The sequence below is a fragment of the Podarcis gaigeae genome (genome assembly GCF_964106915.1).
Source record: "Podarcis gaigeae genome assembly, chromosome: 8".
NCBI classification, from domain to species: domain Eukaryota; kingdom Metazoa; phylum Chordata; class Lepidosauria; order Squamata; family Lacertidae; genus Podarcis; species Podarcis gaigeae.
In genome coordinates, this window is record NC_139684.1 from 70,112,785 (window position 1) to 70,242,172 (window position 129,388).

The following is a 129,388-nucleotide window of genomic DNA, read 5'->3' on the forward strand; positions in this document are numbered from 1 at the left end:
TCTTTATGGTCCAGCTCTCACTTCCATACATCACTACTGGGAAAACCATAGCTTTAACTATACTGAACAATATAAACTATAACCTCGTGGTATAACGGGCTGAGCTCCAACTCTACCCTTGAACTTTCCCTTCTCATTTTCTTTCAGTTTCTGTTCAGTGTACTTTCCAGCAATAAACCAGTGTACTTATTGCCCTGCAATAAAAATAAGTTTGTTGTATATGAGTAACGTGGCCCTAGACAACAGCACGTACACATTGGTACCTTGCTTTTGGCCTGCACATTTATTTATACTATAAGCCATGGGCAAGGAACCTGTAGCTCACCAGACGCTGAGGGACTCCCAACTCCCATCATCTCTGACCATTGGCCATTATGGCTGAGACTGTTGAGAGTTGGAGTCTGTCAATGTCTAGAGCACCACAGTTCCCCAGCCCTACGAACAGCAGATGGAGCTTGTCAATCTGGGAAGTAGCCCATCCAATAGAAGGAAAACTCTGATCCTAAACCTCTGCTGCCTTGTGTGACATCTTCGGGAAAAGAAAAGGCTAAGGAGGACAGCCTACACAAATCCAGAGTGGAGTCCTGAAGATGGTTGGATGGCACCTTGCATGCCTGCTTCTGGCAAATCTTGCAGTCCAGCTGGTGTCAAACATATTGCTCTGCTTTCCTTTGGGCCACATCAGCGAGGCTGAGAGGGGTCTTGTTATCTGGGCAGCCCAGGACCTCCTTACACACTGCCCTGACTTGTGCCCCAGGGAGGTCACTTCAGTGTTGCTAACACAGCAGTTTGGCTTCACCCCCGGAGGCACACTCCATTGTCTCTCAAGACAGACAAATGCCAACAACTAATAACAACCTCATTCTGAGTTCAATTTTGAGTGCCAATCCTTACATAAACAAAGTGCCCTGTAGCATTTCAGAATTCAGCGTGTGGGTATTTATACATACAGTCATACCTCGGGATAAATACGCTTCAGGTTGAGCGTGTTTGGGTTGCGCTCCGCGGCGACCCGGAAGTAACGCAGCGGGTTTTGCCACTCGCGCATGCACAGACGGTCAAACGATGAAACGCAACTCACACACGTGCAGATGCGCTGTCGCGTCTTACGTCATGTTCAGGATGTGAATGGGGCTCTGGAACAGATCCCATTCGCATCCTGAGGTACCACTGTATATAAAGTTGTTAGACCTCATAGTAGCAATGAAAAAAACTTGCTAACACAATTTCTCTTATGACTTGCCCAGATATGTTTTTATTTGGTGGAGTGAGTGGGAAGTATATTCCTTTTTAGAGTTCGATGATTTCTATGGCGGGCTGATTGCCCCCTCCTTTTCTGAGGGGAAGAAGAAGAAGAAGAAGAAGAAGAAGAAGAAGAAGAAGAAGAAGAGGAGGAGGAGGAGGAGGAGGAGGAGGAGGAGGAGGAGTTTGAACTTGATATCCCGCTTTATCACTAGCCCAAGGTCACCCAGCAGCTGCCTGTGGAGGAGCGGGGAAGCGAACCTGGTTCACCAGATTACGAGTCCACCGCTCTTAACCCCTACACCATGCTGGCTCTCGCAGATAGTACAAATGTATTGTGAAAAACAGGTACAGTTGCTGGGCAGTGCTCTCATACTGTTCTTTACAGAGGTATAGATTTTTTTGCCACAGAAGCAGCATACAAAATGCATGTGCCGCTATCACTCTTGGCTTCTCCCAGCAGCCCCTTCTCCCATTCTCTGCCTCCTGCTTAAATAGCAGCTCGCAAAAGTGAAACACCGGCTCCTCCCATTGGGAGGCCTTCCTTGGTTTAGCGCATAAATTACCCTGTACCGAAACATTTGAGTCATGACAGGCAGCACTTCAACACAAAAGGTGCAATTTTGTTATATTTACTGCATTTTAAATGAACCAAGCTTTTTTCTTCTTTTGTGTGCTTTTCCAAGCAGCTTTGAACATCTCTGTTCAGAGAGGGGAATGTGGGTGATAAATTTTGTTGAAAATAAAACAAGTCAAACCTGCAAAAGAAAGCATTGCTCGGGGTTCCAATCAGCCATGACCTTTTCTGGGATATTCTGTTGTCCTGCTCAAGGTTCCATCCAGCTTTACCCTTTTCCAGGATATTCCATTCCATTCCCCCACCCTCAACAGTCATTCAGCATGCTCAGTCCTCACTGGGCTGTTGACCAAGGCAGAACAGAGTGGCAATATTACTTTCCTTGATCTGGACACTATATTAATAATGTAAGGAAAATCAGATCCTGTCATATGTCACAATAAATCTATGTTATGTTTTGTTTTAAAGTTTTCATTTTATGGTTTAATATTGTTTTTACTTTGGGTTACATATTGGGAGAGGCACCATAATAATAACCATCATGAACCTTCTGCTCATTTCTTTCACACAGAGAAGCTTCCAGAACCCTCATGAATTAATTAGAATAGGAAATACCTCTACACATCAGATCAATACTTTCTGTACTAAGAAATGCAAATTGACAACCTCTTATTCGCCTTTTCTCTAAACCTAAAAGTCCCCAGCACTGAAATATTTCTTCACAGGTGACTTGCCCCATCCCCATGATCATTTTGGTTGTTGTTTGCCCTGGCTGACTCAAGACCTTTTGCAACCTGAGGCAAAAGACAAAATGAACCTCTCTACCCTTGTGTGTATAAAAGCCAAGCAGACTTGCAGCTGAATCTCACTTTGACACAGACAATGAGCAACATCTTCCACTGCCCTTGAGGGCTAACTTGAGGAGTGCTAAGTTAGGCAACTCTTGTGACTGAGGCAGGCTAATGTGTTGATTTTGGTTTCACTCAGTGAGCAGATCAGTGTACTTCCTTCCCAGGGATATCCAATGACCAGCCTGGGTGGACCACATAGTCCCAGTGCATGAAGAACACTGCCAACTGCAGTTCAGTGGTTCAGCACACGGGGCAGCCACACACCGCTCGTGTGTGTTTTGCACAGGAAGCTGCTGACTCAGACCATTGATCCATCTAGCTCAGCACTGTCAACACTGACAGGCAGGTGCTCTCTGGATTTTCAGAGAGGAGGTATTCCCAGCCCTACCTGGAGATGCCAGGGATTGAACCCGGGGCCTTCTGCATGTAAAGCAGATTCTCTGATACAGAGTCAAAACCCCAAGTATCTCATCCTCAAAGGTTTGGTAAAGGTAAAGGTACCCCTGACCATTAGGTCCAGTCGCAGACAACTCTGGGGTTACGGCGCTCATCTCGCTCTATAGGCCAAGGGAGCTGGTGTTTGTCCGCAGACAGCTTCCGTGTCATGTGGCCAGCATGACTAAACCGCTTCTGGTGAACCAGAGCAGCGCACGGAAACGTTGTTTACCTTCCCGCCAGAGCGGTACCTATTTATCTACTTGCCCTGGTGTGCTTTCAAACTGCTAGGTTGGCAGGAGCTGGGACCAAACAATGGGAGCTCACCCCATCACGGGGATTCGAACCGCTGACCTTCCGATCGGCAAGCCCTAGGCTCTGTGGTTTGGAGAGGTACACAAATTCTTACTTCAAATGCTGTTGACTTTGGAAGGACATGTGTAACATTCAGAAGTCCCATTAGGGTCACTGATGCATTTTGAGTCACTTGTGATCTAAGGATGGCTTCATATATCATTTTTGGTGGGCCTCTGTTTTCCTCCCATCGCTACTGACCTCTTAGGACTAAAAACTGAAAGCGGAGGCAGTGAGACAGGAGCCTTCGAGTGCTGAAACACATCCCCTCCACACATTAAAGTCCTCCGCCCACCAGCGTCCCAATGGGGATTTCTCCCGAACAGCAGCTGAGGAAAAGGAGTGCTGATGTAATAGTCACGTCAGCTAATGGTGGTTGGGGGGGGTGGTTCAAACTCTGCAGTCGCTAGGCTAACTTTGCATTACATTTTCTTGAAAACGGTATCAGTTCTTGTTTACCTCCGGAGAATGCAACTGAATGCAATATGAAGCCGATACTGAAATCAGAGAGTCGGGAGAAATCCCCATTGGAGGAACAGCAAATTGTAATAAGCATTCCAATTAGACAAGGAAATATGCCCTAGCAAATCCAAAGCTGCCTCTTTCCTCTTGTCAGCTCTCGAATGTCCTCATCGCACCGAAGGATCAGTCCAAAGCCCATGAGTCATTCATCGTGACATCCTGAAAACAAGCGAGCTTCTTCCATTCGAAAATTCCGAGGAAAAGTTCTCGTTTTGAAGAAAAGGAGGGTGTGGATTTCCCAGCTGACAGACGTGAAAAAACAAACCGTTCCGTCAAAACAGCATGTGTGTGTGTGTGTGAAAAAACAATTGGTGGTTAACTGCAAGAGAATTTCACGATGAACTGGCTGCAAAATTTCTTCCCTGTGCTTGGAAATCCACTAATTCAATCTACCACACGACAATGCCACAAAAATACTTTTGTGGAAAGTTTCAGGGGTTTAAGGAGGACTGCTATATATTTACTTCTGGGGGGGGTGTCTTATTTAAGGAAATTAAAGAAAATGACACCTATATTTTAAAGCCAATGCTAGCATGGTTCAAAATAAATAAATAGAGGCAGATTTCTTTTCAGCCAAAATACTGGATTTGTTTTAAAAAGGGCTGCATTGTCTTCGAAGAAGCATGATTGTTGGTTTGCTCTCACACACAAGTCAACAGTTAATTCTAGTTGAAATGCTTCAGAGAATTCATCCAGAATGAGCATTCATTCTGATTTTGAGGTTAGATGACATATCAAAGCATGTGTTGTCCCACAGCTTCCAGTGCAATTTCTCGCCACTTTCCTTACTGCAAAAAAAATCAATCTTTTGGGGGTGAAGCAGGTTTGTTCCACAAGACTTCCCAATAGGCTATAATGGCACAACCTGGATTTGCCTGTCTGTGGTTGAATCCCACCTGAAGATAGTCTGGAAACGCTGAACACCTCTTCTGAGATCATTTCTGTTGCGAAACACAGATGCGTCATCTAAAAACAAAGAATTGGGGGGGGGGGTTCAGAATTCTTTCTGCTCACACGCAAGTTTATGCTAACATTAACTGATTTACGTCACATTGACACCATACATGAGGGAATGTGCCTATTGAGCTGAAAAATGCCCTCTATTCCTGCGCTACAACTATGTAGCCATCAGTGTTTTCCCCAGGAACTGAAATTAGTGGGGAGGGTTGTTCAAATTGGGAGGGGGGGTGTGGCAATCACACAGGTTCCCCGGACATTTGACAGTTTATTGACCCTGTGCCACCACTGTGATTGCTTTCTTTGCTGCCACCAACCCGTTTCTCACGGGTACACACGGAGTCCAGTCAGTTGTTAACATTAACAAATAATCAAGTTTATTTATAGGCATGAACAAGCTTATGCTTTCAGTTAATTTTTCTTGTCATTTTCTTAATCTTATTTCCTTAACTGTCCTATTCGTTCCTAACAACTTCAAACTGATTATCGCAACTAACTATCTGACTCCACCTAACAATTCCTCTCACTCTCTCACAACACAATTCGACCAACCCACAGACTATTCCTCCCTCTTCCTTCTCCAACTCCCAACGCTCAACTGACTTCCACACAGCTCCCACTCTAATTCTAACTCCTCCTATCAGTTTCCACTGGCCAGTCACATCACACTCATTTTAACCCTTTCCTTATGGCCCACCTAGGAGGCAAACGCCACAGGGGGGAACAAAAACTATTTCAAAATCCTGGAGATTTCCTTAGGAGTACTTCAGGCCATTGCTATTTGAAGGTAGGATACAATCACATACAGGTAAATTCAGGGTGTGCAATTATACTGTATGCGGAGCTATTGCACAAGAAGCCCACTTCTGCAAAAAAAAAAAACCCAAAAAAACCACAGCTTTTTGCAATAAGTGGCATGAAAGTGCACTGGCAAGTATGGGATAACACTTGCATGATGCAACATCATCTAACCTCCCTGCAGACAAACCAGAACGGATGCTAGTTCAACAGCCAACATCATCTGATCTCCCCGCAAAGAAATCAGGATGAATGCTCAGTAAAGGTCACCTGGGAGCACCTTAGGATTTAAGTTCCCATTAAAGTTAGCTACTTGTACACCCGTCTTATGTTTACTTGCATGCAGGGGCAGATCTACTATGAAACCAAGGAAGCTTAAGCTGCAGGGCTCCTAATCCCAGAGGAGCCCTAGAAGTCATGCATGTATACAGCAATTCCCTAATTCTCATCCTTCACTCATAACTTGAACACTATAAGGCATAGGATTTTTTTATTCAGACCAGTGACTTTGACATGTGAGATAACTCAGTACAGTGGTACCTCAGGTTACATACGCTTCAGGTTACATACGCTTCAGGTTACACACTCTGCTAACCTAGAAATAGTGGTTCAGGTTAAGAACTTTGCTTCAGGATAAGAACAGAAATCGGGGTCCGGCAGCGCAGTGGCAGCAGGAGGCCCCATTAGCTAAAGTGGTGCTTCAGGTTTAGAACAGTTTCAGGTTAAGAACGGACCTCCGGAACAAATAAAGTACTTAACCTGAGGTACCACTGTACAGCAAATTTAATCAAAATCTGAGACATGATAGTTGATTTAAAAAAAATATATGTGGTGACTTGTTGTGGAACAACCCTATTGAAGACCTCATTGCTGGTTGTGAAGGGGCCTCCATCACAGTTCAAGCTTCGGGGGCCCCAAAAGCTAGGTCTGCCACTGCTTGCACAACTCTGTCAGGGAACCTCTCCAATCTGATGTGGTTGTTTTATTTGTTTGTTTAAAATATTTGCACTCGGCAGTCACCCCAACAAATCCAGCAGGTACCCCATGGAATGGGGCTGGGAAGGACAAAGCTACCATAGCTGGTTTGCCACTCCTCTGGTGATTGTGCTTGCAGACAGCTGTCACCACCGGAAATGGCACCAATGGCATCTTCCTTGTGGGTGTCCAGCACGTCGACATGCGAGCATTGCTGGTTAGTCACACAAGTATTCCAGTCACGGAGAAAGCCAACACCTGGAAGCATCCTTTAGAAGATTTCTTTCGACAGCAGCCACCAAATCCTTTGCCATGCTTACGTAATCCTGGTTGAGAAAAGAAGAAATGTGACGGTTGTATTATGCAATGGATACAACCCTCCCTTGCTTTCAGAAAAATATCTGCTGCACGTGGAACTTGTTGGTTAGGTTCCGATGACAAATTGAGGTGGGCAGACTGATACAACTGCCTAGTATTAGGGAAAGTCCCAAATTAGTCTTTCTTCCTACCAGGTACAAAGTACTGGTGGCAACTTCAGGGTCCCTGTCCTTCCTTCTTAGGGCCATAAAAAGGTAAAGGTAAAGGGACCCCTGACCATTAGGTCCAGTCATGGCCGACTCTGGGGTTGCAGCGCTCATCTCGCTTTATTGGCCAAGGGAGCCGGCGTACAGCTTCCGGGTCATGCGGCCAGCATGACTAAGCCACTTCTGGTGAACCAGAGCAGTGCACAGAAACGCCATTTACCTTCCCGCCAGAGAGATACCTATTTATCTACTTGCACTTTGATGTGCTTTCGAACTGCTAGGTGTGTTTGATGTGCTTTCAACTGCACTAGGAACCCTACTAGCAGGGGCCTAGACTAGCAGGGGCCTAGACTATTGAGTTTTAATTTTAAATGGAGAGTGGAGGAAGGAAATAGGGGTCTCTAGCCATCCTATGCAGAAAGTTATGAAGCAAAATGTGCAGGCAACCTTCTAAGTGTGACACAGGCCATCCTTGCTGCTCATGTCTTTCAGTGGTTTTAGCTAATGAGTGAAGTCAGAGCTGTGACTGATGAGTAAGGTGCTTGAGCACCAGACATTAGGAATCCCTGGGATCATAAACAGCTTCTGTTTTCTCCTTCCCCTTGAATGCCTTCCTGCTTCTCACTGATTTTCTAGCCCTTGGAATTTCTATACTTTCCTCTTCCTATCTTTCTAGCATCTTTCCTGTAGTGGGCTTATCAGAGATCGGGTACTCTCTACAAGCTATTTTCTGCCACTACACAACAAGGACAAAGAGATGTTAGAGATTCCACCCACTCCACCCAAAATGGCAAGTGAAAAATCCGAAAACTTGTAGAGGCACCTTAGGCATGTCTCCTTTGTTGCAGGAGCTGAAGTTCAGGCAGTCGTTAAGATTTCACTGTATAACTGACAGTAGAAAAGTATACATGTCTACTAAGACAAAAGGGTCCGCAATGAAGGGGGCTTGCTCCCAGGTAAGTGGGTACAGGAATGCAAAGTCAAATAATAAATTTAACACAATTAAATTATTCTTAATAAAACAAAAATTATTCTATAAATTTCTATAAACATGTAAAAATCATGTTAGCTATCAGAGTAGCTTCTTTCATTTATCAAGGTTGGCAAAAAAGAAAAAAAAAATATGTGTGCTTTGCTGAGAGTTATGAAACCCCACAGACTCCACAGTATTTTTGTAGACCAAGAGAACTTATGCCACAATACTGTAAATATATCAGTCATTAATATACCAAAATACTTATTTTCTGGTCCTTTCTGGAGGAGAACGGGAGCAAGTCTAAGAACTGCACCAGAGCCCTTAACCATCTTGATCTGACTTCGCTTATGCTTTGTTATATCTAGGCTGGAATAGGACCAGGTGGCCACTCAAACAGAGGACCATCCCCTGCAAAACAGGACACCTTGTCACGCTGAGACAGATGGCTCCTGGGTCACAAGGTTTCTGTTATGCTTTTCTGTTCGTAGATCTGTTTTGGGTGCATGCCAGTTCCTTTGCACTACCTAGAAATGTTTCTGTGAAAATCCCAGCTGTGTGAGTCAATTTGTGTCTCTCTCTCTTTTTCTGGTACATCTTAAACTGCAAAACAACACTCAAACCAGGAAGAGAGCTATTTATATCTCCCCTGGTGAGATACAGTCCATCAGAAACCCAGATACCGGTTTCCTGGAAATTTTGCCCCATGAAACAAGAAGCCAATAGCAGTCTTATCAACATCATTGACACAAACAACCTCAAAGATCAAGGCCCTGCCAGGCCTGCAAATCGACTCCTGCAGCTAAACTTGACCCGGGGTGTAGCTGGAAGGGACATGAAACAGTGGAGCTCAGTGGCAGAGCAGCAGTTTTACATACAGCCGCCATATGCCTGGACTTCCCCAGTTATTGCTGGGATTTCAAAGGCAGAATTGATGTCCAGGGGAAATTTCCAAAAGGTGACGCTTTGTCCTGGATCTTAGGCAAGTCAACTGGAAAATTGCGGGAGGGGTGGAGTTTCGGAGTGTCTGGGTTTTTGCTTTTTGAAATATGGCAACCCTAGTTTTGCATGCATAACGTCCCACAGCATCTCCAGGTGGGACTGTGAAAGGCTCCTGTCTGAAATCTTGGAGAGCCACCGTCAAAAGAAAATACTGAGCTAGATGGACCGAAAAACTGACTTAGGCCACATTCGCACCATCCACTTCAAACAGTCATGAATTCAGAATCCCACCCCCCCAAGAATTCTGAAAGCTGTTGTTTGTTAAGGGGGCTGGGGGTTGTTAGGCGACCCCTATTCCCCTCACAGAGCTACCGTTGCCAGAATCCCCTGTGAAGAAGGATTGATTGTTAAAGCACTGCTAAGACAAGTGGATCGGATAGGCCTGTAACATACTTCACAGAGGAACAGGGCCAGCCCAACCATTAGGTGTTCCTCTTGCCCGGTCACCTCCACTGCCAGTGGAGGAGATTTCCGGCAAGATTTCACCAAATAAGGTGAGATCTTGCTGAGCGCATGAGATCACACCCCAAATCGGTGAGATCTCACCCAAAATCGGTGCCTGCAATCGGCGAGATATCACTCGGACTGCGACAAAATATGTCTCTCTCATATCAGTCTCTACAGCCACAGCAAGCGCTGTAAACTTATAACCGTTTGACTTTACCCCCAAAGGCACATTCCTCCATTGTCTCCCAAGGCTGATGGACGGCAACAACGTACAAATGAGTGTAGAAAAAACCTCCTCATCAGGACTGGCTATCTAAAATATACTTAATCCATGTGTGTGCAGGGGACTATTTCCCTGTTATTTTCTTTTAACCATTAACAACCACTGGAGCTGCAACAGCAATGCAAAACACCTACCCAAATATTTGTTTTGAACTTGAAGGGAGGTATCCAAAATATCCCTTGGAGTTTCCTCACCCGAGGAGTGCAGGTGTTGCTGCTTGTGTCATTTATAGCTTATCCTTCCTCATTCCTGGGGAGGTTTTTAAGCAGAGGTTGGATGGCTGTCTGCCATGGATGCTTTAGCTAGGATTGCAGGTTCCAGCTCTACAATTCTATGATCCCTATAAAAAGCACCTGGGAGGTTTATGTGAAGTGGAGAAGGCCTGGTTCCAAAATCTACAAGGAGTCTTGCAGCACTTGACGCAAACCCTCCAACTGTCCCTATTTTCCAGACATCCCTGATTTAGAGAAGATGTGCCGGTTTCTGCTTTGATCTCAGAATGCCCCATTTTCGCTTGCTGTTGTTGTTTAGTCGTTTAGTCGTGTCCAACTCTTCGTGACCCCATGGACCAGAGCACGCCAGGCACTCCTGTCTTCCACTGCCTCCCGCAGCTTGGTCAGACTCATGCTGGTAGCTTCGAGAACACTGTCCAACCATCTCATCCTCTGTCGCCCCCTTCTCCTTGTGCCCTCAATCTTTCCCAACATCAGGGTCTTTTCCAGGGAGTCTTCTCTTCTCATGAGGTGGCCAGAGTATTGGAGCCTCAGCTTCAGGAACTGTCCTTCCATTTTTCCTTAGGATGTCCCTATTTTCATTGAAGAAATGTTGGAGGCTATGGATCCAATCCCCGAGCCTTCCAAAGGCAATTCCATATGGGGAAGGTGTGTTTTTTTAATGTTTAATGTTTTATTATGTTTTTACATATGATGGAAGCTGCTCAGAGTCCTGGGGCAACCCAATACGATGTGTGGGATATAAAGAGTACAATTATCATTATGGAATGGGACGTCCCTATTTTCATTGGAGAAATGTCGGAGGGTATGTTGAATGACACGGTCTCTCGTACATGAAAGCTTGCGCTGTATTGAATTCATTAGGTCTTTTAAGGTGCCACCTTGCTAGTTCTGCTGCAAAATAGACCAATTCAGTGACCCCTCTGGGAGTGTGTGGTATCAGATACACTGAGGTGCCCAGCCTTGCTAACAAAGAAAGCCAAGTTTCCTAGCCTGAAGCTATTTTCTGCTCCTACTAAGAACCCTATTATCTATCAGAAGATTAGCCGCATTCTTGCCCCCAGAAACCAGGCATTCTTGGAGGGCCTACTGACTCTTAGCATAGGCAACTGAATACTTAAAAAGAGAGGGAGGAGTAGATTAGTCACTTTGTGACCAAACAACAACAACAACAAAGCCTTCTTGACTTTCCTGGGTGAGAAGGGATAATTGGTCTCTAGTTGCAGTCATATAGCCGGGCTGCAGTGGGGTATCCTGTTCTCAGTAATGTTGGAATTAAAACAGGGCTGTATTTCATGAGCACAAGTTCTCTCACTTTCAAAGACAAAACGCAGTTGTGTGCAGATATCCAAAGACGCAACTCTATGCATTTACTATTACTATTATTATTATTATTATTATTATTATTATTATTATTATTAATTTCTTGATTTTGATTAATAGCATCTCTATGCCACCCAATGGCAGTGTCCTCTGGGCAGCTTCCAAAATGGCAAAGCATTAAAATTCAATAAAAATTAGAGTGCAAGAAAAACCAGCAAACAAATTCAAACAGTAGAATTCAGCGTTAAATGTTGACGGAAATGACACGTTCTACTCATGTAAAAACACACTGATTCCCGGACCGTCCGTGGGCCGGATTGAGAAGGTGATTGGGCCGCATCAGGCCCATGGGCCTTAGGTTGCCTACCCCTGGTCTATGCAATTCCCCAGTGCAGCTCATTTAGAAACTGAACATGTGCAGAGTAAGAAAGAAAGAAAAGCCAGCCCTCCTTCTCTCAGCCAGGAGACCGGTATTGAAACAAAAGAACAAGAGAAGGAACAGCCATTGATGCACATACATACACACACTGTCAATTCTACCCCTCTCCATAACAGGCCCTTCTAGGAATGTCTGGAGTTCCCCCCACAAAAAAAGAAAATCATCAAAGAGCGGCAAGCAGCCATCTGCTCAAAGGGCAGCCATCCTCCTCCTTCCTCCCCTCCCAGACAAAGGAATGAAGGACAAAAAGAAGCACACACAGCCTGCCAGGGACTGCGCCAGACAAAGGGAGCACTTTGCAGCTATTGTTTCTCAACCTCCCTCCTCTCCCGCCTCCTCCAAGTCATCCAGGGTAGGGCAGAGAACCCCAGATGCAAGCAGAGATGTTGCTTAGCCTTTGCAGGAGGTGGAGTGAGGCATCTACCCCTCAGCAGGCAGATCCCAGGGTAGCGAGTGGCTGATATGTATTTCCATCCGGCTTTACAGCCCTACTCTGCAAGTGAGCAGACTTTGCCCCACCCACTTTTCCTTCTGGCCCCGCCTACCACTTGCATGTGGCCCCCAGAAGGATGCCTAGGAAGGAATTTGGCCCTCAGGCTGAAAAGGGGGTAGAGAGAAAGCTTCTGCTATCCCTGACCATTAGCCACAGGTTCCCCACTTGCGCTCCAGTGACTACAATGCAATGCTGTGCTCTAGTTGTTGCACTGCAATATAAGGAGCCCCACAATCAAATCTCCTTCAAGTCCGATCAGGGACGGAAAGGATGTGGTATTCATGTGGTGCCAGAATCATGGTTTCCAGAAATTCTTCTTGCTCTTCCTTGGTGCTAACCCTCAGCCTCTGCCCACTAGGCCACAGCTCCCAGAGATGGCCAAACGACACATTAGGTCATGGGTAGGCAACCTAAGGCCTGGGGGCCGGATGCAGCCCAATCACCTTCTCAATCCGGCCCACGGACAGTCTGGGAATTAGCATATTTTTACATGAGTAGAATGTGTCCTTTTAGTTAAAATGCATCTCTGGGTTATTTGTGGGGCATAGGAATTCGTTCTTTTTTCCCCCTTCAAAATATAGTCCGGCCCCCACAAGGTCTGAGGGACAGTGGACCAGCCCCCTGCTGAAAAAGTTTGCTGACCCCTGCATTAGGTTATTCAGACAATGCTGGCCCTACTGTTAGGCACAGGGAAGAAATCACCTCAGGCAACTGGTCTGGAGTGTCATGAAAGGACAGCAGCAAATTGTTAGTTATTTAATTTATTGTTGCTGTTTTAGTGCCAGGAACAGAGAGAGGTGCTGCCCACAATTGCACTGAGTGTCTCCAGGTCACTCCCCCCTCGTGGAGCTGCAGTTCCCAGAATTTCCTAAGTAGAAGACCTGATTGCTAAACCACTCAAGGAATTGTAACTCTGGGGAGGCAATAGGGGTCTCTTAATGGCTCTCAGCCCCCTTAACAAACTACATCTCCCAGGATTCTTTGGGGGAAGCCATGACTGTTTAAAGTGGTATGATACTGGTTTAAATATATAGTGCAGATGGAGCCCTATGTGTGGGGTGTCCCCTTTGTTTTTGTTTCTTATGCATAACACTAATTTTGTTGGCAGACATTTATCTTTTTTAAAAAATAATCTACTGTGGCACTTTCTTCTTCTCTACGTCTGTTGTCAAAACAAGCATTCTGCTAGGCACCTGTTTGACCCAGAATTAAGGAAACAAAATAAAACAAAACTGAATATACCTACAAACAATTTTTAAAAACAGCTTAAAAATATTTGCACTGTTAAACCAGTTCCACGATAAGGAGATATATTTAGGTAACTGTAATCAGTTAAGTGTTGTTATCAGTAGCTACATGTTTCTGTGCAGGCGAACAGTCCTGGATCATGACCTCAAGCCCAGCTGGCTTCGCTTTCTGACTAGGGCAGCTTGTTTGCTCACTTTCCAAACAGAATCAACTTTGTTATTCCTGTTTGCTGCGCCTCTAAATAAGTTACGGTCTCCCACTCTTACTAATCCTTTTTTGCTACTTTCCCTGCTCCACTAAGAACAAAAGGACTACACACACACACACACACACACACACACACACACACACACACAAACACCCTTTCTTTTAATCATGCAGATGCAAAGAAATGGAAAAAAAGAACCAGCTTCCCTTCTCTGTGCCAGCCTAGCTCTTCCTAAAAGCAAATGCCAAGTATTTGGGTGCCAACAATACCAAGCTACAGTACTGAAAACCATACCCCTGAAATTTGCAGATGTACCCCAAAAAATTAAAAATGCAACCCAATTTGGCAAAAAACCCAGTCCGATGAGGACTGAGAATGCGCAGTAACCCTAGACAGGTGGAAGAGAGAAAGAGACAATAGAAAAACAGGGTGGGGTTGAATAAAAACGAAGGTATTTGTGACATGTTTAGCAAAGTCCCTTAAATACACAAAGTCCAGAGAGAAAAGTCTTGACAACACTCTACTGAACAAAACTGAAGGAAAACGGTATAGTCAGAGGAGGAATGAACAGCAACATTTTGTCTTTCTTGTCAATCCTTGTTCTCATCATATTACAACCAAACATACAGGAGAAAAACTCCCTCAGAACTATGCAGCTTATCAAGGCATCTGCTACCTCAGCAAACAACAGGTCACTCTGCTTGGTTGCTAAGCAGCTCCTCCACCCACCCCCCTTTTGTCTAGCGGATGTTAATGAAATTAACCCTTCAGTTGCAAACTGAATGATCCCTGCTGTTGCACTTCCCGCACACTGTTGTAACTGCATAGATAGATAAAAGATAGATTAAAAATCCACTTTTTCAGACGTTCCCAGTGCATCTCATGTCAGTCAAAAAATGAGACGTAGGCCCTCAGGCCCTATGACTTACTATGTCAAAAGACAAGAGACAAAATAGGAGGGGAGAGTAGAAGGGGAAGGTCTAGTCTGACAATGCTGATCTTCTCTTGTTGCTGGTCTTGCTTGGACAAAGGAGCTGAAACTGACTGAGCAGCCATTGTTCCTCTGGCCAGTAGAGTGGCGGTGTGTCCTATTTTAGACAATTGGACAACTGTCTGCCTTGGGCTCATTCTCCCCTTGAAAGAGCAGGTTTGTAGTCTGGAGGTCCACCTAGATCCATCTTTGTCAGTAGAGGTCCTGGTGACCTCAGCGGCTAGCTCCTACCAGCTTCAGCTGGTAACACAGCTACAGCCATTTCTGAACCAGGGTAGGCTGACCACTGTCATCCATGCATTAGTAACCCCCAAGCTGGATGGCTGCAATGCACTCTATGTGGTTGGTCCAGAAGCTGCCGCTGGTGCAAAATGTGACGGCTCAACGGCTCATTGGGGCAGGATAGCGCCGATATGTTGTCCCACTGCTGAAAGAATGGCACTGGCTTCCAATTAGCTACCAGGCTAAATTCAAGGTGCTGGTTCTGGCGTGGAAACTCTTAAACAGCTTGGGACCAGAATATCTTTTTAAAAATTGTCTTACCTCTTATATACCCAACTGATGACAGGTGAGAGCCTCATGCAGACACTATCAGCTGAACTGCCCTGAGATCTTTTGATGAAGCACAATATATAAATCTAAATAATAATAGTAATAGTTACAGTACTATAACAATAATTCCATTCTGCACAATAGTGGACTTGGGCCTCTAGTGTTGTGGTACTACTCTTTGGAATTCCCTCCTCTTGAATATTATTATTAATAATAATAATTTTATTATTTATACTCCACTCTCTCTGTTGCCTTTTTGGCACTTACTGAAGACCTTCCTCTTTCAAGAAGCCTAGAGATTTTCCCCAGTCTGCATCCGTACTGGAATTATTTTTAAAGTATTTTTAATTGTTTTGTCTTTTTTGTTGTTTGTTTGTTTGCTGGGCTCCTTTGGGAGGAAGGGTGGGATACAAATTTAATTAATTAATAATTGACTCCACCCACAAGCGGCCATTTTGCTTCACTGACAAAATTTTGCATCTTGCTCCAGTTGGTGGACCTTGGAATGCATGTAACAAAAAGGAAGGAGGTGATTCTTCTGTAAGCCCTGCAACCTATCAACTCCAGCTGTAAAGTAAAGGTAAAGGGACCCTTGACCATTAGGTCCAGTCGTGACTGACTCTGGGGTTGCGGCGCTCATCTCGCTTTATTGGCCCTGGGAGCCGGCGTACAGCTTCCGGGTCATGTGGCCAGCATGACTAAGCCGCTTCTGGCGAACCAGAGCAGCACACGGAAACGCCGTTTACCTTCCCACTGGAGCAGTACCTATTTATCTACTTGCACTTGATGTGCTTTCGAACTGCTAGGTGGGCAGGAGCTGGGACCAAGCAACAGGAGCTCACCCCGTCGCGGGGATTCAAACTGCCAACCTTCTGATCAGCAAGCCCTAGGCTCTGTGGTTTAACCCACAGCGCCGTTGCATCCCTGTACAGGCAGGCTAATAGCTCTGGGGAAAATAAACCTGCCAGTACTGTTCATAAGAGAAGTGGGCAGAAAGCCCGCAAATGGGAACCACGCCGGATTTTGCCAAGCAAAACTCAGAAGTCACAAACGTATCAGAGCTTGCAAATGTACCCTCCTGTCCCTTTTTCTGCCTGCTTTCTACAAACACTGAAGTGATTGAGTTTTATTGGCACTGGCGTTGATGGAAAGTGAATTTCAAAGCGGCATGAATGAGTAGCCATGGAAACGGAATTTTAAGCGCACACGCGCAGGTATTTGTAACCGAAGCGCTCACCTGCCCGTCCAATCATCCAACGGCGACAACGGGCATGTCACAGCTAGCCAATCATGCCCAGGAACCCAACTTGAATGACAAGCAGCCCATAAACACATAGTATAGTGAACAGCACTCTATACAAGTGCAGGAAGGAACAGCCCCCTCAAAAAAAACCACCACGTTAATGTGAAATTGGCATCTGTTGTTGAAGGCTCTCAAACAGCAAAAGAAACATGTCAGATTCATTGTGAATGATTACATTATTCATTGGGAATTATTCACTCGGTTCTAAGGTAGAATTTTAAACCAGGGATTTCAGACTAGTCTCATTGCCCAAACACATATTTCTTTTTTGGGGGGTGGGAAGGCAGGAAAAGGGATGGGGTGGTCTACCAAGAAGAGGGGAGATTGTGCCTGTTTAATCCTCTGCATCATATCTACACCAGCAAAATGCCAGTTCTTAGGAGAGTCGGAATGTGTGTGTTGGACAAAGGATTTTTTGTGCACAGGCACCCAATGGAGATCCTGTTGGTTATTATTACTTACATTTTTGGACCAGGTGGTGACTTCCACCTTGCCCAAAAGGGGAAATGCATCACAAAAAAATGAGGGCAAATGAGGACACAGATTGGCCGAAAATCTGCAAACCTTGGAAATAATGACTAAAATCTAAACAGAAATACAGTGCATCACACCTGAATGGGGAAGACGGTGGAATGGGGAATGGGGAAGATGTGCTAACTTCAAGGCCCCCTTCCTCTCCCTTCCTATGATGATCTTTAAACCAGATGTTGTTGTTTAGTCGTTTAGTCGACTGGTAGCTTCGACAGCACTGTCCTCGGTCATCCCCTTCTCCTTGTGCCCTCCATCTTTCCCAACATCAGGGTCTTTTCCAGGGAGTCTTCTCTTCTCATGAGGTGGCCAAAGTATTGGAGCCTCAGCTTCAGGATCTGTCCTTCCAGTGAGCACTCAGGGCTGATTTCCTTAAGAATGGATGCGTTTGATCTTCTTGCAGTCCATGGGACTCTCAAGAGTCTCCTCCAGCACCATAATTCAAAAGCATTGATTCTTCAGCGATCAGCCTTCTTTATGGTCCAGCTCTCACTTCCATACATCACTACTGGGAAAACCATAGCTTTGTTGGCAAGGTGATGTCTCTGCTAAAGAACTTGCTTCCGTTAATGTAGGGCACATGGTCAATTTGTCCACTTCTCCAAGCAATGAGATGTTCCAAGAGCTCTAGGCTTATCCTTTGTTGGGTTTTTTTTCCCCTCTGACAGCCCTCTTCATATAGTGGACTGGCTTCTGTAATGTAGGACATATTGACATCTTATTATTATTAGCATTATCCTTAGCATAATTGGAATGCTGTCAACTGCTTAACCCTGGCTGGCTGGGATCAGGAATTGTGGCAAGGAGCAATTGCAAGGGGAAGTGACATCTAAGATTCGCCCAGTCAAGGGAGTGGCAGGCAATTGAGATTCCCACACTATATGGCATGACTTCATAACCTGCACAAATGAAAAGGAGGACTACCGACACCTTTCTGACCCCTCTCTTCGGCTGTGGAAGAAAGGCTAAATTATGAATAGCTGTGGTCATCAATCTTGAAGAGTAGCTGCCTATCTGTGCACCGCAGACCTGAACGGTACAGAGGTGATGCTCAGCATAGGAAGAGAAACAAAGAATGAATACAGAAACTATTGCTAGGCATTACCTTGTAAACCTCTAAGCACTGATGGTACATCTCTGTTGTTTTTTCAGTGCTGGCTTTTTGGTAGCGTCCATGACTTAATAATGAAATGATTAATAACAGCAGCAACATACAACAATTTGTACAGCGCAAAAACGATTACAGCAGCAACAGCTACTGGTTATCACTAGGGATGGAATAGAAATTGGATCCAGATTTCATTTGAAGCTGAATCTAACAAATTCACAATCTCCAGAACCAAAGCACTGTGCGAACCATTCACAGATATCCTTCAGAATTCACACTTATCCCAATTTTGCTGGGCAGTACAGCAACCAATGTATATATTGGGGGGATGTGCATAAAAATTAATAAATTGATGGAAGTAACACATACAAAGTGATAGGATGACACACTAGAAAGTGGGGGATAACACTTCCTTGATGCAACATTGTCTAATCTCCCTGCAAACAAATCTGGATGAATTCTCAATAAACGGGTAATCTGGAAGTGACCAGGAGTTGCTGAGCAAACTCAGGGCTCCTTCACGTACTTTCTTATGATTCCTTATCTTTAAATCAGACTTGGACAGTACTCAAAAAGGACTCTACTCTGACAGCTCTTTGAAACAGAGGGCTGTTCTCTGTAAAGTAGGGTACGTGGCCTTGCTACTGCATTTAGGACTGTGGCCTCTGTTTTGAACGTGGAGATTCTGCTAGACAAAATTTCATCATGAGGCACGTCAACGAGGTGACTGATGGGTTCAGTGTGGGGGGGGTTACTGGGATGGGGGGACAAGGAATAGAGAGAGAAATTAATCACGTTGATGATGAATAGGAAACACCAGGCTAAAAACAAAGCTTCGGTTTGAGCAATGCGGAGTTGTGCAATTGTTTGGGGGTTGAATTCCTTATCTAGCTGCATGCATCACCCTTCTGCGCAAGCACGCACGGCCGCCCACCACTCACCAAGGTTGTGCAAACCTCTGAGCTGCTCTTTCCAAAGCTTTCACAACTGAAGGCAAAGGCCTCACATGCATGTTGCACATCTTAATCAGGCGATCAGGGAATTAACCAGAGAATCCTATGGATCCTTATTAGTTACACGCCCCTAGTCTCTTTGTTTCCATTAGGCTGGTGCAGAGGGCACCTTCTGCTCCTGCATTTTTTATTTGCTGGGTCAGCATCAAATTATTATTATTATTATTATTATTATTATTATTATTATTATTAAAATCAAATACACTGTCCTTTGTTCGAAGATCCCAGGGCAGTTCACAACAGAAAAATACAAAATGAGAATATAAAATGCATAATGAAATAAGTAGGTTGCGGCTGCAACACTCGGGGAAGGGCTGTGGCTCAGTGGTGGAGTATTTGCGTGCACAAGGTCCACCCAAGTTTAATCCCCAGCTTCTCCAGGTAGGACTGGGAGAAAGTCATCTGAAACCCTGGCAAGCCACTGCCAATCACTGTATACAGTACTGAGCAAGAAGGAACAGTAGTCTGAGTCGGCGGCAGGCAGCTGCCTAAGTTCGCAAGCCCCAGTGAAGTGAATGGGACCTGTATTAATGAGCATTAGGTAAAGGTAAAGGGGCCCCTGACCATTAGGTCCAGTTGTGGCCGACTCTGGGGTTGCGGCGCTCATCTCGCTTTACTGGCCGAGGGAGCCGGCGTACAGCTTCCAGGTCATGTGGCCAGCATGACTACACCGCTTCTGGCGAACCAGAGCAGCACACGGAAATGCCGTTTACCTTCCCGCTGGAGTGGTACCTATTTATCTACTTGCACTTGGATGTGCTTTCGAGCTGCTAGGTTGGCAGGAGCAGGGACCGAGCAACGGGAGCTCACCCTGTTATGGGGATTTGAACCGCCAACCTTCTGATCGGCAAGTCCTAGGCTCTGTGGTTTAACCCACAGCACCACCCACGTCCCTCTAATGGGCATTACTGTGCCGTTAATAAATCCCGGGCTAGAATTCCTATGAGTGTGTGGGTTTGGAACAACCTAGGAATCTCAGGGGTTTCAAGAAGGATCAGTATTTGAGGATGGGCTGTGAAGACATGCTACCCTTGTGCGCATTCCAGGGCCCTCCCCAAAAGTTCAGCTTTTGTTTAAAAAAGAAGAGGAATCTTTGGCAACCATGGAGAAATAAGGGCAAGTATGCAGGAAGCATTCTACCCAATTGCTTGTTAAGAAATGATTTAATCGTACAATTGCAATAGGCTCAATATTTACACACACAATTTGGGCTGGCAAGATGTAAAGGATCTCTCCTTGTGTATCACTAGAGGCAGTCAAGAGAATATTTTAGGGAAGAACCAGCTGAAGGGAGCCATAGCTTCATTCGTCTGGGTTGATTTACTTTCACATGGCATGGAGAAAGTATATCATCTAAATTATATAGCACAATAGGTTTCGTCACCAGGTGGCATTGACCTTAATTGCATCTGGGTGGAGTCTAGCATTTCCTGTGTCTGTTGTGTTCATGTAGGAGAAGGTCAGTAAAGTTCTTGTCTTACTTCCTGAGTGGTCTAAGCCTTTTAGGACACATAAAACACTTTTGGAAGATGAGATTCTTCATGGAGCCGATAACTTTTGTCCAAACACATTCTATGTGAATGGGCATCCGTCAGAACAGACTACAAATCAAATTTACCTAGGAGAGTCTGTGTGGTGTAATGGTTAAATGTTGGACTATGACCTGGGAGACCAGGGTTCGAATCCCCACACAGCCATGAAGCTCACTAGGTGACCTTTGGCCAGTCATTATCTCTCAGCCTAACCTACATCATGGGACTGTTGTGAGGATAAAATAGGGAGGGGAGAATCATATACACCACTATGAGCTCCTTGGAGGGAAAAGTGGAATATGAATGTAATAAATCAACAAATTATGGGTTTGTCATGTACTGCATTCAAGCATGCACAACACTTATCTCCATCAAGTAACATGTAAGGCCATTTTTTTAGAGGGGGAGGGTGCATGAGGGCTAATTGGCCTGGAACCCAAGCTCAACGGGAACCTCAGATTTCGACACTTGTTCATTTTTTGACATTTGAAAAGTTTCACACCTTGTTTTCATATGCGTCGGATCAAAGTGCGACACTCTCTCTCAGCTTAAAGCTGTAAATCTAAGCAAACAAGAGATGTGATTTGGTAAAATACATACCTTCACCCTTGATAATTAGTGAATTTGCGCAGAAAAGGGCTAGAAAATTATTTGTTAAATACAAAAATATTCAAATTATATATTCCTCTTTCTTTTTCGGTGCTTTATTTTGTTTTTGTGGGTTTGTTTTTTATGTGTTATTGTTGTTTTAAGTGTAACTCCTTTTCTTTTTGGTGCCTTATTTTATTTTGTGGCATTGTTGTTGCTCTTACTATTACTATTGTTGTTTCTGAGGTCAGAAGCATCCCAGACCCTGAGATTTCAGAGCCCTGGCATTGTCACACCGGCAGACCCTGGAGATTGAGGTTAATTGGTAGAGGGTAGTGGAGAAGGCTGCCCTTCCCCCCAGTCTATGCTATACAGTGGTACCTCGGGTAACAGATGCTTCAGGTTACAGACGCTTCAGACTCGGCTAACCCAGAAATAGTACCTCAGGTTAAGAACTTTGCTTCAGGATGAGAACAGAAATTGTACAGCGGCGGTGGCAGCAGGAAGCCCCATTAGCTAAAGTGGTACCTCAGGTTAAGAATGGACCTCCAGAACGAATTAAGTTCTTAACCTGAGGTACCACTGTATTTTGCAGGCAGCTCTTGCTGAGCTGAAACTTGCAAGCTACATGCATGGATGATGATGATGATGATGATGATGATGATGATGATGATGGACAATTGACACTCTCACCCACCTGGAGATTCAAGCCCTCTGCGTGCCGCCTGTAGAGGACCAGGCAAACCTGGAAACTTCAGGCCAAACCTGGGGATCTAGCAACCCAGATTATTATGGGTAGGGTCCTCAAAAGCTCTGAGAAGGACCTGTGCCAATGCATAAGAAGCTGCTTTATACAGTGGTACCTTGGGTTACAGATGCTTCAGGTTACATACACTTCAGGTTACAGATGCTTCAGGTTACAGACTCCGCTAACCCAGAAATAGTACCTCGGGTTAAGAACTTTGCTTCAGGATGAGAATAGAAATCGCGTGGTGGCAGCAGCAGGAGGCCCCATTAGCTAAAGTGGTGCTTCTGGTTAAAAACAGTTTCAGGTTAAGAACAGACCTCCAGAATGAATTAAGTTCTTAACCCAAGGTACCACTGTACTGAATGTGGCCATTAGTCCATCTAGCTCACGTTTATATACACTGGCTAACAGTGTCTGTCAACACAGGGAGCTTTCCCCGCAAGGATCCTTGGAGATCCCAGGGACTGAATTTAGGACCTTCCTCATGCAAATGTGTGCTCTCCCCACTCTGGCTACATTGAATGTAAATGAGTTCCCAGGAACAAAACAGCAGGAAATGCTTGAGGCTGGCAGTGAAGGGAACTAGCGAAGCCGCACAAAGAGGAACTACGAGTCCAGCTTTTCTAACCTAGCCCATGTTTGCTCCAGATTCCTACCGGTTTCAGTGGGACGGACTTCCAAGTAAACAGTGTGCAGGATGAAGCAGATAGTGTGTAGCCTCTCGAACTCATGATGTGGCAACATGACCCACAGCCAACTCTAAGGAAGCAAGGACTGGAGCTATTTATATCGGAAGTGCCAGGCGATCTTGGGCAGAGGCCTGCGCATTTCTCGTTGTTGTTGTTGCTCCGTCTGCTGCTGTTATTTAAAGCATTGATACCGCACCTTTCCTCGGCTGAGGCAACTGTCAACACTAAAGGAAGGCTATTTTAACCATAATAAAATAACAGTGAAACTATACTGAAACTGAAGAGATTTTTTTGAAAACAACAAAAAATACAGACCAGCATTAAAAATAATTTAACCAGACAGCTTCCAGAAGGTTAGAACAATTTAAAGATGGAGCAAACAGCTCATGAGATGGTCATATGCCTTACTTTGCACAGCTTTCGCAGTCATTGCCCATCTATTATTATTATTATCCCGCCTCATTCCCAGCCCCTGGACAGCAGACTTTGCAGAGACAAATATTGGCACCCACAGGGTGTGGGGGACAAAGGGACATTTCCCCTCACCCATGAGCCATAACCCCGATTCCTAGGTTTCATTTTAAAAGAGAAAGCAAGTTTCTCGCATTTGTAGAACATGAGATATGAGGCAAAATGTGCATTTCTTTTGTAAGAAGCCAGACTGCTCCCACCTTTTTATAGTATTTACTTTACCTTCCCCCTCAGTGGAAAGATCCTCCAGACATTCATGGCTACCTTGGTCTCAAGTTTACCTCACCTTGGTCTCAAGTTTACCTCACTATGCTGTATTGTATTTTTATCTAAATCATAAGTTTTGCCAAATCTGCACTGGTACACATAAACGAGCACATGAAATGTTATTCAAATCTGCATCATCATCACCACCACCCCTTTTTTTTGCTGATGTATTTTCTCTCTTTTTTTGACAATGTTGCACAGCTGTGATATAATAATAATAATAATAATAATAATAATAATAATAATAATAATAATTTATTATTTGTACCCCGCCCATCTGGCTGGGTTTCCCCAGCCACTCTGGGCGGCTTCCAACAGAGATGAGAAATACACTAAAATGTGACATATTAAAAACTTCCCTGAACAGGGCTGCCTTCAGATGTCTTCTGAATGTCAGGTAGTTGTTTATCGCTTTGACATCTGATGGGAGGGCATTCCACAGGGCGGGCGCCACTACCGAGAAGGCCCTCTGCCTGGTTCCCTGTAACTTGGCTTCTCGCAGTGAGGGAACCACCAGAAGGCCCTCAGAGCTGGACCTCAGTGTCCGGGCAGAACGATGGGGGAGGAGACGCTCCTTCAGATATACTGGACCGAGGCCATTTAGGGCTTTAAAGGTCAGCACCAACACTTTGAATTGTGCTCGGAAACGTACTGGGAGCCAATGTAGGTCTTTCAAGACCGGTGTTATATGGTCTCGGCGGCCGCTCCCAGTCACCAGTCTAGCTGCCGCATTCTGGATTAGTTGTAGTTTCCGGGTCACCTTCAAAGGTAGCCCCACGTAGAGCGCATTGCAGTAGTCCAAGCGGGAGATAACCAGAGCATGTACCACTCTGGCGAGACAGTCTGCAGTCAGATAGGGTCTTAGCCTACGTACCAGATGGAGCTGGTAAACAGCTGCCCTGGATACAGTTTTGACCTGTGCCTCCATGGACAGCTGTGAGTCCAAAATGACTCCCAGGCTGCGCACCTGGTCCTTCAGGGGCACAGTTACCCCATTCAGGACCAGGGAATCCTCCATACCTGCCCGCCTCCTGTCCCCCAAAAACAGTACTTCTGTCTTGTCAGGATTCAACCTCAATCTGTTAGCCGCCATCCATCCTCCAACCGCTTCCAGACACTCACACAGGACCTTCACCGCCTTCACTGGTTCTGATTTAAAAGAGAGGTAGAGCTGGGTATCATCTGCATACTGATGAACACCGAGCCCAAACCTCCTGATGATCTCTCCCAGAGGCTGCATGTAAATGTTGAAAAGCATGGGGGAGAGGACAGAACCCTGGGGCACCCCACAAGTGAGAGCCCAGGGGTCTGAACACTCATCCCCCACCACCACTTTCTGAACACGGCCCAGGAGGAAGGAGCGGAACCACTGTATGACAGTGCCCCCAGCTCCCAGCCCCTCAAGACGGTCCAGAAGGATGTCATGGTCGATGGTATCAAACGCCGCTGAGAGATCCAGCAGAACTAGGAAACAGCTCTCACCTTTGTCCCTAGCCCGCCGGAGATCATCAACCAGTGCGACCAAGGCAGTTTCAGTCCCATGATGAGGCCTGAATCCCGACTTCAAAAGTCAAAACTAAGACACCCCAAAAGGTGTGATGCCAGGGGGAAAGTTGCACATATATGGAGCTGCAAATTTGGAATCTTCTGTTATTTGTTGCATTTTATTCCTACCCTTACTCCAATGACAGATAGGTAGCCGTGTTGGTCTGCCATAGTCTGCATGCACACGAAAGCTCATACCAAGAACTGACTTAGTTGGTCTTTAAGGTGCTACTGGAAGGAATTTTTTTTGTTTTGACTTACTCCAATGAGTTCTTCTCCCTCCCCTCAACCAGGGCCAAGGCCTTTTCGGCTTTGGCCCCAACCCGGTGGAACACTCTATCGCAGGAGACCAGGGCCCTGCGGGACTTGACATCCTTCCACAGGTCCTGCAAGATGGAGCTGTTCCGCTTGGCCTTTGGTCTGGGCACAGTTTGACCCCCCTCTATGGGATGCGGGTGGGATAAACCACAGAACCTAGGGCTTGCCGATCAGAAGGTCGGCGGTTTGAATCCCGTTGCTCGGTCCCTCCTCCTGCCAACCTAGCAGTTCGAAAGCACGTCACAGTGCAAGTAGATAAATAGGTACTGCTCTGGCGGGAAGGTAAATGGCATTTCCGTGACCGCTCTGGTTCGCTAGAAGCAGCTTAGTCATGCTGGCCGCATGACCCGGAAGCTGTATGCTGGCTCCCTCGGCCAATAAAGCGAGATGAGTGCCGCAACCCCACAGTCGGCCACGACTGGACCTAATGGTCAGGGGTCCTTTTACCTTTATGGGACCCAGTAAGTTACCTCTTTGGTCCTTTTATCGGCTCATGTGGGACCAACATGGATAGCTGGCCATGATGAATACTTGAGGTTCCTGACCCCTATGGTTGTAATTCATAGGCATTTTATCCTGATTCTAATTTTTAAGCTGTATTTTAATCAATTGTTTTATTGTGTATTTGATATTTGATGTTAGCCGCCCTGAGCCTGGTCTTGGCCGGGGAGGGGAGGGTATAAATAAAAATTTACTTAGCTACTTACATTGTCCTCAAAACAATCCTGTGAGGTAGGTTAGGCAGAGGAGGAGGAGGAGGAGGAGGAGGAGGAGGAGGAGGAGGAGGAGAAGAAGAAGAAGAAGAAGAAGAAGAAGAAGAAGAAGAAGAAGAAGAAGAAGTCCAAAGACACCCAGTTAGTTTCAAGGTTGAATGTGGATGCAAACAGGGGCTCCTCATTCCTTGGCCACCAAAGTGCTTTCATTTCTTCTATTCCTGATGTTCAAGTGTGAGTGTCAATGCTTGTGTGGCCAAGAGGGCAACAACCTTACACAGGAAGAAGGTATCAGCATGTTCTGGGAAACCCCAACACTTGCAGAAGTACAAAAAAAATACTTAGGGGAAAACCCCTAAGACAGTTTGGAAGGAGATTTTATAATAGTGAAGCTGATTTGTTGTAGAATCAAATAAAATTATATTAATATTTAAACTCAAGGGGGAGGGCTCCCAAAACAGCCCAGTGAGCTTGCTCAGCAGTCATGACATGCTGCGTGACTCTTGGAGTGGAGTAGACAGAAAAACAGGGTGAGGGGGTGGAAATGAGTGGCAAGGAGAACATTTGGGTAAAGATTGCTAGGTTTTTAAATTCCTCCTAAAAGCCAATAAAGAGGGGGGGACACACACTTCACCCGGGAGGGTATTCCACAAATGGGGGGCTCCTACCAAGAAATCCCTCCCAAGGGTCAGTGCCAGCCCGACAAACCCTCATGGCAGCTCAAGCAACAGCGTCTACTGATTGCCAGTTCTGGAATTGTTGATAAATGGGTGGACTGCCTCTGAACACTGCTGAGTTGCAGAAGGCCCAGCTGAGGTCCACTCACAGTAAACTGATTGAAACCAATGGACCCAAGTTAGTCCTTTCAGTGGATCTACTCTGTGTTTGACTAAATGTGGGAACCAACTCCCCTGGGTGTTGCTCATTGTCAAATGTCGTGCCTCTCCACCCACCACCACTACATGTAAGTGGAGTAAAGGTAAAGGGACCCCTGACTGTTAGGCCCAGTCACAAACAACTCTGGGGTTGCAGCGCTCATCTTACTTTAATGGCCGAGGGAGCCGGTGTACAGCTTCCGGGTCATGTGGCCAGCATGACTAAGCCGCTTCTGAAACCAGAGCAGCGCACAGAAACGCCATTTACCTTCCCACCACAGTGGTACCTATTTATCTACTTGCACTTGGACGTGCTTTCGAACCGCTAGGTTGGCAGGAGCACGGACTGAGCAACAGGACCTCACCCCATCACGGGGATTTGAACCGCTGACCTCCTGATCGGCAAGCCCTAGGGTCTGTGGTTTAGACCACATCTCCACCCGCGTCCCTGTAAGTAGAGTATGCTTGCTCGATTTCTTCCTTTCCTGCCCATGTCTACTCCACCTGTTGTTTGAATTGCCCGTTTCAGATGGTGACCTCCTCAAGGACCTGCCTCTCCAAGTGATTCCTGGATGGCAGGGCTGGACTAGATGACCCTGGGTGTCCCTACAATTCTAGGGTTCTGTGGGTGCTCTGTGCACGGATGGTGCTGCACGAACCATCATCCTCTTGGGAGCAAACCATGGAATTCACAGATTAGGACATCAAATCTCTGTGCCAAGAGCAAGTCCAGGCCTCAGGGCTGCCGGCTGGCTGTCGTTTTTTTGTTTCTGAATGCAGAGAAGCCAGGAAGTCAGAGCCCGCTGCTGTCAGAGCAGGCACCTGCTACTCCATCCCTGATTAATGAGTGCAAAGGAAGGCCCTCCTTACCCCCTGCCCAGCCGGCCCTCTCTCACACATGCACACACACACACACACCATGCGCAGGGCACATTATCGGTTTTAAGCACATTTTTATGCAAACGATGCTGGCATTCTTTTCAAGAGGCACAAAGCAAGCCCAGACTAAGAGCCTGAATAGGGACAACACATGGATCCTGCCTCAGCTGCTCAGGCAGGCAGACAGAAGTGTGGCTCCAAACAAAGAGATATGGTAATTGTGAACCAAAGAGATTTGGGAGAGGCAGAAAGGAGGGCTGAAGGAAGGGGCTGGCTGTTGTTGTTTTTTAACAACAGAGGCAAATCAGATTCCCTGTCCTCAAAGGCTGCCCATGATATCCAGGCATCCGAGAGGCTGAGCATCAGATTCAATGGAAGAGCCCTATGAAATAATCCCTTACAGAGGGGCTGGAGTAATTAGGCTATAATGAAAGGTTGTAATGTTTGGGGATTTTTAAGTTTAGGAGAGACACGACAGAAGTGTCTAAAGCTATACCTTCACATCTCTGAAGGGCTCTCGTGTGAAAGATGGAGGCTTCCTGATTACTGCCTCTTTCTCTCTTGGAATTGGATTCCCCTGTTGGATTGCTGCCTGCCACACAGCTGTGGTGCACAGCCTCCTGGGACGTGCTTGCAAGGGCCATCCCAAAGGATCTAAGCCATGAGCATGGACAAGAAGAACAACATTATTTGTTTAACTTCTACCATTATTGTTCTTTTTTAAGCAGGCAGAAAGAGCAAAGTCCGGAGTCAGTATGTTTTTGTGGCTCTGCTCAGATTCCAATACACCTTTGCTCTGGAATCAGCCCATGAAGGGGCGTTTCCTGCAGTATGTGCCAATGGATGGAGCTTCTAAATCTGCTTCCTGCATTAGGGTCAGTTCAGCTGCATAGCGGTTAGGTTGGAATAAGCAGTTCCGGAAGGGGAGCCCTCCTATCTGGAGCACCCTCTAGTTTTTATTATTTTAATTTATTTTATTATTTTATTTTATTTTGTATTTTATTTTCTTCTTTAACAACTCTGTGTAGTGGCCCTATAAATATTCCCATTGTACATATATGAAATCGGCAAGAACAGCTAGTGTGGAAGGTCCTGGCTTTCTGGCAGGGGAATCACGGCTGCTTACAAGGAGGGGTGAGGTGTCAGGGAAGTCCGTGCCATGTGCAAAGTAGACTTAAAGTGGCTTAATAGTGATTTCCTTGCCCCTTGGAACTGCTAGAACCCTGCATCAGGTCATTATGACTTTCCCAGAATTCCCAGCCCCCTTAATGAACTACAGCTCCCATGAGCCTCTGGGGGAAGTCATGTGCATATGCAGCCTAAGAATGCACAAGCTGAGATTCCTGTGTTGCAGGGGGTTGGACTAGATGACCCTCGGGAACCCTTCCACCTCTACAATTCTGTGATTCTATAATTCTGTGGTGACCATAGCTTTGACTCCAGCAGCCATCTGCAGCAAGACAAAGTGGCACCTCGGGTTACATACCCTTCAGGTTACACTCCGCTAACCCAGAAATATTACCTCAGGTTAAGAACTTTGCTTCAGGAGGAGAACAGAAATCGTGCTCCGGCGGCGCGGCAGCAGCAGGAGGCCCCATTAGCTAAAGTGGTGCTTCAGGTTAAGAACAGTTTCAGGTTAAGAATGGACCTCCGGAATGAATTAAGTACTTAACCCGAGGTACCACTGTATAGGCAGGATAGGAACTCACATCTGAACTCAGAATGAGCCCTATGGAAGAACATCTGGCGAGAGTTTATGTGTCTGAAAATGCTGGTAACTCAGATTAAAGGAATCAAGTGCCACTCAGACTAGCCCCAAGACAAGATTGGGTTGTAGTAGCCACAGTAAAAGCAGGATGTCTGTCTGTGTGGGTGGGTGGGTTTAGATAGTGTGTTTCACTCTCATCAGTATTCTGGTAAGCCCCACAGGTCATGAACAAACCTAGAGTCAGCAGATTTAGAATCAATATTGGCAGTGCTTTTTTTCTTTAAAAAAATGTTTAGAGGTATTCTCATTTTCCTGCTCATATTGAAATACTGCCCCTCAGTGAAGCCAAACTTAGATTCACAAAATGTTTAGGGGTATGCGTACCCGTGCATCCCCCAGAAAAAAGCACTGAATATTGGATTAATTGTTCAGAAGAAAGAGTAGCTGCTGGATAGATTGTTGAAGGAGCTAAGAGGTGGGATAGCCGAGTTGAAATTCTTACTCGATAGTCAACCTGATGAAAGTTGCAGAATCATAGAGTTGGGGCTGGGAAGAACCAAGAACCCTGCAGGCCATCTTCTTCGCCAGAGCATAATTAACTTAACGGGATTTCCTGCTGCAAAATACAGCGATGGCCACTGGCTTTGGACGGCTTTAAAATACAAATTCATGGGAGGATAAGGCTATCCATGATGAGTACGCATGATGCCCAAACAGATGTTCCATGTTCAGTGACAGAAAGCCTCTGAATATCAATTGCTGAGGTTTATTATTATTATTATTATTATTATTATTATTATTATTATTATCCTGCCTTTTTCCCAGACAAGGACTCAAGGTGGCTCACAAATAAAAATACAAAAAACCCCAGATAAAACAGAAAAAGTTATAAACAGAGAAAAGATCATAATTAAAAGTAATTAAATGCCGATACATCAATTTTAAAAAGCGCAGGGGATGGAGGGAAACAGACCCAGAAACAGACATTATCTTACGGATGTACTTAATGCCTAAACCATCGTTTTTCATACCTGTGCAGCAATAGCTATAATTTCTATCGAAATGACATATCACTCATTTACCGTTTATAACTAAGCTGCCAAACAGCACTAGTGGCAGGCAAGTTGACTTTTCTGTTTAGTAAGTGCTAAATTGGGCAACTCCCCTTGTTTCGCTGTACACAAACAGTTTTCATAGATGCTAAGTAAGAAATCATAAATGTTTTCATTTAAAGGCATTTCCTAGGCAAATAGACTTATTCCAAGATACACATTTTGGTTAAATTGTTGGATTGCTTTAGTTGCATCCTTGCCTACGTACCGGGATATATGCAAATTTAAGAGTTTGTTATTTCTGTTTTCATTGGCCTTTCTGTTAAAATGATATGCGTTTCCCCACCTCCAGAATATTATTGTTCTGAGACTTGGTTTATGGCGTCTTAGGGCTCACCCACTACTTTTCAGAGTATCCCTGATATGAGGAAAATCAAGATTTGGGTGGGGGAAGACAGTGATTTGGAGAACATCATGTGGACAACAGAGAATTAATGGAGATGCAGGAGATCTATATTAAACGACAAGATGGGTGAGCCTTTATCCAGCCTTGGTTGGTGGCAATGATGGTGAGGAGGCAGACTCACTGAGGGAAGCAGAGCTGTAGAGGGTTTTTGGCCAGCCAAAAAGGTTAGCAGTGTCTGAAGCAGATGGCTGGCCACTGTGGAAACAGGACGCTGGATTTCTGTCCTGAGTTGGCAGGGTGCTTCTTATGTACCCCTTATCCCCATATTACAGATAGATGGACTGAGGCTGAAAGCTTGCAGCTTGCCAAAAGTCACCTACTCAGTTAAATTGGCAGAGGCAAGATTCAGTGACTTCCTGGATTGTGGTTCACTCAGGTTGTTGTTGTTGTTGTTTAGTCGTTTAGTCTTGTCCGACTCTTCATGACCCCATGGACCAGAGAACGCCAGGCACCTCTGTCCTCCACTGCCTCCCACAGTTTGGTCAAACTCATGCTGGTAACCTCGAAAACACTATCCAACCATCTCATCCTCTGCCATCCCCTTCTCCTTGTGCCCTCCATCTTTCCCAACATCAGGGTCTTCTCCAGGGAGTCTTCTCTTCTCATGAGGTGGCCAAAGTACTGGAGCCTCAGCTTCACAATCTGTCCTTCCAGTGAGCACTCAGGGTTGATTTCCTTCAGTATGGAGAGGTTTGATCTTCTTGCAGTCCATGGGACTCTCAAGAGTCTCCTCTAGCACCATAATTCAAAAGCATCAATTCTTCGGCGATCAGCCTTCTTTATGGTCCAGCTCTCACTTCCATACTCAGGTACTTAGCTATATTAGTTCTCTGTACAGAACTTGGTTCTCTTCTTCCCTGTGAACCATCCCTGATCGATTTCAGCTCATTGCCCTATTTGTAGCCAAGTCCTGTCTGGATGCAGCAAAAGGCCATGCAATGTTTCTTGTTCAAGGCAGCTTTCATTAAAGAAGAGATCGTGGCCCGATTCTGCAGCAGCCCAGCTACTTCTTAATAATTTGTGGCACATCCTCAGCCTGGAGGGAAGGTTAAGAACATACCTTCCAACATTTCTCCAATGAAAATAGAGATGTCCCACACATCTTACAGGGTTGCCCCAGCCACTCTGGGCAGCTTCCAAAATATATGAAAACATAATAAAATATTAAACATTTAAAAAACTTCCCTGTACAGGATTGCTACCATACCCTCCAGTATTTCTCCAATGAAAATAGGGATGTCCAGGATGAAATGAGAAACCGGGACAGCATCTCTAAATCAGGGACGTCCCTAGAAAATAGGGACACTTGGAGGGTCTGTAAGAATAGATAGCTATCTCTTTTCTAATTCACAAACACCTTCTTGGTTGGTCACCAGGAGGATGCTTTCAGTCACCACAGGTGACCAGGTAAGGAGTTGGTTTTGCTCTCATTGGGTAGCAGGTCAAAACAACAACAACCCCCAACTGCTTGCTAACAGTCTCCTAGAAACAGAAAAGGAACGAAACAGAAAAGAAATCTGACTTCCAGCCAGGCAGTAAAATGCCATCTGTCTCCCTGCTGGGGGTCCCATGTCTCGCAGACAGACCTCTCTTTAACATTAGAGATGGAACAAGCACATGGCAAGCAGACAGTTCAGCAATTGAATTCTGTCTGCTCCTCTGCAGCCCTTTCACGGGGAACATGGGGGAGGAGAAAACGGGGGGGGGGGGGAGTTCTTATTCCAAAACATTTTTCCCAGCTCAGAGGATTTTATTTTTTTTAAAAAAATAAGTTTTTGGTTGAAACATCTCACGATCAAAAAAAAAGGTAGCAAAACAGTTAAGAGGGTCCAGAAAAGAAACAAGCAAAGATGACTTTGTAGACAAATAGTATATCTTCTGTGTCAACTTTTAAACACTCGCTGAAAGCTTTTCTGTTTCGGCCAGAACTTTGCAGGCAATTGCGAATACATCTTTCCACTGACGTCTGCTTTTCCCTTTTTTAAAATATGGTCTTTATTATATGTTTTAGGTATATAAACCGCTTTTATTTTTTTATTTTTGTGACATATGAATATTATTTTATAAATAAATAATAAAATAACAATAACAATAGCAAAGAAAATAAGGCATAAAAGGACCACCACTGACTCACGGCAACTTCTTGATAACCACAGATGCTATATTTTACAGCTTACAGTTACAACACACAAAATAATTGGAAAAATTGTACATTGGAATATATACCGTATTTTTTGCACCATAACACTCACTTTTTTCCTCCTAGAAAGTAAGGGGAAATGTCTGTGCGTGTTATGGAGGGAGTGCCTACGGGTGGCATGCCTACGGATTTTCCTCCTCTAAAAACTACGTGCGTGTTATGGCCGGGTGTGTGTTATAGAGCGAAAAATACGGTACATGCTAATGTTTGATGTTATTCGATGTATGCCTATGAAAAGAAAGGATTAAAAAATAGGATTTTTCTAAATAAAAAAATGTTTCGGATAGAGATGTAGTTCATATCTGAAGCGCCCCCCTCTGCTACCCACCCCCCTCCCTCTTGTGCAGAGTTACACCCCCAGGGCTCTAGCAGACGGGAGATGCTAAACTGCTGAGGCCAACAATACTGGACTTTGTACAGGAGGCTGATTGTACAATAATGTGACTTTTCATTAGCGGGGAATCCCCGCCAACCCACCTGTTTCCTCCTTAGCTTTTATTTCTCTATTTACGTATTTGCTTGCAGAATCTCTCCAGGCCGTCCGACGACATAGTTAGTCTCTTGAGTGGCTCACAACTTCAAGTAATAAAAATATGATACTGTTTTGTTTCAAACAAACAAACAAAACCAAATTGCACAACAAAAATAAATGTCAGCATGGGAGGCGGTAGAGCGAAACTCACCGGAGAGAAAAAATAAAGCCAATTTTACCACATTACTAAAAGTGCACAGGCTATTTTCTTGTTTTGCTGCTATTTAGTAACCGAGTTCTGAGTTGGATAATTTTGTTGTGGGTTTTACATTGTATTTTACTGCACTTTTTGTATACCACCCTGAGAACTGCGGCTGAAATATTACTGCTATATTATCGTCGTCTGTGGCTGTCCCATTAAACTTTAATTAGTTTAATGTAAATGCCCAGTGCGCTTCCATCGTCACAAGTCCCACTACAGCAGAGTATTTCGCACAGCAGTTGAAGAAGGGCAGGAGAGGCAGTATCTTTTCAAAGAGGGGTCTTGGAGCATGCGGTTTGTAACTCAAAGATAAGGTTTATTTACAAAACAAAAAACAACCCTGGCGAAGAACCACACATCTCAGCAAACATGCCCAAAAGGGGAGAAGGGGGAAGAACAAACACACAGGAGACTATTTATACAAACTCATGTTCCTGGAAGCCTAATGACCTCCAGCTGCTCAGTGATTAGAGCGTTTCTGCTACCCTTTAACCCTTTGATAGCAACAGTGGCTCAAAACACTAAAGCCACAGATTTGTTAAAGGCCCGGAAGCTGGCATTACAATCAGCGAGTCTGTCTAGGAAAGGCCTTCCATAGCCAAGGTGCCACTTCCAACTGATCTCCACCCATCTCGTTTTGATTGGCAGGGGTGCCCAGAGCAGGGCCTCTGAAGAGGGTCTCAGGATATGTATATGTGAAAGAAGGTGATCTTTCCGGTATCCTGACACCAAACTATTAAGGGCATTAAGGCTCAAAGCCAGCACCTTGGACTGAAAAGCCATCCTAGAAATCAGAGGAGAAATTGGCCAACAAGGTTCCCATTGTCTCCTTCTTTTACTCCCGCTCTTTAAAATGCTTCTTGAAAGGGATGTCTTTGTTGGTTAGCCGTCTGTCTCTCAAGAGACATTGGAGTGAGCTTCTGGAGGGCAAAATCAAACTGCTGGAGAATCACAGCGCCCGCTGTGGCTGCAGAGACTGGTAACTCATAACTGCTGCCACTCACGTTGTTTTTCCTGCGTTAGTAGCAACAAAGTGAGCTCTCTGGGGTGCAAGCCTAGGCAGTGCGTATGGAGGTCCTGGGCTGGCCAGATGACAAGACCCGCCCCTTGGCCTCACTGAGGTGGCCCAAAGGAAAGCAGAGCAATACACCAGCTTGGCTGTAGGAGTTGTTGGAAGGAAGTATACAAGACACCACCCAACCATCTTGGGGACTTCACTCAAGATTTGCGCAGCCTTTTATTTTCCCAAGGCAGGAGATGGAAAGGGGTATCTCAGAGGCCGTTTGCACAAGTAGTAGTTAAATATGGGGCGGGGGGCATTTCACAGGCCTATATTTTGAATGTAAACTTCCTGCCTTTGGGCCTGTATTTTATGCAGGACAGTCTTCTATCTGAAGGGCTGCCCAGTCAAGTCAGACTGAAGAACCCTAAGAAGGGAGAATCCTCTTGTCACAGTCTTCCTCACTGTGGTGAGATGCCCTGGGGTTGGATAATAATTCTCTCTAAATGCGTACCTATCTGTATAAATAAGCATATAGAAAAATTTATTCAAATCAATGTCCTCTTTTGGGGGGATGATGTGTATGTGGATGTCCAGACCAGCACGAAAAGGTCCCGGTGCATAAACAACTTGATTTAGGCACAAACAACTATAAGCATCAGTTTCATAAACACCCTACCCTGTTGCTGTGTACACACCACAAGATCTCTATTGCCTTGTTCCACATTTTGCTTCTTATTGCCTTGTTTCTTTTCCCAGGGAGCAGTGGGCTTTGTGAACTTTATTCTGTTTACAGAACGTAGCAGGCTTTCCTGTCCTATGAGAACTTTGTCGGTAATAACTTGGTTTAGCCGCGCTGCAGTTCCAGACTGCCACTGCGCTGGGTGTGATGCAATCGCATACTGGCAAATTCAGGTTGTGCAATTATAGTTGACCAGAAGATCTGGTGCAACAAACTTGCTTCTTCCCAAAAGATTGGACTGAGGAAATGCCCTGGAAAGTACCGTATTTTTCGCTCTATAACACGCACCCGACCATAACACGCACATAATTTTTAGAGGAGGAAAACAGGGGGGGAAATATTCTAAATGAAACAGTGGATGTATGATTTTTGTGATTCATGCTGTGGCCATAGACATGTGATCTGACGGTGAGTTTGGGGTAGCCCCAATGCAAAAATCCTGAGGATCCATGTGGATCCATGCTTTGTAACCATGTTTTTGCACCACTGCGGCCCCAGGCAACAGTGGGTGCATGATTTTTTTGGTGCAGGCTGTAGCCATGGACATGCTATGTGATCAGATGGTGAATTTGGGGTGACCCAGTGCAAAAATCCTGAGGATCCATGTGGATCCGTGCTTTGTAACCATGTTTTAAGTGAGGAGGGAAGGAAAAGCACTCAAGGGACAAGGAGCACGCATGGGGTGGGTGGAGAAGGATGCTGTTAATAATGCAGAAGAGGGGTTTAAGGGGAGAAGGAACACGTGTGGGGTGTGTGGAGAAGGATGCTGCTAATAATGCAGGAGAGTGGTATAAGAGGAGAAGGCTCCTTTTCTCTCCCGCTTTGCTCCTTTAAAGGCTCTGCTTCTCTCCCTCCTCCCTGGCTCACTGAAAAACTTTGCTGCTATTTAGCCAGCTGAGTGGGGAGGAGAGAGGGACAGAGAGCCTGCTTGCGAAAAACTTTGCTGCTATTTAGCGAGCTGTTCTCTCCCTCCTCCCCGGCTCGCTGAAAAAAACAGCTCCGGACTCGTGTAAGTGGCTCCTCTCCTCTCCCGCTTTGCTCCTTTAAAGAAGCAGGCTCTCTGTCCCTCTCTCCTCCCCACTCAGCAGCTCTTCTCCCGCTTTGCTGTTTCAAAACGAGCCACGGAGGAGGGAAGGAAGGGGAACCATGGATCTTCTGCTCACGACTGCAGCAGATCCCCCTGCCATCCGTAGGCATTCGCTCCATAACATGCACAGACATTTCCCCTTACTTTCTAGGAGGAAAAAAGTGAGTGTTATGGTGCAAAAAATACGGTATTTGATGAAACTTGCTTTGACATCATCTAACCTGCCCGGCTTACACCAAAGACTAGAATTGGAGAGATCTGGGTTCAAATCTCTACTGGGTGACATTGCATCAGTCACCACCTCTCAGAACAAGTAATCTCACAGGGTTGGTGTATGTTTGCTGAATAACCTTTTCAAATCAGCTGCATTAAGTGGAGAGACCGGGGTCTCCTTTTCAGAAAATAGACATGAACCTCTGTCAACGTGCTGCAATTTGTAAGAATTGCATTATATGGGGAAACATGGAGAAATGGCTTGAAATCGGGTCCAGTTACTGAACAAAATGTTTAATCACACTAAGTGGTTTCATATCATGAAATGGAGAATATGTGCACATAATGGGAATAGGACATACATCTCCCCCTCATACACAATAATCTAAGAAGAGTCTTGCTGGATAGAACAATACCTAGTCCCCCAACCCATCTCCCACTGCCATATTATATTGTATTGTATTGTATTGTATTGTATTGTATTGTATTGTAATTCTATGCTGCTTTTCATCCACATAAATCACAAAGTGGTTTACAAACAATAAATAACAAGAACATAACAGAACATCACAAATATAGCATCATATAGAATAATTAACAAATAATCAGTAAAAAAAACTTACGATCTATACAACACTAAACAACTAAGAAAAATCTAAACTGCACTATAACAACAAAAGTCATATAAGATTCACAAAGTAGGTATGGTTACTTGAGATGCATTTGAAAACCCTTCCATTGATTAGAGATGGAGAATCCTTTTTATCAGTAGGAATTATAATGCTGCTTAGTGGTTCAAATCCCAGAGGGTAGATGCACTGTATTATCCACATATCTTCATCCCTGCACATGCCCCAGGTGAGGGAAGAAGGAAGTGGTGAATGTGATATTGGTATATGATCACCCACAACACTGTTGGACAGGTGTGGATACACACACACAAACAAACACACTGCTGGGACTACCTACAACTGTTTTCATCCGTTTTCAAGTGGACACACTGCAGAGTAATGCAAAAATCAATTTGCAATGAGCTTTTGTTTTCAGGATGAAACCCATTTCCCAATAAGTGTTTTTCAGGGGCAAGAAAGTGGCAACAGATTGTGTGCAGAACATGTAGAAAAAACAAGTGTGTGGTTGCCATTTATTCTGGAACAGAGGTGTAGCACGGAGGGCTGCCAGGGCAAGCGCCCGGGTCCATGGGGGTAGGGGGGAGTGCTGCTCACGCCACACTGCAAGCCCTGCACCACTTTGCAAGGCTAGGATGATCCCAGCCTTGTAAGGTGGTTTGGGGCTGGTGTCACTCCATCAATGACAAGGGCTGAGCTGGCATGGGGGGGGGCTCCATTCGTCCTCTGCGTCCCGTCCCCCGGAGCTTGCACACACCCCGGGCACTGGCAAACCATGCTACGCCGCTGTTCTGCAATACAATGCTGCAAGTACGCAGCCTGAGTCCTATAGCACAGAGCAAAGATCTTGCAGTGGGCCCGACTGTTAGACAAAATCTGCGGTACCCAGGAGATGCGGGTGTCCAATAAAAAATGTAGTTTTATCTCTTACCCCTCTGGTGTCCCTGAGTACATCCGTTTCCTTTCTCTTGTATAAAAGTCAGTGAACAGCTGCCATTCAGCCCATGGGGAAAATTAAAGCACATCACTTTGGGGAGGGGCATAGGGTTGGATTTAGCAAGAGGACACCTGCCTATACTTAACTCCCCCCCGAATTGAAATGAAAAGGATTTAAAAGTGCCAGATTGCCTCCCACCCCCTCCCTGCTTTAATCAGTCTGATCATGTTATATTAAAAAGTTGGCTTTGCAACCTTTTGCTCAATATCTCCCTTTCTCCAGAGGCTTTTCTTCTTCTTCCAGAAATATGATTAGCTTATAGCAGGTAAGGCAAAACTGTAATTATAAAGAAGGCATTGGGACCTTGCTTGAAGGGATGGGATGACTAAATACACCTGCAAAATTCAGCCACTACAGTTTGCAGGAGGAATAGCCTGTTGTCTGGCATAGGGCCTTGAACCTGAGTCTTGCCAAGGCACCGCATAATCCCTGGCACTGCCCTCTGGATGGCCTCCCTGCTGAACTCAATGTGCCATTGTTGATTATAACTACAGCTAGGCCTGCTAATAATCTCAGGACTGTGCTGCTGAGTAGTGAGTTAATATCGCCAGGGGTCACTTACACGCCAGCATCAGGCCGTTTTGCTTAAAATACCGACAAGACGCACCCGTTTATTATAACAGGCATCAAAGCTCAAGTCTTGCAGTACGAAACCATCGAAAGGAGAGCTGGGATAAAAAGATCAGGAAAGAAACAACATACCACCCAGGGGCACCAACTATAGGGGGCTCTGGGTGCTTGAGCACCCACAAAATTTTTGTGGTGGGTGCTTAGCACCCACACTGCAGGAGCCCCAATGCAACTTGCAGTGCCTCACAAAGCCCTGGAAATCATGTCTGAGGCCTCACAAGGCCTTGGAGACGCTGTCTGAGGCCTTGCGAGACCTTGGGACCTGACTTCTGTTGGCACCAGAAGTCAGGTTCCAAGGCCGGAGGGGCACGTGTGACGTCATGATGACATGTGGCTACTTGACATCATGACATCACATGCATTGGGCACCCATAAACTGGAGCCCAAGTTGGCTCTCCTGATACCACCAAATGGTTTGTTTGTTTTTTTATGAAGGGCTCAGCTAACATCTTATAGCATCTTTAGTCATACTATCTCATTGAATTCTGTAGAGAGCTGAGTCGTGCCTTTCCAGAAGATGGGGTAGGTGTTTGTTTTTTTAACACAATGACATCTGAACCTCCAACCTATTTGCTGGCACAAAAACCATATATATCTGGAGGAGCCGATTGGGTGGTGTCTACCCACAGAATAAGGCCAAGGAACATGGAGAGAGACCGAGTATCATTAGACTTTGACATGCCATGGACCAGCTGAATGAAGCTCACATGCACTCAGACATCTGCATGATCCAAATCAGGTCGCTTGTTTGTTTTTGTGTTTGTTTGTTTGTTTGTTTTGTACTACGCTCTCTTGGTGGCCAGCTAACTCGCCCCACAGTGCTGGACCGAAAAGTGGGGCATTCTGGGATCTTTTCAGAAGCCAGGTGGCTTCTGTAATTCTGGAATGTCCCGCTTAAATCGGGACGGTTGAATGGGAAGAAGTCACAGACCACTGGACCTCCGTTTGGGAAGCCCTGCATTAGGGAAGCTGTTACTATCACTATGTTCATGCAATCTTACTTCCCCCTGCCCCGCCCCCGCTATGCAGGTTGCTGTAAATTTCCAAAATCCCCAAAACAAAGAGTATCCATAATAACAACAACTTAGGTTTATATGCAACACATTTCACCATGGTGAGAAAGATTGTGAGCAGGTTTCCTGGGTGGCTGCTCAATCTGCTGTTCAAGTACCAACTGCAGTATATGGGCAGCTTCAAGGCCCCTGCTGTTCTTCCTTTCCTAGGGTTCTTTATCTTTAAAGCAGACCCTTGGACTGGACAGCTCTTCGGCTGGGGGAGTGCCCTAAAGTCAGGCAGGCGGCCTGTGCAATAGTAGTCAGCTTCCAATACGTTTCACCAGGGTAATGATTAGCCCGCACAAAACTTGTTGTTCAAGGACTCGTCGTCAAAACAACCTTCCCTGCATCGCTTACACAGGTGCAGTTTGCACCTCTAGGACCTTTCTGGAAACCAACCTACTGTTTGTGTGATCTCATGGCCCGGGCCAGCCTAAGACATTTTGCTGCCTGAGGCGATGAGGCAAATGGCACCTCCCCTCACCCACACCCTAGTCAATGCTGGGATTCTTTAGGGGGAGTCATGTGCTTTAAATATGTGTTGTATGTTCTTTAAATGTATGTTGCGGGTCTGCCTTGTGTCACTGCCTAATGTTAGGGCCGGCTCTGCACCTTATGAGTGTAGATTTGCCACCAGTAGCATTCGTTTCTCTTGCTACATAAATGGTGAGCTAGCCTTGCTGTGTTCCAGTTCATTCTTTCAGACAAAATCTGTGCATGTTTTTGAAATAGAGATGGGTAGCCTTCAAAGCACTGTCCTAAAATAATAAAACGTCTGCAAAATTAAACATCTTGTTGGTATTCACCACTTGACAGCCTAATTTGGCTCGCGGGCAGGAGGTTTCCCCACCCCTGCTCTAGACCAAGAAGCTGGATTCCACATGTAACACACTTCAGGGTGTGTTGTGTTGTGTTTTATTGCGTGGACAGGCGGAGTCCCCAGATCCCGAGTGGTCCCCCCCCCCCGTCATGTGGAATAACGACTCTAGACAATGTGCTATGGGATTAAATTGGCCACAACTTTATTAAATTTCAAATGTGGGTAGACCTTGGCTCAGGCATTGGGCGTTCTCCCTCCCTAGTCCCCAGCCGGGGACCTAGGGAGCATCAGGGTTATCCAGTGTGGGGGGGGGGGATGGGCCAGCTCTGGAGAACATATGTTCAAGCAGAGATAGCCGCCCCCGTTACGCCGCCGCAGGGGAGAGCAATGACGACCTTTCGGCGTACGGCCAAAGCCTCCCTTCAAAAACCCCTTTAACGGGGAACCCTGGTATCGCCGCCGCAAAGAGGAAGATGGACTAAAGGATTCCGCCCAAGGCCTGATACCGCCAAAGTTGTGACGTTTTGCTACGGGAAAGGTGAAACCTGCCAATGCAGGGAAATTCCTTTCCGGCCCTTTAACAGCGACCTTATCGTAGCAGCGCCCGCATACCTGTGGAGACAGGTTAACCTGCAAAACCTATGAAGAAAAGTTAACCTGCAAAAGAAGACATTAACTGAGGGTGGGTAGGGTGGGAGAAGCTCTGGAGCCAAGTGAGGATTACCAATTAAGATCCACCCTCTATTGTGTGGGCAGGTAATCCATCCCCCTACCTGGCCTGGTTTCCCTGACAACGCTTCCCCCAGGTGGGATTGGACAACTCACTGGGGTAGGCGGGGACCTCCAGGTATCCCACCTGAGGGAAGGCAAAGCCTATGCTTATGGGGCCACTCCAGATCCAGGGCTGCACGCGTCCCCGCAAAGGGCGCCCCCCGTTTTAAGTGGGGAGCGGTCATTGTGGAGGGAAAAAGACAAACCTCTCACAGCGCCTTCACACTGCAGGCAGTTTGAAATGAGATTTAACCCTGTTGCATAATCTGCAGGGAAGGAAATGCCCAGCTGAGTTTTAACACCTTATGGAAGAGCTTTGTAATGCATTCACCCAGGATGACACAAGCATGTTTTGTGTGTTTTGCACTGAGCTGCTCAAATGCTTTTCAGATTAAAGGCTTTGTTGCAGCCAGGTTGGTCCCAGCAGGCAAGAAGCACTGAGTAAGTGAAAAGGGGAGCCTTCCCCCCCCCCTTTCCTTTTTATACTCTTGCACGAAATTAAAAGACGCCTGCTTCTTGGGAGAAAAGCAATGACAAACCTAGACAGCATCTTAAAAAGTAGAGACATCACCTTGCCGACAAAGGTCCGTATAGTTCAAGCTATGGTTTGCCCAGTAGTGATGTATGGAAGTGAGAGCTGGACCATAAAGAAGGCTGATCGCCAAAGAATTGATGCTTTTGAATTATGGTGCTGGAGCAGACTCTTGAGAGTCCCATGGACTGCAAGAAGATCAAACCTCTCCATTCTTAAGGAAATCAGCCCTGAGTGCTCACTGGAAGGACAGATCGTGAAGCTGAGGCTCCAATACTTTGGCTACCTCATAGCAGCTTCAAATGATTGTTTAAATCCAGAAAACCCACCCATCTCTTGGTCCAGTCAAAATTCACAAGCAGTTTGAAGTTAAAAAGCGAAAACCGTAGTGAGAGCTGTATGTGTATCTTCCAATCATCTGAGCAAGATGGAGGTATACCAGTCGTAAGACGGCTTCCTTTACTTCCTTCGTTCATCCAAATTCATTGTCACATTTTCCCAAAAAATATTTGTCTTCTGTTTTAAATCTTTATTACCAGTGAGTGCCAAATGCCTTCATTTCCCAAACTGGCATGTCTGGGGTTTATTTTTACCTTCCATGTCACCAGCAGTCTAATCTCACCTTCTTAGGATAACAACTCACGGGTCTGGGTACTGAAAAAATACTGCTTTTTTTAACTTCTCGAGAGCAGCACTCCTGACAACACACAGAGCATTCCAGTTCAACTGGAAGTCAGAATATTATGGGAAGGCACCAACTTCTGCTGATTCAAAGAGATCTTAAACCAAACTAACCTATGAGAAGACCATATCACGGCATCTAGTCCTCTACTCTTTGTTGTGTATGTTTGTTTGTTTGTTACTAGTATTCATCTACCTCTCTTCATATCACCAGACAGGTTTACATAAATAATGAAATCATTAAAAATTGTTATTAGTATTAGCATTAGTATTATTAAAATGATAGAGCTAAAAGCCACAACATTGTAAAAGCAGCATAAAACCGCATCTTAAAAGCTTAAAAGCTCATGAAAATTAAAGGTCTTTGCTGAAAGGACAATAAAGTAGGTACCAATCAACTATATTTGGGGTAGGGAGAGTGTTATAAAATTGATATATAATATGTAAGAATTAATTAATTAACTAATGGGGTGTCACAATGAAGAAAGCCTCGCCGTGGTTCCAATCTGGTCACAGACAGACACAGCTACTATTTAAAGTTTTGAGAATCACTCAATGCCAAACATATTTAACATAACATAGATGTAGCTTGAACTCTGCACCTTCCACAAAGGTTGCAAACAGCTTCTATTTTTTCAGCCACTTGGTCGTTTTCATTTTGCATGACAATTTCACAGAAGAAGAAGGAGGAGGAGGAGGAGGAGGAGGAGGAGGAGGAGGAGGAGGAGAAGAAGAAGAAGAAGAAGAAGAAGAAGAAGAAGAAGAAGAAGAAGAAGAAGAAGAAGAAGAAATGCTTCAGTAAAGAAGAGGACACAGATTTGCATCAAATTCACATGTGGTGATTTGCAGGTATAGATGCACATTGAGAAATAATTACTGTACAATAAAAAAGAAATATGACCTATCTAACTATGGCAGGGGTGACTGTGAACAAGTGACCTGTTGTGTCTGCTCTGCCTCCTGTCCAGGCAACTCCACAGCCACCATCCCCCTGCCCTCCCTAATTATCGCACTTTAACTTTAAAAAGAAATTTGGACCAGACAGCCCTTCAGATCGAGGACTCTTTCAAACAGGGCACTGTCCCCTGCCAGCCCTACAAAGTAGGACACATGACCACCCTAGTTTTATTATTTTGACTTGTTACCTGCCTCTTGGGACAGGCCACAATATTTAGGAAAACAAGCAAGTATTAAAACCCATTTTAAAATAAATTACGATCTCAAGAACAGGGTGGGTCCTAAAATATGTACACCCCCCCATGTCAAAAGCCAGGATCAAAAGATGTGTCTTCAACATATGATGGTGCCAGATGCTCCCCTGCAGAGAGGGAATTCCACGACTTAGGGGCTGCCACAGAGAAGGACCTCTCTGCCCTGAGTTTCTGAGGGCAGTGGAACTACCAATAAAGTCCTTTCTGCTGATCTCAACACTGGAGAGGGGGCTCTATTGAAGGAGGCAGTGGTGATGAAGAGAAGGCTCTACAATTCATTAAATGGGCTGCAACTGTTCTTTCCAGGACAATCCTATCACTGCTCTGGCAAGCTGCAAGGAAGGGAATGATAAGGTCTTTTTGGCGAAGATTAGCTTGATCCTTGGGAAATAAATCTGAAAGGATCGAATGGCTCCATTAATAAGGTCAATTGCCCCACCCCCACCCCCAAAACGTTATGCACTGCGGTAAACATGTTGTCAAATCCTGATCACTTCATAAGCTATTGTTACGCTGCTCAGCATGCACTAAGGCGGAGGCAGAGTATATTTTAAGTCGCCAAGGGTAGCCAAAAACCCTGGGGCTAATCTTCCATAGCAGTCGTTTGCAAACTTCCTTTTTTCACGGAGTTCTCTGCAGATCATTTAATAAACTTAATTTTTGTTCTGCAAATCAAAGCACATACTTGTCTCATATTTTAATATGCTCCCCACCCAGCGTAATCAAGACGCCCTGTATTGTGAAAATCACAGCCTTTGGACCAGCTGCCGAGAAGGGCCTCTTTGACTGGTACTTTTAAAAGGGAAAAATAGCAGCCTGCACCAAACTGCATTGGGCCCCATACCAGAGCTTGGTTATTTTGTTGATAAAAAGCAGTCCTGGTCAAAACAGCCTTGATATCCATCTTTTGAAGAAGGGAAAAAAACTCAGATGGAGGGCCAAAAACTAATATGCTCAACTGTTCTGCAACCTTTCCACAGACTACTTGCATGCAGCTGGAGCATCACAACATCACAAATGACAATCACAAGAATAGGGTGGGTCTTAAAAATATGTGTCTCGGGTGTCAAAGGTCAGGGTAAAAAGGTGTGTCTTCAGCATATGTAGAAAACTGAACAAGGATGGTGCTAGACTCACAGACCACCTGCCCAGACTTTATGGACCACCAGAGGCCACAGACTGAGAAAGTTTGCTGTAGGATGGACAGCTCTGTCAAAATGTGTACCAAAGGAAGCTGAATTCTATGTCCCATATAAATAATGCCAATCAAATACCATATTTTTCCATCTATAAGATGCCCCCATGTATAAAGTAAAGTTCCATTAGGTCCAATCGTGGCCGACTCTGGGGTTGCGGTGCTCATCTTGCTTTATTGGCCAAGGGAGTCGGCGTACAGCTTCCGGGTCATGTGGCCAGCATGACTAAGCTGCTTCTGGCGAACCAGAGCAACGCACGGAAACGCCATTTTACCTTCCCGCTGGAGCGGTACCTATTTATCTACTTGCACTTTGACATGCTTTCAAACTGCTAGGTTGGCAGGAGCAGGGACTGAGCAACGGGAGCTCACCCCATTGTGGGGATTTGAACCGCTGACCTTCTGATCGGCAAGCCCTAGGCTCTGTGGTTTAACCCAAAGCGCCACCTGCCTCCCTGCCCCCATGTATAAGATAACCTCTATTTTTTGAGCCCAAAATTAAGAAATAAATATTTTAAACATTCCGTGTATAAGACGACCCCCAATTTTAAACATAAAAAATATGGGGGGAACGTAGCCTTATACACGGAAAAATATGGTAATTCTTCATGCCTGCCCTTATTTTCTATAATTTATTCAATTTTTGCTGCTTTTTGCAGGGCACAGAGCTATGCAAGCCACAAAACCTAGCCCACTAAACATTGCCCATATCTTCTCAGAACTAGAAACAGAGGATTGCTCTCTGCCTGACATTCCAATAGAGGATTTCCGTCTGTAGAGCAGGGCACATGAGCAGGGCACATCTGTGCCATACATGAAAAACACTATTATTCCACTTTAAGCAGTCATAGCATCCCCCAAAGAATTCTGGGAGCTGTTGTTTGTTAAGGGTGCTGAGAGTTGTTAGGAGAACTCTTATTCCCCTTAGGGAGCTGCAGTTTCCATAGTTCCCTGGAAGGAGGGACTGACTCTGAAAATTGTAGCTTGGTGTGGGGAATAGAGGCCCCCTGAAAACTCTCAGCACCCATAACAAACTGCAGTTCCCTGGCTTGTTGGGAGGGAAGCTGTGACTGTTAACGTGGAACGAGAGTGCTTTAAAAGTAGGGTGTGGATGTGGCCGTGGTCACCTGACCAGCATGTGACAAGCCAGCTGTGCTGCGTCTGGGGGTCCTCCTATTCTTTCTGGTGCTTGAACCTCTGGCTGCTACTCCAAAGTCCTGCCCTGACAGCACCAACTGGCTTCCCTCTTGTTTTTCTTCCCTACATCGATGTAACTGGTAATTGTATCTTACAGGTCAAATAAAGATGATGGCAGTTCAGTAACAGAAGTCTCCTCCTTTTCCCAAGCACCAGGAACTGTGCAACGTGAACTGTTTTCATGCTCTTTCAAATGCCAATTGTGCTCAAATTGCGCAATGCATCTATGTCTCATGCTATCGAGATGTGCTCCATCAGGATGCATTCTTTGCTATCTCGCCTTGTAAACTTATTCCCTCCCTCCCCCTGTACTTCAAGCCAGCGTCTTTATATTATTCTGCCACCTCTTGGGTATGCTTTCTGTACCAGAGGTTGTTGCCTACAAAACTGCTAGTAATGGACCCTAATTTGATGGTTTCTCCTTATTTTTATTTTTTTAAAAAAAACTTCTCCCTTCAGCTAAAGAAATTGGCCTGGCAGGGAGAAAATTTGTAGCCCAGATCTCTTCCTTCTCTGCTGCATTTCCCTCTTGCACAGAAGGAGGGATTGATTGTTAAAGTAAAAGGTAAAGGGACCCCTGACCATTAGGTCCAGTCGTGGCCGACTGTGGGGTTGCAGCGCTCATCTCGCTTTATTGGCCAAGGGAGCCAGCGTACAGCATGACTAAGCCACTTCTGGCGAACCAGAGCAGGGCACGGAAACGCCGTTTACCTTCCCGCCGGAGTACCTATTTATCTACTTGCACTTTGACATGCTTTTGAACTGCTAGGTTGGCAGGAGCAGGAACTAAGCAACGGGAGCTCACCCCGTCGCGGGGATTCGAACCGCTGACCTTCTGATTGGCAAGTCCTAGGCTCTGTGGTTTAACCCACAGCGCCATCTGCGTCCCTCCCGCTTTTCCTTAGGATACCCCTATTTTCCTTGGAGAAATGTTGGAGGGCATGGAGTTATCCGACCCGCCAAGCAGTGTGAAGGCAATCCTGTATAGGGAAGTTTCTTTGAAAAAAAAGTTTAATGTTTTATTATGTTTTTATATATGTTGGAAGCTGCCCAGATGTGTAGGGTATAAATAGTAAAATGATTGTCATGGAAAGGTATGTGCCTATTTTCATCGGAGAAATGTTGAAGGAGATGGAATGCTGAATGCTGGGCTTTTTTGTTGTTGTGCGGCAATAGAATGGAATGACTGGAATCCTGAACAGGGGTCACTCCATACTGCAACATTTTGTTATAGCCCTCCCCCCCCCCCTTGTTTCCTAGATTTTTTCAGCGGCAGCGTGCAAAACCCTCACTGTTCCCTTGCAACGGGAGCGGCTCGGATCATCAGGGGCATCATCTCGCTCCGCCATGTGCTGTAAGCTGCACCCCAGACAAAGAGATCTTGTTCCGTCTCCTTTCTCCCTTTTCTTTCTCCCTCTTTCCTTTCTTCTGCCTTCATCTGAATGACAAAGGCTTCCAATTACAGTCCTCCCGGGGAATCAAACGGCAAAGCCTGCCGCTCACTTAGGCGGCTGGCAGATTAAGACAGATAAAAAGAGGGGGTGAGGAGAGAGAGAGAGAGGGGGGGGGAAGGGTGGGGGCACCAGGGGGAGATCTGTGCAAGAGTCCCCTTGGCTCTGTGCTGGGGTAAATTCATGCCCAGGACCAGCCCAGGCTAGTGATGGGGTCCAGGCAACATAAAGAACCACCAGCAACATTTAGAAATGAAATCCAGGCGAAAATCCTCAGCTGTCTCCCCTGGGTGTCTTCGCAGCCGCCACCCCTGCCCAATTCACCCCCCCCCCCCCATTGCCGCTGCCACCTCCATTGTATCACTGAAGGGTCATAAATAATTCAGCCTTGCTCAAATATTTATGGAAATCAATTTCGTCCCCGGTCTTTCATTCCTCCTCTCTGAAACAACACCATGTCTCTGCCCCCCCCCCCCGCCCTCCTTCTGCATCTTGAGCCCATCAGAGACACCTAACACCCTTCTCTGCCAACCTGCCTTGGAACAGAACAGACGAGCATTTGTCCCACTTGGCCTGCAAGCTTAGCCCAGCATCCTCAGAGATAACAGGGCCTTCGCAATAACAGGGCCTCTTGTCTCCTGGCAGACGTTTGTTCGGACATCTGCGGGCGCCAGTTATCCCAAGAGATCACCCTCTTCCCACAGATAAGAGATATTGATACAGATATCACTGGGGACGCATGCCCCCTCGCCGCAACACACCTTTCGGCTGTTTTGCAACTCGCCCCGTGTTTTGTGTGTTTTTCTCCCCAGTTTATACTGCACTTTTCCTTCCCCCCGTGCGAAGCGTAAAAGTGGCTAGCTACATTTAGCTTGACCCAAAAGAGTTTTGTGGGGTTTTTTTGTCACAGCCTAAAGTTCTCAGGAAGACAGGAGTGCCTGGCGTGCTCTGGTCCATGGGGTCACGAACAGTCGGACACGACTAAACGACTAAACAACGACGAAAGTTCTCAGAGTAAGGACAATGAAAGTAATGGTTAGCCCATTAATTTCAATGGATGAGTTGGGCTGATGTTGTCAGATGCCATCCCTGATCAATAAAACAAGCAGAGCATAGATCACAACAAAAGCCCTCAAGATGCCTTAGTCTATTATTATTATTATTATTATTATTATTATTATTATTATTAGCCACCCATCTGACTTGCCCCAGCCACTCTGGGGAGCTCCCAATAAAAGGTTTAAAATGCAATAAAACACCAAACATTATAAACTTCCCTATATGTGACTACATATTTTATTGCTATTGCAATTCATGTAACATCTGTTATTTCCCTGCTTGTGCACATGTCCCATTGACTTGGTCTTTGGTTTTAGATACATGCATGGACTTAGGACAGAAAAGCTCTTTTCCCCCCACTCTTCCTCCCTGTGGAGAGTGTAACATGCACAACCGCCCTTTCATCCAATGGGAAATAAATCTTTCCCTCTATCAAGACTTCACTGTTTACAGTATAGCCTTGCTCATGTTGACACAGATGTTAAGCCCTGCTGATGCTAATAGGACTTGCTTCTTAATGAGTTGTGTGTAGGACTGCAGCTCTTCACCATCACATGATATTAACGGGGATCACATAGGAGGATCACATGCTGTGGAACACACACACACACACGCCTTAATGAAATATCCTTTGTTGTCAAATATCGTCCTGGGAGTTGCATTGCTAGTTTGTACAAGCTGTTGCACTCCCTCAACAGAACTAAATTGGCTCCAGTTCAACAACCTTAATTCAACTGGACTCTAAGTCCAAGGCTGTGTATGCACCATATATTTTCCCAAGCAATCCTGGGAACCAGGACCGGCCCACCTATGAGGCGTGGTGAGATGGCTGCCTCAGGCGGCAGGGTCCACAGGTGCAGCAGATCTGGCCTCCAAGGTGTCAGGAAAGGTGATAGCAGCAATTGTGACACACTCTTTGGGAGTCTGGTTTTGCCACCTCCTTGGCAGCTCCCCCCATGGCGAATAGGGGGTGCTGCTGGTCTCCTTCCACCATTGTTCCCCACGTAGATCTTTATCCCCACCCCACCCCGTTCCTGATGTAGATCTTCACTCACTCCTTCTTCCCTGATGGGAGGGAGGGGGTGACATTTGGTTTGCCTCAAGCACCAAAATGTCTTGGGACAGCCCTGGGAACTGTAGATTGTAACAAGTACTAGGAACTGTAACTGTGTGAAGGGTAAATTACAGTTCCCAGTCTTCTTTGGGGGAACCCGTGTGTTTAAATGTATAGTGTGTACACAAGCTGATTTTACTAGAACCCTGCTTCATGCATGTCATTTTTTTCTTAATTTGAAAAGGGGAAAGGCAATTGCTTTGCATGCAGAAGGTCCCAGGTCCCGCCAGTCAGTATTTGTATTTGGATTATTAATTAAATTTCTATACCACCCTTCAGCCGAGAATCACAAGGCAGTTTGTTTTCATATTGTAAAACAAATGTAAAATATGTTATATATTTTATATTATATTATATTATATTATATTATATTATATTATATTATATTATATTATATTATATTATATTATATTATATATTATATTATATTATATTATATTATATTATATTATATTATATTATATTATATTATATTATATTATATTATATTATATTATATTATATCATATTATATCATATCATATCATTATATTATATTATATTATATTATATTATATTATATTATTACATACCATAGTAACAAGCAAAAACAATTCCCCTACCCCCAGTTTAAAAGGCCATAGATTGTTTAATTAGCCAAAGGCCTGGGAGAAAAGGAATGTTTTTGCCTTGTGCCTGAAGATATGTAACGAAGGTGCCAGGCAAGCCTCCCCGGAGAGAGCATTCCACAAATGGGGAGCCACTGCAGAAAAGGCCCTGTTCTCATGTTGCTGCCCTCCAGACCTCTTGTGGAGAAGACACACTAAAAAGCGCTCAGATATTGATTGCAGGGTCCGGGTCAGTTCATTAGGGGAAAGGTGGTCCTTGGGGTATTGCTGTCCTGTGTCATTTTAAGACTTTATAAATTAAAACCAGCACTTTGAATTGGGCCTGGAAACTAATTAGTAGCCAGTGCAGTTGGGCCAGGATTAGTGTTAATGTGCTCACACTCTTTGGCCCCACTGAGCAACCTGGTCACCAAATTCTGCAGCAGCTGAAGTTTCCAAACAGTCTTCACAAGCAGCTGTGCATATGACGTGTTGCAGTAATGGACAGAAGGGCACCGCCAGGAGTGAAGCCTGCAGCTTAATTTGACAATACGTTGACAATCCTGAGTTAAATGGACCAATGGTCTCACTCAGTTTAAGACCACCTCCTATGTTCCTGCCTCCTGGAAGGTTTGTTTTGGTCACTGAGGGGATGATCTGCTCACCCTCTGCACCCATGCTCAATTATGATATAAAATCTCACCCAAACTGATTGGTCTTCATCTTCTTTACCCAGCCTGCCTTTCTTGACTCTTCATAAATTATTCAGCTTCCCTAAATATGCATAGGGGTCTCATTAACAACTAAGTTTGCTTATTTAAAACAACAGCATAATCAGACCTATGCTGTGTCTTTGTACTGAGAACCATGAAATATTCATGTGCTGGGAATCTGCATACACACTTATTGATTCTTTAAAGAACGTGTGTTTCACAGCCTGGGGGATGCATCTGGGTGTGTGTGTATGTTTTAGGCCTTCAAGATGTTGCTTGTAAGCCTGGATTTTGTTTTTAGACATCCAAGATTTTGCTCAGTAATCCCTGTAGGAAGGAAAGTCTGAATGCATTGTACAGAGATGTGGGCATGTATGAGTATGGAAAAAGAATATTTAGTAAATATTCCACTGTCCCTGATTTGTAACACAAACCAAAAAAGGTGTATTGCGGTGTCTTATAGACCAATGGATCTGCAGAAGAATTCTGTGCAGTTCTAGGTTAAAAAAAAGGTAAAGGACCCCTGGGTGGCTAAGTCCAGTCAAAGGCAACTATGGGGTTCTGGCGCTCATCTCGCTTTCAGGCCGAGGAAGCCAGCGTTTGTCCACAGACAGCTTTCCGGGTTGTGTGGCTAGCAGGACTAAACCGCTTCTGGAGCAACAGAACACCGTGACGGAAGCCAGAGCACACAGAAATGCCATTTACCTTCCCACTGCAGTGATGCCTATTTATCTGCTTGCACTGGTATGTTTTCAAACTGCTAGGTTGACAGAAGCTAGAACAAAGCAATAGGAGCTCACCCCGTTGCACAGATTCGAACTGCCGATCTTCTGATTGGCAAGCCCAAGAGGCTCAGTGGTTCCATACTGTGGGGTGTATTGGTTAGTTAGAATGTCGGAATAGGACCGGGGTGACCAGGGTTCAAAATACCACTCAGCCATGAAACTCACTGGGTCACCTTGGGCCAGTCACCAACTCTCAGAATTGAGAAAAGATACAAATGTAATAATAATTAGGCCCCAGGCCTAATTTCATGTGATTGGCAAAGAGGGGGAACCAGACGGAAGGGGTGGCTGAAAAGGAGAGAGAGAGAGAGAGAGAGAGAGAGAAGAAGAAGAAGAAGAAGAAGAAGAAGAAGAAGAGCAGGAAGAGGAGGAGTTTGGATTTGATATCCCGCTTTATGACTACCCTGAAGAGTCTCAACAATCTCCTTTCCCTTCCTTCCCCACAACAAACACTCTGTGAGGTGAGTGGGGCTGAGAGACTTCTAAGAAGTGTGACTAGCCCAAGGTCACCCAGCAGCTGCATGGAATTGAACCTGGTTCACCAGATTACGAGTGGCTCTTAACCACTACACCACACTGGTGTAGGCAGAAAGAGCGAAGGGGTGGCAGAAAGAGTGAAGAGGAGTTGGCCCCACCCACCTTCGGTTCTGTCTCCACCCACTTTTGACTTAGGCCCTGCCCACCGCCAATATGTGGGACCCCAAAAGATTAGCTTCAATGGAATACCGCCCTCAACTGAGAAACAGTTTTCCCATCCCTGAAGTGTTTGTAGTGTACATAGTACATTCAGCTGTGTGCCTTCTTGCCTGAGAATGAAGAGAAATGAAGTGAGGAAGCTATTGTTCTAAAGGTTTTCCATAACCTCCTGTGTTCTAAGTGCCTGGCACCTACTCTAAAGCAATGCCTATTTCAGCTCAAGGAGGCAGCCACAAAGCACTTCACTCCTTTCCCCCCATCCCGGTGCTGCCAGCAAGGCGCTCTGTGCTTCTGGATAAATGAATACATTCATCTCGGCGCCTTTCTTGCAAGCCCTTTGGGAGGCCTTGGAAAGGATAGGCAAATATTGTTTTAAACTTTGCATAAGTAGAAGTGGATTTCCTAGCCGGGCAAACATCAAATGACCCAGCTTCATGTTAATATATATTTGTGGGGACTTGCTGGAGTGTTTCCTTTCCTAGCTTTTAAGAGGGCTCGCTTGCTATGCTTTCATCTAGTCCTTTGCTCCATCGCTAAAGAGACGACCTAGAGTAAAATTAGTTGCGCTTCAAGGTAAGGAGACCGCTTACACATTGTCAAAAAGGAGGACGGCGATCTGCATAGAAGTTGCATACAGTATGCCAATCTGTATGCATAGATATAAATTTAGAAATCATTACTGTACTGTGATTTAAATAGAAATCCAAGGCATCTCACTATATTAGGGGAAGTTGTGACCCATATACCTGCTGAATCTGCTGTCCATGTGTTCATTGCTGACAGGCACATTTTAGGCCCCCACTTTGCCTTCTTGGGGTTTTTAAAGTTTCAGCTGGCCTTAAATAAAGGATGCCTTCAAAAAGAGGACTGTCCTATGTAACGGACACACAGCCTCCCTGCTGTAATATGCTATGAATGGTTGTTCTTAACCCTAAGAGTCTTCATTATTATCAAGAGTCCTGTCCTCAGTAGTTCATTGGCTCCCTCTGTGTATAGGCAGCATGTGGCTTCACTGGCCAAATACGTGATTGATTGGCTTGGTGGTCTTTTCAGGGATGCTGTGGACATGTATGCAGCTTTTATATGTTCTGTTTGGGGTTTTCCTTCTCCCCTTTCCAGGTTAATCACACATTGGATGCAACTGTCATTCCAACTGCTTATCTCCCCCACGCATGCCCAACCGATGTAATTATATTATATTTTTTATTTATTAACATTCATATTTATTATTATCAGTAAAAACCATTTAAAACAGTTATTTAAAAAATTCAAAAAAAATAACACCATTGCTAAGCTAAAAATATATTTAAACATTCTACATATCTGGAGAGGCTTGTTTAAACAGAAACGTTTTTAGCTGGCTCCGAAAAGTACACAGTGAAGACACCAGTCTGAAGGGAATTCTAAAATGTGGGTGCTGCCAGGGCCGGATTTAGGTTTGATGAGGCCCTAAGCTACTGAAGGTAATGGGGCCCTTTATATGTCCAGCTGTCCTTTGACAACAACAATTTGTCACTTTTTTGTGTGTTGAATATATGCTATATGGTAATTTATGGACCTAATAGGCATCTAAAGCCATTTGCCAGTGTTGCTGTATGTCGGTTTTATTTTATTTGTGTGTTTTTTATCTTATATTTTGGAAATGTACATCCAGTTTTGTTTTGTTTTCAATTTTTTGGGGGGCCCCAAGAGAGTGGGGCCCTAAATTATAGCTTGTTTAGCTTATATGTAAATCCGGCACTGGGTGCTGCCACATTTGAATTCTTACAAATGTGGCGTATCAGATTCAGTGTAGAGGAGCTTAGGCCAACCTAATACACCCCAGACAATTTGGACTCCAGGTGGCCATGCAATTGTCATCTGAGGCTCTTGTCCATGTGCCCCTTCCATGGAAGTTCTGGAAAGTGGCAACACAAGAACAGAGTTTTTCAATGGTGGCTCTCCACTCGTGGAATGCTCTCTCCATGGAAGCAAACTAGGCACCTCTTTATCTATTTTAAAATGTGAAGCAAAAGCTTCCCTTTCCCCTTGGGCTTTTGGCCCTCAATTTGGAGGGTTTCAGGTATTTGTAGCCTCTTTTAATGTGGCATGATCTGTAAAAAGCTGCCTTTTAACTGTATAGCTGTTTTTAAATTGTGATTGGTTGCTTTATACTTTGTTTTAGTGTCTCACTGTTTTTGTAAGTGGCATTTGGTCACTTTTGTGAAGAAAGAAACATACCGATAATTATGATAATCATGTTGGCAGTGGCTGATGGGAGTTGTAGTCCAAAACACCTGGAGGGCACCAGGTTGGGAAAAGCTAGCATGTAAGATTTTCTGCTCATCTTATTTTTATCTTCTCCCATCCTAAAGGCCAAAAACAAAGACCAGTACAATGCAAACAAAGAAACAAAAAACCTCACACCAAATAAATCCTAACGACAATATTAGAAGAACATTGAATACAGGAAAGAGTGAAAGAGCTGGAACAATAGATCACCCAATCTACTGAGGACAAGGCAAGAAGCTTTAATCTAATTTTAGTTTCATAATAACGGGAGGCTGATTCAGACAGGGCTAGTCAAAGACATTTTGGTGCCTGAGAATGAATAAGATGAATTGGAGCGATGAAAGGGGAAGCTGCTGCTTCCTGGAGGTGATTCACTGCTTTGGAGAAGTTCATCTGTCCGTAGATCGCGCTGCTTCCAGTCATATCACAGCTTCCAGAATGAACTGCAATTAGCTCTCAGCTGTGAGTCAAATCAGCCTCCACGAAACGTCATCAAAGACAGTTCAATGAAGCTTATGGACTTATTACATTTCTCTCCTGCCTTTCCTCTGAGGACCTCAAGGTTCTCCCCTTCGTTTTATCCTCACCACAACCCTCTGAGGTAGATCAGAGACATTGACTGGCCCAAGGTCACTCTCTACTCTCTGAGTTTCAAAGCCGAGTGGAGATTTGAACACTGGCCTCCCAAATCCTAGTCCAACATTCTAACCGCTATAGCACACCAGCTGGAACCTCTGGCTTATCATGATTTTGGGATGAACCTGGTCTGGGGTTCACCAGGATTTCTGAGGTGTGGCCAAACTTGACATCACTGACTTCCATTTTTTATTTTGGTTTTTGGTTTTAAAAGGGCAAGACCACTTTTGGGTGGGCAGCAATGCAGTCAATCTTATGTGGATACCATTATCTGTGACCCAATCAACAACTGGGTGAAACCACACAGTCCTGCTACTGGGAAGAGAACAGGGGTCTCCAAGCCAATGTTGGCACCCTTAACAAACAACATTCCCCAGGATTCTTTGGGAGAAGCCATGACTTTTTAAAGTGGCATGATATTTCTATAAATACATGGTGCAGACAGGGCATTAATAAAATAGGCAACAGAGAACATTCCACAGTCTGCAGGAAGGGTCCAAACCCTCCAAGTGCCCCTAATTTCCAGAGACAGCCCTGGATTTACAGAAGCCGTCCCGGAGTCTGATTTAATCCTGTAATGTCCTGCTTTTCCTTGAGACATCATTATTTTCACCAGAGAAATGTTGGGAGGGCATGGAGTGATGCAAGCCCCAAGCCAAGGAGATAAGTAACTATACAACTTTTGGAGGACATCTGAAGGCACCCCTGTATTGGGAAGCTTTCAGTGTTTTATTATATTTTCATATATGTTGGAAGCCACCCACAATGGCTGGGGCAACCCAGTCAGATGTACAGGGTATAAATATTATTATTATTATTATTATTATTATTATTATTATTATTGAATAGGAAGTCCCTATTTTCATCGGAGAAATGTTGGAGGGTATGGGGGTCTCTCTTCTATACATTACGTACGTAAGAGAAAACCTGCCACTAAACACACAGAATAATTGACCAAGCCCCACGCTGATCTTGTTCAGATGACTCAGTACAGCAGTGGGACAGGAATTGACAAACAGACTCTTTTGAGTCGTCCACACTTACACACACCAGTTTGCTTTTGTCCAGGCTGGTTATGTGTTGCTGATTTCCACAGGCTACAATAAACCACCTTTGAATCTGGCTATCTGCTCTGCTGAACGAATCCTCTGTTTGCACAGCAGAGAGGAAAGCTATTCGGTGTCAACAAAACTTTGAATGCAATTCCCCACCCCCACCCCACCCTACCTTCCTAGCTCATACAGTCATACCTCAGGTTGCGAACACTGCGGGTTGCATGTTTTTGGGTTATGGGCCACGCCAAACCTGGAAGTACTGAAACAGGTTACTTTTGGGTTTTGGCGCGCATGCGCAGAAGTACAAAATGATGTCGCACGCATGCACAGAAGCACCGAATCGCGTCACGCGCGTGCACAGACACGGCACTGCGGGTTGCGAATGTGCCTCCCGCATGGATCATGTTTGCAACCCGAGGTATGACTGTACTTTAAAAAAAGAAATCTCACAGAGAAAAGTGTTGCAGAATTCATTTTGCAGCTGACAAATGTTGTAAACAAAATCTGCCCTTTTCCCCTTATCCAAGAGCCCGTATAGAGTCCTTACGTGGGCTCCCTATTGGTAGGAGAAAATAACAGAAGCCAACCAGAGAATATTGAGAAGCAAAGCAGCTAGTAAGCCTGATCTTTATTAAAGCTGTTGCGACAGGATGCTCCCCTCACACGCAGGAGGATGGAGTCGGACCCAAAACAAAGGTGTGCCTGCCCTTATATAGACATTTTAAATTCCCTGCCCTGGAGCTCAAGACCACCCCTCCATACATACATCACAGAAGGGGTGTAACCCAAGACCACCCCCCACAAACATCATACTTACTTCACAGAAAAGGTGGTCTACAACAGAAATGTGAATGTTGTTGTTTTTCCTGTCTGCCAGGTTTTCTGATAATGCCTTATCTGATTGCCTTTCTTGGTAGTCTGGCCATTCATTTGAAATGGTGATTACTAAATGCCAGTAACAAGGAAGGTTTTTTTCACCTCCTCCCTCCTTGCAGAGAAATATTTGGTCAGCTTGGGAGTCAAAATGGTTTCAGGACTGTCTTCCTGTGCTGCTTCAGACATGTGGATTATATATTTATGTACATGTTTGCTTGGTACATTTATGAACATTTATTATATACCCAAGACCTTAAAATTCTTATTACACAAACACCCAACCTAGAGCTCCACTTCTGCTCCAGCAATGCTCTTGTGCTTTAAGACAGGCAAAGGTTCACAACTGTGGCATTCCCACCTGTGGTGTTCTTAACTGTATACTCTGCCCACCTCAAACCACCCTCAAATTTTATTAATAGGGATGTCCGTTTCCATAATGATAAGTTTACTATTTATACTCCACACTTCTTACTGGGTTGCCCCAGCCACTCTGGGCTGCTTCCAACATATATAAATACATAATAAAACATTAAACATATTTTTTTTAAAACAAAAACAAAAACCTTCCCTATAAAGTGGTACAGTGGTGCCCCGCAAGACAAACGCCTCGCAAGACAGAAAACCCGGTAGACGAAAGGGTTTTCCGTTTTGGAGGCGCTTCGCAAAACGAATTTCCCTATGGCCTTGCTTCACAAGACGAAAATGTCTTGCGAGTTCCTGTGGGTTTTCCCCCCCCCCCTTTTCCTAAGCCGCTTATCAGCTGATCCGCTGATAAGCCGCTTAACAGCTGATCGCTAAACTGCTAATAGCGCTAATCCGCTAAGCTGTCAATGGGCTTGCTTCGCAAGACGAAAAAAACACTATACGAAGAGCCTCACGGAACGGATTAATTTCGTCTTGCGAGGCACCACTGTACCTCCGGTTACGAACTTAATCCGTTCCAGAGGTCCATTTGTAAGCCAAAACTGCTAGTAACACGAGGTTCCACTGTACAGGATTGCCTTCAGACAGCACGGTGGTCAGATAACTCCCTGCCATCCAACATCTCTCCAATGAAAATAGAGACATCCTAAGGAAAAGTGGGACATTCCAGGATCAAATCAGAAACCGGGATGGCTTCTCTAAATCAGGGACGTCCCTGGAGAATAGGGACACTTGGAGGGTCTGGTAGAGGCAGGGCCGGTCTGTGCATGAGGCAGACTGAGGCAGCTGTTTCCAGTGGTGAAATCCAAGGGATGATCCTGCGGGTGGCCTACAGAGAAGCAGCAGCGGTAGGTTCAGGCGATATCTTGTGAGAGCCCCGAAATTACACAGAGGCCTTGCATGACCTTCCCAAGACGTCAGTAACCATGTATAGGACAGCACCTTCCCATTTTGCCTCAGGCAGTGAAATAGGACAGGCCACCCCTGTCTACACTGCTAGAACCCAAAGTACCAGAGAGTTCTTATTAAGAATCCCTTCCGCTGATCCACACGGAGGCAACTGGCCTGACAGGCTGCCGTCGGGTGACGATACAGAGTCTGAAAGAAGTTTCCTTTGAATGAAATCAGAAGTGGATACTTTCTGGAATAGCCATCAAACTCATCCCACTCGTAACGAAAACATGTGTGGTCAAACCACTTTCTGACACTCACGTTTATCATGAGAATGTGTGCAATCGCTGAACGTGGGCCTTCCCTTCCCGTTTTTCTTCAAGGTGATTTGTGGAGAGACAGGATTGGGAAGAATATTTCTCACAGGATGGGCGCGTTTGACTGTAATTGCAGGGTCCGTCTGACTTTCTGTCAGGGATCCAAACCGCCGCCTTTGCTCAACGCCATCCCAGTAATGATGCCTGCCTGTCTCCCTGAGGCCTGAAATATTTGTGGCATGACAGAGCCGAATTCAACCTTTGGACCTAAACAAGAAGGTGAGGATCGGCAGCTTTCTTGGGAAAGCTGTTCAGACAGGCCCTTTTACACCATGGTCTTCTTCAAATACCCAGAGGTGCTGTTAGGTAATGTTTGACTCTCTAGATTTAAGGATAGGAGCGAGGAGTGATGGGCAAGGCACAGGGTTAGACAATGAAGTGTATTACTTCACCTGAAGAGGTGCTAAGCCAGCCCTGTTTTATTAGGGGGGGCTTCCTGCTCATTCTGCTGAGTGGACCCCCCAGGTGCCTGCCCCAAAGCCTTGCCCAGATGCCACCCCCTCTGGTCACTCTGTTGTCCTAGGCATGGAGAATCTTCAATGGTCACCCCTCCACTATTTTAATCTTTGATTACCTTTTTAAATGTTGCAATCGTAATCCATTTCACACCTTGGATACATGATTGGCATGTGCAGTTTGTTTATGTCAGAGAAGATGATACATTTGAGGGCATGGATCCGATAGCAATCACACACACAGGCAGGTTTTTGTGGAATGGGCACTGTTTATATCGTTGTCTAGAGATGGATAAACCAGTTTATTTCCACAATAATTTCACCCACAATCCTGTTCCATTTCTGCATGAATAATTTTTTTAATGCGTATCTTATCTCAAATTACATATTGAAACGAGTGTTCTTTTCCTTTGATGCATTCAAACCACCAGGAACTGTGCCACAACTTTGAGAGAAGTGATGCTCCTCCAGGCAGTGATACAGGGAATGTGAAAACTAGGAGATAAGCAAGTCCTTCTCCACACTGTAAGATGCAGGAGTGGGTGGCTCTAAACCACTGAGCCTCTTGGGCTTGCCAATCAGAAGGTTGGCGGTTCAAATCCACCTGACGGGGTGAGCTCCCATTACTCGGTCCCTGCTCCTGCCAACCTAGCAGTTTGAAAGCATACCAATGCAAGTAGATAAATAGGTACTGATGTGGCGGGAAGGTAAATAATAATAATAATAATTATTATTATTATTATTATTATTATTATTATTATTTATTTATTTATTTATTTATACCGCACCCATCTGGCTGGGCTTCCCCAGCCACTCTGGGCAGCTTCCAAAAAAATATTAAAATACTGTAATACATCAGACATTAAAAGCTTCCCTAAATGGTGTTTCTGTGCGCTTTGGCATTCATCACAATGTCCTGTTGAGCCAGAAGCTGTTTAGTAATGCTGGCCACATGACCCAGAAAGCTGTCTGTGGACAAACGCCACCTTCCTCGGCTTGAAGCGAGATGAGCACCACAACCCCATAGTCACCTTTGACTGGACTTAACCATCCAGGAGTCCTTTACATTTAAATGACATTTATACCCTTTAAGTGTCATGATTTCCTGGGAAATGCAGTTTACCTCTCACAGAGCTACAGTTCCTAGCATCCTTAGCAAGCCACAGTTCCCAAGATATTTTGGTGGGAAGCCACGTCTGTTCAAGCGGAACTAGGTTGTTTTAAATCTATGGTGTGCATGTAACCTAAATTTCAATCCTCACCCTGGCTCCAAAGGTGTGGAGTGGGACATTTCACATCGGAATTTGCAAAGACCCCATTCCTGAGGCATCCCTAAAAAAAATCCCACGAATTGGAGGGAAACCCCCACCAATAGAAACAGAATGTTGGCTGGGCACCTCAGGTCAGTGTGCATCACACGCCATGCCCCACAAAAGCTAAATGCGACCTTCATTTTCAGAGACAGAACTTCATTCTAGGCCAGTTGATGGGGAACAGGAGCAAGTGCAGTCTATTGCCTTTGTGCCCCACTTATGGGCTTCCCAGAGGCATCTGATTAGCTGCTGTGGGAAAGAAGATCCTGGATTACATGGATCTTTGATCTGATCCAGCTAAGCTCTTCTTACCTTCTTATGCCTCAGCCACCACTTTTCTCACAAAAAGCCTCAGTGTAGTGAACTGAATTCACACTCAATTTTTAATCATATCAGGGACAGTTCTTACTTTCCAATATAGCACTTTTAGGTACCTGAAACAGTACTATTGTGTGTGTTTTATTTGCGACTAATTCGACCTCTTCCATCCCAGTTAGCCATGCATCTGCTGTTGATGGGATGCTCAGAAGGCCAATTAGTAATGTACCCCAATTATTTGCTCAAATCTCTCCCTACATTATATGTGCAAAGATTGTAAATTTATACTTCTTTGCTTTGGTCACATTGGCGGATGTTAGCTACTAACCTTGGATCCTAGAACAATAAGCAAGTAGGATCCTAGAATGCAACAACTGATTGGCTTGCAGGAGAATATCAATCAGGCTCCAGGAAGAAGTTAATCGGCCTATTAGGCTGCTAGGATCCTAGAATGCAACAACTGACTGGCCTGCAGGAAAAGACTAATCAGGCTTCAGGAGGGAAGCAGAATCAGTCAATCAGATGGGACTCATTGTGTAAATAATGTATATAAAAGCCTGAGGTTTGGAGGGGGGCGCAATTCAGTCACTGTTTTACAAGCTGCAATAAAGAGCATGAAATCACTACAGGACTACACTACAGGAGTTTCTCTGTTGTTTGGACAGGCTTCACCTGTTCAGTAGCTACTTTAAAATGCAAAGAAATTGTGGGAGGTTCAATCACAGATCTCCTACACCCCATATGTTTGTGGTCTGATATGCTAAGGCAGGCACCCCCAAACTCGGCCCTCCAGATGTTTTGGGACTACAACTCCCACCATCCCTAGCTAACAAGACCAGTGGTCAGGGATGATGGGAGTTGTAGTCCCAAAACATCTGGAGGGCCGAGTTTGTGATGCCTGTGATAAGGACTCTAGCAAGATCTCACTCGGACTGTTTGGTTATAATCTGGAAACTGATAGGTTTCTGGAAAGGTATCAGTCTACAATTGACACCAAGCTTCCCTTACCTGGTGCCCTCCTAATGTTGTCAGACTACAACTCCCAGCAGCCCTAACCATTAGGCAAGCTGGGTGGGGCTGATGGGATTTCAACATAAAACATCTGGAGGACACCACTTGAGGGAAGGCTGATTTGGGGGGTCCCTCCAGACTGCCGTTTTATTGCATGTGTGCTCTGCAAAAAGTTCTGCCCTGACAGAACAATGCTAGTACAGTGGTACCTCAGGTTACATACGCTTCAGGTTACAGACTCCGCTAACCCAGAAATATTACCTCGAGTTAAGAACTTTGCTTCAGGATGAGAACAGAAATTGGGCTCCGGTGGCACGGCAGCAGCTGGAGGCCCCATTAGCTAAAGTGGTGCTTCAGGTTAAGAACAGTTTCAGGTTAAGTACGGACCTCCAGAACGAATTAAGTACTTAACCTGAGGTACCACTGTACATTAGTGGCAGATTTATTCTGCTTTAATTTGCTCTGTGACCCCAATGCTACCGCATAATTGCTGTCTGGAGGAGATGGAGAACAATGAAAGCAGGACAAAAATAAACCAGAATGTTTGCGGTATTAAAAGTTACAGGATTTCAGCAAGGAGTTACAGGTTACGCACTGATTGAAAGTAGTGTGACCAGCCCAAAACTTTTGCAGCACCAACAGTATTGAAAGCAGGACCGTGCAGGACCACCCCAATAACATCATGAGCATAAATCATCATGAATGCACAAAGAAAAGGATGTCAGGGGGAAAAACAAGTGGGCTGCAGTACATTAGACAACAGGTAGGCAACTTCTATGATTAATTGCCCCTCCGTGGCTGCTTCATCTTCAGCTGCAACACAGAATTTAAAATGTAGAACAAATCTTTCTACTGCAACCTGGCATCTGAGCGCCATGGGCCATGTATTGTATGTAGTTCAACAACATTTGGAGAGCCAAAGGTTACCCACACCTGGTCTAAAAGCACCTTGTTAAAGCTCACCTGGAATGGATCTGGTCAGGAATGGAATGAATAGCTATGTGGAAATCACACATATGCTGCCTTGGGTTCCACAGTGGAATAAAAGGTTGGATATATAAATGCAACAATTGCTTGAAGAAGCTATGCTTGTGAAACAAGCCTTAATTCTGAAACCTTAATCTGATGTTCCTAGTGATGGAAGAGACCTGTCCGAATGTTTCATCTGCTTTTTTGGGCTTTTTTTATCCTGCCCTTCCTCCAAGGAGCTCATGGCAGGACATATGCTCTTCTCCCTTTTATGTTCACAACAACCCTGTGAGGGCCAAGAGATGGTGACTGATCCATGGCCTCCCAGTAAGCTTCATTGCTGAGCCAGGGATCTTAACCCTGGAGTGTTTATTGTAGCCATGTTAGGCCTTGCAAAATGAGAGCTGGTGGTGGAGCAAAGGTACAGTCAGGGTCAAAAGTATGACTTAAATAGTGAAAAGAAGCGATGGTGTCACCTTCACTGGCTTGCGTTGCTTAATCTCTAACTTGTTTCTAGCGTGAGTTAAGAGCATTTTCCTGGTAGGGCAGAGGCTTTTTGAAGGAAAGGAGGGGAATTTGGACAGGAAACCCAGTCAATGGAATCCTGATTCATTCTTGCAACTTGCCAATAGTTCACCTGAAGAACGTGCCCAGAGGTTACCGTCCCTTTATCAGCCCTTCAACAAAAAAAAGGCTACAGTCATACCTCATGTTACGTCCGCTTCATGTTACGTTCTTTCAGGTTACGTCCCACGGTGACCCAGAAGTACTGGAAAGGGTTACTTCCGGGTTTCACCGCTCGTGCATGCACAGAAGTACAAAATAATGTCATGCGCAGAAGTGGCAAATCGCAACCCACGCGTGCACAGACGTGTCGCTGCAGGTTGCGCTCTTTTCATGTTACAAACGGGCCTCTGGAATGGATCCTATTCGCAACCAGAGGTACCACTGTATTTTGTTGTCCTTGCTAACAACTAGGCATGACAAACCAGGGTAGGACCCGTACCACTGGATCCTAGTTAGAAGAAAGGAGATTTTGACTAAACCTCAGGAAGAACTTTCAACAGTCTTCAACAGTCGAACGGTCTCTCTTGGGCAGTTGTGGACTCTCCTTCATTGGAAATTTTTAAGCAGAGGTTGGATGGCCATCAATCATGGATGATTTAGCCAAGATTCCTGCATTGCAAAGGCTTGGACCAGATGTCCCTTCCAACTGCAATTCTATAGTTCCACATATCAAAGCAGCGTACAGCCATTTCAAACAATCAGATTTCATTGACAGAGTAAGACAAGAATAAATAACCAAAAGTTCAGTCTGCTAGGTCAGCTCCATCTCTGGAGAAAATACCCGGCAGCATAAAATATGTCACTAACAGAGAGCTATGGTGGTCAAGCTCTCTAACTACCACTAGTAAAATGTTGGGAGATTGTTACAGTGTTCACTGGCATAAGCATTCACTGTGCTTCAGAGAAGCCAACATAGGTAGAAGCAGAATTATGTTTGCCTTCACATACAAAAACAACAGCAGGGTTTGCATTGCTTTAATAACAAATAATAGGTTAATTGTAGCATATGCTTTCCTTGACTGCAGCCCAGTTCACTAGATAGATGCATGAAGTTTTAATCCTTAATTGGCAGGATATATTATAGGGGTTTGGGGGTTAGGATGTAATCTAGTGGCAATGAAATGCAAGTACAGTAGTACAGTCAATAACAGCTCTGTGTATGTTAATATAATCCAACTATTCACAACAGCAGTGATTGATTATTGATGTATTTATTTATTTTAATTCTGCATTGAGGCTTCAATCCTATATACACTCACCTGAGAAGCCCCACCGAACACAATGGGACTTAGTTCTGTGTAGACATGTCTAGGGTTGTGCTGCAAAACCATTTGTAAACCACCCTTCCTCCACAAAGGTACCAGGGCGGTGAACAAAAACTGAAACGAAAACAATCAAAGCACAATACAATTAGCAATAAAAACAACAACATTATCATAGTGAAGAACAAAAGGAGACAGGTCAAACCAGCAGAACAGTCTAAATACTAATCAACTTTAAAATGCCTTGGTGGATAAATGGGTTTTGACCTGGCAAGCAGCCATAACACAGTCATCTCAGTTTTACTATAGTCATTAACACTTGTTTTGGAACAGGAGACTGTTATTGTCATTTGAGCCCAACCTACCTGAACCAAACTTATTAATTTGTTTTCATATACAAATTTCTGGATGTATGCGTGTCTCAGGGAGATGCATGGAGAGTGGCAAAGTGCCTGAGCGCATGCTTGTCCTGGCTCCCACTAGACCAGGCATGTCCAACAGGTAGATTGTGATCTACTGGTAGATCGGGGGTGATCCTGGTAGATCCTGGTAGATCTCTGGTCCCTCAGCGATCCCCTTACAATCAATAAATAAATAAAAACAACCAACTTTGGTTTTCCTAAAAAAAAGCTCAACAATTTTGGGTAGATCACTGGCAGTCTTTTTACGACAGTGGGTAGATCACTGCCAGTTTTTTTATACTGTGAGTAGATCGCAGTCTATTGGGAATTGGACGTCCCTGCACTAGACGAAGAACTTGGATTGCAGTTTCCTCCCATATATTTAATGCTCAGATCAGTGCAATACATAGGCAAAACACAGTTCAAAGGCACAGCAGGTGCTACATATGGCTATGCAAGCAAAAACAATGATATAACAACAACAACCATACAAACCCATTATAAAATAGGGGAAGGAGCTGGCACAGCTTAAGATGGCAAGTGGTTCTCATCCTGAGCCTAGGAAACCAACCTAGCACTTCTCTGAGAAGGCTGGACCAGCCTTGTCTGTTCATGCCTTCATTGGCATCTGCATGACCTAGGCGATGGAGGAAGGCAGGGTAACAACACACACCCTGGAGAGGCAGGACTGGACGTGGTTTCTGACCCCTCTAGAGGTGGCAGCCCACTGGATCTCTCCCCAGAGTCATCTACGTGGGGCTACCTTTGAAGGTGACTTGGAAACTACAACCTTGGCCCAATATACCTGAAGGAGCGTCTTCACCCCCATCGTTCTGCCCGGACACTGAGGTCCAGCTCCGAGGGCCTTCCCGCTGTTCCCGCACTGCAAGAAGTGAGGTTACAGGGAACCAGGCAGAGGGCCTTCTCGGTAGTGGCACCCACCCTGTGGAACACCCTCCCATCAGAAGTCAAGGAAATAAACAACTGTCTGACTTTTAGAAGACATCTGAAGGCAGCCCTGTTTAGAGAAGTTTTTAATGTTTGATGTTTTACCGTGTTTTTAATATTCTGTTGGGAGCCGCCCAGAGTGGTTAGGGAAACTCAGCCAGATGGGCGGGGTATAAATAATAAAGTTGTTGTTGTTGTTGTTGTTGTTGTTGTTGTTGTTGTTGTTGTTGTTGCTGCTGCTGCTGCTGCTGCTGCTGCTGCTGCTGTTGTTGTTGCTGCTGCTGCTGTTGCTGCTGTTATCTGTCAGGCACTCCTCTGTCCTATCCCGGCCAGCTCCCCACACCTCAGGACCCATGACAACACATTGCAGAAACTCGCAGAGTCAAACCACATATCTCCAGTTAAATTATTTCCAGCAGTACCACAGGGATGGAGCCATGCCTGAAACTTTGCAGAGTACCTGGCAGTCAGAGCAGACAATAGTGACCCAGGTGGAGAAATTCTGTCCCTATGTCCAACTCCAGCAGCGGGTTTGCTGATTTACTTTCTACAGATCTGTATTGCAAGGCACAGGAGATGCCACCAGTGGTCTGACTCAGAACGGAGGCAGCTTTATAACAAATTGCTGTGTGTGTACACACATCCCAATGGCAGCTTCCTGTGATCTCAGCTGGGCACTGCATCACACAACCAAGTGCTCATTACAAGAAAGCGACCTTTTGCCTTGATATACCAGCGAACACACCATAGGAAGTCAGTGTGGAGTTTGCAGACTTTAGCATGGACTGGCAAGCTTTGGAATCAGAATCTCTGGCACGTACCCACAAAAATGTTAGAGCTATCAAGGTGTGCCCAGAATAGTAAAGTTATTGGGGAATACATTGTTTTGAAATCTCAATGCAGAAGACAAGGCAGCCTTTCAAACACTTAACATTCTCAGCTATGTTGGGGCCCTGGGTGATTGCATTTCCTAGTGATTTGCAAAATAACAGAGGGCTGTGTCTGCGGAAGGCAACAGGAATGTGCTCGGATGCTCAGCTAAGATCTCCAGCTGTGTGTTTTCCGAAGCACATTCCTTCCACCAAGATCACCTTCCCATTACAGCCTCCCAATGTGGCACCCTCTTCAGATGATGGCACCCTCTGTGAAAAGCAGTACATCACACCATCTCTTTCTTAGCCAGTGCCCATAAATCTATTTGCCTATTTAACCATCCATCCAGTCACCATTGGCAAAGGATACATGACAGAGTTCCATGGGTAAGACAGATAGGTCCCTGCCACAAGGATCAAACAAATCTTAAGATCATCACATTTTAGAGTTGGGGCCTTGGCGGTCTTCTAATCTGACTCCCAGTAAAATGCAGGGAGCTTCCAACTACAGCAAGGATGGGGAACCTCTCAGTGTTGTTGGACTACAATTCCCATCAGCTGCAGGCCGAACGGTGAATGGCATGGGATGATGTAGTTCAGCAGCATCTGGAGGGCCAAAGATTCCTCAGCCCTGTCCTAACATTTAGCCAAAATCTGCTTCCCCACAGCTGATTTCTTATTGACCAGTTTCTTACATTTATACACCACCTTTTCCTCTAAGGTGCTCCAGGCGATGTGAAGGGCTCTCCCGCTCCTCAATATCCTCAGCTTAGGCTGAGAGGCAATCATCTGCCCAAGATCACCCTGTGAGCCTCTTCAGGGCTGCTATACTGTATGTCCGGAATTTCCTGAAAATGTCCTTGATTTGTCAGTCAAATTTGGGCGTATGTTTTTTGACCACATTTTCACTTTCTGAAATTTTCTGACCACATTTTCACTTTATGAAATATGGCAACCCTAGCTTCTTGGCCAAGTGGGGATTTGAAGGTCTCCCAAGTCCTAATCTCACACCTTAACCACCACACCACACTAGCTTTCAGTTTTCACCCGCAACAAAAAGGGAATGGGAGTGGGAGGGAGGAAAAGAAGGAGGGAAAGGTGGTGAGGGAGAACGAATGTGGGGGAAATATATGTCAGGGATAGCCAACAGGTAGATCGCGATCTACCGGTAGATTGTGGGGTGCCTGTGGTAGATCGTGGTAGATTGTGGGACCCCTTCCACCACCCCCAGAAAACAACTTTGAGCTCCCAAAAAAAGGTCAACAACTTTGACTTCTCCGAAAAAGCTCAACAAATCTGACTCTCCTCCCAAAGCTCAACAACTTTGATTTCCCAAAATAAAAGCTCAACAACTTTAACTTTCTAAAAAAAGCCCAACAACTTTGGTCAATCCAGTGGGTAAATCACTGCCAGCTTTTTTATAGCGGGAGTAGATCACAGTCTCTTGGAAGTTGCACAAGCCTGATACATGTCTTTAAAGCTTGATCACATTTGGAAAAGTGGGTTATAAGAATGTTTCAGTAAATAATAAAGTTGACATTGAAGGTTTTGAACTCCACCCTTATTGACTTTTAAAGCTTTGTGTTCTGTTACAGGTTAAAACCAGCCTTCCCTAACCCAGCACCCTCTAGATGTTCTGGACCATTGTCCCTGGTCATTGGGCATGCCGGCTAAGACTGATGGGTGTTGTAGTCCAAAGTATCTGGGCAGCACCAGCTTGGAGAAGTCTGGTTTAAATTGATTTTTTGTGCTTTCTTTTTCTTTCCTGTTTTGTAAACTACTTTGGAGTTCCTTGTTAGGGCAGGAAGGAGGTAGGAAATTGGTTCTTACAAAGGGCAATGGACACAAGCAGTGTTGTGGCTCAGTCCTACACGTGCATATAGCGAAACTACTCTTGCCTAGCTCTCCTCCCCAGAATGTCTTCTGTCCTGTTAGTCCAGTATAAAGCCTGGGATGGGCTGGCCTGCAATTAAACTGGAATACTTCTAGCAAGGATGGAGGAATGTGTCTACTCAAAGCTTGCATCTACCCGTGCAGCAGAGTGGTGTGGAAATGAGAAGGCAGAATGGATTGTGCCAATTCAGATTGCAGATGGAGGATTGTTTTCTTGTATTTTAAATGCTTGCCTGTGGGAAAACTCACTGCAAGGAGAAAAAATGCACACGGTGAAAGCTGGGAATGTTTGCTCTGATGTGCTTGCTTTTTTACCTGTAGGGTTTTTTGTTTTTGTTGTTTTTTAGTGGGAGCATATTGTAAAAATATGGGAGCATCCCCACCAAAGCACTCTTCAACAACTACTGTAATAGTATAACTTCTCACAAAGAATCCTGTGAACCTTAGTTTGTCATATGTGCTGACCTCACAGAGCTATACTTCCCAGCACCCTTCGCAAAGTATGTTTCCATGTATAGCAGTGGACTGCTCTACGAAGGAATCAGAATGAGTTGGCAAAGCCCTGAAGTGGTAGAATAGACTGTGCCACTTCAGACTGCAGGTTTGGAATCACATTAATAATAATAATAATAATAATAATAATAATAATAATAATAATACAGTGGTACCTCTAGATATGAACGGGATCCGTTCCGGAGCCCCGTTCGCATCTAGAGGTAAACGTAACTAGCGATGGCACATCTGCGCACACGAGCGTCGCTTTTTGTCGCTTCTGCGCATGACCTCATTTTGAGAATCTGCGCATGCGTAAGCGGCGAAACCCGGAAGTAACACACTCCATTACTTCCAGGTTGCTGAGGAGCGTAACTCGAATGCGCTCAACTCGAAGCATATTTAACCCAAGGTATGACTGTAATAATAATAATAATAATAATAATAATTTATTCTCCGCCCATCTGGCTGGGTTTCCCCAGCCACTCTTTTAGAAATGTTTTCCTTAAAAATATATATATTTTTAATCCTTGCAGGTCGAAAATCAGCACAACAGGCATAAGGCTGCTCTTTTTTTCCTTCCTGATGTGCTAGCTTAAAAAAAAAAATATCCAGGGAATTTTTTTCAGTTAAAGAAAAAGATGGGACATTAAAAAACGTTATCACCCAAGTCCAAAAGAATATAGTTCATTCTACCACCTCAAGATCTTGCCAGCTCCCTCTGATGCAGATGTACACCAGGTTCAAAAAGAAATGAGAATGGATGGGATTCATAAAGGCCGTTTGCATTGCATTAATGGCTTCACCTAATGTCTCCATCAACCCCATTTTCACACTGACTTTCCTTTGCATGATCTTTCATATCTGCCTTGCACAACTGGCAACAGGAACATCATTGCTCAGATCGATACCGCTGGGTGAGAGCGCTGGTAAGCAAAGTTCGACTTAACCATTTCCACCTCTTCCTTCTACTGTAAAAACTCATGCATATATATTTTTGAAGGGTGGGGAAGTTTACAACTACTTTTGTTATGTTGTAGTTATGTATCTTTCTCATATTGCAAGCCGCCTTGAGCATGCTTTGAAGCGTAGAAAGGTGGCATGCAAGTAAAATTATGCATGTGCAGAGAGTTCTGCCTCCACTATTGGAGACAGAATGCCATCTAGTATACTGGCAACTAGGAATCACAAGTTCTTACCAAGGAAGTGGTGGGAACAAAGCACAACTCTTTGGGCTTCAGCCAAGTTGTTACTCACGCTGCACTCTTTCAACATGTGTATATGGTGGTTTTTTTAAAAAAAAGATAATTTAGCAGGGAATTTGTTGAGTCAGCAGCTGCTGCTCCTCCCTGTACATGACTTTGCTGTGTGCTTCCCTTCCTCCCAACTGATATGGGAGGATTTAGAGCTGTCAGGACTTGACATAGCAAAGGGTTGGTCTACAGCTTTTTTTGGATCATTCTCATTGATAGAAACTGTGCTAGACCTGCTTTTGCTGGGGAGTGGAGGAAATGTTTCTCAAACCAGGGCTCTCATCAACAGAGGCCCTGGCCCCTCCAGAGGTATTCCAACCACCTATTATTGTCACTCAAAAGAAACTGAACCATTTCTGCTAGGGTGTACCTATAGTGGTACCTCGGGTTAAGTACTTAATTCGTTCCGGAGGTCCGTTCTTAACCTGAAACTGTTCTTAACCTGAAGCACCACTTTAGCTAATGGGGCCTCCTGCTGCCGCCGCACCACCAGAGCACAATTTCTATTCTCATCCTGAAGCAAAGTTCTTAACCTGAAGCACTATTTCTCGATTAGCGGAGTCTGTAACCTGAAGCGTATGTAACCCGAGGTACCACTGTACTTGCTTGTGTGAACAAAGGTTTCAGAAAGCAATCTCTTGGGTCTCTATAATGGGCGGGCTAATAGATAATGAGTGATGACTGCAGTCTCAGACGGCTGCAACAAGAGACTTTGTATTTGTGGTCCACAAATACAAAGTCTCTTGTTGCAGCCGTCTGAGACTGCAGTGGGCATCGCTTGGAAACACAGCTCAGTAAAGGCATTTCTTAAGGCAGCTGGTGAGAGTTTGGTCAGATAACGAGCTCTAAAATGCTCTGTTCTCAAAAGTGGGTACCAAGGGGGGAATTTGTTGTTTCTAATCAGTTGCAAGGCCCTTCTGAATTCTATCCAGAAGAGTCCATCCCTTAGTTGACATTTATTCAAGGTCAAAGCAGAGTTTAGTTCTGGAAAATAATAATAGTCTACAATATCTTGACAAGCTGCTTTCCAGAGTTGGGTATCATCCAATTCCATAAAGCACAGAGCAGGAAAAGGCTCAGTAGGCAAAGTAGCATTTTTTTTAAAAAAAGCATTTTAACTGAGCGCAGTCCGCTCTTGCCTTAATTGTTGGCCACCTGGATTAGGTGCAATAGAACTGGAGCCAAAATAAAACATTTTTAATAGTTCTTCCAATTACTAAATTGAGCAGGTGGCAGTCTGCAGTCTGCAGTGCCGATCTACCTTTCTGCTGTGCTTAGGGAAGGAGGAAATCCCAGAGCCAGAGGAGCTTGGGGGGGAAAGACTTCACCAAAGGATGAGGAAAGGAGAGTTAATGTCACATTTGACCAGGGGTGGGAGAGTCTTTGCAGGCCAAGAACCAGCTGCTGGAAGTCTATGACCATGAGGCGCATTTACACAGGCACTTTCTTGATTCTGTCCCCTGCTTTTAAGTGCTGTATTGTTTTAACGGTACTGTTTTATTTGTATTTTAATTGGGGATGTTTGTTTATGTTAAAACATGTATCTACTACTTAATATTTTAAAAATCTCTCAATGGTATACAGTCTCCAAGTGGTGATTTTAACTGTTTATATTTTAATGATGAGTGTAACTTGGTTTTTATACTTTGTAAACTTATAGAAAAAAGCTATGTAAAAGCTATGGTTTTCCCAGTAGTGATGTATGGAAGTGAGAGCTGGACCATAAAGAAGGCTGATCGCCGAAGAATTGATGCTTTTGAATTATGGTGCTGGAGGAGACTCTTGAGAGTCCCATGGACTGCAAGAAGAACAAACCTATCCATTCTGAAGGAAATCAGCCCTGAGTGCTCACTGGAAGGACAGATCGTGAAGCTGAGGCTCCAATACTTTGGCCACCTCATGAGAAGAGAAGACTCCCTGGAAAAGACCCTGATGTTGGGAAAGATGGAGGGCACAAGGAGAAGGGGGCGACAGAGGATGAGATGGTTGGATAGTGTCTTCGAAGCTACAAACATGAGTCTGACCAAACTGCGGGAGGCAGTGGAAGACAGAAGTGCCTGGCGTGCTCTGGTCCATGGGGTCACGAAGAGTCGGACACGACTAATCGACTAAACAACAAAACTTATAGAACACAGACCCTCCAAGTGTTTCTATTTTCCAGGGACAGTCCTGGACTTACAGAAGCCATCTTACTTTCCGATTTGATCTCAGAATGTCCCTCTTTTCCTTAGGACGTCTCAATTTTCTTCAGAGAAATGTTGGAGGGTATGGTAGGATGTCCCTATTTTCATGGGGGAAATGTTGGAGGATATGGAGTTATCCAAACCCACCCACCCCGAGCCATCTGAAGGCAGCCCTATGTAGGGAAGCTTTTTTGATGTTTAATATTTTGTTGCGTTTTTATATATGTTTGAATCTGCCCAGAGTGGCAACCAGTCAGATTGGTGAGGTACGAGAACACCATTGGAGGGCATGAGAACACCATTTTGGCATTAATAGATAGCAGCAAGAGCAACAACAATATTAATTTTAATATTAATAATGATGATGAAGATATTCATCAAAGAAAATGCAAATGGATCTTGGCCAGGTTAAGCTTCTGAAAATACAGGAAAGAAAATCACCCTTTGTACTTGCAGATTCAAAGCTATGAAGTTGGTGGTGGTGATGGTTATATTTCCACGAATAAAAAGGTGCACATAATGTCTTTGTTTTCAATGAATGGGACGCGGGTGGCGCTGTCGGTTAAACCACAGAGCCTAGGGCTTTGCCGATCAGAAGGTCGGCAGTTCGAATCCCTGTGACAGGGTGAGCTCCCGTTGCTTGGTCCCAGCTCCTGCCAACCTAGCAATTCGAAAGCACGTCAAAGTGCAAATAGATAAATAGCTACCGCTCTGGCAGGAAGGTAAACAGCGTTTCCGTGCACTGCTCTGGTTAGCCAGAAGCAACTTAGTCATGCTGGCCACATGACCCGGAAGCTGTATGCCGGCTCCCTCGGCCAGTAAAGCGAGATGAGCACCGCAACCCCAGAGTCGTCCACGACTGGACCTAATGGTCAGGGGTCCCTTTACCTTAACCTTTTAATTGACAGAGTCTGTTCTACATGTCAGTTACATTCAGCATGAGACATCGTTGTCATAGGCATCATAGCTATGTAGCTGGTTGATCTATTCTGAGCACATCGTTATACCATTAAAAAGAATTAGGAACCTGAACTTGAAGTATCCCACTGGCTGCCCTCCACAACTAGCCTTTTCCTCTGTTATTGACACCATTTGTTCTCACGCACCCCCAACTGTTTCACTGAAGTGTTTTCCCAGTTGTTCGTCCCCCCCCCACTTGCCCCCTCCTTTCCCTCTCTTTCATGCGCAGGTTTTCAAGCCCTGCATGCATAGACGAGCAAAGAGCAATTGTGTCACCTGGTAAGAGCGATCTGCGACGTTGGTGACGTGCTCAGTAATGCTGTGATGCCCTGCCTGTCTGAATTGCCCGCCTGTACACTGCCATGACCTGTTCTGCAAGGTGTCCTCTTATGCTGTTGCTTACTCAACACCTTAAAAAAAAATGCTATATGCACTACTACTACACCAATCCCTAGCAGAAAGTAGATAGATAATTTAAATTTCCTTTTTTAGTGCGCCTAAGTGCATGAGCAGAAAAAGGAAAATAATGCTCCAGGTTTTTTTACAAACACTATACTGTAGCTTGGAACAAGAGCTGCAGTTGTAATGGTTCTACAGCACCCAGAAGGCACCAGGAGATTGTGGGTCTTTCGAGAAATACCCAAAGTTGGGGAATCCATGCCATGGAAGGTTAGAGTATCTCTTTTGTTGCCGGCATTCTGATGCTGTTTGAAACTGTCCACTCCAACTTTTGATTTCTTGGCTGCTTAGCTTTTATTGTTTTAATCTGGCCTTCATATTTTATTGATTCTTCTGTGTATTTCTGTTTTTTTGATAATCTCATTCTTAATCAAAAATATTTGATGATTATGGATGATATCCAACTATATTGGGTGGAAACTCTATTTTAATGGGTCTATTCTGATTGACGTCGGATAGCACTTTATATTTTATTCTTTTATAATAGGGATAAGGAACTTGTGACCCTCCAGATGTTCCTGGACTGCAACTCCCATCACCCCTAGCCAGCATGGTCAGTGCTCAAGGATGATGGGAGTTGTAGTCCAGCAACATCTTGAGGGCCACAGATTCCTCATCTCTGATTTATAAGTATATTTAGAAACCAATTGGTTAAAAAAAAAAAGCATAGCAGGGAACAAATCATTAGGATATCATACAATACAGAACAAACGACCAACACTGGATAAAATTAATTCCCTACTAGGCAAAACAAGAAAAAATAATAACCAGGCGATGCAGAATTGTAGGTGTCTATCTGATTTGGAACAGCGTCGCACAGAAACTATGCCAAAGCCTCAGTTCATGTAGAAACTATGATAACATATTTGTTGTTAGTTGCTTTGGACATCTGTTCTGTAGGGGAGAAGTGAGGTGTACAATCTCCTTTAAGTAAATAAATGAACAAATAAATAAAGCAGAGTGGCAGAATTCATGTTGGTGGGGGAGATGTTCTTGCTGCACTTGTGTGCAGAGATGTTTGTTCAAAAAGAAGAAGAAAATAAATTGCACAGTGATTTAATGCACTGATTCACTTGTGCCTGTGACCTACCTGCACAGGGAGCAGGGGAAGAGGTTTGTGAAGGGAATGGTCTGAAGGCTCATGAAGCCAACATCATGTTGCAGCTAAGCAGGTCTGGGTCTGGTCAGTTCCTATGCCACTATGGGTTCTACAACAGAAGGGAGGCAGGATATCAATGCAAGACAATAAATACAGTGGTACCTCAGAAATCGAACGGAATCCACTCTAGAAGTCCGTTCGACTTCCAAAACATTTGGAAACCAAGCCACAATTTCTGATTGGCTGCAGGAAGCTCCTGCAGCCATTCGGAAGCCGTGGAAGTCACGACGGATGTTCCATAGAACGTTCGCAAACCAGAACACTCATTTTGCAGGCTTTGGGAGCCAAAACATTCGACTCACAAGGCCTCTGGGATCCAAGGTACAACGGTAAAGTCTACTGGCTGCTATTGCAGCACCTAATTTTACTGCAGCCGCAGGATGGGCAATGTGGAATATTAACATGGGAAATGGTGCAATGGTATGGTTCTGGCCTACCCACCCAGTCTATCTCTTTTTTAAAAAACTACGGTTCACTCAATATCCATTTCCTAGAAGTGGACAGCCCACATAACACTCTGGCAAAGTCCCCAATACATAACTGGTTGTCTGGCAGGGAGACTGGGCAGTTATAGCAGTAATTATCCATATGGCAGCCCCTGCTCCCAAGTTCTGTAGGAGGTTTGTCTGCCAACTGCTCCTGCCTTGTGTTTTTGTAGCTTGGTGAGAGTCTGGGGTGGAGTTGTCCAGGAACAAACCACAGTTAAGGAAGGCTGCTGGGTTCATACATAACACCATGCTATACTTAAAACAAAGCAGGATTTATAAGTCAACAACAAACCATGGCTTCAGGTGATTATGGTTTATTGGGAGTAAGCAAATCAAAGTTAAGACACTGAGCAGGGTTTCACACATAGCAGTAAGCTATTGTTCAGTCAACGATAGTCCGATAAACCATGGTTTAGTGTTATGTGCAAATTCCTAGCAACCATTATCTTCGTTTTTCTGCTGATAGACCATTATTATTATTATTATTATTATTATTATTATTATTATTATATTACCACCCTTCAGCCAAAGGTCCCAGGGCAGCTTACAACATTAAAACACAATATTAAAAACGGTTTAAAATAACTTACAATCACAAAAATAAATCAGGTCTTAAATATGTACACCTCAAGTGTCAAAAGCCAGGGTACAGAGGTGCGTCTTCAGTGGAAGTTGTATGAGGGTACCAGACATACCTCTGTGGGGAGAGAATTTGACATCTTTGGGGCTGCCGCCACCTGAGCCTCTGGGGGGCGGGTACTAGAAAGAGAGCTTCCTCTGCCAATCTTAGCAACGAAGTGGGCATATAGTTGGTATTTCGGATATTTGGGACCCAAGTTATTTAGGGTTTTAAACACTAATGTAAGCACCTTGAATTGGGCCCAGAAATGAACAGCAGCCAATTCAACTCTTTTTAAAGCAGTGGTTATATGAGGTCTAAAGGGAACCCTACCCCAAAATCTGGCTGCCACATTTTGGACCAATTGCAGCTTCTGAGTCGTCTTCATGAGCAACTCCACGTTGAGCTTTAAGATCTGACGCAACTGAATTCCAATTGCAAAATGGGAGCAGAGCTACTCAGAAAGAATAACAACTTTGCGAGGGGGGAAAAATCAGTAAGATTCAGAAGGTGCTGGTGTTAGTTGTTTTATGATACAAACAGAGAAGTTGAGAAACCCATCGTGGTTTCTGTTTTCAGGATGGAGCACAGACACAGAGGGGGAAATGGAGACATCAGAAACTACGAAATCTGCCCAGAGAATCTAGCAGCCTCTCAGCAGACCCGAACATGAAGCACTGGCCAGACTAGAAGCTTAGTTATAATGGCAGACCTTGCTGCAATCCTACACTCTCTTAGCTGGGAGTAAGCCCCATTAAACTCAAAAGGGGCTTCTCAGGTGGACATGTGTAAAACTCTCAGGTGAACATGTGTAAGACTTCACTGAAAATGGTCAAGGCATCTTAAAATGTAGGGACAGTGTACCATCCTTCTCCTTGTCCCAGGCTCGCTTAAAATATAACTTTTGTCAGAGGAAAATTGGTTCCCTGAATTAAATCTGGGTTGGGGACCAGGGATAGAGCTACATAATACAAAGTACAGTGGTACCTCGGGTTACATACACTTTTGGTTACAGACTCCGCTAACCCAGAAATAGTACCTCGGGTTAAGAACTTTGCTTCAGGATTAGAGCAGAAATCGTGCTCCGGCGGCATAGCAGCAGCAGGAGGCCCCATAGGCGCCGACTCCATGGGGCCTGAGGGGGCCCGAGCCCCCTCAAAAATTTGTTTGGGGGGGCTCTGCCCCCCCAATAATTTAAAAAAATTATTAGTTATATTATGCTTTGTAAAATCACAAAATTATGTTGGTATTTTTTATTTTCCTTGTTTGACGATAGTTACCTTTTAAAATACATTCAGTAATGAGTTAAAACAAAGCCACTCCCGATCTAGAGAGGGGGTGGGGTTGCGGGCTCTCGACCCATCAACAATCTCGCGGGGCTGGCGTCAGCCCGGCGAGAAGCGGGGATTCCCCCTAGCTCATTAATATTCACCGCCCACGGCGGCAGCCAATCGGCTGCCGCAAAGGGCGGGCCCTCACAGGTTCACTTAAGGTCGGGGCAGCCCGGGGCTCGCCCCTTTCGTTCCCCCAGCAGCAGCGGTTTGGAGATCTTGGCCCCCCCCCCCAATATTTTTTATAAGTCGGTATGGGCCCCCGCCCCCCCCCCAATATTTTTTATAAGTCGGCGTCCCTGGGAGGCCCCGTTAGCTAAAGTGGTGCTTCAGGTTAAGAACAGTTTCAGGTTAAGAACAGACCTCCGGAACGAATTAAGTACTTAACCGAGGTACCACTGTACACCCAACACACATCACTCTCCAGCCCCAGCTCAATAATCCTGGAAACTGTGGTTTGATAAGGATTTGGGGGATCATAGCTCTGTGAGGGCTCTCTGATTCAGGTCTGGTTTAAAGATAAGCATGCATAAAAATGGAGAGCAGGAGAAGGAGCCTTGAAGTTGCCCCTTAAGAGGCAGCATCACCTGGTCAGCAGTCGGAGAGGGCATGCAAGTCGCTTCGCACCAGCCTCTATTATGGTGAGATGGATTGTTTTGTATTTCTCTTTACATGATAGCCATTATTTCTGAATCCGCATATGTGCACATACATTTCCATATGCAAATTGGTGGGATCTTTCGCCCTCTTTTAAAAGTGATTTTTTTTTGGCAATGCGTAACTAGTCACTCAACTAGTAGCTGGCTGGCTCACTGAGATTCACAGCTGAGTGGAGATTTGAACACAGATCTCCCAAGGTCCTAGTCTCGCACTGTAACTCCTACCAAAGGAACAAGCTACTCCAGTGAAGCCATACCACATCTTTGCTGAAATGTCAAATCATTATGACAGAGAAGTTACTTTTTCACATGTAGAGAGCTGACTGCATTTTCCTTGCCACACAATGCCTCGCTCACTCCCAAATGTGACAACTTCATGATTTATTTATTTTTAAACCGTGCTAGAGCCTAGCAGAGTTGCGAAAGTTAGCATGGCGTTAGACCATGCTCTATATTTGGGATGGGGAAGCTGCGGCCCTTCAGATGTTGCTAAACTACAACGCCCATCATCCCTCAGCCTTGACCATGCTGGCTGTGGCTGGTGAAAGTTGTAGCACAGCAAAATCTGGAGGGCCCCAGGTTTCCCATCCCTCCTCTGCAGTCGCCAACAACCACATGTTCCCCTTGTTCCTTCCAAAATGACCCATCTATATCTAATGCAGCGTTGTTGCTTTTCTAGTTTTCTTGCAGCCTGCTTTTGAATTATGGTGCTGGAGGAGACTCTTGAGAGTCCCATGGACTGCAAGAAGGTCAAACCTATCCATTCTGAAGGAAATCAGCCCTGAGTGCTCACTGGAAGGACAGATTGTGAAGCCGAGACTCCAATACTTTGGCCACCTCATGAGAAGAGAAGACTCCCTGGAAAAGACCCTGATGTTGGGAAAGGTGGAGGGCACAAGGAGAAGGGGACGACAGAGGACGAGATGGTTGGACAGTGTTCTCGAAGCTACTAACATGGGTTTGACCAAACTGCGGGAGGTAGTGGAAGACAGGAGTGCCTGGCGTGCTCTGGTCCATGGGGTCACGAAGAGTCGGACACGACTAACTAAACAACAACAACATATCTAATGCAGCATTGTTGCTTTTCTAGTTTTGTTGCAGCCGTTTGAGGTTTCAGGCTGCGGGCCACGTGCCTCTGTGTCTCATTCTGCAGCACTTTCTAGAGCAAACAGCAGCCTAAAGAGAAGACAGCAAGGAGCTAGAAACTTGGCTGCTAGTTTCACTTAACTTCCTTGCGGGGTATTTTCAGTTTTAAGATGAGTATGTTTCTTTTTCAGCATAACATGTAATCGGAAGCAAAAACATGCCTTTCCTAATGACACAGGGCTCTGGTGGTGCAAAACCGATACAAAGTTCAAGATTTGTATTAGGTAGAATACAAAAGTGAAGGAGTCACAGGGACTGGAATCCCCCAGGTCATTTTAGCCAAAATGAATACCCAGAAGCAATCTGGAAGCCAAGGAAGGTGGCCTAAAACCAGCATAATTTAGCCATCTGCACCTTATGTTTAAAGCACTCTTATACCACTTGAAGGGACGTGGGTGGCGCTGTGGGTTAAACCACAGAGCCTAGGACTTGCCGATCAGAAGGTCGGCGGTTCGAATCCCCGCGACAGGGTGAGCTCCCGTTGCTCGGTCCCTGCTCCTGCCAACCTAGCAGTTTGAAAGCACCTCAAAGTGCAAGTAGATAAATTGGTACTGCTCCGGTGGGAAGGTAAATGGCATTTCCGTGTGCTGCTCTGGTTCACCAGAGGTGGCTTAGTCATGCTGGCCACATGACGGAAGCTGTATGCCGGCTCCCTCGGCCAATAAAGCGAGATGAGCACCGCAACCCCAGAATCGGTCACGACTGGACTTAATGGTCAGGGGTCCCTTTACTTTTTATAACACTTTAAACCGTCATGGCTTACCTCAAAGAATCCTGGAAGCTGTAGTTTTGTTCTGGGAGTTGTTAGGAGGCCCCCTGTTCCCTCACAGAGCTACAATTTACAGAGTGGTTTTGTGGGAGGGAAGTATATAGCTCACCGGTGTGTGGAGTAATTGATAAAAGAATTGGCTGGATCCCTAGACCCAAAGCATGGGGCTAAACACACAGACAGCCCCCAGCAGAGTTTAAAAGTCACAAAAGCAAGCAGCAATATAGCGTAGGGCTGTAGCTCTTGCAGGGCAACAGGGCAACTCCTAACAACTCTCAGCACCTTTAACTACAGCTCCCAGAATTCTTTAGGGGAAGCCATGGCTGTTTAAAGTGGTATGATAATGGCCATGGTCCCCCCTGCCAGCCCAGATGACAATCTGAGGAAGGGTAATCGCTCAGTTGCAGACCATCTGCAGAAGTTCCCAGGTTTGATCCCCGGGATCACCAGATAGGGTTGAGGAAGACCACTGTCTGAAACCCTGGAGAACCACTGCCAGTCCGCAAGGACAGTACTGAGCTAGGTGGACCAATGACCAGACTTGGCCTAAGGCATCTTCCAATGGTCCTATAATCTGGGCTTGGCATTCTTGGCCAATTTCATTTCCCAGACTATCCCTATGGGCAGCCACCACATAGAGAGTGTAGTAGTGCATCGTTGCTGCAGTGTTGGCTCCTATCAGGACTGCAGCCCAGCCCCCTGTCCCCTGCCCTCTTCAGTGAATGGGCACGCCGCCACCCCCCCCCCCCAATCTCAGCCAGGATTGTTTCCATGAGAGTCACCCTCTGCTTCCTTCCCCTTCTCTCTAGCTCCATCGCATCGCAGCTTCTGCTGTCGTGATGGCACAAACCACATTAAACGAGTCCTCTGGTTTCTTTGTGGTGACAAGTGCAATATCTATTAGCAGCAGTAGCTGTGGCTCATTTTATCATATTTCCTAGCCCTGAGTCACCATGACTGTTGAGTGGCTTAACCCTGTACGTACCAAGTCCTGGAGGTGTCTACAAGGAAGGAAAGGAGCAGGAAGGAGGAAGGCCAGGAGCAACATGGTGGAGAGGCATCTGTGAGTGGGTTCCATGCCTTGCCAGTTCAAAAGAGGCTCACTACTACTTTGAGGCACATGTAAAATGCATTTGATCTGTTTCTGTTCCATAAACCAGGACTCTTCTGGTAAGATTGAGTCTTCCATAAACACATTTTTAACAATGAGTCTGGAAGTGACTGTGGAGGCCAATTATAGATCCACACATCCTTCCACAGTGGGGACATACCATATTTTTCGCTCTATAAGACACACCAGACCATAAGATGCACCTAGGTTTTGGAAAAGGAAAACAAGAAAAAATATATTCTGAATCCCAGAAGCCAGGACAGCAACCAGGATCACTGCACAGCGATCCTGCTAGCTGTTCTGGCTTATGGGATAGCCACGCACAGCCTCTCCTGGGTAGCAGGATGAAGGCTCCCCTTGCCTGGGAGAGCCGTGCTCCCTTTAAAGAGGACACGGAGTGTGTATGCGGCTCTTGGGGGCTTTTCAGGGAAAAGCCCCCAAGAGCCACACACACGCTCCACGCGGCTCTTTAAAGGGAGCGCTGAGCAGAGCCTCCCGCCTGCATTCGCTCCATAAGATGCACACACATTTCCCCTTACTTTTTAGGAGGGGAAAAGTGCATCTTATAGAGCGAAAAATATGGTAGGTTTCTGCAGCCCTACAAATGTTGTCAGGCTCCAACTCTCATCAGTTTCAGGCAGCATGGCCAAAGGTCAGGGTCAGGGATGATGGGAATCATAATCCTGAACCTCTGGAGGTTTGCAGGTTATCCAACCCTGCTATAAATCTCAAGACAAAGTGATTGGTGCCAACGTGGATGTATTCAAAAGAAGTTTAGGCGAACTCATGGAGCATCAAGCTATCAATGGCTTCTAGCCTTCTAGTCCTTCCTCCATGGCCAAGATGCAATGTGTATCCCTTCTTTGCCTCAATAAAGATTGATTCCTTACTCTCAGATAAGAGCCTCTGTTCTCATGGTCTAGGCAGAAGCCAGGGCAAATGGGATGGTAGTGGAGGCTCTCTCAATAGGACAAGGATCCCACTGAGAGCAACTTGCCCAAAGGACCTGCAAAACCGGCAGCTAGCTCTGTGTGCAAGGGTTTCCTTCTGCATTTTTCAACAATCCACGTGGCATTTGTTTTGCATAGCTTGTCCTTGAGGCTCTGCTTATATCACAGGGATGAGCAACTTGGTGCCCTCCAATTCCCATCAGCCTCAGCCAGCATGGCCAATGGTCAGGGATGATAGCAACTGTAGTCTGCCACATTAGCTAGCACTGTTGTGAGGATGTCACAGTTCCCCAGTACAGTGGTACCTCGGGTTACATACGCTTCAGGTTACATACGCTTCAGGTTACACACTCCGCTAACCCAGAAATAGTGCTTCAGGTTAGGAACTTTGCTTCAGGATAAGAACAGAAATCGTGCTGTGGTGGCGTGGCGGCAGCAGGAGGCCCCATTAGCTAAAGTGGTGCTTCAGGTTAAGAACAGTTTCAGGTTAAGAACGGACTTCCAGAACGAATTAAGTACTTAACCCGAGGTACCAGTGTACTCAAACCATAATATTTTGCTCTTGGAATACGCAGCTCTTCTCTCAAGGTTCCACACTTGTTGCTGTTGTGATTGCCCACATGAAACGTGGTTCCTCTGGTGTCACAAACACCCTGTCTCATTAGCAAATCAGCCCACCTGCCGCTCACATTTTGATGATGTGAGCTCCACCTTTCCTGTAAAGGACCACACTATCTTACAGAGATATTGTCTGAACAGAATTTTTTGTTCTATTTTTCAAATGCCGTCTGCTCTGTCCTCCTCAGTCTAAAGACAGGACCCTCCTCTTCCCTGATAAAACTCACACAGCCTACACCACAAACGTGCCACAAGCACCGTGATATCACTGCTGTGTAGGCAAGTGTCAGTGTCTAGATAACAAGGTGGTTGTACTGAAAGGCAAATTTCCACTTCCCACATTTCAAAAACGAAATGTGGCCAGAAGTTCTGCGAATGGTGACGTTGTCAGCTGTGAGGCAGAGCTAGCCTAGGTCCCAGCTACATCTCAAAGGCTCCCCTGTCTTCATTTACTTCCTTTTATTTCAAAGCGGTAGACTGGCAGAAGAAGGAGAACAATTTAGTTTTTGGGGCGACCACTAGGATGACCAGAAGCAAAAGAGAACAGGGCTCCTACACTTTTGACTGATATGTAAAATAAATAATTCAGCAAACATTCCCACTTCTATACAACTACTAAAGGGCAGGAGCTCTGCCCACCTCAGAGATCACGTAAGTTTCCAAAGGGAGTCTCAGGCGTCCCTATAGTATGATGCAACAATAACTAGTTCATCCTCATATTTCACATTTCATATTTTGATATGTTGATTTACACACATGTACACACACAAAGTTTAAGAGCTTAGGAATCTGCCTTGGAGCAATTCCTTCCATTGGTCCATCCAGCTTTTTTAATCTCTTTTGAGTTTACTGCTAATTTAAATTGTCTTTAAGTGTTTAAACTACTTGTTTTTGCCCATTTTATTGCTCATTTTAATTCATTGCAATCCGCTTAAGGTTTTATTGCAATCAAGCCTTATATAAATTTTGATAAATGGATAAATAGCTCCATATTGTCAACACTGATTGGCAGCGACTCTCTGGGGTTTCATGCAGAAGTCTTTGTCCCGCTCAACTTGGAGATGCCTGGGATTGAATCTGCGACTTTGCTGTAAACCAGTAACAGGACTCTTAGGTAGCACACAGCTTAATAAAAAGCACGAAAATGAAAACAAAACTACCCTTGGAAACCGCAGCCCAAAAAAACCCAACAATACTAAAATAATCCAGCAAAGCTATGAAACAAAACAAAAACCATTATCTGCCCACATCCTCAAGCCATTGCAGGGTTTCAGTACTGAGGGTCCCCCAAATATACTGAAACCGATGCTCAAATCTTCGCCTCCAAATGAAGGTGGAAAATTGGGGCAGCCATTTTGGTAAACCCCACCATAAAAGATGCTGAATGAAAAGTTTTCACAAAGTGATAAAACGATGTTCTTTTTGGTAGTGGGTGCACTGCTCTGGGGAGGGCATTCCAAATTCAGCATGCCACAACTGCAAAAAGAGGTTTTTTCCTGTTGACCCACCTGCCAGACCTGAACTTTTAAGGCCCTATCTACATTATATATTTACATATCTGCCAACTGTCCTGGGGGAAAAAATGGCATCCTATTTATTCTTGTGAGAAGATGGCGGCCAAAATGGCCACCGCAATTTTGTGCAATTTCAGGCCATACTCTCGCCCTGGGGGAGGGAAGCACTTTTTCAGGGAAGTGACCTTGCATGGCATCCCAAAACGCGCATTTTTTGGCGCCATGTCTGAAAAAGTGCGTTTGTGGGGGGTGCGATCTCACATGGGTCACATGACTCACACAGGCCCCAGAAGATAGCACCCCACTTCGGGGCTGCTTTATACTAGACTAGAGGGTATGTATTTAAAGTACTATCATACTATTTTAAACAGTCATGGCTTCCCCTAAAGAATCCTGGACGTGGTCGTTTTTTAAGGGGGCTGAGAGACCCCTATTTCCGTCACAGAGCTACAATTCCCTGTGGTTTAACAATCAATCCTTCTTCTCAGGGAACACTGGAACTGTGGCTTGTTAAGGATTGCCAGAAATTCTGTCTTGTGAAGGATAAACCACAGCGGCCATAATTCTTTTGTATATTTTGTATGTACAATATATACAGGTGTATATATATAGTTTTAATGTGATCCCATTGAGATCCCAAGATGAAATTTTGCAGGTAGCTCTTAGAAATATTAAATAATCAATGCCTTTTTTTAAAAAATGTTGTATCACATTATTATTATTTTTAAAAAACTTTTTTTAAATTTTAAATTTTGTAACTTAAATTTAAAATTCAAAGTAACTCTATCATGTGACATATCATATTGAAGCCCATGAAGTTCTAAAGAGATTTGTATTTTTAGTTTTGATGTATCTCAATTCTGGGCTGAGCTTTTAAGGTTTTTGTGTAGTCCGGCAAGGCCAAAATTGTCTGTGTTTTTTTAATTCCAAACCCTCATAACTCAAAAACGGGATGAGATAAAAAAAAAAATAGATTTCAACTTAGTTTTGATCATTCAACAAGTGTACAAAATGTTAAGAAAATTGGATGACATGAAGTAAAAAAAGCTGGATCACTTGATATGGAATGACCCCGTTGTGCTTTAAATATATCATGTGTACACAGCCTTCGATGCCAAACAAAGACCTTTCTTTGTTATTCCCAGAGGCTTTGTACATTTTTATCTCCAGGCTTTGACCTTGTTATATAACTGCGTCTTTTGAAACAAGCAAATAAATAAATAAATAAATAAATAAATAAATAAATAAATAAAGGATTATGTATTCTATTTCATTGCACTGATCTGATTGTTTCTATATTTTCTCTGCAAAGCACTCTGGGAATCATGTTGGCTGAAGAACAATAAGGAATTGTTCACAACAACAACAAAAGTGTGAGTGTATGGTTGATTGTTATTATTGGCATCCGTCTGTCTCTGGAAACAATGGAGGAGTATGCCTTTGCAAGTGAAGTCCAAGTGTTGGACAGTTGCAACGCCAGCTGTGGCTGTAGAGATTGATGCGGGAAAGACATGTTTTGTTGCAGCTGGGGCAGGTGAAGGCGTCTGGTTGCGTTGCTACAGATGCACCATGGCGTTTCTCTGCTCTGCGCTCCACCCAGCGGTCATTTCTCCTCTGGCCACTGCTATGGATACACAACCTGATTGTCTGTCTCCAGGCCCTGCGGTTGTCTGTGAGGGATTCCCACACGGCAGGTTTAATGTTGCCAGCATTCATGTCACATTCGCAGACATATGAAAGGACTTTGAAAGTCATCTAATCTTCCTTGCTGTATTATACTGTATTGTTTTAATTAGTGTTTTTATAGTTGTTTTGATTTTGTGTGGAGTGCCCTACCTGGGTGGATGGAGCAGCCAAGTAATTTCGTTGTCCCCAAGAGGGGGCAATGACAATAAAGATGTTGTTGTTGTTGTTGTTGTTGTTGTTGTTGTTGTTGTTGTTGTTGTTGTTATTATTATTATTATTATTATTATTATTGTTATTATCATCATCATCATCATCATCATATTTGTAACACAGAGCTCATATCCGTCAACTGTCCCAGGGGGGAAATGGAACAGTCCCGTATTTTCTTGTGAGAGAACAATGCTCCCAATGGCCGCTGCAATCTCTTGTCGCACTCTCGCCCCCAGAAGGGTCTTTTTTCAAGGTGGTGATATTATGCAGTGCCCCAAAACATGCATTTTGGGGCACTGTGCCCCCCAAAAAGCGTTTTTGGGAGTCCGCAATCTCATGCAGGTCATGTGACTCACACATGTAACTCACCCAGAAGATGGTGTTCCAGTTTGGGGCCGCTTCATATTGCAGGGTATGAGAGTTGGCCTGCCAACGGGCCTGGTCCCCAAAGCCAGTAATCACAGAACCAGAGCAGCACACTCGGTGCTGTTGGGCTCCCTCCGTCCCTGAACATTGGCCATGCTGGCTGGAGTTGCGCTTAGAATAGAGCTGGCACATGTAAAAGTGCAGGAAGAAGGCTTTTTAGTCATTATTACTGAGTCATGGCTCCTTGGCGCTTCAAATACCCTGAGGGAAGAGGGGCTGCCCCCACTGATTTCAGTGAGGAGGACAGCTGGTTGAATTAAGTGCGCAGAGGCAGAGGAACCCAGTGAACAGCAGCAAATTTAAGAAATAGCCTTAGAAAGTCTGTGCAGACCCTTTCTAGTTTCTAGTTTAGCAGACGCTGGGCATATATTTTCAGATTCTGTTATTTGTGCGCGGGGAAAAGACAGCTGCCTGCTTCTGGGCAACCACATCCACGCAGATTTCTGGATCTCGTGATTATACAGTAGAACGTATAAGACCAAAGAAGGTGACTAATTTCCCAGCTTGCATACTTAGGGAAACTTCCCATAGTACTGCATGATTTGAACCCAGCACCGCAAGTTAATGTGAACTGCAGTTAGTGGAACTTGAACCAGGACTCGTTCCTTTTTAAAATGAACTTTCTAAACTCTGGCATTCATATGTACATAAGCAACCGTTCTTGCTAATAAACTGCGGGTGAGGCAAAAGAGGGCCCAATCCACATACAGTGGTACCTCTGGTTACGTACTTAATTCGTTCCACAGGTCTGTTCTTAACCTGAAACTGTTCTTAACCTGAAGCACCACTTTAGCTAATGGGGCCTCCCACTGCTGCTGTGCCGCCGCCGCTGCCACCGCTGCCACACAATTTCTGTTCTCATCCTGAAGCAAAGTTCTTAACCTGAGGTATTATTTCTGGGTTAACGGAGTCTGAAGCGTATGTAACCCGAGGTACCACTGTACTGTACACTGGGCCGAGGAAACCCTGTTAGCACCCCATAGCTCAAAATAAGCTGGCAGCTGGAGTTTGTGTCCCTCTTTTCCCCAACCCGAAAATTCAGCCTAATCTTGCATCTATATATGTCTATCAGCATATACAAATTTTATGCAGATTTGCACCATCGGCCTGTGCGGGACAGGAAGGGGGCAAAAGTATCTTATTCATCTGGTTCGACAAGGAAAGGCATGGTTGGCCTTTTAAAAGCAGGAAAAACACACGGTTGGGAAGACCTGGGCTTAACGCGTCATCTCCATGTGTTCTTGCGTAGGAAATGGTTAAACAAGAACGGTGGACTCTGCTCTCCTGCCCTTGTGCTCAGCGCAAGAGGTTTCTAGCAACAAGGTGTGTGCGCACGTGGCAGATGGGTGAAGCCAGGTATGCTTGCCACATGCCACAAAGCAGGGATGGAACATGGAGGCAGCTGCTGCCCATTCAAGGCCAAAATGTAAAGGTGTAAAGGTGAGGGAGTCACCTTGCTTAGGGCACAAGGACTTTTATCAACTCAGCGGGCTTGTTGTTGCTTTTCCCTTCAGTGACAGCAGATTTCATACACCTCAGTCGTTTCTCGGGTGCTTAGGAATAACCAAAAAAAGAAGAGAGGAACCAGTAAAACAGGTCTCTGTGACCTCTTGATGGAACAGCTCCAGCTGGCCGTGAGTCACATATACAACTTACCCACTCCAGGTCTAGCAGGCGCTACCAGGCGACCTTAAAAACCTGCCCCAGGAGAGGAGGACTGCCAGGCTCACAAATGGCAAAGAAAAGAATTCAGCCCTGTTTGGGGTGGTACTTGAAGAATCAGGCGTCTGGTTTTCTTCTTGATTTGGCCTTGTACCTTCATGCCCATGTAGCAGCTATGTGCATCTTTTACCCAATTTAGATGGGTGCACCAGCTGCTCCTGCTCCTGAGGTCAGGTGGGGCGACGGCAACTCATGCCTTAGTGACGTCTAGACTGGATTACTGCATGGGGGGGGGCTGCCTTTGGAACCTTCAGCTGGCCCAGAAGGCAGTAGCAAGGAATGTGATGTGTGCTGGCCTCGTGAGACAATAGCATGCCTATCCAGAGCAATTCAAAGACTTGGTAATCACCTTGAAACTCCTAAGTGGCCTGGGTTGGGGGTAACCAATGTGGGAGACATTGCTGGACTCCAGCTCCCATCAGACTCTGCCAGCATGGCCAATGGTCAGGAGTGATCAGAGGTGTAGCCTTTATATATCTATTTTGTTGGCATCTGACTGTCTCGAGAGACAATGGATTGAAGTCAAATTGCTGCATTAGCAGCACCAAAATGACCTCCCCCGGGGCGCACGACTGGGCAGTGCGCATGGAGGTCTTTGGCTGCTCAGACAACAAAACCCTCCTCTTGGCCGTGCTGTTGTGGTCCAAAGGAAAGCAGAGCCACACATTCGGCACCAGCTTGGCTTCAGGAGTGCCAGGAGGACTGTAGGCGTACATGGTGCCATCCAACCATCTTAGGGAGTCCACTGCAGATTTGTGTAGGGTTTACTCCTAGTGGTTAAGAGCGGTGGACTCGTAATCTGGTGAACGGGGTTCGCGTCTCCGCTCCTCCACATGCAGCTGCTGGGTGACCTTGGGCTAGTCACATTTCTCTGAAGTCTCTCAGCCTCACTCACCTCACAGAGTGTTTGTTGTCGGGGAGGAAGGGAAAGGAGTTTGTTAGCCGCTTTGAGATTCCTTGGGGTAGTGATAAAGCGGGATATCAAATCCAAACTCTTCTTCTTCTTCTTATACTGAGAGGCAGAGGGTGCTTCCAAAAGGGGGCATAATTTGCAAATGGGCCATTGGGATATTTTGTTTTTACTCTTATTGGGTTTCTCCTGGACAGGGTAAATCCTTAACTTGAGAAAAAGCATGGACTGACAAGTCTTCCCCCGCCCCCAACAACATTGTGTGGATTTCAGGGCCAGAGTAAGACCTTTGGAGATGCCTCCTTTGAAAAATCAAATGTCAAATGCTTTTAACAACAACAACAAGAATCTCTCTTTTTTTGTCCCTACTTTGTTAGTGCCCTAAGCACATGCTTAGTCTTATTATTGGTTAATCCAGCACTGGTGGGTGCTGCAAAAATGTTTGTGCACGAGGAACACCAATCCAACAATAAACACAGATGTGGGAACCCCTCCAGTCCGGAACACTGTGAAATGCTGATCTAGAGAGACTGGCCTTAAGCAGAGCAATGGGGAATGGGAACTCTGCCAAATCCTTCAAGCACATGCACACGTGTTTGCATCCATGCTAGTGGAAGATGTGTCTGCTGGTGCTGTTTGTGTTCTTTGGAAGTTCCTGCAATGAGCTTTGATTTCCAGTGTTGCCAATTATGGAGAACAATTGCAATGCTGCTTAGTTCACAGCCAATTGTGAAAGAAGCTAAAGGTGAGGTCTTGTGAAACAGGGGAGGTTCTGCAGTGCAAACAAAAGCCGATTCACACACTGTGTTTAGGCTCTGCCCCACCCCCTTGCAGAATAGTTAGCCCTTCCCATAAGCAATGTTGAGTTGTAAATTTGTAAGGAGAGCAGTGGGTGACCACTGGGGCTGGTGGGGTGGAGGGCAGCGAGCCCTGTAGTAGGTGGAGTCACAGACCATAACCGGCAGAACCAACTCTGTGTAGATTTGTCCTTATCCCTGCTCCCTGCTGAGTTCTGCAAGGCCAGACCAAGAAGGAGGAAGCTGACAGGCAGTGCAAGCCCTTGGGCTCCTTGTTGTAAACAAAAAAGCAGCCTGGCATACTCTGCAACATATTAACTCCCAAAACCAGGCCACACATCTTCCCGCCCTGCTCTGGTGTGAGTCATGTGACCCGTGCGAGATCACAGAGTGGTAGTGATAAAGTGAAGTAGAAGCTAGTCGTGGTGGTCCTCAAAGCCACACCCCTGTGTTGATGTATTGTATACATGCATATATCCCAAAGAGCATTATAGTTCATAGCATAATAGCCAAATTTATTAGGATCAGCTGACAGTTGTAGAATAGTAAAGTGGCAAGGGTCCCTCTAGCAGAATACGATCTGTGCTGACTAGCAGAAGCCCTCCCTGGTTTCAAGCTGTTGATGTTCACAGCCCTAATCTGGAGATGGACTAGGAAATGGAGATCTTCTGCATGCAAAAGCAGAAAGGGCTGCAGCCCTTCCCCCCATCATATTGACTGGTAAGCCTGGGATCCACATCCCTGACCAGCCACGAAGTTCACTGGGCCCGTTGCTGTTACGACCTGTGCCCACCTTATTTTGAGATGATTATGAGGCTAAATCAGGGCGCCTCACACTCATAGATGCCACCTTGAGGTGCTCCAACAGATAATGTCATTTGCTCCTGCTGCTGCCAGGGGGTGGGCGTGGGGGAGTCCTGACACTGTCCTCTTCCACATTCCCCTCCCGCCACACCAAAGCCAAACCAGATGAACCAAGGGAGCAACCCAGCCCAAGACAAGCCCAAATGACCTGTGCCCAGCATCCATGAGCTCACACTGGCTCACATGTTATATGTCTCACCCAAAGTGGACATCTCCACCCAATGAGGGGTGGCATAAATCAAGTCTGTATAATAAACAATAATAATGGCCTGCTAGAACATTGGTGGTTGGCCACCCGCCTGTTCCCAAGGGGTGAATGGGAGAAGGAAAAATGATTCTGCCCATGACAAAACAGTGAATGTGTAGTAGTGAGTGTGACTAATTATGCCAGGGTCGTAATAGAAGCAGAACTCCTTTTGACAACAGCTGCCAAAATGCAGAACCCTAAGAGTCCATTGACGCCAGCAAAATCTCTTCTACAATATTGTTTTGTCTAAAAATTAGGAACAGATAAACAGATATGACACGTGTACATTACCTGGCATTTCAGAGATGCAGGTCCCTTTGTTCTTAAGGATATTGAGCTTTTGCTCAATAAAATCTAAAATATCATACATGGCACTGCACAGAAGATCGCAAGACCCGCAAGGACCCTCCAACACAATGATTCTAAGTGTTTTTCCTTAGCTTTGTTCCTGTGCTCCACAGTGTGTTTGACAAAAATACAGTAACAAATCATACAGCATCTAGCACAGCACATTAAAATTGCTACGGCAGGCAAAAAACAACAACAACCCTTAAGTGGTCTGCCAAGCTATTTTCAAGTAGTCTGTGAGGGGGGAAGTTTGGGAACCACTGGTGTTGATTTTTATTTATTTATAAGGTTTCTAACCTGCCTTTCGCCATAAGGCCCAAGGGCAAGCTACAACATAATATATAGTTATAAAAACAAATAAAACAGTTGCAATCATTAAAACAAGTAAAACCAGATTAGAAGAATATCGATTCAGCAAAAGAGATAGGTCCCAGCAAAAAGAACTTTCACTGCCGGTAGGTCAGGATAAAGAGGTGTGCCTTCAGCATATGGCAGAAACTGAATAATGGTGGCGCTAGATCTGTGAGGAGGGAGTAACACAATTTAGAAGATTCCATAAAAACAGTTCCCATTCTTCACATTATCGAAAGTGGTGGAACTATCCAGAGAGACTCCTCTGCCAGTCTTAAAACCAGTCTGTCGAGATGGAGGTGGTTTTTCAGATATTGCCGCACCCACATAAATTCTGAATAGGTAAAAGGTAAAGGACCCCTGGACAGTTAAGTCCAGTCAAAGGCAACTATGGGGTTGCGGCACTCATCTCGCTTTAGGCCAAGGGAGCTGGTGTTTGTCCACAGACAGCTTTCCGGGTCATGTGGCCAGGAGGACTAAACCACTTCTGGTGCAGCGGGACACCGTGACGAGTGCCAGAGCACACGGAAACACTATTTACCTTCCCGCTGCAGTGGTACCTATTTATCTACTTGCACTGGCATGCTTTTGAACTGCTAGGTTGGCAGGAGCAGGGACAGAGCAACAGGCACTCACTCTGTTGCGGGGATTCGAACCGCCAACCTTTTGATTGGCAAGTCCAAGAGGCTCACTGGTTTAGACCACAGCGCCACCCGCATCTGAATACATGATCAGGAACACTGCAAAAAGCAGGGTCCCCAGATGAATAGAGCGAGCGCATGAAACAAGTTGGGAGGTTTCTGTTCACAGCTGAAGCTGAAGCATGCAGTTGCATCCCACTCCACACATGGATTGAAGGCAGACAGTTCACTGGGTGGGGCTGCAGAGCTTTCCCTTCCAGAGTAAGGTTAACCATGTAAAGTTAATCTCGGCTTAATTTGACAAATGTTCCTTCCCACAGTGGTACTTCCTGGCAGGCCTGTAGCTGTAAATTTTGTTGTCTGGGGCCTAAAGGGGATGAGGAACCTCCTTAGCTGTAATATTTCAAACATTTCTATGCCGCCTCTTCACTGAAGCCGCTATAACAAAGACACAACAATGTACAAAAAAGAAAAAGCGCAAACAATATTCAGAATAAAACGCAGCTGCAGCGGTGAAGAAGCAGAATCGGAATGGCACAGCTGCAAAGGCCTTCTTAAATAAACGTGTTTTAAGGAAGCGCCAAAATATAATCAAAGATGACGCCTGAGTTCACAAAGCTCAGTGCTTCGAATCTTTACCAAAAATCCAGAACGCAGAAATAGGCAGAGTCATATACAGTGGTACCTCAGTTCCCAAATGCCTCCATTGTTGAACGTTTCGGTTCTCAAACGCCAAAAACCTGGAAGTAAATTTTTCCATTTTCGAATGCTCTTTGGAATTCAATTGTGCGCCGCAGCTTCCGCTGACTGCAAGAATCTCTTGCAACCAATGGGAAGCCGCACCTCGGTTTTCGAACGTTTCGGAAGCCGAACGGTCTTCCAGAACAGATTACGTTTGACAACCGAGATACCACTGTATTTTAAAATGATTTAACTGCATCACATAGGCCAGGTGTGGAGAACCTTTGGTTTTGTCTCCAGGTGTCGCAGAACTAGAACTCGTATCAGCCCAACAAGCATGACCAGGGATGGTAGGAGTTGTGTGTGGATGCAACCTAGAAGCAGCCCTGGGGGGGGGGGTCAAGTTTGGTTCTTAGTGAATGGTGCCCAGTAACCTATGTCGATGCTTGCCCTGCACAATTAAAACGGTTAGAGATTTTCACTTTTCATTTTAAAAAAAACAAATACCATACTTTTCTGTTTATAAGACGCCCCCATGTATAGGACGCCCCCTATTTTGGGGGACTCAAATTTAACAAAATGGGGGGAGATGGCACAGAGTTGTTGAGCAACCAATCAAACGTCTACCCTATGCACTACACATGTACAGTACAAGACGACCCCCACTTTTTAGCATGATTTTAAAAGAAAAAAACATACAGTGGTACCTTGGGTTAAGTACTTAATTTTTTCCGGAGGTCCGTTCTTAATCTGAAACTGTTCTTAACCTGAAGCACCACTTTAGCTAATGGGGCCTCCTGCTGCCGCCACGCTGCCAGAGCACGATTTCTGTTCTCATCCTGAAGCAAAGTTCTTAACCCGAGGTACTATTTCTGGGTTAACGGAGTCTGTAACCTGAAGCGTATGTAACCCGAGGTACCACACAGTACTACCTTGGGTTACATATGCTTCAGGATACATACCTGTTTCAGGTTAAGAACGGACCTCCAGAACGAATTAAGTACTTAATCCAAGGTACCACTGTAGTCTTCACATGCCCACAAACTCTCTCTCTCTCTCTCTCTCTCTCTCTCTCTCTCTCTCTCTCTCTTTCTCTCTCGTATTGACACACTGCACCACATGCTCCCAGGCCAGATCCCTGGCGCTTAAAACAGGCTTCAGATGCCAAGCCCTGTGAAGAGCTGGTTCTGAAGCCCTTTGCTGAGGGCAGGAGAGGTGAAACGAGCCCATCTTCTGGCTCGCCTCCTGTTGAAACTACCAACAGGAGTAGACCTCAGCTGCACCCTGTCCGCGCTCTCTTATTCCAGCAGGTATTACAAGCCTTTCACATCCTCCTCATGGGGGAGAGGTGTTTAATTAGACCATGTAGGAACTTGCTGTGCATGTTTATGTCAAAGCAAAGACCAAGGATGATGAGCAAAGACCAGCTAATTACGAATAGCGCTCCAAGTTGTGAGCAATGTTGGGGGAAGTGGAGCAAGCCTCCAAAATGGCTGCTCTCCAATAAACGGAGCTAAATTGACTCGGGTCTCCCCTCAGCTGCCTCTTTTGCTTTTAATTAAAAGCAAACACCAAGGCAAGAGAGTGGGAAGCGTAGCAGGAAAGCCAGCCTCCAAAGGCCAAGAGGAAAAGTAAATACAAGAGAACAATTCAGGAAGTTTGCACTTTTATTTTGCTACTTTTAAGTCTGGAACAAGTGGGATGGGGCCACAGAGTGCTTTTCCTACGCCCTCGGCAACAACCCAAACATAAATGTTTCATAAATGTATAGAGGGGAATTTGCACGGTGTGTGGCTGGCTTCACTTTTCGTTCATTTTTACAAAATGGATTCATATTTGCTTCACGTATGCCTACTGAAGTGCTTCAGTCTGCAGAACTTGCACTTTAAAAAGTGGAGCATGGTGCCTTTTACGTATTTGTAAGGAATTGATCTTTTAGTGTGGCAGCTTCTACACTGCGGAACTCCCTGCCTCTTGACATTAGGAAGTTACCTTCACTGTACTCTTTTTCAACACCAGCTAAAAACTTTATTGTTTAGCCAAACCTACCCAGACATGTAAAGCTGAAATGTGTTTTAATCTGTAATTTTAGCTTATAATGCATTTTGACAATTTTCTTTATATTCTGTTAAAAAACAAAAAAATACCCTTGTTTTTAATTTCTACTTCTATTGATAATCTCAGAGCGGTTTAACAGGCAATCCCTCCTCCCAGGAAACCCTGCGAATTGTAGCTCTATGATGGAAATAGGGGTCTTCTAACAACTGTTAGCACTCCCAAGAATCCTTGGGGGAAGCCATGACCGTTTAAAGTAGTATGATACTGCTTTAAATGTATTGTAAATTGCTTCGGTTTTGTTTGTTTTTTACAGCGAAGCAGGGTATAAATTTTATTAAATAAATGAAATGAAATAACATAAAAATGTATAATGCAAGTAGGGGCCTCAAGTGATGCCAAGCAATTGTTGTACGTTTTCCTACCATTTTCTTGCTCACAAAAAAGCTCCATTTGGAAGTGGGTTTGTTGTGCAAAGAATGCCAAAGTGACTTCTACTGCGTACTTTGAATTTGACGGTCAAGACAGTCTAGAAGCTGCCTTACGTTTATGTGTTAATATGTTGGTCTTTCAGGGTTCTTTGTTTTGTTTGTTTGCTTGGTTGGTTTTTTGTTGCAACAGACCAACACCACAACCCCTCTCAGAATAGGTAACCTTAGGTCAGTCATTATATATCAACTACCTCACCGGATTTTTGTGGAGATAAAACTGGTGGTGGGATATGAACAACAACACCCTGAGCTATTTTGAAAGAAGGGTGGGATTAAAATGTAAGCAATGAATAAAAGTAAAGATATCTCGAATCTTTCTTAACCATTCATTCATCCACTGATTAGATTTCAACATTCCTCAGCTGGGAGGGCAGAAAGATTCTCCAGCCTTTCCCAACCATCAGTTATAATCATCCAATCTCCCCCGAAACAAAAATACAAGGCACTTGGCAACTTTGCCAGAACTATTAATAAATCTAAATCTCTGGCCAAGCATGCCTCAGGTAACCTACATTGACGGGGGGGGGGACCCATTCACAGAAATCTGATAGAAAACTCATAACATTATTTTAGGAACAGCTTCTAGCAAAGGCCATTTGCTGAGCAGCAAGAACAAGGAAGCTGGTCCTCCCCACCAACTTTCTCACATGTGACTTCTTGGGGCAAGTCACTCATTTCATTGTGACTCAGTGCAGACAAGGTGACTTTGGTTCAGCTGCCAGGGCAAGCCAAGGACATCCTACCCGCCCATGAAAGTGTGGAGCTTGTTCCTGTCATGATTATATGGCTCTCTCAGAACTGCCTAGATAGATCGTTTGTTTGTGCTATGACTAGGGCTATGTGTGCTCTGTGATTCGGCTCAAGCAGGCCCACACCTCAGCAAGGGAGCCCACGGCCAACCTCCAGACAGGGAAATGGTGCGTGCTCCTTCATCTCCTTGTGCTAGTCACTGCTTGCATGCTCAAAGAGGACAGGTGAGCAGGCAGCAGCAGCAAGAAAGAGGAGGAGGCCTCTTGGTTCACAAACTTTTTACTGGCTAGGTGCTCCTTAGGCCTGCAAGTTTTTCGCAGCATCCGTACAACACTGTTAGCATCAAAATGTGGTCTCTGTGGCTATGAGTGCCTTTTACCAACTTGGCCGGGTATGTCAGCTATGGGCATATCTGTACAGTGGTCCCTCAGGTTACATACACTTCAGGTTACATACGCTTCAGGTTACAGACTCCGCTAACCCAGAAATAGTACCTCGGGTTAAGAACTTGTAGCACCCTGCTTGTGGTTAACGCTTAGCTGGAATGAAATATTCAACGCAGCAATAGAGAAATTAAAATAATAATTTATTTGTCAGACAAATAAATGAGAGGCTCAGTGGTATATGGTTACCAAGCTCTGGCCTGGCCTCTTGCCATCCTGGCCAGCACTTATATTCCCTTAATCCAGCCCCCTTTGCTCCTCCTGTGGCTGCCTCTGTCCAATCAGCCTGGTTGAAATTCCTATTGGCTGTTTGGTAGAACCAATCACAAAAGATACACCCACAAAAGATACACCCACTTCCTTGCCCTTATAAGGGAGACAAAGAGCTATATATGTGACAAATAAGTAATAATATATCTTACATGGAATCTTAATTACCAGCTCACCTCTTGCCCTCCTTGCCCTATTGCCTTCTAAAACAAATGTTTAATCTTACATTTTTATGTTCAACAGATGTCAAGGATCTTGAGTTTCACATCAATATTGAAAGATTTCCTTCATTTGAAAGTTTCTAAACAAATGCCTGACAACCATATATATCAAGAGTGCTTGGATGGCGTCTTCTGTCTAGCAGGGGGGCTAGGCTGGTGGCTGACTTAATTTCAGGATAAATACAACTCTTACAACCATATGAAATAAGAATCTAGCATTCCTTAAATCCTTTGCATAATTACATTTAAGCCAATATATTTAAGCTAATATATTTCATTCACTTATCATAGGTAGCCTTTTAAAAGAATAAAGCCTTTGTAAAGTAAAAAGGAACTCAGTAAAAAACAGCTTTTAAAAAGAAGCCTCTTCAGTTTACACCTCCCCCCTTTCCCCCTCCTTTCCCAGCCAGCTAGATGCTTCTCCCATTAGCTCTTCCCAACATTTAACCTTTTTAACTCTCTCAGTTTAAGAAAGAAACAGCTTTAGAAAATTTCCCAAAAATGCTCTTTTTTCTTCTAGCCAAGCCAGTTGCCTTTTTCACTGCTCTTGGCCTTTCAACCTTGGAAAGAAGATCTGGCTCATTTTACTGAGAGGCACATTGGTATTATTTTACTATTTACCCTTGCCTTTAATTGTGTTTTCTCAGTCTGCAAGGGCAGCATATGTAATTCTCCCTTTTTATGACTTTGAGAATTGTTTTTCTACTATAAATCAGGGGGCCCCCTTGTCTTAGGAGAAAAACCTCTTGCCAAGGTTCTTTCTGCCTGGCATGAAACATTTGAAAATCCTTTTTTTAAGCTCATTTTTAAATACAAGCCTTGATTGCAATATATAGAAGCTCTGATAAAAAATGCAGGCTTATGACTAGATGCCTCATTCCCCCCTTTCAAGCTCAAGGACCTTCATCCCAAGTGTCCTTGATAGCTTGACCTTCATCATATTCCTGAGGTAAAGCTCTGTATAGGGCCATGATATGAGGTAGAGTTTCATTTGAAACCATCTTGCTAATTGTACTTCTAAAACATGAAATGATACATGGCATCATACATAAAACCATTACCACTACTGTCAAGAAAAACAAGCAAGACAATAGTATCCCTTTGAGTCCTGTGACATTAGGTAACCAATTGGTGAGCCATCCCATATCCCATCCTTCCCATGTTTGTACTGGGACATGTGCTATATTCTCCATCTTTGTGGCCAACACACGGATTGCCTCACCATTATCTGAAATGTTAAAGCAACAGGCATTCCCTGTCAAGTTCAAGACTCCACATAGGCCTCCCTGCCTGGCAAGTACATAATCCATTCCCATTTTCAGCTGCAAAATGGCGGCTCTACTTTCATCCAACTGTTGTGCAATAAGTCTCAAACTCTGTGCCGTTGCATTGGTTACAAGTTCCACTACTGCTTGCAATCGAATTATTCTGTTTAGATTATAAATAGGATCCCGTGCCCCTTGTATGAGCTCACCAGGATTCCAGGAGGCAGGATCATAATAGGCTATAATGCGCTCTGGCGGCCAATCATCAGTACCGCTCCAACTTTGGGTACTTCCTCCTGCTATATGAGAAATATCAGCATTCCTTCGTGTTCGCCTGGCCGAACTAGTGGGCATAATCCACATTGGTGGTAATACCCAACCCAAGAAACAAGTCCCACTCCATTTGGAAGGGAGCTTTTTGTATGCCCATTCTCCACATATCCACCACAACCATCGGGTCTGAGGTTTTTGGTACGTGGAGTACAGAAGGCGAAATACCAAAAGAGGTAGAGAGTTCACAGTGCAGTATGTTAGATTGCCTTTTTCTGTCACAGTTATGTTCCACACCACTTTCCATGCGTGAATAAAAGGAGGTGCACAGGGCAAGGTATTCCGAGTTCGATAGGTAGTACCGTGTGCCCAGGTATGACTATTCTTAATATAATCCCAAGTATAGTGACAATGAGAAGAGCCTATCATGGGAGAATCAGCTGCATCTGATGATTTATGTACACAGAATTCCCCTTGTACAGGTATAACTCGTAATGGTTTAGTTGAGTTCCATCCGGGGAAATTCTGTATTTCTGTTTGGTGTGGCATTTCGCTTACCATACCAATGGCATCTAATGGTATCGGTAATAAGGGCATACCTCCCTCTGAATCATCTGGCCCAAGAGAGCAAACAAGGCAATTGGTCCTATTTGCAACATTGGCTACCATTTCAGCTAAACCTACCCACATATTGTGGTCATGGCTGAATCCATATTTAGCCAATTTGGTCAGATTCAAGGACCCTTCCCCTTCCCAAGGGATCAGGATTAATAATAAAATCATGTTGATGTCTAGTATATGCATTCCTTCCACAAAAGATTACCTTATTGTGATAGCAAATAATTATTAGCCCCAATATAATTCCCCCAGTGACAGAAATGGGGTACCACCAAGACCAAAACATATATCCCGAGGATCCCCAATGAGTAATATCTCTGATAATTGTTCCACAAGGGGGCAGTCAATCAATTGTATTAGAGAATCTTTCCGTTCACAGTCGCTGGTTCAGATGCTCCTCAAGCTTCAGGCGTGCGCAGGTCAGCCAGCTTCCAGGTTGTGGCTGCAGCAGGCCGGTCGTCAAATGTTGCCCGTGACCTAGCCCGTTCCCGGTAGGGCTAGATACAGGGGTTTTTGGAGAGAGTTAGTTTTAAAGGATTAGAGGGGTCACCTTTGCACGTCCAACTGCCTTCGGACTTCTTCAAACGAGAGTGATGAATCCAGGGGGTCACCTCAGCTACCTTCACCGCTGTTGGAGTAGAGAGCAAGACGGTGTAAGGTCCACGCCATTTAGGTGCAAGTGGATCGCGTTTCCACTCTTTCACCCATACGCTATCGCCAGCCTGGAACTGATGAATCGGCTCGGCAATGCTGCACGGCGTGCGTTCGAGGGCCCACCTGTTAAGAGAAACAAAAACACGGGAGAGAGATTGCACTTGTCCCTGTGTCACATGATCTCCTATTTGTTTAAGGTCAGCTGGAATATCCTGAACAAAGGAGGGCGGTCTCCCATACAGGAGCTCAAAAGGTGACAACTTAAGTCTTTTTGTGGGTGCACACCGAACACGAAACAGTGTTATGGGTAACACATCTACCCATCCCAATCCCGTTTCCTGGGTTAATTTTGCCAATTGGGTTTTCAGAGTCCGATTCATTCTTTCAGTTTTCCCTGAACTCTGAGGCCTATATGCTGCATGCAGTCTCCATTTTACTTGTAGGACTCGACATACATCTTGTACTACTTGATCAATGAACGCTGGCCCATTATCACTTCCAATGCATCTAGGTAATCCAAACCTTGGGATCAATTCAGTGAGGAGTCTCTTAGTTACCTCTCGTGCCTTTTCAATTATGTCTCTCCTTTCCTCAGTGGTGAAAAGAGTATTTAGGAGCTGGCGACAATCTGTCCAAGTAGGACTATGAGTATTTACTATTGAAGTCACCAAGTCCATCATAGCCTGAGGTTTTTCTGCAAAAGATGGGGTGTGTGTTTTCCAATTCATCAAATCTGTAGTTGTGAATGGAATATATTGCAGGGTCGAAGTTCGAGGTGGCCGTGGTCCGGGTTGCCCGTTAACCAGCGCAGGCTCCTCAAGTGCATCAAATACTCTTCTAAGAGGGGCTACTACGTGATCTTTCTCTTCGCTTTGCTCTAGGGGCCTCAAATCATAGGGGATGGTATTTGTCCCAAGGCGTTCTTTTAGCAGCTTTATACGCCTGGCTGTATTGCTTGCTGACCGATTAAGGTCTCCCTGTAACTTCTGTAATAATTCTCTAGGACTTGGATGTACAGGGGTTTGGGGTGGGCAATCAGTTGTTCCACTAAAGGAGACTTTAGATGCAGGTCTATTAGGAGTCACAGGTGGAATAACCACTTCTGCTTGGGCTTTATTATAGGACTCCAATGCCTCCTGAAGATATTTATCATAATCTATCAAGGAATCAAGCTCTGTGACTCCACTCCCATTATTCATTCCACTTTCTTGCCTTGGGGTTACAACTGGCGGAGTGTTTGAATTAAGCTCCCTTCGATGTGGAGCATAGGGTGGAGGTGGAAGCACCTCTTCCTCTGGTCCCTCAAAAATGGGTTTGAGTTTATTTGGCAAGATTCCTTTCCTAGCTTCAGCTTTTACAGCCAATAATTTGCATCGTTTGACTTTGCATTCCCTTATCCATGGAGGATTTTTATTTAATGTGCTCAGCCAGGAATCTATATATGGAAATTGTTCTGGGCACCCTCCAGTTTCTTTGGCGATATTAGACCAAAGTTTGCTTACTAAATTTATATCAAAAGTTCCCTGAGATGGCCATTCAGTATTTTGTTTCGGCCATTCTAGTTCACATAACGTTCTCAAGCGCTCTGGCGTCATTTTGACTCCATATGCCCCTGAGAAGGCTTTCTTAAAATTATTTAACATACACTCAAGAGGTGTATTTTCCCCCTTTGAACCCCCAACTCCCATTGTATGGCCCTGTGAAGTATCCACTCAGTCACTCGCGCACACACTTCGTGAGTTTCCTTGCCCAGATGGAGTCGCCTCACTGGGAACCGAAGTACTACCCACTCCACACTCAGGTCAGCTACAGATTGCTCTGTACTTTCTCACACATACAATGCGCTAGATACTTCACCACACTCTACCTCCCAATTTTCCCTTTTCCTCCACCAGACCAACATCTGATGTACCCAACCACCTAGCGTACTCAGTTTCCCCTTACTGAGACGCAGAAGTTTGATCAAGACTTCTCTTCCTCCTAATTAATTGGAGGGCCAAAAATCCCTTTGTGCACTTACCCTTGGTTGGTTCCCTGTTTCCCCCGGTCCGTCGCCGCCAATGAGCAGGGTATCAGACAGACGAGTCTTCTGCGTTCCCCCTGGAAAAATTTACCAGTGCGCGCTGGGTAAGCAGTGGTCCTCTCTCTTGTACCCTGCCCAGTAGGGCGAAGGGGCTGCGTTCCAGCAGACCACTTATCCGAGTCACGGCACCATAAAATGTAGCACCCTGCTTGTGGTTAACGCTTAGCTGGAATGAAATATTCAACGCAGCAATAGAGAAATTAAAATAATAATTTATTTGTCAGACAAATAAATGAGAGGCTCAGTGGTATATGGTTACCAAGCTCTGGCCTGGCCTCTTGCCATCCTGGCCAGCACTTATATTCCCTTAATCCAGCCCCCTTTGCTCCTCCTGTGGCTGCCTCTGTCCAATCAGCCTGGTTGAAATTCCTATTGGCTGTTTGGTAGAACCAATCACAAAAGATACACCCACAAAAGATACACCCACTTCCTTGCCCTTATAAGGGAGACAAAGAGCTATATATGTGACAAATAAGTAATAATATATCTTACATGGAATCTTAATTACCAGCTCACCTCTTGCCCTCCTTGCCCTATTGCCTTCTAAAACAAATGTTTAATCTTACATTTTTATGTTCAACAGATGTCAAGGATCTTGAGTTTCACATCAATATTGAAAGATTTCCTTCATTTGAAAGTTTCTAAACAAATGCCTGACAACCATATATATCAAGAGTGCTTGGATGGCGTCTTCTGTCTAGCAGGGGGGCTAGGCTGGTGGCTGACTTAATTTCAGGATAAATACAACTCTTACAACCATATGAAATAAGAATCTAGCATTCCTTAAATCCTTTGCATAATTACATTTAAGCCAATATATTTAAGCTAATATATTTCATTCACTTATCATAGGTAGCCTTTTAAAAGAATAAAGCCTTTGTAAAGTAAAAAGGAACTCAGTAAAAAACAGCTTTTAAAAAGAAGCCTCTTCAGTTTACACCTCCCCCCTTTCCCCCTCCTTTCCCAGCCAGCTAGATGCTTCTCCCATTAGCTCTTCCCAACATTTAACCTTTTTAACTCTCTCAGTTTAAGAAAGAAACAGCTTTAGAAAATTTCCCAAAAATGCTCTTTTTTCTTCTAGCCAAGCCAGTTGCCTTTTTCACTGCTCTTGGCCTTTCAACCTTGGAAAGAAGATCTGGCTCATTTTACTGAGAGGCACATTGGTATTATTTTACTATTTACCCTTGCCTTTAATTGTGTTTTCTCAGTCTGCAAGGGCAGCATATGTAATTCTCCCTTTTTATGACTTTGAGAATTGTTTTTCTACTATAAATCAGGGGGCCCCCTTGTCTTAGGAGAAAAACCTCTTGCCAAGGTTCTTTCTGCCTGGCATGAAACATTTGAAAATCCTTTTTTTAAGCTCATTTTTAAATACAAGCCTTGATTGCAATATATAGAAGCTCTGATAAAAAATGCAGGCTTATGACTAGATGCCTCATTCCCCCCTTTCAAGCTCAAGGACCTTCATCCCAAGTGTCCTTGATAGCTTGACCTTCATCATATTCCTGAGGTAAAGCTCTGTATAGGGCCATGATATGAGGTAGAGTTTCATTTGAAACCATCTTGCTAATTGTACTTCTAAAACATGAAATGATACATGGCATCATACATAAAACCATTACCACTACTGTCAAGAAAAACAAGCAAGACAATAGTATCCCTTTGAGTCCTGTGACATTAGGTAACCAATTGGTGAGCCATCCCATATCCCATCCTTCCCTCTGGCGGTGCGGCAACAGCAGGAGGCTCCATTAGCTAAAGTGGTGCTTCAGATTAAGAACAGTTTCAGGTTACAAACGGACCTCCAGGACGAATTAAGTACTTAACCCAAGGTAGCACTGTATAAGGTTACTTGCCCACCATAGTCCAGCTACTGGTCACCTCAGGACTGGATTATTATGTGAGGCTGCCCTTGGGCCTCGTCTGGAAGCTCTAGCGTGTGCAGAAAGTAGCAGCTAGACTGGTGCTGGGTACAGTTGTTGATAATAATAATAATAATAATAATAATAATAATAATTTGTACCCCACCCATATGGCTGGGTTTCCCCAGCCACTCTGGGCAGCTTCCACAGAAACCAAAAAATACACTAAAATCACACGTTAAAAACTTCCCTGAACAGGGATGCCTTAAGATGTCTTCTGAATGTCAGATAGTTGTTGATCGCTTTGACATCTGATGGGAGGGCGTTCCACAGGGAGGGCGTTCCACCACCGAAAAGGACCTCTGCCTGGTTCCCTGTAGCTTTGCTTCTCGCAATGAGGGAACCGCCAGAAGGCCCTCGGCGCTGGACCTCAGTGTACGGGCAGAACAATGGGGGTGGAGACGCTCCTTCAGGTATACTGGGCCGAGGCCGTTTAGGGCTTTAAAGGTCAGCACCAATACTTTGAATTGTGCTCGGAAACGTATAGCATATGACACCTCTGCTCAGGGCCATAGTTAGGGGGTGATGAGGTGGGCCCCTGCCAGGGGCACAGGTGATGAAGGAGGCACAAAATCAGCTAAAAATATGTCCATAAATATAAATATTGATTATTGCCTCATAGGAAATGGTTTTAAATAGAGGGTGAATTGAATGGGTGGAGGAGGGGTTGGAGGAGAGGTGGAAAGAAGAGCTAATTTGTCCGTGGCAAGGGGGCGCAATCTGGACGATTCTGCCAGGGGCGCAAGATCACCTAGCTATGGCTCTGCCTCTGCTAGAGCATCTGAACTGGCTAGGTTCACAGCTCTTGTTTTTATTCACAATTCCCTGAATCACTTGGGTCCAGGATACCTTCCAGCTCAGTCTGAGGAGGAACTGCCACCAGTTACAGAGGCCCAGCTGGCCTCAACTACAAGTCAGGCATCTAATATCATGCCAGTCCCATGCCGTGGAATACTCTTCCAGGACAGATGCAACACGGCACACTCATTTTGACTTTTAAGCAAGTAAGACTCTTGTTAAGACCCCATCTACACTACACATTTAAAATGGCACCATACCACTTGGCTTTCCCCCAAAGAATCCTGGGCACTGTATCTTGAGAGTTATTGAGAGAACTCTATCCTTCTCATAGAGCTGCGATTCCCAGAGTTCCCTGGGAAGAAAGATTGGCTGTTAAACCATTCCTTGAGGGGAATGGGGTTCTCCCAACAGCTCTCAGCACCCTTAAGGGCGCAGTTCTCTCCCCGATGCTTTTTAACATCTTTATGCGCCCCCTTGCCCAGATTATCCGGAGCTTTGGGCTGGGCTGTCACCAATATGCTGATGACACTCAGCTCTATCTGCTGATGGATGGCCACACTGACTCGGCCCCGAACACACTGACCAGATGCTTGGAAGCTGTGGCTGGATGGTTTCGTGGGAGCCGATTAAAACTAAATCCTTCGAAGACAGAGGTCCTATGGCTAGGTCGGGATGGCATGGGGATGAGGGACCAACTCCCTTCTCTTGCGGGGGCCCAATTAGTGCCATTGCCTTCCGTTAAGAGTTTGGGTGTAATCCTTGACGCCTCCCTTTCCATGGAGGCGCAAGTTGCAGCAACAGCCAAGGCGACATTTTTCCACCTTCGCCGCATCAAGCAGTTGGTCCCTTACCTTTCCCGCCCCGACCTGGCCACAGTGATCCATGCGACGGTCATCTCCAGGCTTGACTACTGTAATTCACTCTATGCGGGGCTGCCCTTGAAGCTGTCCCAGAAACTCCAGCGGGTACAGAATGCTGCAGCGAGGCTCCTCACGGGGTCTCTGCCATGGGAGCATATTCACCCAGTGCTTTTCAAGCTGCACTGGCTCCCGGTGGAGTACAGGGTCAGATTTAAGGTGCTGCTTTTGACCTTTAAAGCCCTTCACGGCCTAGGACCCTCGTACCTACGGGACCGCCTCTCCTGGTATGCCCCACGGAGAGCCTCAAGGTCCATAAATAACAACACCCTAGGGGTCCCAGGCCCTAAGGAAGTTAGATTGGCTTCGACCAGAGCCAGGGCCTTTTCAACTCTGGCTCCGGCCTGGTGGAACGCTCTGCCTCATGAGACCAGGGCCCTGCAGGATCTGATTTCTTTCCGCAGGGCCTGTAAGACAGAGTTGTTCCGCCTGGCCTTTGGCTTGGAGCCAATTTGATTCCCTCCCTCTCTCTCTCTCTCTCTTTTCCCCCTCTTTCTTTCTTTTCCTTCTCCTCCTGCGATGAGGCTACATTTTAATATTTTAATGTTCCATTATTTTAATGTTGTATTTTATTTTTGTTTTTAAGTTGTAATCATTCATCTTGTTTTTATTATTGCTTGTAAGCCGCTCTGAGCCCGGCCTTGGCTGGGGAGGGCGGGGTATAAATAAAAAATTATTATTATTATTATTATTATTATTATTATTATTATTAACAAACAGCAGTTCCCAGGATTCTATTCTTTGAGAGATGCTATAGTATAGTTCATGGGGAGGCAAATTAAGGCCCAGGGGCCGAATCCTGCCCAATCACCTTCTAAATCCGGCCCATGAACAGTCCGGGAATCAGCGTGTATTTACATGAGTAGAATTTGTGCTTTTATTTAAAATGCATCTCTGGGTTATTTGTGGGGCATAGGAATTTGTTCATTTATTTATTTAATTTTTCAAAATATAGCCCAGCCCCCCCCCCCAAGGTCTGAGGGACAGTGGACCGGCCCCCTGCTGAAAAAGTTTGCTGACCCCTGCTATAGTTGTTTAAAGTAGTATGTTACTGTTTTAAATACATAGTGCAGATGGGGCCAAAGAGACAGCTTTGCAGGGCCGATTCAAAGTGCAGAAGTAAGCTTAGCTGCACAATCTCTATCACTTCCATGGTCAGGGCCGTGCATGGATTTGCATCCATGGGTGTGTGCGCACATGTACTCCCTCCGCAGGTATACATAACAGAACTGCACACGCTGGATTTGGCAAGTGCATGCTGACAGTTCCAAAGTTACAAACAATCATTACATAATTAAACAATTAATTGACTTAGTCACCGCCTGTTTGAAAAGCCAAAACCCCTCCTTCTGAGCACAGCCCCTGAGCACCCAACCCAACCTCCTGCTGGGGCAGGCCCTGTGTAAACAGAAGGAATCCTCCCAAATGTGTTGAAGGTCAGCAGTCTCTAGCTCCTGAGAGTTGTGCAGGATCTCATCCAAAGTGGAAAGACATCCCCACTGCCCTTTTCTAGTGGCTGATAATGGGCTGCTACTATGGAGTCCGTTCCCCCAAACTGTCTCTTGACTTAGGCCTACAGTCAAAAACACTAGGATGACGGAGCCTACAATTCAAAGCATACTTGTCAGGGAGTTCTCTTACCTCTGAGTAAACACGCAAAAATACACTGCAGGGCGATCATTAAGTCAATGCACAAAACAGTAAAAACCTAAGTATAAATCACCTGACATGTTTACATTCCAAGCGGAATGGTTTTAAACAAGTTAATTGTTAATTGACTATGGGGAAATAGCAGCTGCCTGCTTGGAAAAATACTTTGGATGACACCTAGTCCAACCTCCTGCTCAGTACTGGATCCCCAATCTTTATTTTATTTTGTTACTTATTGCATTCGGGGGGAAAGATCTGAAAACTCTCCTGTTTCCACTAGCTTTTTCCTAAAAGCATTTCTTTATTTGGATTCTGCTGCTATTGAGCTCAATGGACTTTTGGCCAAGCATCCCTCGGGCAGCTGTCTGTCTTTTTAGATCCTGGTTTGTTATCATTTTATTTGTGAATATAGTGTACATCGGTGATTTTTATTGGAAGCCATCTTGAAAGGGTATACTCCTAAACATAGCCTACAAATATTTTAAATAAATATATGGTAACATAGCTGTGTTCATCAGTTGCCTCAAAATTGGGTGGTGTTTTGGTATTTTTTACCAAAGTTGTGGAGCTTTTCTTACAGTTTTGGAGCTATTTTTAAGGAAATTCGCCAAAGTCTAGCATGTTGTAGCATAAAATTGGATCCAGGCCAATTGTAGAGCAGAGCAGGGGTGAGGAACCCCATGCCCACCTTCCCCACACCTGATATTAGGTGTAGGGGCAGACAGAGATGTGAGTTGTGCATCCAACCAACGAGAAAACAGGAATAAACTCTGTGTCCATCAGCATTTGGCTGGGGGGTTCAATCCTATTTGGCTCAGCAGTGCCTTTGTTCCCTGTGGGGAAGTCACTGGTGCAGCCAGACCCTGCAAAATGCAGGATTGAACCTGCCACCCACCAGCTGATGGGCAGGGAGTTCAATCCTGCCAATGAATTCTTCAGGGGAACTTTCTGGTGCAGCAAAACCCTACAAAAAACAGTAGACCTGGCAAAATCATCTGATACTGAGTTAATCATGGATTTCAGGGGGGGGGGGGGTTTCTAAGTGTGACTTACTACACCTTGATTTCTGAGCAACAGTTATAGGCCATTTTGACTGTACCATAAATCCTTATTTGTCCCCAGTAAATATTTCCATCTTCTTAACAACTGGCACCCGGCAGCTAACGATAAATACAGAATCAATACTTTATCCAACCCATCTTCATTTGTCCCACCCCATATCCCCAGCAATGCTAGCAAAGGGGTAGGTATCAGCTCTTGTTTGTTATTAAATCAGTTTCTACGAAGACATGGCTGAATGGACCTATGCGTGATGTTCACAAGTAAGAAGGCTGCATGAGTGTGGCTTTTCCCCCTTGTACTCGTTCAGGAAAAAGATCCTGTGTTAAACAGTACTAGGGATGTAGAGAAGAAAGAGAGTTTGCCTTGGCGGTGAAGAAGAAAGGCTGAAGCAAGAACCTGCTGATTTTGGAACTGGGGGGGGGGAGAGAGGGGGGGAGGAAACCACATGGCCCAGAAACTAATCTATAAATATATATCCCCTGGGGGTGTAATGTGACCTCATACTCTACTCATGCAACCACGTTCCCTGTGGGTGAAACATGGGGAAAGTAGCATTGTAACTGGTCCACAGGGAGTGTTGAAATATATCACACACTGTAAACACAAGGAAATGAGGGGTAAATAAGAGGGTAGAAGAACGATGGAGGGCTGAGGCCATGAAGGGATGCCTTGTAAAAAAAATCCCTGGCCATGAGAGCAGCAACACTGTTTTAGAAAAATGGCAAGGGCTGAAATATTGTGAGGTCAGGGCAGGGGCTGTAGGTGCCCATCCCCACTGCCTGTAGGAAAATACTGGGCCACTTTTGTGGAATGTTCACCTTTTGGAATAGTAAATCTCTTGCTCTTTGGCGTACCGAGATTTAAAAGGGGATGCATGCATTTTATTCAATCACAATAAAGAAATATTTGGGCTAGATAGCGTGCTTTATTGCATTACAATTTATGTTCCCTAAAATTCAGTTGTGTTATATGTGCAACGGAAGAAACAATACAAATATTCTTAGAAACCATGTAGCATCTAACACAGCACAGAACAATTGTGACAACAGGCAGGAAAACCATTCAGTGGTCCTCCAAGACTGTCAGCAATTTTCAAGTGCTCCGTGATGGGGAGTGGAGCGGATGGGGTTTTCCAGGGTTTCAGGCAGGTGAATTCCTGACCCAACCTGGAGATACCAGGATTGAAACTGAGACTTTCCGCTTGCAAGGCAGCTGCTCTGCCACTAAGCTACCGTATGTTCCTTCCCCCATGCATGCCTGCTACACACAGAAGGCTGATGAAGGAGATTTGTTCCCTGTTTTTCCAGAAGGCAAAGTACTGATGGGAGGAAATTCCAGGGAAGCGGGTTTCTGCTAAACATTAGGCAAAACATCCTAACAGTAAGAGCTATTTGACAATGGAACAGAAACTGCCTGATTAATAAACTGATTATTACATTCCCCCCATTTTATGCTCCCAACAACCCTTGGAGGTAGGTTAGGCTGGCCCAAGATCACCCAGTGAGCTACATGGCTAACTGGCATATTGTGATCAGACAGACCCCCATCTGGAACTCGGCTCCTCTGAGTTAGTTAGTTAGTTAGTTAGTTAGTTAGTTAGTTAGTTAGTGAAAGAATCTTCCAGCCCTGCGCTTCAACTTATTTATCTACGCATGAATGAGCAATCAGGTATGATTACATATTATTAGTAGGATATGTTGAACGATACTGACAGACCCAAGTTTATCGAGGGCACTTCTAGGATAAGTGGGGACTTGAACCCATGTCTCCCTGCTCTAAGTCCAACATTCAAGGTATTGCAATAAACTGGCTAAAGCAGGGATGGGGGAATCTGTGGCAACGAAGGTGTTGCTGGACTACAACTCCCATCATCCTGGACTGTTGACCATGCTGGCCGGGGCTAATGGGAGATGGAGTTGAAGAATATCTGGAGAGCTACAGAATTCCCATCCCTGGGCTGAAGGCTTCCAGATATGAGAAGCATTGCGTCCGAAAGGGCCCTCATTCACTGAAATCATCAGACAACAGCATCCTGAACTATGAATCATTCCTAACCTTCTGTTTACGTTGCACTGCTGTTTGTTTTCCAGTGAGTGAATCCACAATGACTCCAGAATCTATTCCCCGAGTGGTAGCAGCCATTAAGACTCCAGCAATCTCTGCATCCACAGGGGAAGTTGGGATTATTTTTCCCAACCTTCATCACTTCTGCACATTGCCTCATCACAACAGAGCCCGCGTCTCATTTCTAATTGCATTGCGCAAATCCCCTTTCCTTTGCCAGCCGCCCTGGTGCCAAAATGCGAGATGAAGTCAAACTTGTTCTGCCCCACAAATAAATCCACAATGCAAAGAAGAGGTAGAAATGAAATGAAACCTTTGTATTTTGGATATAAACCACCCACTTTTGGCTGAGTTGGATAAGACCCCTCATTGCTCACAAGGTTATTTGTATGCAACATGAACAGGAATCAAATCATCTTCACCAGCCCCTATGAAATTCTCCCATGATCCCCTATCATTTTGTTTTAACCATTTTTGTTTTAAAGGGTGGGTCCAATCCCTCTGTTCTGTCAAGTAAAGGTGGAGATGTGTGGTTTGTTTTTCCAGGGACATACCACTTTTATCCATCAGTTATTGGCTACGTTCACATCATACACTGAAAGAAAGCACACGGCTTCTCTCAAAAAGCCCTGGGAACTACGATTTGCACCCACAAAGTTACAATTCCCTGCACCCTTAACAAATGACAGTTCCCAGAATTCTTTGGGCGAATTCAAGCACCATCTATGGTTACATCCATACAATACATTTAAAGCATATTTAAATCAAGTGGTGCGTCCCCCAATAACTCCAATTTGCTAAGACTCCTGGGAACTGTAGCTCTGTGAGGGGTAAACTTCAAATCCCAGGATTTGGGGGGGGGGGGCTTAAGCCATGTGTTTTAAATGTATGGTGTATTTATTGATGTATTTTTCACTGAGCTATCACTATGGACCTCAAGATGGTTCACCTCCATTTTATCCTCACAACAACCTTGTGAGGTAGGTAAAAGAGACCCAATGAGAAGTATAGTCCAGGCTGGCTCCAAGTTTGAAGTAGACCTTTGGAAAAGTGGGTCCTCTTCTACATCAGTGGGTTCACCTGGAGGTGACAGCATTCTCATCAATGCCAGACAGCAAGGGGCTATCTAAATTTCCCATAATGCCCTGGAGCCATGCCACATCAGGGGCATTATGGGAAACATAAATGATAACTGCCAACCCCACAATGGGTGGTGGGCAGCCATTTTAATTTCCCACAATGCCCCCAGAACAGTGGTGCATTGTGGGAAGTGGAGCCAGCCAGCACCAATCAGGCATCAGCATCGGGCCGTGCCACAGCACTGGAGCTGGTAGCTGCTCAAGGATGCTGTGCTGTGTGGCACCAGGCCTGAAAACAGCAGGAGGAAGAGCCCAACTGCTAGAACAAAGTTCCTGGGCCAAACAGAGCAGAATTGAAGTCAATATTTGGTGTGTGCTTTCTCAAGCCACTTAACTCCAAGGAAGTGGCAGCAGGTCCGCATCACATGCTATTTTTGTATACCTGAGAAAGAGGAACAGAAGATTCTCATCTGTTCCATTTCCCTGCTACCCAAAAGCAGAGGCCTCACGTCTAAAAGTGGAGGTCTTTTGCACAAGGATGGGAAAGGCATACTTCTCAGTGCTTCCCAACCATACCATCATCATTGTGTTTATTTGTATGCAGCCTTTCCTCAAGAAAGTATCATTATTATTGTGTTTATTTATAACCAGCCTTTTTCTCACACCAGGACTCAAGGCAGCTTACAGAAATAAAAACAACACGGATAACATACAGAAAGCTAAAAACTATATACAGGATCATAGAATCTTAGAATTGTAGAGTTGGGAGAGGGACACTGAGGGACAACAATGCAGGGATTTCAGCTAAAGCAGGCATATCTAAAGTCTGTTTCGGGGGCCTAATCCGGCCCGCCAGTCGATTTAATCCGGCCCCTGTGGCAGTTTATTTCCTGAGGTAAAACCCTTTAAAAAACCCTCAATAACTTCAATCCTAAAAGATGCTCAACAATTCCAACCCTAAAATAGGTCAACAACTTTGGTCGGCCCTTTGGTCGGCCCCCACAGCCCTTCACATCATCAAATCTGGCCATCTTTGAAAAAAGTTTGGACACCACTGAGCTAAAGCATCCATGACTGATGGCTACCCAACCGCTGCTTAAAATCCCCCAATAAAGGGGAGTCCCCACCTTCGGAGAGAGTCCATGCCACTATCAAACATCTCTTAGTCAGAAAGTTATTTCTTGTGTTTAGTCAGAATCTCCTTTCTTGTAAGGTAATAGTAATTAAACTATATAAAAATTATAAAACCAAATCTATTAAAATACAGACAGTAAAAACAGCAAAGCACTATTCAAAGCATTTTCCTTTAAAAAAAAAACTTCCCAAAAGCTTTTCAGAATAGTCTTCACCTGCCAGCAGAAGGACAGCAAGGAAGGAGCCGGTCTAGCCTCTCTAGGAAGGGAATTCAAAAGTCTGGGAGCAGTTTAAAGAGCCTTACAACAATGCAGTGGTTCAGTTACACTATATTTCTCAATAGAAATATTTTGTAAAGCACAATTTCGTAACAGTAGTAGTAGCAAAATAGTAGTAGCAGCAAAAAAGCAACAAACAACACAGTGTAGAAAACAACATTTCAATATTGTAAATGTAAACATCAATGTACAATAATACCATAAGAATCCTTGGTTTTAGCCTAGTTTTTGAAAGGTGAATTTTGTCCTGGATTTTGCCCCAAAGGGAAACTCCCTCCAGATATTCCAACCCTAGGTAAGAGAGAAAAACCCTACTCTTCGAGATCTAGCAAATTGATACTGCAACCATTCTGAGATTAGGCTGTTTTCATCACACAAACATGTAGGCCAAAGTCTCATTTGTTGCTTCAGTAAGTAGTCGATTAAGTGTGTCAGGTACATATGCCCTGAGCAAAGAGACACAAAACTGGAGGCGGGCTTTGGAAAGTGAAGCCAAAAGGTCAAGCAATGGAACAGATAAGGAGTAGGTGTGTCTTTCCACTATGTCCAATCAAACGAATGCATAAGGCAACCAGTAGGGGCGTGACCCACTTCTAACTAGCAGGCCCTGGTGATAGGCATAACAAGAGCAATATAAGGAGGAAATGGTAGAAGTTATATGGCAATTGGAATGGGGGGGGGGGCAAGCTGGAGCAATTCAATTAGAGTTTGTATGCAAAATATGCAATGGCCCTTTACACCTTCAGAAATGCTGAGTCAATCAGCATGTAAGGTGGGAAACCATTGTCTGTATTCAGGCCCAAACGAAAGGAATTGAATTTCTTGAGAAGTTCTCATGCAGCAGCTTCTCACTGCAGCCTCCCTTTGAAGTTCCTTTGTTATCCTTTCAGGTGTTAGCAGAGTTGACGCGTAAGAATGAAAAGCAAAGTGGGGTGCGCAAAAAACCCCCAAACAGCAATTCAGGGGACGAGTCACTCAGATGCCATTAAAAACAAAAAAGTTCCCTGGCTTTTCTTGGAAAACGCTTGGGAAATTAGCAGGAGGAGGAGGAAGGCACCGCGCGCGCGACCAGCGGGAACGCGCCGTATTGCGCCACCCTCTCCTCCCCGTCCAGCGCCCTGTGGTTAATTGAGCCATTCGCGAGGGCCACCTCTTTCCAACCGCGTGGCAGCAGATTAACATCCCCTCTGTATTTGCATAACAAAAGGCAGGTCAGGGCGAGGAATGCGCTCCCCACCGGGGCCCGGGAGTTAATAATAAACAATGCGCCTCGCAATATCTTGGCCGGCAGCCGGCAGCCATCCTCTGCGCCCTCTCACCCGCTCACGCTTCGCCAATCGCCAGGGGAGAGCAAAGGCTGCAAGGATTCTCTCCTTGCCACCCCCCGCTTTCCACTCTCTCCCTCTGTCCTCGTGTTTGTTTGCATGCATACACACGTTACGTGCGCGCACGCCATCGTGTGCAAGATGAGCGCCGGCAAAGAGGGTTGTTAGGCGAGCCGGTTTGGAGAGGGAAGGAGGAGAGATGGACAGATGGAAGCAAGCAATCAGGCAGGCAGGCAGGCAGGCAGCGCTTCCCCCCACCCGTCCTTTCCTCCTCCTGCCTTTGCATATGCTGCAAACTCCCGCCATTGTGTTGCAATCCCTCCTTCTTCGGAGATGAAACAAAAACAGGTAGGCGGGACCCTGCGATTCTTCACCTCGGCCCCCTCTTCGCCGCTTTGGAAAAAGCATCCAGGCTGGGGAGGGGGGAGAAGAGCCATTTGGGAGAGCTGGACCAATCAGAGGCACAGGGGCGGGGACTTTGGCTCCGCCCCCCTCCGGCTTCTCCCTCTCTCTGTGTGTGTATGTATATATATTAAAAAACGCTGAAGTTTAACCTACTTGCAAATACACACAGCGACGCCTGCGAGGGTTCGGCTGGGAGCTGGAGAAAGAGGAGGCGAAGGAGCAGCAGCAGCAGCAGCCGCCGCCGGAGGAAGGACCCGCCGCTTGGAATTGATGCGGCCGGGCTGGAGGTGCCTTTGCAAGCGCGGCGGGCAGGCTGGCCAGCTCGCTCGTGGGAATAGCAGCCGCGTGTAAGGAAGGGAAGAAAGAGGAGCCGCCGCCGCCGCTTTCCTCCTCCTGCCGAGGTGACTTTCTCAGCCGGGCCATTTGCGAGTTTGCAGCCTTCCCTTCGGATCGCCGCCTTTGGGGTATGTAGCCGAGGAGGGAGTCGAGGAAACCACGGCGGGGAAAGGAGGGTGACATTGGGCTTCGAGAGGCTCCGCAGAGACGGCCACGATCTGAAAACTATTATTATTATTATTATTATTATTTATTTTGCATTGCCTGCCGTTCGTCGGGGTGGCCAGGAAAACGGGCTTTTTCCTTCTCCTTTCCAGCCCAGCACCAGCCCGAGTCCTCATTTGCGCGGAGCGCTCTTTCGGCGGCATTGTCTTTTGCTCGGGAGCAGGCAGGGAAGGGTTAAACTTCTGTGTTCAAAGTGCTGATCTTTGTGCTGGCGGAATGTGCCGGGGCGGGAGCTGCCTGGAGCCGGCAAAGGGGAGGAGGAGGAGGAGGGAGAGAAAAAGAGAGGGAAGCGGGGAGGAGGGTTGGCCGTGGGAAGCGGGTTAGGGAACGGGCGCGCTGCTGCTTGCATTCTGCGGGACGTATTACCAGCGCCGGGTTCTGCGATCCGACGGCGTTGGGGAGGTTGCAACAGACTTTTATTTTCATGCACAAGGTCGCCTTCGTTTATCCGGGATGTAAAAAACATTGCATAAATGCTCTGTTCGATGCCAGCGGCCTGCTTTCGTATTTGCAAGCTGCTTAAGGTGTCCCGGGGTTGGGCAGGAATGATAAATCGGTGACTTAGGGAAGGTGTCGAGGTAACCAACCTCGATTTCATTGCCTACTGCGTCCTTAGGCGGATCTTCATCCTCCCGTGCGCTAGGGGGCAGTATTGTCGTTCTCCTGTCGCTCCTCTAGGGGGCGCCGTGGAGCCTCGGCTTGGGTTAAGAGGGCCACCAGCTTAGATCTGTTTTTAAAAGGGGGTTGGATGAGTGCATGCCTGGCCAGTCTGTTAGGATAGGGCAGTGCATCCTGATAATCAGATCCTGTTGGCTGAGTGCATGTCAGCTGGGAAGTATAGGGGGGGCATCGGTGGAGAGAGATAAAGCTACTTGTTTCTACATACTTGAAGAACAGAATTTTAAAACTTCAGCCTAAGAGTTGTGGATTGAAAGGAGAAGGGATGTATGCTGTGAGCTTAAGCACCCATTATTGCACTTTCAAGAACCATGATACATACAAAAGGATTTAGGCTGACAGCCCAAATCTTGTCCCTGAAGCACTAGATAGCCTTGCGGGGAAAAGCCATGGGAAGAAGAGTTCCCCCCACACACCTTTCTTTTCCTTTTCCTCCCCCTGGGAGGCCTAGGCAGAACTACATAACCTTTGCTCCAGGGTGACTGTGGTGCCCAGGACGGGACTATTTGTTGGGTGGCGACCGTACGCTGCAACATCATGTTGCAGTTCTTCACTCCAACCCATATCGAACCTCCATGTTCAGAATCTCAGAATTGCCAGTTCCTTGGGAGCAGCAGCAGCAGCAAGGAGAGGGTTGTGTTAAACAGGCTGTGTTTAACAGCCTTTTTGGAGGCATTTGGTTGGCTGTTGTGACAAATGGTCTGTTGCATTCCTGGCCCAGAAAGGGCTTTGTGGTCTCTTGTGTCCTTGGATGTGTGTCCCCTTCTCAGCTGGCCATGGCTGTTGGACAGTTCTGCCTTAGTGGACACTATAGCTGCCTCCCATTATAAACTTTTCCTCCACCCCCAAAGCCTCTCTACCACATGACCTGTTAGGGAAGGGGGAGTCCCTGCCATCTGCCACTGTAGATAAGAGAGAGGTTGTAATTCTATATGTGCATGCGCGCACACACAAAGCACAGTTTCCTTCAGTGCATTGGCTCTAGGCCGTTGCCCTAGCCATGATGGGCACAACCTGGGTCCAGCCGGATGTTGCCACACTTAATGCTCCCATCGCCCTAGACATTGGGCCATACTGACTGAGGCTGATTAGAATTTGGGGGCAGGAATACAGGGAGGGCCACACATTTTCCACCCTGGCTTTAGAACAGTGTTTCCCAAACTTGAGTCTCCATCTGTTTTTGGACTACAACTCCCATCATCCCGAGCTAGTAAGACCAGTGAATATGGATGATGGGAATTGTAGTTCGGGGGGAAACGGCTAGCGACCCAAGTTTAGGAAACACTGTTTTAGAGAAACAATGTGCACCTGTTAACTCGCAAACCAGGTTTGCCTCTCCACTGAGTTCTTGGCCTAGCCTACCTTGCAAGGTGGTTGAGAGGATGAATGGTGCAGAAGCCGTGTGTGTGTCACTAGGAAACACCTTGTCGAAAAGATGTATACAAAATATAACTTCTGGAGCAGGGGAAGGGGGTACTTGGGAGCCCCATACCCTCTAGAATGGGGCAGCCCAACTTTTCACACCAAGTGGCTGCAAGAGTACGGTGCGAGGCTCTGGCAGGGTCCCTCCCCCTTCCCAAATGTGGGAAAGTGCTAAGGAGGCTTTGGGAAGGAGGCGGGAATACTCTGGGACTCTGTCAGAGCCTCACACCGCCTTTCCAAAGCCCACTTCCTTGCTTACCAGCTTTGGGAAGGAGGCACCAAGCTGGGGGCTGCCAAAAAAGGCCTTGACCATCCCACTCTGGACTTATGTGTTGTTATCCCAGGAGCAGGCTTGCATATGTCGTGGCAGCAGTGTTAGAAACTCAGGTATATAAGCTAGGCGCCAAATGGCCCCTTAAACCACAGTTACAGTCGCCAAAAACAGAATGTCTAGTCGCCATTTTTGGGGAGGCGGCTCTAAAATCTTAATTTTCAAATGATGGGCTGACTGTGATTGATTCTCAGTTGAACATCTGGCTAGTTCAGAGGACAACCTTGAGCTAGGTTAATAATTTGGAGAACTTGAAGAAGAAAAGTCACTTGATCCAGGGACAGTCCACATGTATTCCTATTCCGACCTCTTTTTCTTAACGGTGATTGCTGTTGCTCAGGCTGCACAGAAAAAGCATTTGGGGTTCCTGAAATTCATTCCAGTTGGGCAGGTTTAAAAGATAACAACTGAGAAAATCCTACAGGATGTGGTGTTAGCGTGTGGTCCAATGATCCCTGGGCACGCACCTTTCCAGGTGGCAGAGATATCAGGCGCTGCCCTGGCTCCAAGCATCTTTACTTGGTTGCAAGCGGGTGTTGGCCAGGGTGCAAAATGTGCCTGGCTAATTTCAAACACTGCATGGTTTTTTGGGGGGCGGGACCCCATGCCGCCTTGTACGTGACCCTCCTCCTTTTGTCTTCCAGTGCCCAGCTTGCGATGGCTGACCACATGATGATGTCGATGAGCCACGGGGTGAACGGGATGCAGGGCTACCGGATAGGCATGAACGGGATGCAAGGCCCTCCGCAGCAGCAGCAGCACGTGCTAAGGACACTCCCAGCCAACCACCAGATGATGCAGTATGGAGGCCCTGCCCTGGATGGAGGCATGAGGCAGAGGCCCAGCATCAATGGACAGATGGGGCACCACCAGGTCCCAGGCGCCATGATGTTCAGCAATCCGAGCCAGCAGCAGCAGCAACAACAACAACAACACCAGCAGCAGCAACAACAGCAGCAGCAGCAACAGCAACAATATTTGGGACCGGTGGGCACTCAGCAGCTCATGGCTAGCATGCACTTGCAGAAACTGAACACACAATACCAGGGCCACCCCCTCATGGGCATGAGCAACGGGCCCATTGGGGCAGGGGTGCCGCAATACAGGATGGGACCCGGGCAGCACCTGGGGGTGCAGCACCTGCCCTCTCCGGCCCTGACCTTGAATGTTATGGACACGGATCCCATCGACGAAGAGGTCTTGACGTCTCTGGTCATGGAGCTCGGCTTGGACCGGGTTCAGGAGCTGCCCGAACTCTTTCTGGGACAGAACGAGTTTGACTTCATCTCGGACTTTGTCAGCAAACAGCAGACCAGCGCCATCAGCTGTTGAGGTGGCTCTGCTGTGGGAGCTGGCGCTTTATTTTGTGGCTTGATCTCCACCACCACCACCACCACCACACACCCCTACTTCCTGATCTTCCCCCTGCACAGATCTACAGGCTTTCCCAGGTCGCCCTTGCCCCCACCTCCTGGAAATAACAATGGACAATCATTTGGAGGCTTCCCCCCCCCTTTTTTTTGCTTTGCACTGTTGTGCTCCTCTTGTGTAGGGGGAGGGGGGAGGAATCGGAAGGGTGTCTGTGTTGTTGTTTTTTGCAGACGAGATGGCACAGAGATGGAGTCCTGTCCTCGGGTTGTGCCTATGGCAGCTACAGAATTTCAAGAAAAACAAAATGGCCTTTTTTTTCACCTGCATGGCCTTCTCTCTCCCCCCACCCTGCAAAAAACAAAAACAAAAAAAACAACCACCGTCTTGAGTTTGGACTACAAAGGGGGGCAAGTTGCTGAGAATCCACTCCGCTGTTGGCTTTGTCAAGAAAGTCTAGCAAGCCCCTCTACATTCGGTGTCTGGTTTTTATTTTTAAGCCATTCTTTCGCTGAAAGAGTGGGCAGGAGGTAAAAAAAAAAAAATTAAATGGCTTGCTCTTCCTTGTAAACCTCAATCTCTTTATTGCTCCTCAGTACTGTGGAATTAGCAACCAGTCTCTCTCCTTGACTTGAAGAGATCAGTGCCCTCAGGTTGTGTTTTGTTCTGTGTTCTTTTATACTTCCATCTTGTTTTTGTTTTGTTTTGAAAGCGAAACTTCAGCGGATGACATTTTGGGGTTCGGTGCAGGGGAGAGTGGGATTAACCAATCGGTTATAAGATCCTTTGACTTCCTTTTCCAGCTACTACAAACACGGGCTTTTAAGATGCCATCGGAGCTCTTCTTTCTCTGCCTCTGAAACCAAATAAAATCCTTGTAATTGTGTATATTACTGATTCTTTTTTTAAAAAAACAATCTTATTTATCACTTGTGTGTTTCTAGTCCCTATTTATTTGGAAGGGCTCGGATTTATTTGCCTTCTGAGATTATTGGGAAGGGCTAACAATAAAGGCTGGGGAATGCATGCCCCTCCAACACTTCCATGGGGTTTTTGTTCTGCTATCAGTAACTGAGAGCAAGGCTGGGGGGGGGAAAAAACCAGCACCCTATCTCCCTCCCTCCTGGGGCTCAAATGTAAATTCTTAGTTCTTAACTGTGTTTCTCGGAAAAGAAGAAAATAAGTTTGCGGCTGAGCAGCTTGTTTCCTTTCTCGGTCTCATTTCCAAAGGCTTTTGGAAAGTTTGCTGCTCAGGTTGGCAGGCCTCTGGAGCTTCTACTGTCCCCTCTTGTCGCAAGCACACGGTAGCACATCATTGTTGATCGATGAAGTGAGAATGTACAGGTGATTTTTTTTTCCAAAATAAAAGCTAAAACCTCAACATGCAACCTGTTTTGTTTGGGTCGTGCCTTTTGCTTTTTAAACCTCCCTGTTTAGAAAATGCAGCGTGGGTCCTGGAAGTGGTTGAAAGTCTCTGGGTTTCCTGTCTTTTTTTCTAAAAAGTGACTTGGGTGAGCTTATGTGTCTCTTGGACAACCCCGGGTCGTCCCGTTTTCTCTACGAAACCAACAACCAGCACATGTGCAAAGCTAAGCGAGAGTTTCTTGTCTGGAAACAAGAGGGACTGTGTGCTCAGCACCTCACTTGCACACAGAAAATCCTAGGTTCAGTTACGGCAGATCCCATTAAAGAAGGATCTCCAAGGAGCAGGTGCTGGGAAGAACCTCTGCCTGCTGGCCTGGAGAGCTGCTGCCAGTCCGTGTACACAATGCTGGGCTCAGTGGACTAGTGCCCTGGCTTTGTATAAGACAGCTTCCAGCGGCCAGACTAAATTTAGGTTTTGTTGGTGTGCCTCAAGTAAAAGGGAAACGGAGATAAACTAACAGTTAACTGCGTTCCTGCATGGTTTGCCAATGTACACAACTAGTAACTCAATCCAGCGCCGGTTCTTTATTCCTACTGTTGTACCACCTGCCCCCCGTAAAACCCACCTAATTGTTGATTAAATTTAGCATTTTAGTTTCTTCCTGTGATAATGGTTTAGTGAGGATGACTTGCTTACCTCAGCAGGTTTGCTGATTCCTGTGTGTCTATATGCCCTGGATTACAAAGCCCTTGTTAAATGGCTGCCTTAATACTTTGTGGTGAAGAGTTTCTGGAGAAGCAGATGGGGCAGAGATGTAGAATTCAGAGCAGAGCGAAACAGGGTAGATTTTAGGTCGTTCACATTGAACTGCAAATTAAAAAATTGTCCTGACCTGTCTGTACCCCTGTGTGTGCTGCCATTTTGCCATGCTTGTAAAATTTGATCTTATTGCAACTTCTCAAAAACTGGACACTCCATGTGTCTCTAGTGGTGACCTCTGATGAAGTATTTTCCTAGGAGCATAGTTTTAATTCCATTTATATCCCTCCTTCCCTCTGAGGTACTTAAGGTGGCTCTCTGCCCCTCTCCACATTATCCTCACAAAACTCAGATTTTGGATTCATCCCCCTCTCTTGTGGGCCAGCACAGCTATATTTTGTGCGTGTGTGAAATGTATTTAATTTATTGATGAAAACCTCCAAGTGGTTGCATAAAATAACCAATGAAAGCAGATGTTAAAAAGCCTAGCATTTATTAAAATAAAAACAGCTGTGTTAAAAAGATGAAGCAACATATGAAAATGAACACAGCTTCTAATGTATAGTTCAAAACTGCTGATTTTATGCAGTGTACCTGTGATTAAACAATACAAGTTTGTGTTTCTTTAAAAATGGATAGGTCTGCAGTCAAGCAGGAGATAAAACAAGTTTTCCTGGAAGTTCCAGTAAAAAATGCTATTGGCTCCTGATATTGGCCAGTGTTATGTAGCGTTTCTGTGCGCTGCTCTGGTTCGCCAGAAGCGGCTTAGTCCTGCTGGCCACACGACCCGGAAGCTGTACGCCGGCTCCCTCAGCCAGTAAAGCAAAATAAGCGCCGCAACCCCAGAGTCATCCGCGACTGGACCTAGCTGTCAGGGGTACCTTTACCTTTATGTAGCGGTTAGAGTGTCAGGCCTAGGACCTGGGAGACCAGTGTTCAAATTCCCGCTTCGGGTCAGTCATCGCCTCCCAGCCTAACCTACCTCACAAGGTTGTTGTGGGGATTAGATGAGGGGGGTGAAAACGATGTACGCCACCTTGAGCTCCTTAGAGGAAAAGGTGGGGTAATAATAAAATTACTTCTATTATTATTATTTGTAACCAGCCCATCTGCTGGGTTGTCCCAGCCACTCTGGGCGGCTTCCAACACACATAAAAGCTTAATGAAATGTCAAATATTAAAAACTTCACGATACAAGGCTGCTTTCAGATGTATTCTAAAAGTTGTGTGGTTCTTTATCTCCTTGACATCTCATGGGAGGGCATTCCACAGGGAGGGTGCCACTACCAAGAAGGCATTTTGCCTGATCACATATAAATGCAATCAATAATTATTGTTCAGATGCAGCTACCCTATTACATGCTTGCACTGGAGCTGTAAAACAACAGCTTGGTCTCAGGCTATGACTGAAGCAACTTTCTCCAACCCGATGCCATCCAAAACTTCTGGAGGGCACCTAATAGGGGAAGGATGGTCTGCAGGAATGTGATGCAAAGTTCTTGAAAGTAATCAGCTCTGGGACGGCTCAGGGTTTGGATAGGAGGCAACAAAGAAATAATTATTGGTTCCTAGATGTAAAGTATTACATGATCCTGTGTACAGGGCACAGCAAAAAGTAGAAAATGGGCTGTCAAGAAGAAGTAGCAAGGGTCTCTTTGGTAATGAGCAGTTGGACCTCTTAATACCTGCAGACAAACAACACCTGAAAGAGGAATTGGAAAACAACCACCACCAGGGATATATTCACATTTCCAGGAAATGTACAGTTGTTGCAGAGGAGGCACTGTGTGTGTGTGTGTGTGTGTGTGTGTGAGAGAGAGAGAGAGAGAGAGAGAGAGAGAGAGAGAGAGAGAGGGAAATACAGTGGTACCTCGGGTTACATACATTTCAGGTTACAGTCTCCGCTAACCCTGAAATAGTGCTTCAGGTTAAGAACTTCGCTTCAAGATAAGAACAGAAATCGTGCTCCGGCGGCGTGGCAGCAGCAGGAGGCCCAATAGCTAAAGTGGTGCTTCAGGTTAAGAACAGTTTCATGTTAAGAATGGACCTCTGGAACGAATTAAGTACTTAACCCGAGGTACCACTGTAACTTCCAACTTTTGTCATATTTTACTTTGATATATGGCATCTTCCCTCTGTCAGATGAGACCATTTCTCTATCTAGCCAACTCCAGGATTTCAGGGAAGGAGGGAGGAGTTTCAAATGGCTTGCAAAACTGATTCTTTAAACAAAAAAACAAAACCCAGTTCTGGCTCCTCTCAGGTGGGCGCCATTCCAAGAGAACGAGGGAGGCGTTCATGGTGAGTTCCGGAGCACCTCTTTTTCTAGAAAAATAGCACTGCTTGTAACTTTAGAACTCGTAGATTTCCGATGAAGCTGAACGTGGAAACGTTCAGGGCAGATTTTACAAAGTATTCACACAGCACATAGTTAGACTATGGAATTAACTCCCACGAGAGGCAGCAATGGCCGCCAATTGGGTTGCCTTTAAAAGAGAATTCGACAAATTAGGGGGTGGGATAGGGCTATCCATGGCTACTAGCTATGATGGCTGTGCTCTGCCTCCATGGCTGGGGTCTGTATGCTTCCAAATGCTAGGAGCTAGAACCACAGGAAGGGAAGGTGCTTTTGCTCATGGGTCCTGCTTGGGGGGCTTCTCATAAGCACCTGGAGACCCATTGAGAGACTAGATGGTCCTGATTCCGCAAGGCTCTTTTGTACTCAAATGATGATGACCTGACTTGCTAGAAGGTAGTTTCCAATGTTGTGTCTTGGCATGTTTTAAGAAGCCATAGCATCACAGAACAGATGCCAGCGCTGAATCCTGGCTTATTAACACCCCTGGCAGAGCTGTGAACAAATGTTATGACTCCCGAGCTGCCTCCTCCTTTCAATTGCATCATGGATCGTTCTGAGCCCGGTCACCTTCTCTCAGCGGCTGACTAGCGGTCAACATACACAAACCCCCAGCCTGCTGCGCAACAACAGGAAACGCTCATGACAAAGGGCCACTTCATGCGCTTCTTGGCCTGGAACAATTGTTCATTGATGGGATTATTCTCTGCTCCTCTCACATGAAGAGACTACTTCTCCAAACAGCGTTTGGCTTGCTCTAGTTATTGCCAGGTATTGTGAACTGGAGCTTCTCTCCAGCTCTTAACAGCTTGCTCTCAGCTTGTTGCCATGATCTCTGTGACTGGGCGCTCAGCACACATTTAAAGCACATGACTTCCCCAAAGAATCTGGGGAACTATGGTTACTTAAGGGTGCTGGGAACTATAGCGTTGTGAAGGGGAAAGTACAGTTCTCAGGATTATTGGGGGGAAGCTTTATGCTATAACTTGTTTTAATTTTTATTATGTATTTTGTGGTTTTATATCTTGATTTTATTATGTGAACCGCCCTGAGACCCCTGGGTATAGAGCAGTATATTATTGTTATTATTATTATTATTGTTATTATTAACAACAATCAGTGCTTTTTCTGGGGGGACGCATACCCCTAAACATTTTGTGAATCTAAGTTTGGCCTCATTGAGGGGCAGTATTTCAATATGAGTAGGAAAATGAAAGTACCCCTGAACATTTTTAAAGAAAAAATCACTAGTAATAATAACAATAATAACAATAATAAAAACATGATATCAATGTATGGTGTGTACGCAACCTGTATCCCACTTCTTCCACTGACATCCCTCCCAAATGTCTGCAGAGATGAAACACATCCCCTGCCCCCCAGTTTAACATAGTTTAACAGCAACAGCAGTTTAACAGTTTAACCACAACAGATCATCATATGCTGAGGAAAGAGGTGGATTAATCAGTGGCGTAGCGTGGGTTGTCAGCACCCGGGGCAAGGCAAGTAATTTGCACGCCCTAACCCGTGGATTTGCACCCCTAACTCGTGGATTTGTGCCCCCTAACCCTAACCCCCAGATGTTGCGCCCGGTGCGGCCAGTACCCCCTGCACTCCCCATGCTACGCCACTGGGATTAATTCCTCCTCTTGTCTGGATCTCTGCTATGCTAGTAATATCCAGCTATGCTGGTACTATCTAGGCTACTCCTGTGACAGACTATCAGGGTCCAAGAAGAGGCTTCTACGAAGGTGTGAAACCCACGTTCTTTGCCAGTGGGGAGATTCGAGAACTGAAGCAAATCAGAATAGGGCAGGATATCAGCAATCCAACTTGTGCGTTTGAGTGGCGGATCACAATACAGCACATGCAAAAGGTCCCAGGTTCAGTCCCTGCCTAGCATCAAAGGACCAGGCAGCAAATGAGGGGGGCAGCCAGAGCAGACGCTGTTGGCCAAGACTGACAGCCTGATATGGCAGGGGCGAAACTCGGCTTTATTTCACCTCAGTCAAAGACCCAGTTTGGCACACCCCATGCACATTTGTGTACACACACAGGCTGGGAGCCTCAATGGCGCTCCTCTGGAGGCTTCACCCCAGGCAAAAAATGTGGCTACAGCTCTGGATATGACATAGGGCGAGACAGGTATGACCCAGTGTATTTATTCTGAGAACAAGAGGAGAGGGCTATATATTGTTTCCTGGAAGCCTCTCGCTGGTACTTGAGTGAAACATGAAACTGAGCAACGTGGACTTTTTGCCTCTTACAGGGTTCTTAAGTCATGCTATCCCGATTTCTTCCCTGATCTCCAAGAGCCAGCAAAGCTGAACATCTCCAGAGAACTCTTAATGCCAATCCACAGGGACAGGAAAAAAGAGCTTCTACCCTATTGAAAAATAAATCCAGAGGGCTGGGGTTCTGTCCGCTCTGCAAGGCTGCACAAGTATATATTATTTTTACACTGTGTACAGCCTGTGCACACTACCAGCCTGTTCTTGTGCCCTGTTTTCTTTTGCTTTCTTCCTTTTGCTCCAAGGCTCATGTGTGGCACATGTGTGCACATGCATGCACACACCTAGCTGCATGTGCATATTGACACACAGTGCCTGGAGTAAACAGAATAATTGGACTGCCAGGAATTAACTTGCTTGTCATACCACTAAACATTTTTTTTTAAAGTCTCGTGAGTTGCATAATTAGCATTAGACATTGGGTGTTGTTGTTTTAAGACTATGCTGCCATCTTGGGGCATGCTTCCTTTTGCTTTGTTGCTAGAGCTTTGATATGCTGCCTCAGCACAGAAAGCCCTTCAAGTCCTTAAGATGCTAAAAGGCTTTTTATTAATTTTGGTGCAACAGACCTTCATAGCTACACTTTTGGAAATTGGAAATTGTCATTCTGCTCAGATCCATGCATAATCTTCTGACAGGACAGGGATGCAGAGAAAGGAGACTGGGAGTATGGCTGTAAAATTCATAATAATGATAAATTAAACTATTTATTCACATTTATATCCCGTGTTTTCTCCAAGGAGCTGAAAGTGGCACCCATAGTTTTCCTCTTCCTATTTTCACATCACAACAACCCTGCAAGGGAGGTGTCTGGCCCAAAGTTACTAACAAGCTTCCTGGCTGAGTGGGGATTTGAACAAGGGTCTCCCACATCCTAGTCCAGCACTCTGGCAGCGTGGTGTAGTGGTTAAGAGCGGTGGACTCGTAATCTGGTGAACCGGGTTCGCTTCCCTGCTCCTCCACATGCAGCTGTTGGGTGACCTTGGGCCAGTCACACTCCTCTGAAATCTCTCAGCCTCACTCACCTCACAGAGTGTTTGTTGTGGGGGAGGAAGGGAAAGGAGATTGTTAGCCGCTTTTGGGAGTGAAAGGAGGGATATCAAGTCCAAACTCTTCCTCCTCCTCTTCTTCTTCTTCTTCTTCTTCTTCTTCTTCTTCTTCTTCTTCTTCTTTCCCACTCAGTAACTCTCAAAGCGGTTTACAGACAATACAGCACAGAAATAAAACAGAAAGTGCAAATCAACACGTCAATGAAAGTGCTTAACATCCGTAATAAAACAAGAACTGATTACTAAACAAATTGAACAGGGGATCAGCAGGGATACAGCTGGTTCCTGAATAGGGTGGCAAGGTTCTGAATTAACAATGGAGCTGGGCAATTTGTTCAGATAGTCACTAAAGGAGCTACACTGATTGTCAGCTATGTTTCAGGCTAGAGCCATCAAAGTGCATTAGGTTCTCTCAAACAGGGGTTTAACAAGCTGCAAAGTGGCAAGCCCTGAAATCATCCCTAAACTAGGAAACGCAGGGCGATAATAGGAACAGCATTGCCAAAAACAACTGTCTGTAGGTTAAGTGGCCTTCATCTCCATTATTTTATATTTGATACCTTAGAATTCTTATGACACAAGCCACGGCTGCACCACCCTAGGCAGCGCTCAAATACACAACGCTGCTGTTGTTATTGTTGTTTTGTATTGTTTGTATAAGCACAGGCTTCAGCAGCGGGCACGAAACTTAGCATGCCGAGAACGCTGTTTTTAATTTGTTTGCTTTTAAAAAGCGAGCTCCTAGCCCCTTCTGCTTGGAAACGCGTGAGTAAATACCTGGTGAGGTTTCAGAACCAGAAAGAGGACTTCCAGAGACCAGGGGATACTCCTTCTGAGCTCCTTACCCCTCCCTATGATGAACATATTAGGCAAAGTAATAAGATATATGCACTTTGGATTCATTTGCATTTTTAATAGGTGACCCAGATTTCAGATTTCCTTGGTCCTTTGGAACAAAATCCTGACAGCTTTAGCTAGAAAGTAGGTCT

The 129,388-nt window shown here is 45.3% G+C and overlaps 1 protein-coding gene and 1 long non-coding RNA gene across 3 annotated transcripts; one reads left to right on the top strand and one right to left on the bottom strand.

The window, feature by feature from the left end:
- Positions 1-6,764: 6,764 nt before the first annotated feature.
- Positions 6,765-108,906, bottom strand: LOC310850004. Of its 2 annotated transcripts, none has more exons than XR_014567189.1 (3): positions 108,863-108,906; positions 65,751-65,870; positions 6,765-7,037 (listed from the first exon to the last, which is right to left on the bottom strand). It is a non-coding gene; the product is annotated as an uncharacterized lncRNA (long non-coding RNA). The 2 variants fall into 2 exon arrangements; XR_014567190.1 differs by lacking the exon at positions 108,863-108,906 and adding an exon at positions 76,305-76,387.
- A 7,399-nt stretch (positions 108,907-116,305) lies between these two features.
- On the top strand, positions 116,306-121,664 carry CITED4 (Cbp/p300 interacting transactivator with Glu/Asp rich carboxy-terminal domain 4). Its single transcript, XM_083750992.1, has 2 exons — positions 116,306-116,682; positions 119,855-121,664. Exon 2 carries the CDS (start codon positions 119,868-119,870, stop codon positions 120,540-120,542), a length of 675 nt encoding a protein of 224 aa, XP_083607118.1. The 5' UTR covers positions 116,306-116,682; positions 119,855-119,867; the 3' UTR covers positions 120,543-121,664.
- The last annotated feature ends 7,724 nt before the right edge of the window (positions 121,665-129,388 follow it).

Bases quoted from the DNA above. Each gene is read 5' to 3' on its own strand.
- CITED4 (XM_083750992.1), top strand. From the start codon at position 119,868: ATGGCTGACCACATGATGATGTCGATGAGCCACGGGGTGAACGGGATG.